The 144,179-nt window shown below is 41.4% G+C and overlaps 3 protein-coding genes across 8 annotated transcripts; 2 read left to right on the forward strand and 1 right to left on the reverse strand.

Moving 5' to 3' along the window:
• Nucleotides 1-4,635: 4,635 nt before the first annotated feature.
• arf6b (ADP-ribosylation factor 6b) lies at nucleotides 4,636-7,240 on the reverse strand. Its single transcript, XM_061696352.1, has 2 exons — nucleotides 6,865-7,240; nucleotides 4,636-6,647 (listed from the first exon to the last, which is right to left on the reverse strand). Exon 2 carries the CDS (start codon nucleotides 6,060-6,062, stop codon nucleotides 5,535-5,537), a length of 528 nt encoding a protein of 175 aa, XP_061552336.1. The 5' UTR covers nucleotides 6,063-6,647; nucleotides 6,865-7,240; the 3' UTR covers nucleotides 4,636-5,534.
• A 2,513-nt stretch (nucleotides 7,241-9,753) lies between these two features.
• Nucleotides 9,754-24,976, forward strand: aspg (asparaginase homolog (S. cerevisiae)). Of its 4 annotated transcripts, none has more exons than XM_061696727.1 (19): nucleotides 9,754-9,844; nucleotides 9,922-10,251; nucleotides 11,925-12,051; nucleotides 13,186-13,221; nucleotides 14,966-15,077; nucleotides 15,212-15,337; nucleotides 15,415-15,498; nucleotides 16,063-16,189; nucleotides 16,279-16,391; nucleotides 17,424-17,609; nucleotides 17,680-17,793; nucleotides 17,882-18,001; nucleotides 18,985-19,080; nucleotides 19,232-19,395; nucleotides 20,216-20,302; nucleotides 20,721-20,820; nucleotides 20,908-20,973; nucleotides 21,067-21,105; nucleotides 24,148-24,976. In XM_061696727.1, the coding sequence occupies exons 2-19, from the start codon at nucleotides 9,999-10,001 to the stop codon at nucleotides 24,190-24,192; spliced, it is 1,995 nt and encodes a 664-aa protein (XP_061552711.1). In that variant the 5' UTR covers nucleotides 9,754-9,844; nucleotides 9,922-9,998; the 3' UTR covers nucleotides 24,193-24,976. The 4 variants fall into 4 exon arrangements, with proteins under 4 accessions (XP_061552711.1, XP_061552710.1, XP_061552713.1 ...); XM_061696726.1 differs by having other exon boundaries at nucleotides 9,762-9,854; XM_061696729.1 differs by lacking the exon at nucleotides 21,067-21,105 and having other exon boundaries at nucleotides 9,762-9,854.
• Nucleotides 24,977-36,207: 11,231 nt separating this feature from the next.
• On the forward strand, nucleotides 36,208-101,081 carry kif26ab (kinesin family member 26Ab). Of its 3 annotated transcripts, none has more exons than XM_061696618.1 (16): nucleotides 36,208-36,422; nucleotides 36,580-36,798; nucleotides 65,165-65,641; nucleotides 70,897-71,108; nucleotides 86,507-86,690; nucleotides 89,659-89,874; nucleotides 90,754-90,847; nucleotides 91,076-91,338; nucleotides 92,083-92,266; nucleotides 92,727-92,886; nucleotides 93,214-93,376; nucleotides 94,193-97,433; nucleotides 97,986-98,170; nucleotides 98,825-98,848; nucleotides 98,953-99,103; nucleotides 99,173-101,081. In XM_061696618.1, the coding sequence occupies exons 1-16, from the start codon at nucleotides 36,378-36,380 to the stop codon at nucleotides 99,352-99,354; spliced, it is 6,000 nt and encodes a 1,999-aa protein (XP_061552602.1). In that variant the 5' UTR covers nucleotides 36,208-36,377; the 3' UTR covers nucleotides 99,355-101,081. The 3 variants fall into 3 exon arrangements, with proteins under 3 accessions (XP_061552602.1, XP_061552603.1, XP_061552604.1); XM_061696619.1 differs by having other exon boundaries at nucleotides 98,828-98,848; XM_061696620.1 differs by lacking the exons at nucleotides 36,208-36,422; nucleotides 36,580-36,798; nucleotides 65,165-65,641; nucleotides 70,897-71,108 and adding an exon at nucleotides 84,689-84,723.
• The last annotated feature ends 43,098 nt before the right edge of the window (nucleotides 101,082-144,179 follow it).

Here is a 144,179-nt window from a genome sequence, read left to right on the forward strand (position 1 = left end):
TTGATTCCAAGCCATTTTTTTCAACATTAGAAATGAGTAGGACATTATGCCATGTGACTAAAAGTTAAATAAACCAAGCATCTTTGATGTGATCTGTTAATATGATCCATTCATGGAGAACATGATAATAAGGAGGAAGTGATTATTCATAAGCAGCAACAGAAGAAGTGGTATGAATTTAATGAGGTCAGCAGTAATGAGGGAAATGAAACCCCCAATGAATGCTCACTTCTTTCTACTCCTATACAGTGTTAACACTGCAAGAGAATGCAGATCACTGCCAGGCCTCCCTCCTCATTCCTAAACTGTTTGACAATTTCATCTGATGTAAGCATTACTTATGTAGTTTTTTTAAACCATCAAAGGCTATTGATTATTGACTTGTGTTGTCAGTTTTACAAGTTGCGGCATTTTGATAGTCTAACTCAACACCCTTCATAGGAGCCTGTATATACAGCAGAGTAAATTCAGATCTGATAGAGATATTTTAATACAGCAATGACACAATAATTGATCAACTGAAAAAAATACATGTCCGGTACCCCCCTACCCACCATTGAGGACTTGCACGCTGCCAGAACTAAGACAAAGGCGTGCAAAATCCTCTCGGACCGTCTGCACCCCGGTCACCAGCTCTTCCAGCTCCTTCCCTCAGGTAGGCGCTACCGATCAACGCAAACTAGAACTAGTAGACATTCCAACAGCTTCTTCCCTCTTGTGATCAACTTCTTAAACACCTAACCTATAATTCCATTACAATAAGCTGGCAATTTTTTGACTTGAGTTCGTTGTCACATTTCTGTGGGGCCAATTATGTATTACTCGTGCACTCACTGTAGTTGTCTCGCCATGCTGCACTATTTGCATATACTGGCCACTCATGCCAGACTAGCATTTGCTCCATTTGCACACTGATTGAGGAGTATCTGTAACATTTGCACAACCAACATTGTCCCAGATGATCGCACTACTCGTCACTTTAAACCGCATACACTCCTTGAAGTCTCAGCGCCCTTTGCACAATGGTCATTGCACCGGACTATTGCAATATTAGTCATTCGAACTGCTCTAAGTGCTAGAGGACTCTGACAAAAAACAATTGTGCAAAAAGATGCAATGTCTTTATGTCTCCAAAGTGTTCTGTAAATTGACTGTCTGTTGTACTAGAGCGGCTCCAACTACCGGAGACAAATTCCTTGTGTTTTGGACATACTTGGCAAATAAAGATGATTCTGATTCAAAAGCCTGGACACAGTTTCTCTTTCAATAGCACAAGAAATTGCATCCAAATGTTTGACTGGTAATGTATGAACAGTACATATGTCATAAATAGCAATGAATAAAAACAAATGAACAGTCAGTCTGTATTTGCTCTTTTGTCATAATAAAATGAGAGGAGTGGCAAGTAGCGGAGCAGTATTCATTCAAAAGAGCACAATGAAACACTTTCAATGGTTGTTTAGATGTGCTGCCTCAACAGAACATTCAGGCAAATACTGAGATTGAAATAATACTAATTAGTCCAGCTTTTCGTGAACTGCATACTTGGAGATCGACGGTATCGATGTGCACCATACACCCACAACATGACCACTTATACATTATTATGAGTTTCGTTGCAATAAGCTATATCAAATATTCTGCTTTTACAAAGCTAATTGTGTTCACTTTTGATTTACACTGTCAAGGGTTGAAATTTAACATTTCTGTGTGGTTATTTGCAGTGGTGTAGAACTATACTGCATCATACTGAGAGCTAATCCAAAAGTTGTTTTTTTTTACCTTCATATAAAGTACCTGTATATTTGATGTAACTAAAATGTTAGACATAGCTCTCATTATGCTACAGTACAGTTCTAACATGGCAAACTGCAACCACGATAATAAAGATATTGGTAAATGAATACCTCTAATTTTTCAATACAGAACTTCCATCCATCCATTTTAAACACCGCTTATCCTGGTTAGGGTTGCGGGACGCTGGAGCCTATCCCAGCTGACTTCGGGCGAAAGGCAGACTACACCCTGAACTGGTCGCCAGTCAGTCACAAGGCACATATAGACACGGACAACCATTCACACTCAAACCGTCACTGAGTGGGAACTGAACCCACGCTGCCTGCACCAAAGTCAGGCGAGTGTACCACTGCACCATCAGTGACCAATACAGAACTTGTAATGGATATTATGATATTGCGGAAGTTGTCCTAGTGCTGTGCGTACTTGTGGCTGGTCGCTGTATGATGCTACTGTACAGTGATAATATTTACATAACCCTGGACAAATGTGATATAAAAATGAAAAAAAAAAAAAAAAATGAAAACAATTGCAAAACTTTTCCCACAATTAATGTGACCTATAACTTCCATCCATCCATTTTCTTCCGCTTATCTGAGGTGGGGTCGCGGGCGCAGTAGCTTTAGCAGGGAAACCCAGACTTCCCTCTCCCCAGCCACTTCCTCCAGCTCTTTCGAGGGGATCCAGAGGCGTTCCCAGGCAAGCCGAGAGACGTAGTCTCTCCAGCGTGTCCTGAGGCGTCCCCGGGGTCTCCTCCCGGTGGGACATCCCCAGAACACCTCACCAGGGAGACGTCCTGGAGGTATCCTAAACAGATACCCGAGCCACCTCATCTGGCTCCTCTCAATGCGGAGGAACAACAGCTCTACTTTTAACCCCTAACGGATGGCTGGTTGGGTGAACTCCAATGCACCCTCGAGGACCCTGCCAAAGGTGAAGAGCTGGTCCACTGTTCCACGGCCAGGACGAAAACCACACTGCTCCTCCTGAATCTGAGATTCGACTTCCAGAGGGACCCTCCTCTTCAGCACCCCTGAATAGACCTTACCAGGAAGGCTGAGGAGTGTGATCCCCCTGTAGTTGGAACACACCCTCCGGTCCCCCTTCTTAAAAAGGGGGACCATCACCCCACTCTGCCAATCCAGAGGCACTGTCCCCGATGTCCACGCGATGTTGCAGAGGCGTGTCAACCAGGACAGCCCGACAACATCCAGAGCCTTTAGGAATTCCAGACAAATCTCATCCACCCCCGGGTCCTTGCCACCAAGGAGCTTTTTAACCACCTTTTTTTTTGGCTCTATAGCAGAAGCCCGAAGGTTTTGTGCTAACACTGACTGGTATTGGAAACTGTTCATAATTCCCTAGACCTTGTCTAAGGCCGCAAAGTACAATGCTGCCACCACCATGCTTCACTGTAGCTATGATGTTATTTTAGTGATAACCAGTGTGTTGGCAACAGATCTGTACCTTTCGTAATTACGGCCAAAAATTTCAACATTGGTTTCATTCGACCATAACACATTTCACACAGGGGTGGAGCAACGTGGTGGCCAGGGGTGGATGCGCCCACCCTGATGGCGCTTCCCCTCATGTTTTTCAGGACGGGTGGGGGGCAATTTGATCAGCTGCCTCCCCGTCGACAATTTGTTTTGGCCACCCTACACAAAATGTCTGGATCCACAACTGATTTCACCACGTCCTTGGTGGATGTTAACTTTTTTTTCCTTTTAAGATAAGACCATAGCCCAATGACATTTAAAGAGGAACGGAGATCGTTGTCACGTGTATTAAACAGCCAATACTTGCCAGAAATTCAGGCAGTTCCTTCAGTGATACTGTCAGCCTCTTGGAAACCTCCCTGATGAGTTTTGTCATCTTTTTTATCAATTTTTGGAGGGTTATACAGTTCTTGGTAATTTCAGTTGTACCATATTTTCTCCACTTGATGATTACTGTCTTATGGCATTGTTTTGCACTTCCCAGCCACCTTACTGTCTACTGTACTCAATGGTATATTTAATGCCTTGCCTTCTTTTATTCCTTCTCCTGACTGATACTTTTGAACAATGTCATCCCTCTGATTCTGTGGAAGCACTCTGTGAACCATGGCTTGTTACTGTAAGATGGGACTATAAAAATGTCTGGGTGGGAAAGTCTACTACAACTTCTGGACTTTATTTGGGATAAATCAAAGGCACTTTAAATGGTGGCAGGTGTGCGCCATTTACAGAGTTTGAATGTGATTGGTTAATTATGAACACAGCCACATCCCCAATTAGGTGTGTACTTTTATAAGTTTTCTTTATATTACAAAAACCTAGCATTTGACCAGGAGTGGATAGACTTTATATCCACTGCACTCTCTTCAATTGCCGAAGACTATGGGATGAATTTAAAAGTGAAATGTGCCATTACATAAATCAGTAATATATGCAACTGGTTTAACTATGAATCCTTTGTTGTGCAAAAAGGCACATACTTTATATTAAAAAAAATAAAAAATAAAATAAGCAGCTCCACTTTGTTTCAGTGAACTAATTTGATCCCAAGTTCAGCTCTTGGCGTACACAATGCAGCATACAGTGACTCCCGCTCTCACACAATTATGAGGTTATGCTGTTCCAGAGACTAACAGTTTAACATCCTGTTTTGAACATTTTCCCATTGACAGGCAAGGGCATGATGGGCAGAAACATTCAATTTGCGGTTTCTATGAAGTCTGCCTGGCCAGGGAAGTTGGTAGCTGCAGCCTGTGTAAAGGCACCCCATTTAGTTTTCACCAAAATGCTTTTGAGTGAAACAGTCTTGTTATAAAAGTAACTTTACAGAGACATAGACTTCAAATCACTTTTTTAATAAGACATTACAATGACAAGATCTGGACATGGATCCCCGCCCCACCCTGATCAAAACAGGTGCTGCAGCACAAGGTATCTTCCACACTTTTGACCGTATGACAGCTGGTCCCTGGTGGTGGTTTGCTGCACTTCATGCTACAGATATAGGCTATCATATCATGTCCCAATACTGAGACTAATCAATATCAGATCGAGAGAACTCTTGAGCTGAAGAACATTCCTTTGGGGGTGACTTAACCCAGTGTGTTTCCTCCCCGAAACTAAAAAATGCAACAAGCATGTTAAGAATTACTGGAGGCCCATTTGTTTAATAGCACAATTAGGAATCAAGACATGACACATCAGTTTACTATATAGCCCATATAGGGGGGGGATGAGTGAGAGGGCTGATGAAATGGGGAGTATTTTTCCCCTCAAGTCAAGACAGATGGCAATATCTCATTTGCAGCATTCAATACCTTTCTAAGAAGTACTATTCACCATAGTACTGGGTCAAAGTCCAAACATTTAAGATCTCCTTTAACAGAAAACAAGCAAAAGAACCCAGCCTAAGAATGCAGAGAAATTCATCATTGTTAGAAAAATGATATAAAACAGGAAAGCAGGCAAAGGTGGTGAACTGTTTGTGGCTTCCACAATAGAACCGATTAATTGAATATTCAAGAAGCAAGCCCTAAAATGTTGTGATAAAAAGTCTGCTACACAGGACAAGCATTTTTTTTTTAAACCAGCAATCCAATCTGCAGATAAATTAGTCATGGGGTAAATGCAGTATTAAAAAATAAATGAGGCTAATCAATTTGTACTTAACCATACTCATTGGAGAGGTTCTTTGTAACTTTATTATAGTTTTGACCTAAAACAGTCAGCACTCAATCATTAAGATTTGTAATTGGAGGTTAGCCATGTCAGGCCCTCATAGAGTCCATCACCTGTGGTCGCACACGAGGGTTGAACATACCAATTCCTATCTCGGATGCGCGTTAATCCGAGTTTCTCTTGGATTTCGTGTGGCTTCATGGCATCTGAAAGGTCTTGCTTATTGGCGAATATCAAGATGATGGCATCCCTCATCTCCCTGTCATTGATGATGCGGTGGAGTTCCTGCCGCGCCTCATCGATGCGATCCCTGTCAGCGCAATCCACCACAAAAATGAGCCCTTGGGTGCCTGTGTAGTAGTGTCGCCACAGGGGGCGAATCTTATCCTGGCCGCCGACATCCCACACGTTGAACTTGACATTTTTGTAGGTGACGGTCTCCACGTTGAAGCCCACTGTGGGGATCGTGGTGACCGACTGTCCCAGTTTCAGTTTGTAGAGGATTGTTGTCTTTCCGGCAGCATCAAGTCCAAGCATTAATATTCTCATCTCCTTGTTCCCAAATATCTTCGAGAGCATTTTCCCCATTTTCAATTCTTGTGCATAAATATACCTTGCTGGTAATGAGAAAATCAGGCAGGAGCAATCTGCTTATTCTAAAACAGCTTCAGTTCAGTTACAGGCTTATGGACGAAAGCATGACTACCAATAACAATATTAGGAAAACACGCTCATGTTGAGGTCAACTACAAGAGCTTGCTATTCTGTGAGGTGCTTGGACGTGTACATTCAAAGTAGCACTGTGTGCGCGCAAGGCCTGTTCACACCATGCTTCGTTACTCTACAAACTTGGCAGCAAGCTGTTGCGCGACGGGCATTTTTGCCCGAATCAATCAAAGGAGGGGTTTCCACCTACAGGCTGGGGTGTATAACAAGGGAATATTGTACCACTAAACGCCGTTGTGAAGTCCCTCAGGCGACGTGTGACGCTGCTCCTTTACCGGCTGCGTCCCGGCTCTCGGTCAGCACTGCCGGGAAGAAAAGCAGCTTTCTGCGGCTAACGCAATTCCAGCCAAAGCTTTGCGGCTGTTAAACTTCAACTTCCCGGTTGCTGAGGTCCTCGGTGACTCAGCAACACATGCACTCAACCGGGAAACTCCACGTCTCGCCCCCCTGTGGGGAGATTAAAGAGGAGTGTCAGGCAACCCAAATTAGCCCATGTCCGCTAATGACGGCTAGCAGGCTAACTAGCTTAGCCGGCTAGCGAGCGAGCTAACAGTTAGCGGCAACAAACCAGCCTTATCCTGTTACAAAATTAACGCCACAATAGAACAATACTAGCATCGACCGACTCTAGGTAGAACTATTACATGGAATACAAGTAATTTACCTCCGTTCGGCACACCACTTTCGGTTAAATCTCCCAGTAGTAGGCTTTCTTATTGAAGCCGAGCTGGTCGCGGCGCTGATACACCGGAAAGGTGTGGAACTGCCTTCACTGCCACTTCCTGCCGTTCACTTTATTCACTTGCGGAGTTGAGCTCTCTGACTGCTGAACGACTAACTGTGAAACTAAAACTCCCCAAGACTTATCCACCGCAATACTTCAACACATCAATGTCACCAAATACATAAAATATTCTTTCACCGAACGGTATTTCAAACTTGGTCCTCGCAGTTAAAATGGGTAAACAAATGGATCTGAGACAGCAAAGGTTGATACTGTTTGCTATTATTTCTGTGTAACTGATGGGTCAGAATATTCTGGAAAACAAAACATCACAGAAAACTTAAACGTTAGTTTCGTTTAATTACAATGTGGTCACTTCAACAAAAAGAGTGCTACTACCCCCTTGTGGTGAATAAGCGTAGCTGCACGAGTTTTGAACATTCCATTCCAAGTCTGCCGACGTAACCCTCTTGTTTTCGTCATTTCTAGAAAAAAACACCATAACGTCCTTGGATCTATTTGACCAGAGGCGTGTGTATCCAAACTTGTCCGAAATGGAAATACATTTTATTAACTCCATTACTAGACAGTTTCACACCGAAAAAACGATTTAGTTTTTTCATTATTTCTCCAACATTAAAATTGGTTATTTTGTCCCGCCACTTAAACAGAGTAGTCACAACATAGCCAAACTTGCATGTAAAGCAATCAAATGAATTTATCATAAATTATAGCATACTAACATGAAATTATTTCAATGTCTATATTCAATTTATAATAATCTATATTAGTTGTTAAATGCTAGAAAATAATATTTTAGATTGTTTTTATTGTCCACAACAAGGTTATTTGATTTAACGATTCATTTTGATTATGTATATTATATTTTAATGATCATATTCAACATTTGGAATGTGTCCCTGCCAAATTGCTGGGCACCCCGTCATTATGGGGTTACTGCCCCTTGAGAAACCCTCTGATGTTCTTAGTGACTACGTCAAGCATTTTTGAAGAGGCTGTATGCTTCCGAATTTTCTTCATATTATGTGTGAAGTCTGATGTTGTCTAGTTAGCATGTATACTCTGTCATAGTGAAATATCAATGGAAATTAAAAAAAAAAAAATTTAGAAATTCCAAAATATATTTGACAGTTGACAGTCAGCTTACTAACTGAATCATGTTGCTAATTGAAGGTCCACCATGTGCTAATAAAATGCTAACCTTAGCCAAAAAAACATCCAGAGTTGTCGTCCTCACTGTGATCAGCCTCACATATTTTGCTGTTTACATGTACTGAATATTGTCTGCTTGCAGTGTGGGAGCGATCATTATGCATTTCTAAAAGCATAAAATATACTCAATACAATGACTAAAAAGTTCAGTGGAAAATAAAACTTTTTGGGGGGTGAAATGGGAAAGTCTTAAAGTCTTTCTGACAGGGAGACCGCAAGCAGTACGGGTCGGCAGCAACACATCCAGCACCATCACTCTGAACACGGGGGCCCCTCAAGGTTATGTTTTCAGCCCCCTCCACTTCACCCTGCTGACCTATGGCTGCACACCGACATACAGCTCCAACCTCTTTATCAAGTTTGCAGACGACACAATTGTGGTGGGTCTCATCAGCAACGGGGACGAGACAGACTACAGGAGTGAGGTGGGCCGCTTGGCCAGGTGGTGCACAGACAACAATCTCTCCCTGAATGTGGAGAAAACCAAGGAGATTCTTGTGTACTTCAGGAGAGCGCACTCCGAGCATGCTCTCCTGAACATCAACGGTGTTGCGTTGGAGAGAGTGCGTAACACCAAGTTCCTGGGAGTGCACATCACTGAGGACCTCTCCTGGACCAGCAACACCTCATCACTGGCCAAGAAAGCTCACCAGCATCTCTACTTCCTGTGCAAGCTGAGCAGAGCCAGAGCCCCGACCCCAATCAGGTGCTCGTTCTATTGAGGGACCATAGAGAGCATCTTCACCACTGCATCACTGTGTGGTACAGAGCCTGCACCGCATCCTGCCGCAAGACTCTCCATCGCATAGTGAGGGCAGCTGAGAAGATCATCGGAACCTCTCTTCCGTCCCTGCAGGACATTTACATCACCCGCCTCACCCGCAAATCCCTCTGCATAGCGGGGCATGCCACCCATCCATCACACAGCCTCTTCAGTATGCTGCCATCAGGGAGGAGACTGCGCAGTCTGTGGGCCAGGACTAGCCGACTCAAAGACAGTTTTATTCATCAGGCTGTCAGGAATCTGAACTCCCTGCCCGCTCTACCCCCTCTACCTATTCTGTCCTTTGCCCACCTGAACTCTGAACTCTGATGCCCCACAAACATGCACATGCACAGACAGTCACACACACACACGCACAAGAATTGAAAATAAAAGTACCTTGTACCTTATGGCGATATTGACTCACTTATTATATCATCTGATATTTATGGCAAGCCTTCTTAACATTTAACAGCTGGAGTGGATATGTGTTGCAGAAATCTGTAACAACAATTATGACTATAGTCAGAATCAAATTCTAGATCTCGAACTGGAGTTACACATATCTCCAATCCCATTGCAGATATTAGTAATTCACAAATCTGCAAATGAATTATAGAAATCTGCTGTGACAAACCCGAAGAGTAAAAGTAAAGTCATTTGTCCTAAGCGAAATGACGTTGCAGATGTCTGAAATATTCCTTTGGACAAGGCAAAACGGAATTACAGATATCTACATCCAGTATAGGTGTTATATGTCAAAAGGATTTGCCATAATGGGCACGTTGTTCCTGCGAGTCACAGCGTGGAGGACCCGCCCATATTGGCGACGTCACGGGAACAAATCCCCCCCCAAAGTAAACTCCGCAGATCATCAAACTAACACATTGGCCGAAGGAAACCGTCCAGGTCAATAAGCAGAAGGTACGTTCATGTAAGTACTAACATCGCTCGGCATTAAAATAGATGTTTCGTTTCAGTACACGACTGTCGTTCTTTAGGGTTCCCTGTGACGTTCAAAGACCACCGTGGGTTTGGACACTTAAAGAAGCAGTAAGCAGCATCGGATTGTCTTGTCATGGCGAATACCCCGCCGAACACCTTGACCCCACTTTCCCGGGCTCTGTCTCACCATAAACTGGACGGGGTCGAATCCAACGAGGTGGTCTCGCCTCGAAATGCCCAGGTCCACCCGTGCCGAAGGAGGCAGCTCACGAGCTGCGGGTCGTTCGATGCCCCCGCCGATTTGGCCACTTCGCCGAGTGCGGCTGAAGCGCGCGTCTTGGTCATCAACACGGGAGGCACCATCGGGATGACGCTTCTGGACAATGGTAGCTATGCTCCACTTTGTTCGTATTACGCGACTATCTATTGACACTCTGCTTGCGTGTGTGCAGCCAAGGTCAAGCTGCTAGCACATATGTGGCCTCCTGTTAGCTGCCGCTTGTTGTCATGTCCTGCCGAACACGAGGCTGCCTCACAATGCAAGTGAATGACTAAACGAGTCTCGCAGTAACGGAACGAAAGTGTTTCATATACTAGATGTTGGGATGGATATTTATTGGAAATGTGGTCGGACAGAATGAGGTTTGACAGGGAACAGAGTAGACAGGAAGAAAAGAGAGAAAACATCAACATCAACAGAGTACAGTAACAGCATAACAACAATATATGATAACAATGACATGACACGGGATGAGTTGATCTGTATTTGGACAGGGAAGTCTGTGCGAGACCTTGTGAGGAAGGGACACGGCGAGTGGTAAATAAGACAGGACGGGACAGGATATGGAGGGTCAAACACAAATGGTGCCTGAATAGTTTGCAGTGCCAAGTAGCCATGAAATACTCAGTATTACACGTTTTAAAACTTTAGAACTCTTAAAACCACTTGGGATTCAACGCTCCTCGGTTACAGATGTATTCATTCACAGTTTCCATCCATCACTTTTTTTCCTCCACTCACATAGGAAGTGATGACTGAGTATTGGTTGATTTGGATTCCATTATTTTAAGTACAAACTACTTGTGGAAGTAAGTAGTATAATATGAATAAATGGGATTAAAAAAAAAACCAAGACAAAACAAACTGTTGACATAGGACTCCACCAGTGAACAATGAACAACTAGATGTTGACAATATATTTGGTGCATGTCTTTCCAAATAATACACTGGAGTCTTCAGACAAAGAAAAGTTTTCTCCTAAGGTCACCCAACAATTTCCTCTTTACATTCACATTAGTCAAATAGTGCTCTTGACACAAGTTGACCATGTCAGGAATTATGATTATTTTTGGTGATTTCTCATAAAAAATAATTTGACAAAATAGAAGGCAAGCCTCTCAGTATTACCAGTTTAATTGCAAATGACTATACTGTACCTATTTTAAACCCATATGTAAACCTGAGCTATCATAATCGACATTTTATTGATTTATAGCTGATAATGTATTTGGATGTGCAATTTACCTCTGAAGAGCTTCTATGGTCTTAGTTTGAGAGAGCTGCTAAACGGCACTTCTGTGATGACTGTTTCTTTAACCATGATTACAGTGACAAAAAAGGATTTTTTATTTTAGCTTTATCTTATTAGATCCAGGGTGCTTAGCTTAAATGAATATATTTTCTTGCCCAGTTCCTATGAATTCCATATGGATTATCTTCTAGTGTGGGTGTGGAATTTTAAGACCACATGATTTGTGGCATTTTCAACCCTTACTCCTCTCATGTGCTTCTCAGCCGTCTCTCATTTCAACATCACGTTTTTAAAGTGTTCTGGTTGTCATTTCAACCCTTACTACTCGCATGTGCTTCTCAGCCGTCACTCATTTCAACATCACGTTTTTAAAGTGTTCTGGTTGTCATTTCACGTAAACCACTAGAGTGCGGTATGACACTAATAATATTTAGGGGTGAGATGCCAGAAAAGCCCCAGAACTGTTCTGTTCTACTATTGTGAAATAACGTACAGTAATTAATTTTGTTTATGCTTCTCCGACACAGTCCTTGCACCGAAAGCAAATGCTTTTGTGCAGATTTTGCGCAAGCTGCCCATCCTCCACGATGAGATGTACGCACAGCAGACCTGCATGTATGACTACTATGGATCCGAGCGCACCCTAGTCCTGCCGTAAGTGGACCCACAATTCCTCACAGGAAGAAAAAATACAGTTTTCATTGTAAACCAACCATGGAATGCATGATCGTATAGTCAGTAACGTAAAATTCTTAGTGACAACAATCATCATTGCTCCTGTATGTCATTCTCTTCTGACCTTTTGTAGTGTACTTTGTTCTAGTGGTGGCAAATTTGAATGATTTTGTGGACTCAGGTTTCTCTGAGTCACTTACTCAGGTAATTCAATTTACATGAGTGACTTGAGTCACTTCAGTCACAAACCCCACCTCCATACTGTTGAACAACAACCAAAAACAACCAAAATCTGAAAAATGTGCAAATGTTACACTGTATCAGTTAAATATATGAAGTAAAATACAAATATAAAAATGGTAAGAAATTCAACAACAACAAAAAAAAGTATGCTAAAGTAGTCTGTACACAATTTTGCCTGTTGTCTAACAATTATAATGTAGTTTATTGTTGTTTTGATTGCATTAAAATATGCAGCATTACTCTACAACTCCTTATGACAAATAAATCATCATCAGCATCATCATCATCATAGCATGTGTATAAAATATATCAGCTACTTAACGAACACCGCAATCAGCAGAGCACAATAAATATGTGAATGGTTGTTTGTCCTGCGATTGGCTGGTGTCCAGTCCAGAGTGTACCCTGCCTATTGCCTGTAGTCAGCTGGGATAGGCTCCAGCACACCGACCAGCTCGACTTTGCTCCCATTGCAGATAAAATAATATACAAATAATAATGTTGTTAAAGTGAACATGTTGTTCACAGTGTGCAGTGTTTTGTAATGTATGCTCTTTGGCAAAACTATTATTGTTGTGACCAAGATTAAAGTGGTGTTGTAATATAATATGCCCTGGATATCATGTTCAGTTTGTATTGGAACAGTTTGACAGATGTACTGTATAATATGGGGAGTCCACGAGGCTTTGAAATGTGAAAATATAGGATATTGTGTAGATTTTCATGGCCTATGACACTTTTTGTCAACATTCTTACAAACGTTTTCTGCCTTCTAACATTGATATGTAATGTGTTTATGTTGACACTCTGCCTGGACCTCATAGACATGCACCTAAAGGGATTAATTAATGACTTTTGTTGCCCTGACAGGATGCTGACCACTCATTCTGACCAACTGTTCCACAGGTGCTGTATATCTTAGTAGGCTTGTGTTCGCCTGCACTGCTTTTGCAAGTGGTTGGTTGGCTAGACTCTGTGTAAAATGTCCAAACAACATGACATGCTTGCCTGACAAGATGTGCATGGCAACAAAATGGCAAGAGGAAAATGGGCAGAGTGGACCACCTACAAAGAGTTAATGGTCCAACACTACTACTTTCATAAATACTAATGCTTACGTATACCTGCTGTCGTTAGTATGATTTTCCACTTGACCGCATTTTCTAAGATTCCTTGCAGTCTCGCACAAGGGGATACATACATGGGCAGGAATTACTTGAATGTCCAGTAAGTCGACTGTCAGTTACACTACATCGCTCTATTTAAATTGAGTAATCCTTGTACCTTATACTATAGTATTATGAAACCTCATTGGACTGGATTTCCCATGATTCCTCACAGGCCACTACAGCAGAAAAACAGACAGGGTCCTTTATTACATGAGTCGCCATCAACCGTCTATTCCTGGTTACACTAATTCACTCTATTTTAAAGGATTTATTCCTTACATTTTATACTGTAGTATTGTGATGGCCTGGGGGGAATCTTTCCCAAGATTCCCCCCAGTGCAGTAGACACAGCAACACACAGGATCCATAACTTCAGTTTACTTCAACGTTTCTAGTGTCAGTATCACTGAATCATTCTATTTTAAGATATAATCCTAAAACCTTATGTTGTTGTTTAGTGAAGCCGTATTACTGCCTTACCCAGTAATACCTTGCAGTCCAGTACAAAACAACAGCAAAAAGATCAAACCCAAGGAAATCTTCACAAATTTAATTTGGCCAGAGTTGTTAATGTATAAAAATAAGATTCCGCTATATATTCCTTGTAGTATGTATACCCATCTGCATGTTCTCAGACTTATACCTACTAACATCATCTATTATATACTACGTTAACATGAATATACAGGCGTGCTTTCATTGCATTTCTGGTAGATTTGCCACTAGCTGTTGAGCATGAATGACTTATAATATGTGCTCATGTTTGAGTTCTTACAGTGTTTGCACTAACTGGGGTTTGCTCATATGTAAGTCTAATGGGAGCCTTGTTGGTACTAGTGCAAGTGCCTGGGAACGCTTGCCTCTAGGGAAGGGAATTCATGTATTGATTTTTGAAAATGGTTTCTTTGTTCAGGTGATTTTTAGGGGTGATGCAACTGGTACCTGCACACATGTGCCACATAATGGGTGGTTTCCAACAAAAAAAGCTGAAAGATGTGTACATTAAAACGTGTTGTTGTTATAGTAATCATTATTGATTATTCAGAATGTGAATGGTGCTGCACCTTATGTTAGGCTATAGCAGGTACAATAGATGAATCATGTCATTCTTGGCATTCTTCTCATGGCAAAGATTATCAATGACATATGCTCCACGGGTGTGTGCATTTGAGGCTAATTAGAGGACCCTTGGTTTCAGATCCTCTTTATGTACTATAATAGGCCGGTCCATGCTAATCTGCAGGGTGTGCCTGCCCTGTTTCTTTAAAAGGGAGATTATAAGGAAAATGAGCCTGTCATGATGTCTTTAAACCCAGTGTGGGTTCGCACCTGCTGCTTGAATTAAACTCCACTTTAAAAGGCAACATTAAGTCTGCACTTGTGGTGACTAACTTTGATGATGTTTATCAGGAACTGTGTTCTGGAATGGAGGTTGATTAAAAGTAGCTGTGCAGTCATAAATTAGTTTCTTTCAATTTCAGTTTGAGTAAAAACAAGAAGAGGATAATCTACACTATTATAGAGTACAGCCCTTTGCTGGACTCTGCCAATATGACCACAGATGACTGGGGAAGAATTGGAAAGGACATTGAGGTACTTGAAAACACAGAGAATCACCAGCTATTTAGTTATTTCTAAAATGAGGCAATTCAGTTACTTCATTTTATTTTTCCCTATTAGTAATTGTTTATACCTTTATTTTAAATTTAATGTATTTTATTTTACAGAAAAACTATGAAAGCTATGATGGCTTTGTGATCCTTCACGGCACGGACACAATGGCCTATACGGCCTCTGCGCTGTCCTTCATGTGTGAACATTTGGGCAAGCCCATCGTACTCACCGGCTCACAGGTAAAAGCATAAAAACCCACAAAGAACATATAAACATTTGCATACAAATACCTGCCTCATTCACTGTTTGACCTCAGGTGCCCATCTATGAGATGAGGAATGACGGCAGAGACAACCTGCTGGGTGCACTGCTCATCGCCGGCCAGTTTGTCATTCCTGAAGTGAGACATTGGTGGTCACTGCATTTTATGACAATTTTATTATATACTTAAAAAAAAGTATAAACCAAATAACCAAATTACCCCATAACCTGGCTTATCATTAGTACATAAAGTAATACTATGTTGAGAGTGCAGTTGGCATGAGCTGTGCTTGTCGGATGAGACTGCTTCTTTATGCAGCGACTTGTTTCGCAATACTCAAGAACAATCATCAGGAACAGGATAAACACTGAAGTTGTTGTTTTAAAGTGTATGGTTCAAGTGCAACAAATTCCACTCTATCTCCGCAACCGATAACGTTGACAAAACAATATTATTGTGTTTGTGTATTATTCCCCTGCGATTGGCTGGCAACCAGTTCAGGGTGTATGCTGCCTCTCGCCCCAAGATTGCTGGGATAGGCTCCAGCATACCCGCCACCCTAGTGAGGATAAGCTGTGTAGAAAATTGATGGATGGATGTGTATTATCCCCTCCATTTTAAATGACCATTTGTTAAATCATGTTCGGTTGCATGCTCAGGCCATCAAATTTCAAATAAAATATATAGCCTGTCTGTCCCCAGGTGTGCTTGTATTTCTACAACAAGCTCTATAGAGGAAATCGAGTGACCAAAGTGGATGCTGGGAGTTTCAATGCATTCACATCCCCTAATTTGGCTCCTCTTGCAACTGCAGAGGTTGATATTGCAAGTAAGTTAGCAGCACAATAGACCAGTCTCATGCATGAACAAAATGTTGTCAGTATATTTATTGTTCTGTCCTACCATTCTTTCCTGCAGTTAACTGGGACACGGTGTGGAGGGCAAACACCACAGTAAAGTTTCAAGTCTCAACTGAGCTCAACCGGAATGTCGGCCTGCTGAGGCTTTTCCCAGGAATAACTGCTGCTACTGTGAGTAGGAATGGGTACCTTTTCACAGTTCAACATTTCACCATTCCTGCATTTTCAGAAAGTAGAGACTAAAATTGTATCTAAAGTTGTACTGGTGATGTATTGAGAAAAAACTTGTTGATGCAGATGCCACCCGCCAAGGCCAAATCCTATTTTGTCCCCTTACGTCATGGGAACTACTTCTGACCAAAGCTTTTGAATTAACAGTTTATTCATTGAAGAGCAGTCACAGAATCACAGTGTTGGTCTTGTTATGATTTTCCTTATCAAAATGTTAGTGAAAGTTGACAAACTGTCCAGACACTCTTGTTTGCTCTAACTACAAGAAAATAATGTTAACTTTATTTTAATTGTGCAATTATCCCTCTTCTTACTTTCCCACTCTTGTAAACCCCATCAGAGCTCATCCCAGAGACAGATAGGATCGTTTTATGGGCCATGACCAATCACCCAGTAAAGACGGAGGCTTGGCATTGATAGTGAAGCGTTTAGTTGCAGCTCGCATTTCGGAGACCGCCAGCAGGGTGACTTTACAGTCTCAATCTGCTCCCGCAGCCCAGTACGACCATCAAGGCTTTCTTACAGCCTTTAACTGTTTTTTGAGGCATTGTTTTGATGGGGCACCAGACTCTTGTGTGCGTCGCCGTGTCGGCACTACGAGAGCCTCATTGCTAATCTGCGTCGAGCGTTTCTTGTCAAAGTGCTTATGGCATCAAAACGTAACCAGTTTTACTGACCTCCTCATCTCATATTTTGTGCTAACTGCCTTGAACTTGCCAAGTGACTTAACGCTTGCTAATACCTTCAGATTAATTGCTCTCCTTGCGGACACAGCCATCGTCTGCTGTTCTAGTTATATGCCATGGGTTATGACGTGGCACACGGCCTCCCGGTGACAAGAATAGTCTCCAGCAGATGGGTTTTTAGGAGCGTGGCTGGGTTTGGGCATTGGAGCACTGTAAAAAATAACATGCATTCTACAGATCTGCCATGCATTTTGAGTGTTTTTTAAGCAGTCATTCCTGTGTTTAGGTGAGGGCCTTCCTGCAGCCACCCATGGAGGGAGTGGTTCTGGAGACCTATGGCAGTGGAAACGGCCCAGATAACCGCTCTGACCTGTTGGAGGAGTTGAAAAAGGCCACCGACTCTGGCGCCATCATCATCAACTGCACACAGTGTCTGAGGGGGACAGTGTCTACATCCTACGCCACCGGCAAGGTTGTCCCCTATTATTCATGAATTCATTAATTTTATATTTTGCAATAATTGAAGCTGAAACACAATTTAGGTATTGATAGATGCCGGACTGATAGCTGGTGGTGACATGACGCCAGAGGCCGCCCTGTCAAAGCTGTCCTATGTGTTGGCGAAGACGGATCTTGATCTAGATGCCAAGAAAAAGGTTGGTGTCTACATTAACAGGTGACGTCACTCAACACGCTAAAATAAAGACCTAAGAACTATGCTTGTATGTCTATGTTTACTTATAGATGATGGCTCAGAACCTGCGAGGTGAGATGACTGCTGACTTGGCCGGCGCCAAGTTTAGTCTGAGTGATAGTCGATTCATCCAGGTCGTTGCCAAGTCTTTGAGCATTAGCTGCAAAGAGGTGAGAGATACTATACTGTATGTTGTGCAAGTGTGAAAATAATATAGAAACAGTTACTGTTATTATAGGGGCATTCAGCTCAAGTTGTTCCACTTTTGTTTTGAAGGAAACTTCAGACTACTTGATAGCTTAATTTTGATACACTGACAGTCTCGAATAGCTACATGAAATGCACAGAAGTCGTGAAGCGCCATTTACAGATGCAATCCTGGACCGAATGGCGCCCTGTGCAACGGTCGTCGATAGCACCGTTTGCTTGCGTCCAGACCTGTCTCCCATTGAAAATGTGTGGCGCATTATGAAGCGTAAAATACGACAATGGAGATCCCGGACTGTTGAACAGCTGAAGCTGTACATCAAGCAAGAATGGGAAAGAATTCCACCTACAAAGCTTCTACAATTAGTGTCCTCAGTTCCCAAACGTTTATTGACTGTTGTTAAAAGACAAGGTGATGTAACAGTGGTAAACATGACCCTGTCCCAGCTTTTTTGGAACGTGTTGCAGCCATAAAATTCTAAGTTAATGATTATTTGACAAAAACAACAAAGTTTATCAGTTTGAACATTTAAATATCTTGCCTTTGTAGTGTATTCAATTAAATATAGGTCGACCATGATTTGCAAATCATTGTATTCTGTTTTTAATTATGTACATCATTGCAATTGGGGTTGTCCAAAGAAGACGTTATTACAAAGCATTAAGAGACTTATCTTATTGTTTACTTATTGGAACTCGAATGCTCAGTTGAGCCTTTCTTTTATGGTACTTACATACACGTCATCAATTACACGATGTCTGGTGGGATACATTTTGGTCTTCTTCTTGTAGATTTTGACTGAAAACAAATATAAACTTATTTTAATGCTTTTTAAAAGAACTATTACTTATTTTTAAGTATTTAAAAAAAATATTCCACTTTCTGTTCCCATAAGGTAAGGTGCAGAAGGAAGTTTGTTAATTTCCAGGTTTTTGGTGTCTGCAGGAGCTGGAGGCCATCCGTGATGCTCTGACACCCTCGCTGGCTTGTGCAGCGACAAAGATTGGTGACATCGAGGCCTTGGAAACCCTAAAAGAAATGGCAAGTCACAACATAATGTGCAGCACACGTACAGATTTTCGAGCGACGTTGCCCCTTTGGATTGTTCCACAGTTATTTGATTGCCGGGCAATAAGTTGAAAGTACTAAGTAAGTGAACTAGTCGTTTTCCTTTTTTAATCCCGTGGCTCAGGACAGTAATTTGTGTCTGGGTGACTATGATGGACGGACCCCTCTGCACATCGCAGCCTGCGAAGGAAACCTCAAAGTGGTGCAGTACCTGCTGACGGTTGGCGCCACGGTTTACGCAAAAGATCGTTATGGCGACACACCCCTGTGCAATGCTGTACGCTTTAGGTAAGCTGAGAACTCTCATTTGTTGTTGTCAATGAAGGAGCTAGTGCAAGAAATAAAGCAAGGGGAGTAACAGATGTTAATACACGAGTCAAGCTATTTAGGCTAATTGTCATATGGCCTTTCCAACCTGTGTTATTAATTTCATTGTTGCCATTCCTTGACATTGCCCCAAATATTTATCAAGTGTATTGTTGAAACTCCTTTTCCAATTTATATTGGCCTCAGGGAGAAAACGTATGTGTCGGAGCTGTGCCAAATGACTTTTGTACTATTTTAACGGTTGGCACTGCAAGCAGGAACATGTTTCCTTTTATGGTTGAGGGAGGCTTCGCAGCATCGCGTCACTTCTTTTGCTGCATTCCTTGCCTTCCTGTGCTGCTACTAAATGTGACAGCACATTGGTCTCCACTCAGACTTAACAGAGTGCTTTACCTAAATTAAAATGTCAAAGTCATTTAAAGAGCCAGGTGTGGAAATGTGGGCGTGGCCTCTGAACCAGTCCTGCAGCCTGATGCCAGTTTCACACTTCATACATACTGGCTGTAGGTCTGCATAGTTTGAAATGATGAACTATCAATGTGCAAGCACAGACCTATGATGAAATCTTTTTGTTTGTGTTGCTGATTTTCTGTACAGTGCAGTTGCAGTTCTGGTGACTCCTGTGTGGGCGGTTAGGGTGGTTGCGGGCGACAGGGCTCGTGTTCTTACTTGTCACCGAGAACAGTTTTGTCCTGACTGCAGTATTTCTGATTTAAAAAGAGTTCATCACTGAGTTGTGCCCTACAGATAATAACACTGATTGTATTATCATCTGACATAGGCACAAGGATGTAGTCAAGCTCTTGAGGAAGACAGGAGCCCACTTCTCCCGAGACGAGTTGGAGGAGGCAGGAACAGAACTGTGCAGGTCTCAAGCACACGCACACACATACACGCGCACGCACACGCACACACACACACACACACACACACACACAGAGTGTCACATCCACACTAACCCATCATACATAGCTAACACAAACCCAACCAGTTTGCCGGCATTTACCAGAGGAATGCTCCCTGACAGCATAGCGTTTGGACTCCCCCGTATCTTGTGCCCCTGTTATTGATCTACTGGAGATGCTTATATGTTAAGTTTTATGGTTGAGTTATATGGTTGATTAGCAAAAAAAATTAAAAATCATTGCAGAAGCGCATAGTAGTCCTATTTTGGCATCCTTAATGTGCTTGCCTGTCCTCACTTACTGAAAAGCAACAAGATGAGTTTTAGAAACAAATGACATCATTATTGTAATGCCACTTGTTGTCTTGTTGTTTTTTGTTAGCCTGGTAGTGAGCGGCGACCTGGAGGGCCTGGAAATATGGAGTCTCGCTGGAGCTGATTTCAATAAACCAGGCTATAATGGACAGACAGCAATTGAATTGGTGGGTGGTTTGAGAATAACACATTGTACTGAAACAACACTTTTTGAAATAGTTAGAAACCCCACTATGTATGTTTCCTTTGTCCAGGCAAAGGCTGTCGGTAAACCAGAAGTGGTGACCTTTATACTACACATCCTAAACAAAAAAAATAAGGTAAGCACTGTTTTAAAGACATACATCTCATGCTTACTATCCAGTACTTGTCAAATCAACTCTTGAATTACATGTGTGTCTGCTTGATTTCAGACAGCAGAATTGAATGAGTTTGATGAATATGATGAGGAGGTAAAGGAGATGTACAGTAGTAGTAAACTTGTGTGATTCCCACTCCCTCATCCTTTTAGCATGAGATCTCATTGAGCATGACTTTGGATTTGAGTTTTAAAATCATGCCGTGCCTGTTATGCATCTTTGTTTGAAGTCCATTATTCTGTACTCTCGTCTCCCAAAGCATCCATCAGCAGGAGGAAAACCATAGAGAAATCAAGAGCATGGCATTACACGCATTAAAATGCACTAGCAGAGATTTAAAAAGGAGGGAAGATGAATTGTAATTTGTTGTTGGTTTGCAAAACATTTTTAAGATAGGAATTCAAATGATGTAAAAACTGTATTTTGGATGTGTGTCCAGTTCAATCCATGGTGGCAAACATAAAATTACACAAAGAACCCTTTCACCAAAAAATGCGCAAGAGTCCTAAAGATGGATTGAAAATGACTAAGTAACATGAGGTCAAATGTGTCCACATAAAACTGTTGATTAAACAGTTACTAAACTAAAACTGTTCAATTAAGTTTGTTAAGTTAACATATGTAAAATTGTTTTAGACTATTGTTTTGAGATACAGAAAAGGGGAAACTCAAACTTTGTTCATTATTTTTCTGAAGTTAAGCACTTTATTTGAATGTATAATTTTTACTTTTTATTTATTTGCTCTTATTTTGAATGCAACCCTACTTTTTTTTGTACATGAGAGATCATTATACAGTTGTTGTCATAAGTTTGATTACTCTGGTAGAATTTATAAAATGTTTCCCATTCTTTAAAGAAAACAGGAAAGCTCAGCAAAACATTGAATTGGATTTTTAAATGGGATTCATATTAAACTATAAGGCATTTCAGAAAAGCACAATCATTACAAAAAAACAAAAATAAAAATAATAATGAGATGGTCCTTGTTCAGTCATCATACATATATATTTTTAAATGCCAATATTTCAACAATTCTGCAAGGGCATGTACACCTATGAGCACAACTGTACATATCAGCAGTCATATGTGTTACCAGAATCAGAATCATCTTTATTTGCCAAGTATGTCCAAAAAACACACAAGAAATTTGTCTCCGGTAGTTGGAGGCGCTCCAGTACGACAACAGACAGTCAATTGACAGAGAACACTTTTGAGACATAAAGACATTGACAAAAAACAGTTACTGTGCAATAAAGGGTTAATTGTTATCTGGTAATTTTATTTGACAATTGTGCAAAAGATGCAGAGTCCTCCAGCACTTAGAGCAGTTCGAATGACTAATATTGCAATAGTCCGGTGCAATGACCATTGTGCAAAGGGTGCCGAGAGTGTATGCAGTTTAAAGTGACGAGTAGCGCGATAATCTGGGACAATGTTGATTGTGCAAATGTTGCAGATACTCCTCAATCAGTGTGCAAATGGAGCAGATGCTACTCTGGCATGAGTGGCCAGTATTGGCCAACAACAGATATGCAAATAGTGCAGCATGGCGAGACTACTACAGTGAGTGCACGAGTAATATATAATTGGCCCCACAGAAATATGACAACGAACTCAAGTCAAAAAATTTCCACCATGTTGTAATGGAATTGTAGGTTAGGTGTTTAAGAAGTTGATCGCAAGAGGGAAGAAGCTGTTGGAATGTCTGCTAGTTCTAATTTGCATTGATTACTTAACAATAATAAATGCCAAAAGGTTTTTGAATTGAGTATTTATTACAAGCAGATGTAGATACAACAACGTGGCTACTTAAATATACAGTATACCACAATAAATTGGCACTATTGGATTTTCCTGAGCTTTGTGGCAACATTCAGGAAATGCCAGTATTTTGAGGGTAATAGCTCACAGCAACATATTTAAAAAATATTTAGAAAAAGAACTATAAGCTAATTAATTTTTGGAACATCCATCCATCCATTTTCTATCACCTTGGACTGGTCACTAGTCAATTAGAGGGTGTATATAGAGTACCATACACGCACACATCCACACCCATGGTCAATTTGGGGTCTTTAATTCACCTGACGTGCTTTGGGAATGGGAGAGGAAGCCGCAGTACTCGGGGAACACTCACACAACCTTGGTGGGGGTGGGGTGGGGGGGGGTGTCAACTGCACACAGAAAAGCCCAAGAACCTCAGACTTTGAAGCAAACTTGCTAGCCACATGCACCATCTCCACACCACTTACAGTATACATCAGAATTCCTTATTGTATATACAAACTACTGGAATAACAAACTACTGTATTATTCCAGGAGAGGATTTGATGCCTAGTTTCCATGTCGGATATATCGGATGGGGCGGCACGGTGACCGACTGGTTAGAGCGTCAGCCTCACAGTTCTGAGGACCCGGGTTCAATCCCCGGCCCCGCCTGTGTGGAGTTTGCATGTTCTCCCCGTGCCTGCGTGGGTTTTCTCCGGGCACTCCGGTTTCCTCCCACATCCCAAAAACATGCATTAATTGGAGACTCTAAATTGCCCGTAGGCATGACTGTGAGTGCGAATGGTTGTTTGTTTCTATGTGCCCTGCGATTGGCTGGAAAATGGAAATAGATGGATGGATATATCGGATGATCTGTGACTTGGCCGATTTCCATCCATCCATCCATCCATCCATCCATTTTCTGAGCCGCTTCTCCTCACTAGGGTCGCGGGCGTGCTGGAGCCTATCCCAGCTATCATCGGGCAGGAGGCGGGGTACACCCTGAACTGGTTGCCAGCCAATCGCAGGGCACATATAAACAAACAACCATTTGCACTCACATTCACACCTACGGGCAATTTAGAGTCATCAATTAACCTACCATACATGTTTTTGGGATGTGGGAGGAAACCGGAGTGCCCGGAGAAAACCCACGCAGGCACGGGGAGAACATACAAACTCCACACAGGCGGGGCCGGGGATTGAACACCGGTCCTCAGAACTGTGAAGCAAACGCTCTAAACAGTCGGACTTGTCCAATTTGTGCGTGCTATTTTGTGTTATGACTTTGTTGTGTTACTTGTGTATGCTTTGTGTGAGGACAAGTCCTCTGGACTCATTGTTAGTTGTGTTTCTTCTTATATCAGAATGGCGGTGTGATCGAGTTCACTGCCTCTGCTGCAGAAATGTGAGCCCCAGCAACTTCCTCCATTTGCCGAGTTGTGCCCATTTCCTCACGCGCCGTCCTCAAGTCCACAAGAAAGCACAGCTTGTTTGAAGCCACGAATGATTACAGTGTCTCCGTCCAATTGTGTTTTAAGCACAACACAGGTTTGAATCCACAGCCCAGTGGAATGTTCGCACAAATTGCAAATAAATATTCAATGTTGGTGTAAATCTGTGAGGGTACACGTGATGCTGCTGTAAGTTAAAAGACTACCAGGCTGATTTTTAGTTTTATTATTACTGACTATAACAATATAATCAAGTTCAGGGCCTTTTATTTTTATACTTATTTTTATAAAGACACTGAAGAAAACGAACTTTTCTTGAGGCATGTGTGCATCTACTTTGGTCAAATACCTTCAGGAGTGTCCTGCTGCCAGAACGTGTTATAAAACTGTAAAGTGACTCTACAGACTGATCGAGCCTGTTTCTCAGCCCACTGTCGAGCCGGAAGAGTGGCATATCTCTCTCGCTGAAATGGAACTGGCAATTTCAGTTACAACTTGGTTTCTGTGATCTTTTCAATGTATTTAAAATGAAAAAAATCTTTTTCTATGTTCAGTTATATCTCTTCTTTAATTGTTGGACTTAGGCAATAACCTCACTGAACGTTTAATGCCATTCAATGAATTGTTTGTTGTTTGTGATGAAAAACAAATTGTCCTACTATTTCACAACTGAATGTCTTGCTGCTGTATTATTTGTGATACTGTCTCTGTTTGAAAAAGCAACAGAAATAAATCGGATTAAACAAAACATTCTGTTATTACTGGGCAACAACAACAACCAAAAAAAAACATAACCTCAAAGTTATGATTCTGTTATGAAATTTTGGGTTCAAATTATAATTTATATGGTAAAAGAAAGTATCTTGAGAGGAAGTAGAAAGTGACATTTTTACGTACTGTGCGCTCCACCTGGATGCCAACATAATGTAATATATAAATAAAACACTCTGTATACTAAAAATACAAAAGAGGCTTATCACTACAAAATAGCAGTGTACAACTGTTATGTAAACCCATATGGCAACCGTATTACTCGTGAATGATGAAACTTAATGAGTTTCATATTCGGTTGTAATGTCAATAATTATTTGTATAATTATTAATGAAATAAAAGAACCATGTCAAGGATCTTTTAAAAAAATTAAATAAATAAATATCGAATACGACTTATTTTGCCAATTGTGTCATTTCCAGCCAAGACATACCAAGTTAACGTTCAACATTAAAATTCACTTTACCTCAAAATTTGTCCCAGGAATGAAACAATTGGGTTTAATGGTACAATCCGTGAAAAAGTATTGGCCCCCTTATTAAAGTTTTGCATAGTTTCTCACTTTAATGTTTAGGATCATCAAACAAATGTAAATATCAAATATAACCCAAGTTCACTTAAAATGTTGTTTTTAAATGGGGATTTCCTTTATTAAGGAAAAAAAAAATCAAAGTTACCTGGCTCTGTGTTAATAGGTAATTACGCCCCTTGTTTAATCGTGAATTAATTGTGGCTAATCACAATATTTGGTTAATTTTCACTCATCACACCCAATCCTGATTACCTCCAGACCTGTTCAATCAAGAAGTCACTTAAACTGAATCTGTCCTGACAAAATCAAGTTGGACAAAAGATCTAAAAAAGCTGCAACAAAATGACACGATCCAAAGAAATTCCATAGGAAAGCCATTTCTAAAATTTCGGATTCCAGCAAACCATCGGGAGAGCCGTTATCCTCACATGGAGAAATCATGGAACAGTGGTGAACCTTCCCAAGAGTGGCCGGTCTATAAAGGTTACCCCAAGAGAACAGCAATGACTCCTCCGAGAGGCCACAACAGAAATCAGGACAACTTCTAAAAATCTGCAGGCCTCCCTTGCCTCAGTTAAGGTCAGTGTTCATGACACAACAATAAGGAAGAGAGAGATCAGAAATGGCATCCATGGCATCCATGGCAGAGTTCCAAGGCGAAAACAACTATTGACCAAAAAGAACATCTTACTTACTCTTACTCTTATTTGTCTTGTTTTAACTTAAGCTTTTTTAAAGTACTGTACATATTTTTGTTAAAATACTTTTAATTTTCCAAAATAAATACAGTTCTACAGAATTGTTTTAAAGAGTTTTTTGATTGTGTGATTAAGCTACCATAATATAATCATTGATCAATTTTAGTGCTATCAATTATTAAAAGTGGGTCACTGATGGTGTAGTGGTACACTCGCCTGACTTTGGTGTGGGCAGCGTGGGTTCAGTTCCCACTCAGTGACGGTGTGAGTGCGAATGGTTGTCCGTGTCAATATGTGCCGTGCGACTGACTGGCGACCAGTTCAGGGTGTAGTCTGCCTTTCGCCCGAAGTCAGCTGGGATAGGCTCCAGCGTCCCGCAACCCTAACCAGGATAAGCGGTGTTGAAGATGGATGGATGGATGGATAGGTGGATGGATGGATGGATGGATGCAATGTGATGCATTCTCCAAATGGATTAATCAACCATTCAAAAGAAATGAAACCTTTATAAAAGGCTATACTTTTTACATTTTATTAAAATCATTATAATCAGTTTAAATAATGATATACACATTTCTTTAGTTGTATTTAACTTTTTCATCGTGATCAATGCCTTTTTTTCAGCGTCTACATGGAAGAAATTCCATGATTCTACTGTTTTATAGTGAGGCCGGTAGCGTCTGTTTGACTATAGGTTAAGTGACCAAAATACGGTTCCTAAAAAGAAAGATTCAAACAAAACAATAGGGTAAATGGTCTGTCTTCAATGTAATTTATTTTGTAAGGGCGGCTGGCTGGTCGTCATGCCTACTGCTTGGAACCCAGCTCATCCGGTCGGACCAGCACGGGCCTCATTCCTGCCTGAATGAAACTTGTTTGAACCGAGCCCTAAATCATCATATATAAAGCCCGGTTGGGACTTCAGTTGACAGAGTGTGAGCGCAGGTGACAGCAAGGTAAGAAAGAGTAATACATGGAAGGTACTTGTCCTCTGCAAGGTAATGGCTCTTGACACAGTACGTTGATTGCTGCTCTTTAAAACCTGTTCTTGTAGAGATACCTTTTTCAGAATCAACCCAGGATTTTGAACATGAATGTGGTCTCCCTGATTGAGTGGTTCTCGACAGTTCAACAGTTCTTTGAAGAAATTGTGAAATGTTTAGGACCACTTGACCAGTCAGACATTTGCTGCACAGATGCATCGGCCTTTCGTTGGAGCCGCAGGGCAAAGAACAACCTCTCGAGGCTCACATATGATGATTTTTAAACAATGTATACAGTTTGCCTTCTTCTGTTTGTTCCTCCTAATGCTACAAAGACAACTAACCATCAAAAACTGCAGAGGGCTCCATCGAGCCATCCATTTTCTGAGCCGCTTATCCTCACAAGGGTCGCGGGCATGCTGCAGCCTATTCCAGCTATCATCGGGCAGGAGGCGGGGTACACCCTGAACTGGTCGCCAGCCAATCGCAGGGCACATGCAAACAAACAACCATTCGCACTCACATTCACACCTACAGGCAATTTAGAGTTGTCAATTAACCGACCATGCATGTTTTTGGGATGTGGGAGGAAACCGGAGTGCCTGGAGAAAACCCACGCAGTCACGGGGAGAACATGCAAACTCCACACAGGCGGGGCTGGGGTTCAATTGAACCCCGGTCCTCAGAACTGTCCACTGTCATCCACCGTGCCGCCCTGCAGAGGGCTCTTTATAAAAAAAAAAATAAAAAAAAAAACACCACACCAGATTCCATCTTTTCACTCTGCTGGCGTGCATGCAGTTGTTAACAGCTCTACGGCTTTGCTCATATTTTCTCTGTTTTCTCTGACTGTGATTAAAGGTCCTGATTAAAACGAGTCAATAAACATATTTTGTCTCTGTTGCGTCACTGTGGACGTCAACAGCCAACCTGTATGGACAGTTACTGCCAAGGGACAAACATTGCTGTACATGTAGCCCGATTTAACTGCAAACTATTGAGGATGGTGGTTGAACCTCAAACAGTGAGAAAGAAGTCACGTACATTGTGTTTCTTCAATCAAATCATTTATTTTAGTCTATAAGTGTGGAGAGACTCTTCTCTTCTTTAAGTTGAAGTAAAAACAAAATACTATGTATATGGAAGCAGGTCAAATCTGGATCCAAATGGATTCACTTTTATATTTCATTGTTGGCTCTGCAGAAGAAATGACAGATTTTGGTCGTTTAGCAGTTGACCATAATACAAAACAAATTTGTCTTCTGCACTTTTTGCGGTTGATTTATGAAGGGCAACACGTATGAAAGTTGAGAACACCGATATGAATAGAAGACTAGAAACACCAGCGCACTGTGGTTGCCCGATTACGGGACGGCCCTACGTAGTGGCCACATTGGTGGGGGCAATGTTCCCATGAAAGGGAATGCATGTAGATTGAAAATAAGTCATAACTTGCTCATCAAATGATTTGATGAGGTTTACTTTTTTTCTCAATGACCAAGCCTGCACTATCAATACAAATCATTTGAAACAAAAGAGCCACAAAAATGTTTACCTGTGAAAGGTTGTTCCCAGTTCCCTTGTTGCGACGGCGTTGTGTACAACCCTATGCAGCACAATGTGCAGGCATCCTTGTTATTTTTTTTTTTTTTTGTGCCCTACACAAACATGGAATGTGCTGACATTTTGCGCCCAATAGTTTTAATGCCGCCGTAGTCAGGCAACTGAAAGGGCTGTGTTGTATCCACCTGTTGTTCATATCTTTTGTTAAGAATGTCAAATGCTAATGTGAAGAAAGCTCTCCCTTGCTCACTCCTCGAGGGAGTCTGACCACAACTTCATAGACCTTGAGACCACCAACAGGCCGCTGTGAGAGTTTGGTGTAAGAAACAGAGGAGGCAGGAGTTTTTTTTAAAAGCATATTTTAATTAAAAAATAATCGTGCATTTATTATTTATTTTGTTTTCTGTTTTATGTACATTCTTTTTTTTTTTTTTTTTTTTTTACAGCTGTAGTTGTTTATTTAAGTAGTGGTTAGCACATCTGCCTTCCAGATTCAGGTTCCAGAATCTCTGCTCTGAACTTCTTGTGTGGAGTTTTCCAGTTCTCCCCAAGCTTGAATGGCGTTTCTATGGGTATTTCATCTTCCTCCCACAATCTAAATGCATGCATGTTAGGTTAATTGAAGACTACTGTAAATTACCTTTGGTGTGAATGTGATTGTGAATGGTTGTTCGCCTTAAATGTGCCCTACGATTGACTGTTTACTATTTCAGGGGGGTCCCCCCACCCAAAGTGAACTTGGGTCGGCTCCACGACACAACTGATTCTTTTAAGGACAAGCAGTATATAAAATGGATAAATGGATGATTCTTTTTTTTTTTTAACCCTGCTAAAACCGTTTAGTCAAACCCTTAAAACAGCACCCTCTCCTGGCCGCTTCATAATCCACACATACATGTATCACCATTTGCTTCAAAAATAAAAAAATGTGCATATAATTCAGAATTACGTTTCGAGCAATAAAAATTTATTAAATCGAAATGGGGTCCCCTAAGGTTTTATGAACTGATTTCTTCTCATCTTGAGCAAAATTTATTTTCAATGATGACAGGATTTTTATTGATTTATACAGTAGGAAAAATTTTGTTGTGTGGGGGTCCAACACCAGTCTCTTTAATAAAACACACTTGCAGCACCACATGGCTCTTTGTTTCCAAACCTGTGTGGTGGGAAACTAACAAATCAGACAATCTTGCTACGAAATCCAAATGCCCTTTCCCCCCCCAAAGAATACTACATAAATCATTCATGAATGCACAGTGCACCCACGATCCCGCTTGTCTCCTATCCCTTTGATGCCCTCCATGCGGCAGAACTATCAATATTTGCTAAATGTTTCTCACAAAGCCTTGTCCGCGCATGCACCGTTGTGCCGAAGCCGCTGGTCTCACAAGCATGTCTAAGAAATAAGAAAGGCCTTAATGAGATGCCCTGAGCAATTTCCCTGTACGTGCACAAGGCAGCAGATGTAGCGGCTCAAGTCCCGAGGGGTTCCCTCCATGGAATTTCATCAGCAAAGACCCAACCCAGACCTCCTCCGCTGAGGGGTGTAGAGCTAAGTGACGGACGTGGTAAATCATCTTTACTATGGCTTGTAATTATCAGCCTAGTGACAAGCCCTGCCTCCACTCCCTCACAAATAAGTCTGTACTCCTGGCTGTCACACAGAGACATGCTGTTTGTTGCCACAATAATTGATTCCAGCCTGAAATATCATTTAGTCACCCCGCTGTGCTTGTTGACGTTGTGTCAGAATGTAAATCTTCATGTAATCATCTTTTAGCTACAATGACAATAGTGAAAACTTGGATGAATAATTTATCCCCAAATTGCTTTTGCTCACACAAACACCCTATTTTACTTCATTATAGGGACTAAGGATTTGGGATCTCATATTTGAGACCAGATGTAGAAGAAAGCATGGTTATTGGTATTACAGTGAACCCCTGCGTATTTGCAGTTTGGCATTCTGAATTCACCTATAAGCAGATTTTTTTTTTTGGAACCTATCCTTTGTTATTTGCTAAAACATTCCAAAGCAATAAATGTATTACTTTGACACCATATTGATGTCAAAGAACCATGTTGAAGTGAGTTGAGGAGCTTCACTGAGACAAAAGAACAACTTAGATGTCATATTGTTGCATACTGGTACCAAGGAACTATGTCGAAGTAAGTTTAGGGGTTTAATTTTCGCAAGAGTAGCGCTTTGAGACCATCTTGTGGTATCATCTATAGGTAATAATAAACCTTTTTTGGGGGGCATCAATTCCTCGCGGATTTACTTGATTTACACTGGCTCAGTATTCTTGGGCGACTACTGTACACAGTTCTGGAGATACCAGTTTGCTTAGTAAGCATTGCAGTGGTACCCTTGTGCATCCACCCTATAATTCTTAGATGGCGGATGCTGATAGCAGCATGTCTTTGCAGCAGAGGTGGGTAGGAACGCGCAACATTTATTCCGTTACATTTACTTAAGTAGAATTTTGGACAAATTGTACTTGTCAGAGTAGTTTGAATGCACCATACGTTTTACTTTTACTCAAGTATTTATGTTGAGAAGGAAATGTACTTTTACTCTGTTACAGTGATCTACATGCGACTCGTTATTTTTTTTAAAAAAACTATTATTGTTTTTTTAAAACTATTTTTAGACTTCGCCTTCGACTTCCGCATATTGTGCCGTTGAGTCAATCCAACGTGATCACTAGTGTCATTTGAATCCAGTTCCCCAATCAAACGCCACAAGGAAGCCACATGACCGCACACAAAGCCTTCGCGGGCCAATCAAAGTGACTCATATTGGGGGACAAAAATCTGTCATGGGATTTCTGTTTATATTACGGACTCCGAAATACAACAGCTTTGTCATGCAGTATATTCTTAAATTGTAACCGCCCAAACTTGAATATTTTAACCCACTCTTGAGAAGACACCTTGCGGTAAATTGCAGATGTTTTTGTTGTTGTTTTGGCTGTGCAACATCTATTAGGGGCTGGACCCGGGTTCAATCCCGGGTTCAATCCCCGGCCCCGCCTGTTTGGAGTTTGCATGTTCTCCCCGTGCCTGGGTGGGTTTTCTCCGGGCACTCCGGTTTCCTCCCACATCCCAAAAACATGCATGGTAGGTTAATTGACAACTCTAAATTGCCCTTAGGTGTGAATCTGAGTGCGAATGGTTGTTTGTTTGTATGTGCCCTGCGATTGGCTGGCAACAAGTTCAGGGTGTACCCCGCCTCCTGCCCGATGATAGCTGGGATAGGCTCCAGCACGCCCGCGACCCTAATGAGAAGAAGCGGCTCAGAAAATGGATGGATGGATGGAATATTGAAATCATTAAATAAATATTAAAATAAATCAATATTAATATAAGTAAATAAATAACGGACCGGGGTTCAAATCCCGGCCCCGCCCGTGTGGAGTTTTCATGTTCTCCCTGTGCCTGCATGGTTTTTCTCCGGGTACTCCGGTTTCCTCCCACATCTCAAAGACTTGTGTGGTAGGTTGATTGAAGACTCTAAATTGCCCGTAGGTGTGAATGTGAGTGCGAATGGTTGTTTCTATGTGCCCTGCGATTGGCTGGTGACCAGTTCAGGGTGTACCCCACCTTTCGCCCGAAGATAGCTGGGATAGGCTCCAGCACGCCCGTGACCCGAGTGAGGATAAGCGGCACAGAAAATGGATGGGTGGAGGAAATTAAATGAATAAATAAATATGGAAATAATAACATTTTTGCCTTCTCTCACTCTAATATTTTAATCTAATATTTTGTTCCCAGCAGTCTATTCATTTAATTTCATAGTGTTTCTCTTGGCTTCACTGCTGCCAGCACTGTATGTGGATGTAAGATTGATTTTGTACAATCAGACTTTAGGCTCCTACGTGCCTCCTAGGTCAATGTAATCTTCCTCGAGCCTTCAAAATCAGTAGGGCTGGCTGATGTAACTTAAGCAATGGGACTGTTTTTTTCACCAATCTGACTACAAATTCTTTCTCACAGTGAGCTGGTCCTTTTCTGCCTTCTGATTGGTTGGTGTGAGCAAAAATTGTAACAGCCACCTTCGTCTAGCAAATCACGTCGGTAGCAATCTGCACATCAATACAATATATTTAATCATCAGGATCTCTGGTGAGTATGGTGTATTTGATATTTTATGTTTTTTTTCCATGTTACTTATAAATATCAATTCTGATTTGCCCCAGATGATGTACTGTGCATGCCACAGTTGTGTGCTATATTATTGTTTTTGTATCAACTGAAAAAAAGTCCTATGAATTTACTTTGAACATGTACTGTATATTGGTTGCCCATGATTAAAATGTGGTAAACTGACATATATTATTTCATTATTTTTAAGGAGAAGAGGGAAAATTACATACCGATGTGCACAATCAAATTAAGACCTTTTTTTCCAGTGATGCTTGATGGTTTCTAGAATTACAACAGCATAGTGGTGGTATTATGGGCTGGATTCAGTCGGTTGAGTTCCAATTGAAGACCCAGGTACTGGCTTCTTAATATGCAAATAAGTAATTCGAACTGTAAGGACCTTGCTTCGGTCCAAGTGGTGTGTAATGTTCAAGATCTGGTGGGGATTAGATAAAGCAAGAATCCTGCTTTGGACCAAAGTGAGACTGGGGCTGGAAATAAAATGGGACTGGTTGATGGAAGAGATTCCAGTGTGCTTCTCATTCACTGTCTGAGATGCCCTGGCAGGCACTGAGCCCGCAATTGCTTGGAGTGTAAATGTGTTCTGTGCACATGTATTATCTAGGCTAATGGAACGTATTTGAACAAACTACAGCGTTAATTAAATTTCCCCTAAGGGGGACAATTAAAGCATCTTCTACTGTAATATGAACGAATATATCATGGAAAAAAAATCTCAAAAGTAATCAGTTGCAATCCTTTTGAGAAACTCCTCAATTGAAATGGGTTCATCTGAATACTATAATCTAATCTAACTACTGTATGTCCTAATCCAGCTGTGGCCATATCTCAGCATCGGGACATTATCAACTCCTCTGCTACTCACATTCAATTTTTGTTATACTTTATTTATTTATTAATATATATATATATATAAATTACCAGTATTCCATCCATAATTATATTTTGTAATTCATACAAGCCTGCCTAATTATAATGGACGAGGTCTATTGGTTCCACTGAACCAAAGTGAGCTCCACCCACCATCCTCAACTATTCAGTCTCTGTGATAACAAGACTCAAGCCTTCTGGAAATGGCGAAGTGAAGGCTATTCATTGAATATTGATTCACAATCATGAGGTCTTATTGGCTTCTCAGTAGCGGTATTAAAGATGAACACAGGTCACATTTAAAGTTTTATTGTTGAGAGCAGACACTCCAAGGCACTAATGCTGATTAGGTTGAATACATGCTACAGTGCTGTATATTAAAATCAATCCGAAACCAATCAGTTGTAGTTTATCACTGCGGTTTATACGCATCATGAAGAAAAATCATCGATGCTACCTTGCAATCCATCAGGATAGTCAGCAGGATATTTATACAGTGCATTCTGTAGGACTATTAAAGGAGAAATAGCACCATTAAATAAGTCCAGATGAGGTCATTTGCGTGCACACAGACGCACTGTGAGTCTCCCTGTGAATGTTATGGGGAATATCACAGGGATGTGTCGTTAGTGATTATTGCCTGTGATGTCATGGTTATACATCTTGGCATTGGGAGCACTGCATGTCGTGAATAGGGGAGGAGAGAGAGAAGGGAGCAGGGAGAGAGAGATGGGTAGAGTTATAAGGGAGGGTGATGGGGAAGCAAGAGAGCAGAGAGGAGCAGAGGGTCCTCCTCGGATGATGTCCTAGAAGTCTCCCAGTTGATGGAGAGCGCCTCTTATGGATTGTATGGCTTCACTCCATGGAATTCTGAGAGATTATTATGTCCCAGCTCTCTGGATTCCAGGATTGAAAATAGCATGTGGAGGTTTTTCCCTCTTTTTTTGCAGGATCCAAACACCTTCTGGTTTAGATGGCACTTGGGATGCAATAGGACGAGTGGGATATAACTGTAGGTGACATTTGCAGCCCCGCATGGCTTTACCAAACTCATTGGGCTCTCCCGGAGGGGGCAAGCCCCAACCAGGCGTCATCGACCTGGGCACCATCTTCGTTGACTCCGACATCATTTTTGGATTTACCAGTCACTTGCTGAAAAGAAAAAAGAGGGTAAGAACACCTCGAGTCAGTGACTACAACATAGGTGTCGCTTTGTTAAAAATAATGCACTAGAAAAGTTGTGCTCAGTGTTTTCAAAATCTCAAACTCGTAGCACTGATTATACATTTTTTTTTTTTTAAAACATCAAACTTCACTCATTGAGTTCGTGCAATTTGCATCATTTCATTTGGCCATATATATATATATATATATATATATATATATATATATATATATATATATATATAATATTTGGCATTTTAACTTAAGCACGTAGTAAACTATACTAATAAAACAAAATAGTGGACTAATTTGAATTAGATTCTAATTCTAATTCTAATTCATTTATAAAAGCTGGTGTTTACTTTTTGTCATGCAATCGGTCAAATTTAATTCGAATTAGATTATAATTCTAATTAGATTCTAATTCAAATTCAAATTCATTTATAAAAGCTGGTGTTTACTTTTTGTCATGCAATCGGTCAAATTTAGGATTAAAATTGATCGAATACCCATCATTAATAAAAAAAAATAAAAAAATAAAAGAATAAAAATTCGAATGTCGCCACTTTACGAGGGCCATTTTAGGGCATCGGGTTGTTTTTCGGGGTTTCATGAGGCCGCTGTCGCTTACGTCACCCCTAACCATGAAATATTGAAAGTTTACAAATGAAATATTTAACCTCAGACCCACCGCCATCCACCGCCACTGCTATTCTTGTAACGAGGTGTTGCTCATGTTTGCCAGATAGCGGCGCCAGAGTAGCGTCAAATGTTGCGTTTGGGCGCCGGGATGATTTGAAGGCAGCACTTAAAGTTAGCATTTTGGGGGTCGTTTTTTTACATTAGTAAAAAAACATACACACTATAAAGCAGTGTACTGTGCTCAACTAAATTACGACAAATGTACTCAATGAAGTTCAATGCATTCACTTTTATTAGTATTTTGTATAGATTATTATTATTTTGAATAATACACATTTTAGTACTTTCCCCCCCACTGAAATAAACACAAACACACGGAAAATACAACTTTTTTTTGGGGTGGTATTTCCCAAATAGGCCTTCCACTCACTCAATTCAATCTATGAAAAGATACATGTGTTTCAATGTTATTTAGTGCCCTCGGTTTCCACGGATCGTTCAGCCCTCCCATTCCACCACGGTAATACCGCCTCTTGCGCACCAGTGTGCACGCTCCTGGGCTCCCCTGCAGCACACTGCTCAGCAAACTCCTCGGGACACCTCCGAAAGTGGACTTGGATCAAGTGAACAGATGACAGGGCACCGTCAAGTCATCTCCGCGGCCGATATGACTCGTCCTCGGCTCGATCACAACCTTCGCCTCGGCTTGTTTTAACTTGTGAAGGTGTATTGCCCAATAGTGTGTAATGAATGCATCTGGGGACGGCCAGCTTTCTCCCGACTCTCCAAGTGTAAGTGGTTCGGTTGAATTGGCGGTAGTTCTAAAACAAAGCTTCCTTTGAAACGTTATCAAAATATACACCTGCTCATAGTCAGATGCGCTAGATGTGTCATTTACCCTGTCAGGTGAAAATAACAAAAAGTCACCCTTTTTTTCCCCCGCCGAAGTTGGAGGGATGTCCGACTGGACAGTCTCCGGCCACCCCCAGGAAGAGACTCCTCTCTGCGGAGGACGCGCGCTGCAGCAGCCGGCCTGCCCCCGAGGGCGCCGGTTCTGTTTCTGTGCCCGAGACGGAGGAGAAGGGAGGCTTTTGTCACAGCTGTCAGAAGAAAGTGTCCGAGTTGAGGAAGCTAGCGTTGGCACTGGCTGACCAAAACTCATTAAAGGTAGGTCTTGTATTTATATCTTATTAAACTTACTGCAAGCTGCAGTTTGATACAATGTATTATACCCATTATCCCTGTGAGCAAGTTGTTGGACAGCAAGGAAAATGCACTCACACAGACACTATCCTCGCAAAAAGTTAGGGCTACCTTATGAACTTAAAATGCACCATAACATTTAGTAGTTAAATTAATTTGACCATTTCTAAACTTTGGAATGTTCCTGTCCAACTGTTCAATGTTTCAGTACCTTTTTTGAACAACGGTGTTCTCTAACAAGGAGCTGACGAGTAAAATTCACAACAGGTCGCTTGATCCATGAATTGAATTGAAACGAGCTGGTATTTAAACAGGCTGCATGGTGAACGACTGGTTAGCACATCTGCCTCACAGTTCTGAGGACCAGGGTTCAAATCCCGGCCCCGCCTGTGTGGAATTTGCATGTTCTCCCAGTGCCTGCGTGTTTTTTCCCGGGTACTCCGGTTTCTTCCCACATCCCAAAAACATGCATGGTAGGTTAATTGAAGACTCTAAATTGCCTTGTAGGTGTGAAAGTGAGTGGAAATGGCTGTTTGTTTCTATGTGCCCTACGATTGGCTGGCGACCTGTTCAGGGTGTACCCCGCCTCCCTGCCCAGAGGCAGCTGGCATAGGCGACCCTAGTGAGGAGAAGCAGTACAGAAAATGGATGGATGGAGGGATGGTATTTAAACATTTCTCTAATCTCGCCATCATGCTGATTTTGACATCATGAGACCAAGATGAAGCCTAACAATTGATCAGTACATCGCCATTGCAAGGCTTCAAACAGGATGTTCTCAGAGGGAAGTGGCCCATTGAGCTTAGAGTGTCACAGAGTGTCAGCAGGTTACAACAGAGATACAGAGTGACTGGAAGAGTCACAGAAAGGCATATCTGTATAAGGATATTCTTTGAAATGCATTGGTTGATTCATGAATCAAAAGGTGTTTTGCCTTACAGCTCCTTGTTAGAGAACAGCAAGTTGTGGGATAAATATAGAAACACGAAACAGTTGTGCATCCATGTTCAAAAGTTTAGAGAAGGTCAAATTGAGATGAGCTGTGAAGGTTCGAATATTTTAGGATCATAATGAAATGTCAGTATTTTAGAAAATACAGTAACAGAAATGTGAATCTCTCCCTGTACATTGTATGTGTACATTTTGAATTTCTCTACCCAAGTAAGTGCATAATATATTGTCATTGTAGGGCAGAAACCTCATGTGTCCAAATTTGGTCAATCTCATATTTTTTTCACAAATCGATACAATTGGTCAGTCCCCAGATGGTTTTGTTATGTTTTTTGAGAAAGTTGAAAAGGGCTTGCTCTCTTTAATGATGCAATGTTAATTTTTCAACAAACATGCATTTTCGTTTTCGTTTTCCTGAAAAGTGACAAGATTTTGTGATGCTTACATACTGACTGCTGATAAAGATGTCACTTAGCTACAAATGTTTAACAGGACATGAACATCATTTAGTGTTAATTTAGTGTTAATGAGGTATGAATGTACTGTATTTTAGGTGGGGGGTGTGAGACCTTTCTTTTCTATGGGGGCACTTAGCTGGGAACGACTGCTCTCAAGGTGTACTGACTTTACTCATGGAGTTACATGGTCACCTATGCCTGCTTTTAAGCCTAAAATTTAACGATGATTGCTTTAAATCCACCTGACAAGTTCTTATTACACAGAGAAAGTTGTTTATAACCATGCTAAACTTCAAAAACTGGCCACGGGTGCCAAATTGGAAAGGTTTGTAGACTTTGAAAGTGGGCCATTGTTTGGCCAAACAATGCTTATCTCTGTATTTTGCTGTTGGGTGTAAGGAAGGGGGCAGAGGGGGATTGAACTAAACCAGCCGCTTACTTTGTAGACTAAGGAGGAAGTCGTGTCCCAGTCGACCTTCACTGTGCATTGAAAGTGTTCCTGTATGGCTGCTCACACAGTTCCCACCACTGTTAAATATAGGCTCAGAGGCCACTGTTGTTGTGACGGGCTTCTATTGCCCCCCCCCCCCCCTCCCTGCCTTTTGTTGTCCCATAGTGAGGTAGTCTCAAAAGTCAGATTGGGTTACAACACTTCAAGTTTCTCCCTCCAAATCCCGTAGCAGCTGATGCTCATAGAGAGACAGGTATACAAGGGAGAAGGGGCACCTGGACTTTAAGCTCGAGACATCTGCATGTGTGGTCTCTGTTCATTATCAGATCCATATTTGGGTATCAGGTAAAAAAACAAAACAAACAAACAAACAAACAAAAAACAAAGACATTAAGCCTCCGTTTGAGTGCTATTCTCCCATGGGAACTGACCACCCCTTTTAGTGCAGGACCCTTCAACAGTTCTTTGTGGCCTTCACCAGGTGCTCTGTCTGCTGGAAGATCACCATTTTGCACTTGTTGATAGCTAAATTGGACCTTAATTCCGGGGTGGCGAACGGTGATGGCAGGGTGCTTTAAGTTGAGTACGGCCATAGGATCCCTAATGCATAATCAACCCTTTGTCTTTGTGAGGTTCAGCTACTCACCTGTTGGCCCTCATAGTAAAGACAGTTCTGGATGATTGCTTCCAAATTGCTTCCTCCATGATGGGAATAAGGTCACGGGGGCAACTCGGGGGAACTCCTGTTGCATTTGCAATGACACTACCTGCTGGATTTGGATGGAGTTTGTGTTGTGTCTGTGGTTGTCATGGCTAAATGAGAGTGGAGCCTGTTTACCCAAAGTCGTGCTTTCCCCTCCCTCTTCATCCGCTGGCTGACCCGTTATTGTGAAGAGGAAGTGGGCTTGGTCCCCAGACATCCCCCCCCCCCCACCCCCTTCTCCCCACCCTAGCTGTAGCCTTATTGTTTGAATACAGTAGTAATGCATTCTAGGTCAACATTTAGGCAAGCGTGTTTGTCCAACATGAATGTGCTGTAATACACAGGATGTACCATGAGGAAAGTTATTGCAGAAGAATTACAGTATAATTTTGTTCTTTCCTTCATGGTTATTAGAAATACAGTGCAACTTCTAATGATGGTCTCTCACCAACTTTCTGAATTTAGAATAACATTTACCCATTTGAAATAGTGGAAATAGAAATGAGAAGTTTAAGGCCCAAATTGTCACCATCATAAAAATGAAATGTACAGGCAATATTTTATGCAACACTAACATATCTAACTGTCATACGAGTGTAGAAAAGGATGTAAAAAGCAGCTGTTATTATTAAAACATAAAAATAATTTGTGTATCCACCCTTAATGTTAATGACAAGTGACAAGCCTGATAAACTTAGGGAGATCACTGCTTGTGCTTGTGAGGTGAGTCTTTTAAAACTAAAATCAACTTGTTTTAGCCATATTGAGCAGACGTATGTGTCACTTTCTTACATCGCATTAAATTCTTGTGGCACTGATCCTTTAGATGCTGAGCTGAAGTCTTGAAAGATAACACTTTGGTTGAATTACAAATTGTCAAATTGTATGGCCTCATGGCCATTTGAGTATGAAGTTTCCATTGTGTTGAAGCACACCTCACTTCTGATGTAGATGCACTAAATGCAATAACAATTTAGTTCAACCCAGAGGGAAAACCACACTATATAGTATCTTCTTCTTTGTTGTGAGCCTGTGTCCCCAATTATTTATAAGCTTCCACTTGATGGGTACCTGCAGGGGAGTGACCCATTTAACACTTAATATTATGGAAATTTGATGGTTCTTGGAAGAGTTTTTTTTATATCTTTGTTTTAAGACTAAACCAAAGAGCAGATGATTGAAAACATGCAGAAATGGGTGAGACAACCCCCCAGACATGATCAAATGGAAATTCATCCGCTTTTATTTGCATAATTAAAACCTACAGGCATTATTTCAATAGAGAGGAGCGGATTCAATAATTGTGGACTAAGTTTACTGTGGCAGGACACGGTGGCCGGGAATTACAGAAAGAAAGAGGGAAATATACTGTAAAACTCCAACTTCAAAGTAGCAAATTAGCGTCTTGGAGTAATCACAGACTTTACAGAGAGGACCGTGTGGTTGGGTGGCTTAAATCCTCACATGCCAACTCTCCTTTTGGTTTTTGTTTGTGTGTGTGTGTGTCCTCAGCCAGCTTATGAAATAGAGTCAGGAGAGTATCAGTGACCACAATAGCTAGTCACCTGCAGTGATTGCGACCAGTTTGGACTAATTCTATGCCTGTGGCCAATCTGGAACAGCTCCAACTCCTCGGTCACAGTGCCTACATAGGCTGTAACTTCCTCTTTTAAAAGAAGGTTGGTCATAAAACAGAGGACGTTTAGAGAGGCCAAAAATGTTGCGTGCTTTCAAATGTGGAAGAGTTAGTTCAAGGAGGCATTGGGAAAGCTACAGGTAGCCTTTGTGCAAAAGTAATAAGACCCGACCAGCTTCACAGTAATAAGTATACAGTTAGCCCCCACCATTTTGCTGTACAAAAAATCACCTATTCACAAATTCACCTATTCATGTTTTTTTTTTTCATTATTTCAGTGGAACCTATCTTCAGCTATTTGCAGAAAGTTAGTTTTGTGCTGTTTCGATAATGCTCTAAGATGCGACAATATGGTGCCAAAGCTGTGGCTAACGAAAGGAGCAATTGGTGGCAAAGAAGTATGTTGAAGTGATAGATCCCCAACTGAGAGACTAACATTTTTGTATGCCGGGGAAGAGCTCAGTTTAGCCTGGGTAGTTAGTGGAAGTTACAGAGAGTCTTTTCAAAATCAAATAAACTGTAAGTCAGTTATTTTAGGGTAATGTTGTAGGATGAGTTTGAAAAAATATTAAAGCGTTTTGGGATCATAGCTTGTGGTATAGTTACAGTTTAAACTATTAATAAAGGCAATTATGAGCATTCTTACAGGGGCACGCTTTAGTGACGCCTTTCACATTTGTTGGCCGAGGCCCTAGAAACATCAGGAACTCGCCATTTTCTTTGACGTAGCCTCACATTTAAGTGCCTTCACTTTATCGTCTCAATTAAAACTAGCACCAGTGTTTATTTCCCCAAATGTCTTGTGATTCCTTTCATGCAAAATTTGTTAATGTAAGTATTTTAGCTACATAGGAGTTTGGTGGTTGCAGAGACTGCAGGTCCATGATGGAATCAGCAGTGAATATATTAATGAATATAAATGCAGTGTTGAATCTTTCGTGCACCACCATCACACAGATTCATTAACAGAGACCGTCCTACAGGGCTCTGATAGGTCTGACAAATGAGAATTAGGTGGAGCTGACACACAGGAGCCTCAATTTAATCAGGATGTTAGCTGGGTAAAAGCAAAAACGACTAATAGCAATTGCAAAGTGCAGCTGATGTACAGTATGCACAATGTGCCCAAATTTATTCTGGACAGAGCTTTTGAATGTGGCTTCCGGATTTAATAAACCATAGGATCGTTTGTCTGTTTCATGCTGAATTAAATAAAACTACTGCAAAGCAAATGAATCACAGGAGACACATTTGTATTCATGTGTGATCAGTTACTGTAGGGTTTTGTGCCTACTTCAGAATCAGAATCAGAATCATCTTTATTTGCCAAGTATGTCCAAAAAACACACAGGGAATTTGGTAGTTGGAGCCGCTCTAGTACGACAGCAGACAGTCAATTGACAGAGAAAACTTTTGAGACATAAAGACATTGACAAAAACAGTCACTGAGCAATAAAGGGTTGCTAGTTATCTGGTAATAAATAAAAACAAATGTTTTTATTTTTTAAAATTTTGTTATTATTATTCTTTTTTTTTTACAATTGTGCAAAAAGATGCAGTCCTCTAGCACTTACAGGACCCTCCATCCAGTTGCACTTTTTGAATTCTTCCATGTCTAACAAAGCAGTTTACATCTTTCTTGAAGGACTAAATGAGCTTACAGTCATGCCACTAATGTTCCTGGGTTCAAACGTGAACGGAGTCTTATTTTCGTGTGTGACACTGTCAATTTCACTTTCCTGAAAGTACTAGTGTAATTTCCTATTCAATGCTTCGCTTCCCACACACAGACAGCTGTCACTCAACATTATTTGGTTGCCATGGCTGAGAATCAAACAAGGACATTACATTGTTGTTCGTTTAGAAGTGTTTACAAGGCAGTGTTGCAAAGAAGCGACTGCGGCTTTTCCTCTCAGACGAGTGGATGAGCTATATACCTCTCTTTAGTCTAGCAACATCAGGCCTTTGTGTCAGGTTTTGATGGCTAAGACTTTCATGGCTTGGAGCAGCGGTACGCTGCCAGGTTGGCAAACAGCAGGACCGAGTGACTGGCAACCTGATGGTGAGAAGGGGCTGGAAAAAGAAAGTTTTAAAAACGCCCCCGGTGGTAAAACTCGAACAGAGTTAAAACAGAAGTACTGTAGACCACAATTCAACTCAAAGCACCTCTGGCCTTGCGGCTCTGCATGTGGAGCATGTGTGTGTGCGTGCGTGTGTGCGTGCTTGCGTGTGCATATTCAACAGTGTGTGGGAAGATGAAAGATGAGTCGAGTCCCTTCACGTCATATTTGGTCGATGTGTGATTTGTGTTTTATGGGCATGTGTCTGTGTGGGAGCACAGAGTGATAATGTGGTGTCAAGTGGTGCACAGACCTCAGACATCAGTCATGGCTCTCCACTACTCTGTGGTGTTGCATTTTCAGAACTCCTGCAGCTGCTCACTGCCGATTTACCTCTTCGCTCAACTTCTTTTGTTTACTCTTTGTGCAGCTGCTTGCCACATTCTTATGTGGTCTTTTTTTTGCGTGATTTATCACATCTGAATTATTTCTCCTCAGGCATGACAACCTCAATGTTGTTGCTAATTGTCAGAGATGACTGAATACTGCTTTTTAGTCACTTAGAATATCTATATGTGTACACATTGTATTGTAGTCGGGTAAAATTCAAAATGTTTTGCAGTGTCCAGAATTATTATTTTTTTTTCTCAAAGGTCTTCTTGGTAATGGTAGCAAGCCAAAGGTAACTTAGCATTAAAAATGTCAAATAGTGGGCTTCACTAACTGTGCACTACGGTAGTAGAGTAGCATGAAATGAAAGGTTCAGTGAAGTGAACAGTCATTTTATTGAGTAAAGCAGGTGGCTGCAGTTGTGTGGGGGAAAACATACTGAAATCTTCTTAATTTCTTAGCCTTAAACCTCACTTTAGATCTGCACAGGACAATTATAGTTGAAATAGGAGTACAGTGTACAGTTAATGTCTGACCCTAAAGATAAACGTTACATAAATTCACTCTATAGGAGTAATAAATCAACTCTGAAGTTTCTGTTTGCACCTTTTTGTTCTCAAGCTGTAAGTGTCAAAGGTAAAAATCCTGCGCTTGTGACAACCCACAGAATCTTTAATTCCACTTTTTCTCAATACTGTTGCTGCGTTTCTTCTCGATTTACGACCGGTCGTTATTAGGAGTAGGAAATGACAAAAATCACGTAATTTGGAACGAGATTTGTTAACAAACAACAACAATGAAGGAGAATGAGGAGCTCCTGTACTCACTTATCATAATGAATCTGTTTATTTAAGAGAAGACTGAGGGCAGCAAGAAAATGGACTGCCGTAACAAAGTGGGAACTGTGGAGTATGATTTTGTAGCGTCCTGAGATAATACAATAACGTTAGTATGTGTGGTTATTTTTGCCATTTTTTGAGCAGCCATCACCCACCTACATCGTATCAACAAAGCAGAAATTAAATTGACCCCTCAGACGTCCATGTTCTACAATTGCTTCCGTACTCTCTCTAAGTGTAGGAGGTGGGTTCCATATTCACAGACGCAAGGGTTGATGGTGATGCACAGCACTTTTCATAAGGAGGCGAGTAACAGATGCTTGTTTGGGAGGAGCCTGGAAGAAAGCAGCCCTTTCTTGTGTAGAGGGCACTTCTGGCTGCTCAGAAGCACGTCTACTGCAGCGAAGATAAGACAGGAGTTGAATGAGGCTTCACAGCACATACACCACATTCCCACTCACTCACAAACATTCACACATAAAAATAAAGTTCACTTCAACGTGTCACCTTCTAGCTATCTGGTCCCTTGCTGGTGTGGCTTTATGTCACTACACTCTATGTCTTCAGAAGCTCTAGATGTTCCCTCAGATACCTGTGCAGGTGAGCTGAGCTATTTTAGCCAATTTGTTCTGCACACTTCCCTCATTAAAAAAAAGAAAAAAAGTTGTTTTGGCTCTTTATTCATTGAAGACAAACATGCAAAGCCATTCTATTATCCTTAATAACAGCTATCCAGTAAGTCATTCAATCAATTTGCGTGTCTTGGGAGCAAGCAGCTGAATAATGAACTGAGAAGGCGCCAAGCAAACATCAGACCATGCAACTTCATGCTTGGGTGAGGGTATATGCGACCTTTCAAATCTTAGCCCGGACAAAGGAAATAGTCTATTTTGTTAAAAAGGCGTAATAATCAAGAGCATGGACATCCGCCACTGGTGAATTCATCCTAAATAAAGTACTGTATGTTTATCTTAGTAGTTTCACTGAAAAATAATGATATGCCAGCCAGGCAATACTGTTGGTATTCCAGTGACGTAAGTGGTGATGAAATGCATTACAAAGTAGGCAGCATTAATCGTTTATTTTTTTAAAATTCACCCCCCCCCCCCCCCCCCCCCCCCCACACACACACACAAAATGCCATCTGGTAGATCTGGTGTGTCTCTGTCCCACTCGGCCGTAATGCAACCAGACCGTAATGACATTAATTAAGAACAAATCGACACCTTTATCTGAATGCACACAAGGAGAAGGACAAAGTTTATTGGACATCACTTCAGTAGTTTTTTTAAAATTATGCTGATAAGATGCAAGCATGGGCAAAAACCTGACCTTATCTAAAAGTGAGCTTCGTGGAGGTAAATAATACTTTCTCTTTACAATAGCCGGATACTCTGATGATTAATACCTATAAAAATAGATAGTTGATCCAATGTAAAGTATTTAAAATAAATCTGAAAAGATAGGCCTGCCTACATGGGTTTTGTTGTTTGACAACAACGTTTTTACATAAACACTATCTAATGTGGGCATTGTGACAGCACATGTATTCTTTACCCTTTTGTCATTGCTAACGTTCTTAAGGAAGGCCTGCCCTGCATAATAACGCTTGTGTTTGCTGGTGTTGGGTGCACGATCATGCGTAACAAAGAGCCAGACTGGAACCAAACAATAGTGCCACGGTCTGGGCTGACAAGGTGATACGTTACAGTGTCGGTGTGTGAACACAACAAAAGCCGAAATGTCAGTGAGCAAAGTACAAAAATACAACAAGAAGTGCAACTAGAAGTGAATTAATCAGGGTGACTTGTTAATATGGGGCTGGTCCCTGTGTGTGTGAGTGCATTGATGTGTACTGTATATGCTGATTTGTTTGCTTTTCGGTCACTGGGCTCCTTCTGCTCAGCTCCATAAGTCAAGGTGAAGTGAGACGTGTACAATGCTCAGCTGCATAAGTCAAGGTGAAGTGAGACGTGTACAATGGAGGACAATCAATTATTGAGTCTGATTCACAGTATTGAAGAAACATAGTTGTTGTGATAAATTTTCAAGGCACTAGGGTAGGTACACATACAATGAAGGAGCACAGCGCTCGAGCTAATCTCTTGCTGGCTCCATAAAACATACTCCATTGACAGCAGGCCTTGTGGTAGGAGACAAATCGCCCGGGTTATAGTGAAGCGTTGAAAGAGAACACCAGTGTTGTATACCCGTATGCCTGCAGAGATGGATATACAGCCGGCAGACTGGGCTTTCCGGGCGTGGCTCATTTGCTCAAGGCGAATACTCGATTCGGGGGGTACGATGCTTTACGTAGCCTTAAAATTGCTCTGTTTATTTTAGTCTTTGTCAGATGTGAATGGCGCTCTCTCCCACCACCTCGGAGCGATGCCATGCATTGTTTGGCCTCTTCTGGTGTTTCCCCCACTCTCACAGCACACACAGTAGAGACCAAATCAAAACAGAAGCTTTAAATAAATAGATAAATAACTAACAAACTAAATAAATAGATAAATAAAATAGAAGAATAAAGTAGAATGCAAACATAGGCCAAGGTTGAGGAGTAGCCACTCATCTGGTTCAGTACCAAATTTTACACATACGAGGGCTGGGCATAATAATCAAATAATTGATTAATTAATCAAATGCATGTCAGTTTTGCAGAATTGATTGCCAATTAATCATGTCTTGAAGCAATTTTGCACTGTTGTTTCAGTCTCAACTAATTTGCTACATGACATCACCTCTTGGAAGATCCATGCAGTCCTTTGCTATGGCAAGTCTTCCAGGCAGCATTATTCTGCTCCATATGACACTGGCACGGAAACAGAAGTTCAGAACATTCAGCGAGATTTTCCATCATAATAGTGGATTTTGTCCTGGAAACTAATGGAGGAATGCTAAAAGGTGCTCTCACTTGCAATGTTGGGAAAGTGGGGGTGTGGGAGGGAGAAATCCAGATTCCTGGTCTATAACGCAATGGGCCCTTTCTGTGCCAGTACCACCCTGCTGCACAAAAGGTTTGTGGAAATTGCTTTTGAGTCCTGCCAATAAACAAAATGAGCAGCAATGAAAATATGACCTATTTCATAACCAAAGAAACAGAGAAGGAATTTGATATTTTCCTACTTTGGATTAGCCAAATGATACATGTTAAACATTTGTTTCGCGTTTGTCCATCAGGTGACAGTTTAGCAAAACATTTACAATAGTAGTCTTTTATGATGTTGATAGGGGGATGTTCTGGTGGGAAATATCTGGCTCCATCTATCAATCTATCCATCAGCAAAACTCCCCTGAGATCTCTCAGCATTCCGAGGCTACATGAGTTTGCATGTTCTGGCTCTGTATTGGGGGCCTCCTCCCTCTGGGTGACTGAGCTCCAGAACCTATTTCCAACCTAATTATGTCATTCTTTAATCACACCCAATAGCATGGAACGTTAAATTAGTGGTACAGGAAATGATAAAGGTGTGGCAGTACACATGCAACTTTGTATGTTTGAGTTGTGATGTACCTGTACAGGACATGGTTTGTGTTAACTGGCCCTATATTTGTTAGCTAAATTAGTAAGTCTTTTCAGTCAGGACCTCATTCAGCTACCTATAGAGGGCTCCATAAATCCTGGCACCATGTGAAAAATGCCAGTCAAAGTTCACGCCGCTCATGTTCATTTCATGCTTGACTGTCCAGCTCCGTGAATGAGGATGAGTGTGCGTATTGATGGCGTGCAAACGTGCGTGTAAGTACCAGAGGAAAGAGAAAGAGATGAAGCACATTCTCTCACCATCCTTTCCACTCTGCCTCTGCTGTCATCCATCTTTCTCAACTTAACTGCCTAGCAATTTATGATTGCATTATTGCAGTCAGTGTTATATCCTCAACCCAGCACACAGGGATCACAGTGGTCTGCTTAATGGGGAATGTGAATGACTTGTGCTCTGATACCCCATAGAGGGCTTAGCTTCAAGGGGAAATGGACATTAGACAATGTGTGCACTGTTTAGAGTGACTCATTAATATATAATAATCTGTTCTAAGGCTTAGTTTTCACGTGTCATGAAAAGATTTGTAATATTTACAGAGCTAGGTCAATGCTTACAGTTTGGAAACCGGCCAACATTTTTAGGGCAGTGTTTGTACACCTGAATAGCGTTGAGAATGTTAAAATTTCATCTAAAATTTTCTGTACAGTTGATAAAGCTTTGATCCTGAAACATATTGCTACCGTATACATTTCCTATAGGATGGATTTTAAATTGGAACAAACCTGGAATGTATTGTGTTCATCCTCAGAGGTTCCACTGAAGTAGTTGATTAATATCTGTGTAATGTGCAGTCTGAATCTGATCTGAACTGACATCAATGCTTCTGGCCATGAATATTTAATTGGTGTCTTTTCATCCATTAGGAATAATTTTTTTGAATTTTTCCACTATAATAATTCTATGATATAATCATTGTTTTGTGTGGTTTCCACAACGAGAACACTCGTTAATGAATAGTAACCCATCTGCATAAAAGGAAAAAAAAGACGAGCTGACTGTATCCAGGAAGTTAAAGCGACAAATCCATGATCAAGAAAATGTAACCTCTTTGGTGGAGAAAAATATTCATATATCCCTTCTTCAAAGCTTTCCCGGGCAAGTTCAGAGGGGACGGAGAGAAAGTGCATGCTCCACTGTGATGTTTTGTTTCACCACTTGTGTGATTTGATTACAATTGCTTTGCAATTTGCATGCTGACATTTGAGAAGAAATAGCATAGCAATGCGTTCCACCAAATGACAGAAAAGTCGTTTTTATTCTGGTGCAAAAACAGTGAATTTCTCCACAGATTGCTATAAAAGGTCACCCTCATCTGTATGGATTTTCATAACCGATTTCCATGAGAGAAAATTCAATTGTGTTACAATAGCTGGATCGTGTGTCTTTGTCAATGGTCCTATTATTTTGGACTTTGAAGTATGTGACGGCTTAAATGGTTTTGTTGTCCAGTTGCCCTGCATCAGCATATAACAGCAATACCCATATGCGTAAGAACAAGGAATCCTCATCAAGCGCCGTTGTAAAATTAACTGTTAAAAACGTTTCACTTAAACATGATCAGACATCAAAAACTATTTTTTTGAAAGAGCAAACTACACTGACTTTGCAGGCTGCTTGAGTGAAAGTGGACAAACTAATTCATATTTACGTTAAACAGACGATCATCCATGAGAATTGATTCCACCCTGAGCTGGTCGACACTCCTGGCGGATGGTCGCATAATAAACCTTCCGTGAACTGACTCCCATTAATATATCTATCCTTTATGTTTCCCATCTTGTTGCTGGTGCTCTATTTTATGATGTCACTCTCTGTTACTGGAGAGCTCAGGGCCACTTTATCTCCTTCGTGTGTGTCAGGCACTTAAAGTTAAACCTCTCTGTTTATGAGCCTCAATCTGCCGCTCCATCCTCAGCGTTTGCGGCTCCCCATTACTACAGCATCGCCTATAAAAGCGCTTGTTGTGGAAACTTGCAGCTTACGGCACATACCCCAAGCTGAGTGATGTCCAATGAGCGTGGGAACAAGCGAGATCTTCTGGATTTGTGCAAATGTGTAGCTCTCTTGACTTTAAGGCTTTGTCCAGATATTCGAAAACCCACGCAAAAAAAAATAAATAAAAAATGCACCAAGTCCACACCATTTGGTTTAGTCAACATGACAATGCATTTGTCAAAGCAGCAGGTGGCGCTAGTAAACCCTAAATAGCTTCAACAAGCTGTGATCTTCAGAGCTCGCTGAAGCGGTTTGGTGCCGGGTGTGAAGAGGCTGGGATAAAAATAAGCGCTTCCAAACCTGAGGCCACATTCCTTAGTTGGAAAAGCGTGGAGTGCCCTCTTTGGCTCGAGGAACAGATCCTGACCCAAGTGGAGAAGTTCAAGTATTTCGGGGTCTTATTCACGAGTAAGGGAAGAATGGAGCGAGTACGAGAAGCCAGATTAGGTGGCTCGGGCATCTGGTTAGGATGCCCCCTTGACCCCTCCCTAGTGAGGTGTTCCGGGGATGACCCAGGACACACTGGAGAGACTACGTCATCCAGGTGGCCTGGAAACACCTTGGGATCCCCCGAAAGAGCTGTACGAAGTCGCTGGGGAGAGGGAAGTTTGGGCTTCCATGCTGAAGCTGCTGCCCCCACAACCTGGACCTGGATGAGTGGAAGAAAAAAACAATAGATGGATGGAAAGCCATTTTAACTAATGAGGATAGAATTTTGGGAAAACGTTTCCAAACAGTAATGGTGAATCAAGGATTTGGAGAGTCAACTGTGTCCGCTGGTCGACGCCAATCACAGGGCACATCGAGACAAACAACCATTCACACTCACATTGACACATAAGAACAATTTAGTCTGCAATAAATCTACCATGCATGGTTTGGAATTTTGGAGCAGGAGTACCTGGAGAAAACCCATGCAAGCACTCAGAGAACATACAAACCTCCGTAGCCCGGATTGAACCCCAAAACTCAGAACTGTGAGGTGGGTGTGCTGAATACTAAGTTTACAAAGAATCAAACAAAGATGTTTAATCCTTCATCTTGAGATCAAGTGAGACAATTTGTTCCTCCCTGGGACCAAACAAGCAACCCAAAAACATAGTTTATAATTTATAACTATGCAAATTTAGAACAACACAAATAAGATTTATTACAACAATCCATTAAACCAACCATTAAAAACTGACCGGACCTTAAGTTTGGGAAAGGCTCTAATTCCATACAAAGGATTTGTTTTATTATTATTTATTTATTATTTATTATTGTTATTTGTGTATATGAAAACACTAGTCCTTACCTTGCAGAAGTTTGTTCAGTGAAGTAGTTTTCTTTGGTCCTTAAGCCTATAGACACAAATAGCTGGGGTGTTTTAAGGTGACTGCTATTTTGTTGACACATGCTATTTCCAGAAGTGGGCTTTTACTCTGTTGCAATTACGCAACCTTTTTGACAAATTCTACTTGTCAGAGGAGTTTTATGGAACATATGCTTCACTTTTACTTGAATATTTTTGTTAAGAAAAAAAGAACGCTATTTTAATTAAGTCTTCAGCTTTCTACTTTTATTTGTACAATAGCTATTAATGCTTGCGCAATCTATTTGTTTTGGTTCGTCGCCTGGATGTCACATGACCGCAGACAAAGTCTCCGCAGCCCCACACAGAAGCAAAGTTTTCAAAGTGACTCATTTACATGAAGCATGGCAGAAACAATGGAGTAAACAACTAGGTGCGACTCGGAGTCAGAAGAGGCACAACACACCTGGCCTCACATTCAATTCACTCTATGTTTACACATTACAAAGTAAACAGCTAATATATGTCAGGCACCGATCTGCCTTGTTCCTGTTTTTATGTTTCACCTGGACAATTTTCACAAAGACAATTAGTGTAAGACCAATTCTTATGTCTAATTTACCTTAATATATGTTATTTTATAAAGATTTAATTCATTATTGTTTGGTGGCCAATATCTATAAAGTTGCACATTCCTATTTTAAATTTTGTTCAATTTGACATTAATTCTCTGATTTAAAAATAATAATAATTGAGAGGTTACTGACCAGTTACTCAATATTATTTCACTTACAGAGTACTTACTCTTACTGAAAGTAATGATTTTGGGATTCCTTTTTTACTTTTGCTTGAGTCAAATTATTCTAAAGTAACAGTAGTCCTACTTGAGTACTAATTTGACTACTCCACCAACCTCTGGCTATTTGGTATAAGTTTACTGAAGACGCTTTGCTGTGAAACATCAAAATGAGCTCTTTGCAACACTGAAATGCTTTCTTGAATCAAACAGTCCATGAAGAAGGGGGAAGCACGGCTAGCACAACTACAGTACGCATGTGTAGATTCCTGCTTTGCTCGCACTGTTTGGAGCCACGGTGGGCGTTGGCCCAGCTCTCCTCTCTCCATGACCTCCTAACAGACGCAACTTCAGAGGCCAAAGCTGCAAACGTGCATTCTCCCTGCAAGTTCACACAGCCAGCGGGGTTTAAAAGTGAATTTTGTGAACAAAGTTGAATGTGTGTTTTTAATTTGCACGCAGGGTTACACTTTAGTGTGTCTTTGAAGCAGCACATCAGTTTAAGGACAGGTCCCACAACAAACCTCGGAGCTTTGGCCTGAACTTCATGAGCAGGGATGAAATTGTATTATTGCTCAGAGTCATTTTTGTTCAAAATGTTCCTCCCTCCTTGTGTGCATTCCACAGTGTTCACTACTTTCACACGGTCATTGCCACATGGGTCTAGTGAGACCTCGCCCCCTCCTTCTCCTTCTGGTCATCCGCTGACCCCTCAGCTCCTCTCGTCCCACGCTGGGCATTTATGTCTTCATCTCTTTGTGAGTGCATTGATGAGGCGAATGCAGAGCACACTTGACCTCCCCCAGAAATGGATGCCGGAGACTGCGTTTGAACTGGATTAGACCATCTGGACCACAGTGTTTCCTCACACATAATCAGGCTTTCTCACAACTGGAGTCAATTTCGACAGTAATTCCTTGCTGGATCTTGATAGTAGTTAAGATATGAAAGGTGTTATAAAAGCCCTACTGTAGCCATTGAAAGTCACGGTGGTACAATAGTGGATGGAGGCCTGGAGGCTACAATAGTGGATGGAGGCCTGGAGGCTAATTAAGTATTGTCCCTGCACAATACTTAATTAGCTCATAAACAAAGGCTAGTGGGGGGGATCAGAGGGCGCAATCAAAGTGGTTTGTTCGTTTGAGGTGTTCTCGCCATCAACAAAGCATCTCTAATAGCCCCGTTCCTCCATCCTTGTTGTGTCTCACTACAGTGCGCTTCCTGCCCAGATAAAAGGCCCACATTCCAAAAAGGGACCTCGGACCGAAGACCGTCAACATTCACACCTCCCTTGGCCTTCAAAGCTTGGGCTGCTTCCTCTTGCTGCTGGGTAGTAACATTGCTCCTCGGCTCACGTCAGCACCACTGCATGTTTGGTTCCCCGTGGCGACCGCACCAGCTTTCATGTGTCCGTGACTTTGGCGGTCTGTTTTTATTACCTTCCTTTGTGCGTCACTGTGTTTGACTGACATAAGAGCCTTGAAGCTTGGCATGAAGATAGGTTGATATACAGTACGTGTCTTTGAGCTGGGCTTGGTGTCCATGTTTGTTATTACCCCCACCAAGGAGGTTATGTTTTCTTCAATATGGGGTTGTCACTTGATTTGTTTGTTTTCAATTTCCCAGCTCCAATTTTTGGTCAACCTCAATTTTAAAAATAATAAAAATGGGTAGGTATTCTTTCAAGTGTGTTCGCATTATGTTTTTGTTGAAAACCACACCGCACTGATGACGTTTATTTGTCCGTCATCCAGATCATCGTCAACCCACTGGAATTTGAGACAACTGGACAAGACATTGCTTGTTTTATTTACGTACTTCTTCATTTTTTAGTTCCAACTGATCACAAGATGAAATCCATTTATATATAAGGTGAAACATGTTAAAATGTCCAGTTGCCTATTGTCGGAGTCTAATTATACATAAAAGTCGAAAAATGACTAGTCTTTGAATTGTATCAAATGTAAAAAAAAGAAAAAAAGAATAAATATGGAGATGTATTCTTTTCAAAGTACAGCAATGCCATTCAATCTGTGAGGTTTTCATAACTGTTTTGTATGCTTTGATGAAAATTGTTTTGTTTTTGTAGAACTTCTAAGGTCGGATCCAGAATTTGTTAAAGGGTTTCAAAATTGCAAGAAAATGAAAAGGTCATTTCTGACTGGGAGATTGGTCCTTCTGTAGGTGAACGGTTTTGGTGCTGATCCAAATTAGGATTGTTCGGTCGTCTCGGTCTTCTTCTGCCTGTGTATGGACTTGAGGCCCTTTAAAAAAATAGATGCAGCAGGTTGCAGGCAATCACTGCTTATTTCTGTGGCTGTTCAATCATTGCCTGTTTCCTGTCAAAACAGGAAAAGTCAGGGGCGAAAAAGGAGGCGAGGAAAGGGCTGCTCTTGATGTGTGTTGGCTTGAGCTCAGCCTCTGCCTGACAGTGACCCTTCTGGTCAGGAAAAACAGACACTTTTGGGGCGTAACCCGCAGCCATGGTGGTATTTTTATCACTTTCGCAATGCACCACAAGGGATGCTTTTCCCCAACTGCTGACAAAGGTCTGGGTCATTTCTATCTCCCAAAACACTACAGCAGCTGCCGACAACGGAGTGAGGGAGATGTCCCACCTGGTTAACAGCCTCACATTATTGGGGTCTTTACTTAGGAAAGGAAATCCTTTTTGACATTTGATTAGTCATGAAAGTGAGGCACTCCTTTTCTCTGGATGATCCCTAGGCCTACAATCACAATACCACAATATTTCCTCCGTCAAACGAGAGCTGTCATGTGCTTTTTACCCATTCGTCATGCACGTAAATGAAACACACATAGACAGGTAATATCGAGCGTATTCCAGACTGAAAGAAAGTCCGCTATCAGTGCAGGTCAGGCAGTGTATTAACTGCTGATGGCAGAGCCGGTAAAAGGCCAAATGTCTGAAGTGTGTAGTTAAATGAGAAGGCACGGGCAGACACAGCACACAAATAGCTCATTAGGGAGTTGGCTAATTATGGACTGGTGAAAAATGATAACCATCTCTTGCTTTGCCCTGAGTCACGATTCACTCTGTTCAGCTTAGAGTTGTGGAATTCCAGGAGTTGGACAGCACAGCTACTTTTAGCTCTTTTATGAAGTCTCAAAAAAGAGCAAGCTGCTTGCACAAGAATGCTATTGTTCAACTGGCCAGTATTTGTGTTTTCTCAACAATGTCTGTGGATCTGAGTGTGCCCAAAACTAGAGGCAATATGTGGGGAATGAGGAAAACGACGTGTGCCAACTGGGGTCATCAGTAGGGAGGAGAGGGTTCATTTGTCTTTTCTTAGCAGACCTTCAGGTGGTGTTCCAATGCTCTGGCAGGAGGCCACTCCGTTGGTGACCTCCATGAGTCGCACAATTAGTTACCCTTTGACCTCTCATTCCGACAATCATGCAACAAGCACGGACGGGGGCATGCTTGTGCATCCCTAAACGTGCTTACATAAAGATGCGTGTGGTTTGTGTGTGTGTGTGTGTGTGCGCGCGCGCGTGTGTGTGTGTGTACGCACATAAAATGTACCGTGTGAGCCAATCCCACATGATGTCATAGCTCTGTAGCCAGGAACTCCTGAATTGAACAGAACAATGGTTGAGTTATGGGTAAAGATTAACAACACCATTTTTTATTATTTGTTAGGTTACTTAAACATTGTCATACCACTCATAAAAATTTCAGTTAGTCTGGATCTCTCTGAGAATTAGTGTACTGTAGAAACCTTAAGTCCTTGGGGTTATTTGCCTACTTTTAAGTGCAATTCAAGCTCTCTTACATGAATTCGATCATTTCCTTGAGCTACAACTGTTGCCTACTTGTTACTGAGATAAAAAAAAAAAGCCAAAGCTGGCTTATTTATTTTCATGTAATTTTTTAGAATATCAGTTGCTATGTTTCCAGACACATTGGTGTCCCTGACATGGGAGAAACGGTTTGGTAACCTTGGTGAAACATTTGGAATAGAAGTATGTTGGAAGGAGGTAATTGTTCTTATAAGACAAAAGCAGCAAAATGTGCATGTGGAAAAAGATTGATAAGCTATACATTTTCCGGGATGCTGAATGAAAATTCAGATTCGCTAAGTGGATAAGTGCACACTATTCTCCACCATGATAGTTCTGCCCACTTCTCTATCTTACGAGTTTCAATTGTATGTGTCTAGACATCTCAATTAGCAAGAAATAAGAGATGGTTAGTGCTTATCTCTGTGTATTATTTTCTATCTCTTCTATTCTAACCAGGGTGTATTTTTATAAACAGACAACGGTTTTCCATTACCCCTCCTGGCCGAAAGCCCTGGACTGAAGCCTAAATTTCTATTATTGGTGAAAATTGTGTTCACTGAGAAATCAATGACATGGTAATCTCAGACATGGACATGTTTCATGATGAATTAATATTCCCTGTACCTTCAGTGGTTGACTGTTGCAGCAGATTGATTCTGCCTTTTGCAACTCTGCTGTTCCATTGTCCTTGTGGACAGGCAACAGCTTTGTAACACACAAAGCATGTCACTCTGTGAGATAATGACTGCTCGGGCTGTGCTTGCACAGCTCACCTTGACATAAAACAACCTGAGTAAACCTCTTTTTTTGTTCAGATCAAACTATTTTGTATCGATATTGTCAAAATTTCTACCAAATTTATTAAAATAGTGAATTACAAGTAAGTGTAGATTTAAAGCTCGCTGTTTCTGTTTCTTGTGTCCAGGAAATGTTTTTTATTTTATTTTATTTTTCTCTACTTGGGTGGTTCTTCCTTGTGTTACACTGTTATTTACAGTTGCATACTGTATTTTATGTATCATTTATGACACCCCTGTTGGTGCTAGCTCAAGACAGATTATATAGTTCAGTCAACCAAGCTTGCATTTCCCGGTGGTGTTGAGGCAGGAATGTAGCTGCTTGGTAAATAGTTTGACATCATACTATGCCGGCACGTCTGTGTGTAGTTTGACAATTAATTAAATAAAGGAAAAAAAATTGCAATGACAATAACCACGTGCTCATTATATATCTTCCCCTCACAGTTCTACACAGTCAATCTAGACTTCTATTTTGAGAATGGAAAATGGGGAGATAAAGTCTACAGAACTTGAACACTTTTCTACATGCCTGTTTGCCAGCATAGTATAATTACGACATTGTGCATTCCCACTGGATGCTAGAGAAAATACTTACTGTAAGATACTCAATATTTCCCCTTGTCATCACGATTGAGCCACTCTATTGTCGTGACTGCAACTGGGAGGCTATGCGCTGCGTGCCTCTTTGATGTCTGCATTGGATGAAATGTTGTAATGATTACGGTATGTAAAATGAGAACAATATGTAGGCTACTAACCACAAGCCATATATTTAAGATTATGTTAACTGACAGATTCTAATTATGTTGTTGATGTCCAAAGAGACATCAAGAGCTGTAGAGAATGGCAATATACAGTTGAAACCAGATGTTTACATACACTATAGGAAAAGACACATATGCTTTTTTTCTCACTGTCTGAGATTAAATCAGACTAAACCTTTCCTGTTGTAGGTCAATTAGGATTACCAAAATTACTTTTATTCAGCTAGAATGCCAGAATAATAAGAAAGATATTTGTAAGACATTTTTCATTACTTTCTTCAAAATACTAAATACTTGTTTGCATACATTACATTAGTATTCGGTACTGCCTTTAAACTGTATGACTTGGGACAAACGTTTTGGATATTCTTCTACAAGCTTTGGCCCATTCCTCCTGACAGAACTGGTGTAACTGAGCCATGTTTGTAGGCCACCTTGCTTGCACATGCCTTTTCAGGTCGACCCATACATTTTCAATAGAATTGATATCAGGGCTTTGTGTTGGCCACTCCAAAACAGCCGCTTTGTAACCAGTTTCGCAGTATGCTTTCCGCATAATGTTCTTTCATTTCATTTTGTGACGTTCACCAGTCACTGCAACCCCACAACAGGATGCTGCCGCCCCCGTATTTCGAAGTTGGGAAAGTGTTCTTAGGCTTGCAGGCTTCTCCCCTTTTACGTCAAATATGGAACTGTACTCATTATGGCCAAACAATTTGAGTTTGGTCAAATGTCTCCAGAAATTAAGGTTTTTGCCCTTATGTACATATGTGCTCTCCTTCCTGAGCAGTATAAAAGTTGGAGTTTATACTTGCATATCATTGTTTGAACGGGTGAAAGTGGCACCTTCAGGTATCTGGAAATTGCACCTAAGTATGAACCAGACTTGTGCAAGTCCCCAATTCTCTTCCTATCTTGGCTGATTTCTTTTGACTTTACTTCCGTGAAGTTACACAAAGAAGCAGTGTGTTCCAGGTGTGCCTTCAAATACATCCGCAGGTGTGTCTCTGATTAATTCAGATATTTGTCAATGAACACATCAGAAGCCTCCAAAGACATAACATCATCATCTGTGTTTTCTGAAATTGTTTAAAGTCATAGTCATCTTCCTGTATGGAAACTTATGACTTCGAAGAAAATAATGAACAATTGTCTAAAAGAAATCCTTTTAATTTTTCTAGAATTTAGCAAATATTAATAAATTGGTTAATCTCAGGCGGCACGGTGGGCGACTGGTTAGATCGTCTGCCTCACAGTTCTGAGGACCGGGTTTCAATCCCCGGCCCCGCCTGTGTGGAGTTTGCGTGTTCTCCCCGTGCCTGGGTTAACTTTTCTACGGGCACTCCGGTTTCCTCCCACATCCCAAAAACATGCATGGTAGGTTGATTGACAACTCTAAATTGCCCGCAGGTGTGAATGTGAGTGCGAATGGTTGCTTGTTTGTATGTGCCCTGCGATTGGCTGGCAACCAGTTCAGGGTGTACCCCGCCTCCTGCCCGATGATAGCTGGGATAGGCTCTAGCACGCCCGCGACCTGAGTGAGGAGATGCGGCTCAGAAAATGGATGGATGGATGGATGGTTAATCGCAATTGACTTACAACAGGAAGAGTTTAGTCTGATTTCATGTCAGAGAGTGAGGGAAAAAAAGCATGCTTTTATGCAGTGGATGTAAACATCTGATTTCAACTGTAGATACAGTGCATTTAGTTTGAACATGAGTGAGGCGTTTTGCATTATTCTGAAATGATTAATCACATACACACTTTCTTTAGGTGTGGGTTAGTCTTAACATGTTACTGCTCTATATGGCTGAGGGAGCCTTCAGAGGAGATTTATTGCATTAGTAGCAGTTTGTTTTCTCTCTAAATAAGCTGTAGAAAAGTGGGAGTGCTCCATCTCCAAGTCAAGACATCCCCCATCCAAAACAAACTCCATCTCTCTCTCTCTAGTGTGACAGTTGAGACAGAGGAGAGGCAGGTGGCTGTCATCACTGGAGGGGGGTTTCAAGCACCAGGTTTGGAAGAAACTCTTGAGTCTGGTTTCTGTTTTGTGGTGAGTGTTTTAAAGTAGGCTCTTCAATTCAAATATGCTTTTCAACAAGCTCCAGTGGCTGGTTTAGAAGACAGAATCCTGGTTTACTTTGGAAAGTGCCTCAGTGGACTTTCCAAATGCATGGAAAATATAGTGTGTATTTAATGGTTAATGTGAAAAAAATAAATATTAATCCCTGCTCTTCATCATATGTGCATTATGAGAATATGTAAAGAGGTTTTGAATCCCACTGCGCCCCTCTACAGACCTCCCTTTACACTGTCTGTCCTCGCGTTCACCTGCATTTTATGGCAACACCTGGTGTCTCTTTCTCTCTCTCCAGCTTGCCTGTTCAATCTTTCACTGTTTTCCTGACTCGATTTGTTTTCACAGCTCGACTTGGTGGGGGGAAGAATACCGTGAGAGACATCAAAGAGCCAAAAAAGCAATCATTCCAATTAAAAGAGCATGTTCTTTGGTGAAAGTAGTGTAAACACAATGCAGTGTGTGAGGATGGAAGAGTCAATAGAAATGCTGTACTTTTTTTTATCCAATGGAAACAGTCAGTTTATGTTGGGGTATTTTTTGCAAGACATCAGTGAGTTGCACGAATAAGCAGATGTCATTTAAAGTGGCAACCCCTCCCAGTACTATTACCCCTTTTTATAGTTGATGAAAGAGACAGTAAGTGCTGCCTCAGCCCTGCCGAGGGCAGCGAGAAAGGTCAGACAAGGGGGAGTGAGGGAGAATGGAAGTCTGTCCAAACAGTGGAATGGGCTTGTTTTCTTTATGAGCGTGAGTGAACAGGAAAGCGTAATTAACTGGCCAAGTGGCGAAAGGCTGGAGTGATGGATGGGCGGGGTGTAGAAAGACAGCCACACGGGTGGACAACCTACTCACATGCACTCAAGCTTTGTCCTGTCAAATTTTTTTTTAATTTAAAGACAGTTTTACAGTAAGGTCAACTACAAGTACCCCTATGTTGATGGATGTGCTGACCGCATGGTCGTGAAGTTGTTGATCGTCGCAGTCCAACTCCATCATTGTTTAACCAACACAAGCGAGAGCTTTGTTTTTGATGCTGCAACTATGTAAAAATCGACATTACTCTAGATACTTAAGAAAAAGGACATGATTGTGTCTATTGGAGAATGTGTTGCTGTGGTATTGTGGACAGGTGGTTGTGTCATGTGTTGAATGTGTCAAAAAGGCTACGGCCTATTTGCATTTTCAGTCAGCAGTTACTTGACGGGCAAAGGGAGGAGAGGCCTAAATCACACAGGGCAGACAGTTTGACATCTGTCTCCGTGAGCTCCTCAGTGAGGGAACAGATGCCTAAAGCTCTCAGATTGGGCTGTTCATTTAAGGGAATACTCATGCAATACTCCCGCTCTTCTCCAAACAACCTGATCTCCTGTTCCATCTTAGAAAGGTTCGCTGACTGTAATGTGCTGTTCATGCTGTAAGTGGTAAACTGTTTTTCTTAGGGGCTGGGAAGAATGCAATGCTTGCTTAATATTATTGTTTCCATTTGGTGCTGTATGCTGTTATCACCCATACTTAGTTTTCTTGCAAGTTAGAATGCAGTCACACACTGAATAGATTCTGCAACCATATCTGTCACGAAATCTTAAACTGAGATAATGTGACAAAATGTAGCCGTATATATGAGCCGAATGTTGCAGTTGAAGTGGTGGCTCATCAATATTTGATGGAATCTCACTGTTATCTATTACATTTTCTGAGGACAGCAATGGAGCAAACACAGACTTCCATAAAGGCTTAATGAGTGAGCACCTACAAATTTAAATGTAAAATGAAAAGGAGACAAATGGATGGTAATAATGAATCCATGGTTCTTATAATGTTGTTCAGTCCGTTTTATTCCAGATTTGTGTAATCTTATCAAGTCATAAGTGAGGCGCCAACATCTGTTTGATGTGATTTGCAGAGCTGTCCAGCTTTTTTTGCACTGAAGCCGTTCCCACAGTTTGCAGAATAGCACACTAGTGTGACATCCTGAGTCATTGTGTTGCGTGCCTCTGAGCAGGCAGTGGTTAAACTTAATGATGTGTATCCCACAGAACTGCTGTGCCACTAAAATCTTCACCTGGTATCTGATCAGTCAGTGCTTGCAGCCCTTCCTTCCCGCCGCTTTCCTTGAGGGGATCTGAGCAGGTCAGAGAGGGGGAGGTGGTGGGCAGAGTTGAGGAAGGGTAAAAGTTGGGTGCAGAGAGGGATTACACCGCTGGATGTGTTTCTTTTATCCTTGGGGATGTAATCTGCCCTAATGCTTTGCGCCCACCTGGGGCAAGGCCAGCAGCTGTGCCGGTCCTTCTCCCACTTGGCTGTCAGGGGGAGCCCGGCTACCTGTGCGAACGCCGGTCAGCTAGAATCTCTCGGCCTCCTGGACTGGGCCCCAACAGGTTTATTGGGGGTCAGTTCCTTTTGAGTCTTTTGGACTTGGTGTGTGGTGAGGGTCAACAGAGTCTTGTGCCAAGTAAACAAAGATGGCTTAGGTCCTGTCCTTTTAGGATACCAGAGAAGACTAAAACAAAGAAATGAGATCACTGTGTGGTCTTGATTTTATTATAAGCTCAGTCATACTGTAGAATGTACAGCTGCAAAGAAATACATTGTGCTGGTGTGAATATGAACTTTGATGAGGACAGTCATGGTCATAATACAAATTATTTAAATGAAACTGGAAATATAAAGCAATGGAGATTGACTAAGTTAAAGTCATCGTTTGGTAGTTAAACTGCTCTGTGTTCCAATTTATTGTCATGATGAATCAGAGAGGTGTTACTGCTAGAAGAGCTGTCTACTAATTCTGGCCAAAGTACTCTGTGGACTCACAAAATAAATCAAAACGCAGGGCAAAACTGCACAAATACCTGCAGGGTGCACTGTTTTAGTTCAATTTTCTTTTTGTTATTTCGGATTCAGCATTGTTACCATTTTTCTTCATTTCTCTTTCTGTCACTGTGGGTAATGGAGGGAAATGGCCTCAACTGCAATGTTTTTTTTCACAGTGTTTTTCAATGACGCATGAGGGGAACTCATGCATTTTAAATTGTTGTGACCTTGTGATTTAAGTCAATGCCATATCAGATCAACATTAAACAACACATTTAAAAGGAATTGACACATTTTCCCTTTTTTTCTGCTTTGATAAAAGATGTATTGATTAAGTGGAGCAAATGAGGGGATTTTATTAAACGTGTATCTATCTACCTGTCGAATCTTTTTCAAAAGGCTGAGCTTGTTTCCATCAGCCTATGGGAATGCAGTGTGTACAGTACTGTATAATGACACTCCATCAACCCTGCAGAGACACACCCAGTTAGATGTTCTGCCCTGGTTTTCATCAAAGATAGTGACAAATTTAGGTCTCTAATGGTTTATTTCACATCGGCACGTTTGCCTCTCCCTCATAGCGGTCAACCAACCTTCTTCCCATAGGAAAGGCCACTACATCTGACTACATTTGTCCCCATAGTTTCATAAAGATCAGCGCTGACAGCCAGTAAGCCAACATAACCACTCGCAAGCCTCCAGGAAACAGGCCACAACCCTGGTCTACCTCCTCTCTACATTCTTCCTCTGGCTGTCCTTTTAGCCACACCCGTAACAAGTGAGCCTGGCTTGAAAACCGAAACCTTCTCCCACCTATACAGAACAATGGTTCGCAAGTCAGATCCTCAAGGTAGCACCACGCCTCCTCACCAACAGGAATGCTTTGAACGCTTGGATTGTGTTGGTGCCTTGCACTATGTTCTTCTCCAAAGACGCGATGCTCTTCATACTCACTTGCACTTGTCAATAATACATCACATGGGTACCGGTAGTTAACAAAACAGCCTTGCCGGTGGGCCTCTCCTGCATCTTCCTTATATTTATAGTCTCATATGCAAAGATTGTGGACCTCGCTGAGTGTAAGTGTTATGCACATAGATAGTGTGTCCTTCATTTTTATCCTTCTCACATCATTCGCCATCATCAGTGCCATCATCCTCAGATCCTTGTGGCCATGACCCTCTGTTCACTCGGCTAAGCATAAAGCTTGCAGACAGATTTACAGGAGAAGCCTGCTCTCTAACCTCCCAAAACCTCACTGAATAGCAGATGGGCTCAGCTATGTGTGTCTTTTTATTAGCTCTCCTAAATCAACACTTAACAATGCATGGAGAGCAGCAGGGGAATTGATTTCTTCCATCTACCAGTGCCCTGAGGTGGGTAAGGGTTTTGCCGAAGGGTAGAGGGTGAGAGTAGATGGATAGACAGAGGTAACTGGTTCTGACATGGCTTCAATTTCGTGACTGGGAAGCAATGTACAGTAGTCAAAGGGGAGGCTGTGGTGTTTTCTTTAGCTTTTATCCAGGATTTTCACTCAAGTCCCATGAAGCCAAGTTTTATTTCTTTTGGATACATTGCAGAAAGTGACAGCTAATTGCATGTATTTATAAAGCGAGGGTCTTACTCTGATCTAACCCCTTTTGAGATATAGTATTTCACTTGATTCTGTATCATATAAAATCTGTCACTGAGCTGGCCACAGGCCCAGTTTGTCAGTTGGAGTCAGGATTTATGGGCATTTGTACAACCTGTTTCTTAGTTGTGCTTGGAATCTACTCCCACCTGCTCAAGTATAAAGCAGGTACGCAGCACAGTAAATCATCAACCAACAACATAATGCCAGCAAGCCATTCAGTGAGTCACACTCCTTATGTTGGATTGCCTCTATTAATCATCTTAATAAGGAGTTTGTGCTCATATGTCAGGGAACATTGTACATAATTGGTCTCCAAATATATATTTTTTTTATCTAGACAAAGAGTTCTTGTTGATGTTTTTTTTTTTCTTTTTTAAATTGAAGAGGCGATTCCAGTACCTTTGCTGGTCTCTATACTGTAGTGCCTTTTGGGTCCGATGTATTAGGTGTCTACTAGGTTTGATGCATTAAGTGGCATTGCATTAGGGCACTGGATTATTGTTTCCTCCTCACTCCTCTTGATCACCTCTGAGCGTCCACAGCGCAAAGGCCTCATAAACATTTATGTGCGGACTGTGGTCTTCTGTCTTAGGCCATGACTCCACTGGGCCAGAACCCGATGCCCCTTTATGCCTCTTAAGAGACAAACTGTGAGGGAGTGTGTGTGCCTATTATATGTGTGTTTGTTTGTATTAAAATGTATGTTCTAATCTCTCATAGAATTTGACTAGGTGACTGACAGTTTGGTGTGCCTCCAGCTTCAGAAGGTGCTTATTTTCACATTTGCTGGCTTCTCATCTGTTTTCACGCAGAGACATTTATCATATGTAAATTGTATAGCTTTGAGTGCCACATTCACTTCAGCTGTTGTTTCTCCTCAGCATTCCTCCCACACAGAGAGAGACACCATAGGGAACCCTCTTGGTGCTGAAATAAAAGGACAAACCTTCACTGGACCTTGCCTCTAAATTCTGCGGAAAGATGGAAAAATATATAAAAATACTGCAGACTTTAAATGTGGATTGTCTGTATTATGTTCTACTAATCCACTAGGCCCTTATTTTGTCATCTCATATGGTTTAAAATGTTTTGGCCTTGACTGGCTCCCCACAATACACAATGAAATGAACATGTGCCTGATCATCAGCCTGCTTGCATGCAGACAGAACGACTCAGTCTAAACAAACATGGGAACAGAACCACTAGCAGGCCACTGACGCTCCCAGAAAACATGAACAACATGTTTGCGTGTGGACATTTTGTGCAAAGAATTCCAACACCCTTATTATGTGTGTTTTCTTTGTGCTACAGGACACGGGCTATGCAGCTTTTCTGTTCGAGCAGCTCCGCACATCTGGGAGCAAGGAAGGTGATGTCACCTGCTGCCAGGTGTGCTTCACACCTCTCCACCAGCTGAAGCAGGAGGTTCTGCAGACTCTCCATGCTCCCGTCCCCGTCTTCAGCCCCGACATGCCGGCCCCGCCTGCCTCTTCCTTTCTACCGCAGCCATCAAGATTTGCTCTGTCATCATCCAACATCCATGCAAGCCAAATGCCCAAAGGCCAAGCTGCCTCCCACTCAGTCCTGTCCTTGGGGGAGCAGCCTAGGGGGCTGTGCTGGTCCCAGAACTCCTCAGTCCCGTCAGGTTCAAAGACCAGTGTCCAGGTGACAGTGGCAGGAGGTCAATTCACTGGATCCCTGAGCTCTGTCACCATCCAAGCACAGCAGTACCTTGAGGGCGTTTGGAGCATCTCCAGGGTCAACAACTTCCTTCCTCAACCTAAACCAGTATGTAATTTTTGTGCCTTTCCTTATATACATCACACTCCATTTAGTGATGCTACCGTGACCTTTTTTTCTGAAAGTAGCATGGCAGTAAAACAAGCTTTAATCCCTGAGCGGCAGAAAACACGAACACCATTATCTGTTAATGTAACTCTGACCACTTAAGAGTTCCTTTGTGATTTTGGGCCACAAGCTCATCACGCATAGAGTGTAAAGTGACATTAAGGGAATACTACAGCAATTTTTTACATAAAAAATGAACCATAAAATACTGAGGTAACAGTTTTTTTTTCTCATGAGAGCACAAGTGACTCTTGAATAAAGATCAATTTAATTGTCTGTAGGAATGCTGGCCTCTCATTACTGAGGAGTGAAAAATTCTTCATTATTTACAGTCAGATTCAGAAAACTCCATCCCATTTGGGCAATTCGTTTGACGGCTCCCAGTCGAATGCAATTACAACAGCCATTCATTGGACAAAGAACTAACACTCAACTCTCAATTGTCAGTGAATCAGTCAAACTCATTGTTTCTCTGGAGCAATAATTTTTACATGTACATATGAAAAATGTTCATAAATTCAAACAAAGAAAATAATGAATAAATAGGTAGGTGAATAAACTAGATAAAAAGTCAGAGGTCATTGCAACGCTATTTTTATGACCTCCTCCTCAAGGCGATTTCAAATGTCCAACTCACAGCATCCCCATAACTCTCCAGTCATGTTGGATAAGTACTCAACTGGTCTTTGATGTCAGTGAGGCCCTGAGTTGTGCTTTTTTTGTGTCACGGGGGCACCTCATGTTGTACTTCCTTTATGAGCGAGAATAATTCATCTGCACGTGTTTTATTCAAACTGACCGAGCTCAGTGTTTTACTGGCTGCTTGTGTGAAGTTTATTCTTGATGATCAACCAACCATTGTGATCTCACTGTTTTGAGACCCCGTGGACAAATGACAACTGATGGGTGGATAATAATATCGTTCCAATTCAATACATTTATACATACATACATTTACCATTATTTATTAGTTAGTCAGGCAATATATTCTAATCATATTTGTAAACAAAAAACCAAAATGGTTGCGACCCACGTTGTGTTTTATATCTCTAGTGTAGTGTATTTAATTATTATTTTTGAGTTTGGGTTGCCCATAGATAAGTGTTGGGACATTGGGTCTTCAAAGGGGATCCTGAACTCAACCAGGACATAGCTGTTCTTTGCCATAGTATCTGTCATTGATTAAAACCAGATCTTTCAGAATGACAAAAAGCCACAGCAGCTCTCGTGGTCCACTGCGCCAGAAGGCAAGTGCTTTAATTCACGATTCCCACTTGGCTCCTTTGGTGAGGAGGGCATGCAGTGTTGTGCAGACAAAGAAGTATAGACTCACTGTGTGTGGATTGTGTGTGGACAGAAATCCTTGTGTGTGTAAGCCAGGGAGGCCAGAGCAGTTCCACTCCGAGCCCAATTTAGTGCTCCTTGGATCTATTGCCATTCCCTGTTGGGAAAGAGCATGCCTTATATCTGGAATAATAGTTGTGGTCCTTGGAATAGAAATTATCTGGGCGCCTCTTGAATTGGCAGACTCCTGAGAAATTGGCTCCTTTGAATCGATGCCGACCATTGTTGTATTTTCAAGCCGGCACGATGACATTCTCTTAAAACAGACCACCAAGTTACTCCAAGAGTCATGAAAAATAGTTAAGGTGATTCAGAAATTTTAATTCCCATCATAATTCAAGCTATCCAACTCAAGCAAGAAAAATTAACTGCTATTGACTCATTTAGTCACTGGCCCAAAGGTTGCTTGATGCCACTGCAGCCTATCTGTAACTCTGAGCATAGTTTTGACTGCTGCTACTGTTGGATTGCATGGCAGTGAGCCACAAATTACAGATAACTGATTAAAAAGGATTACGTTTTGAGTCGTGATGGGTGAAGAAATAAATGTACAATTACCTTTTTTGTTTTCTGCTTAAAGATTTTCTGTCACTTGAGAAAAGCAGGCGTGTTTTACTTCCACCCTTTCACCCCCACTTTTCTAATCTGTATTTTAGAGTCTCACCTCCATTCGTTTCCATTAGCCACAGACCGCCGACAGTGTGACCGCCAAGATTAAGTGGACCTCTTTTACTTGGCCAGTGATCGTCTGTTAACCAGTGAGCTCTTAGGTCACAGGAGACTGCTGCCACACCGCTGCTTACTTCACACGTTACTCTCGAGAAATCATTTGTCTTTTTTGCGTCTGTCTTGCCAGTCTGTTACACACCTTTCCTTTTCCATTATGTCAAATCTCCCCAACTTTGTCTCCCTCCTTGCTCAATGTTCTTGCTATTCGTTGGCAAAAAAAAAAAAAAAAGGACATCAGACACAGGTTAAAGAGTGGAAGACCAGCTCATTACTGACTGCGTGAAAAGCTCTACTGACCCAGGCCAATTACCTGATGGGGGGGTTAGATTGTCCAAGGCTGAAGTGAGCAGCTTGACTGAGGGGTTTAAGTCCTCATTCTCAACACCAGGGGAAATACTCCGATGCACTCCACTTGTAACCAGCTGTCCCTGTGTGCTTGTGAAATTTTGGCCTGATGATTTTTAACTCATATCTAGTAGGCTCAATCTGTGAACGATTTGATGAGCCATACAGGTCAGCTTCCTGCACGGCTGAATGTGAAGTACGGCAGCATTTTATGCCAAACTGTAATGGGCCTACTTTCCTGGCATGAGCCCAGGTTCTAACTAGCATGCCTCTGGCGAGCTGTAGATGGCTCATTTCACTTTTTTTTTTTTTTTTTTTTTTTACCTACTTGCAGTCTCAAGTTTACATTCATCAGTTTGATAATCAACTTCATATCCATGATAAAACCACAAGATATCAAAACTTGACCTCCAAAAACACACTGCTAACAAGCTCCAAAGGAATTAATCTGATACGTAGAACCCACAGGGAACAGTTAGTGCTGGCCCTCACTTGGAAAACTTGATTAGATCATTCAACCAAATCTTAAAATAGTATATGCTTGTAAAGCGAACAGCGGCAGCACTTTGCAGAGCAGCAGCCAAGTCTCTCATGTGAATATCACAATGTAAATATGTCTTCACATCCTGATATATAGCATTCAGATGTCAGGCTCTCCGTAAAAATAGTGCAGTTGCTAGCTCGTACTAACAAATGTCCGACAGTTAAAGGCCACACGCTGCGATTGTGAGGGATATTATTTTAGTTCCCCAAACTTGAATTTAGGGCAAACACCGAGGTGCTAAATGCAAGAGGTCTGAGCTGTGAATGAAAAACATTCTTAGAAATGTCCCAGGCTACAGTACTGTGTCATTGCTGCTACAGAGACTGTATAAATGTCATTGTGTGATGTTTTTTTTTAAATACACGGTATTATCTTTACTCACTATAAATCTAGTTCTCGTAAGCTGCTGTTGGTTATTTGTCCCACAAAATGAACGAGTGGCTAGGGTGAGGATTAAGCTATGTTAATTTCCTACACAATACAATACAAAAATTAACAATGCAAATACAACTAACATTTGCATCTTGAGGCACTTTCCATGTATTTTTCCATGTGCTCTTGTTGTTGAGTCATTGTGCTGTCCATTATCGTCTTATACTGCATTCCAAACTGCTGGAATTTTGAAATACCGCACTCAGAGTTTAGGTAATCCAACCTCAAGGCGTTCCAGTTGAAATTACCCGAAACAGTTGGTTGATGAAACTCCAAATGTGTGTCGTTCTCATTTAGCGTGAGAGGTACACTACAGAGGACATAATGACAACAAAACATTTCTTTTGGCAGCTTTGTTGATTTCTTTTTAAATGCATTATAACAAATACATTCACACAGAGATGTTATAGTGACCTCTCGCTACAGTGCTCCTCTACTATATCATGGTTTTTAAAAGCTATCATTTTCCTATGTGTTTATACAGTATTATTACTGTAATGCCCTTGCATGTGCAAAAGGAGAGCGATAGTCACTGGTGCATTTTTCAACCGTTTCAGAATCCGAATCAGAATCCTCTTTATTTGCCAAGTATGTCAAAAACACACAAGGAATTTGTCTCCGGTAAATGGAGCCGCTCTAGTACCATTTTAACAAAAAATACTTTTGAGACATAAAAACACACTACGGAGTGTCATTAAGCATCTAGCAATTTAAGGGCAAGGGGGAAAAGAGGGAAGAAGCTGTTGGAATGTCTGCTTGTTTGAGTTTGCGTTGACCGATAGCGTCTACCTGAGGGAAGAAGCTGGAAGTTTATACAGTTTAAGTTTATACACACACACGCACACACACACACATATATATTTCCATCCATCCATTTTCAACACCGCTCATCGTGGGACGCTATATATATATATATATATATATATATATATATATATATATATATATATATATATATATATATATATATATATATATATATAGAGAGAGAGAGAGAGAGAGAGAGAGAGAGAGAGAGAGAGAGAGCGAGAGAGAGAAAGAGAGTTTATACAGCTGTCAGCCACAGCTCACACTCAGATGCCCACACACAGACTTGTCGGTTACATGCCACTCCACCAGGTCCCGCCTTAAAGGCCCATGCATCTATAGAGACACTACAACACATACAGTATTTTTTATAATTTTAGCTTGCAATTATTGTTATTTTGTTGTATTGAAATACATTTCCAATGTGTTTCATCTCCCTGAAAAACAAGGATTCACTGTACACCAATTTCCATGCTTAATAGTGAGGAATAAATGGTAAGACAACATTCCAATGAAATATTAAAAATGTGTGGAATTATTATTTCGGGTTCTGTGCTCTCTGTGTACTTTTTATTATTTTAGTTAATTCATTCCTAAATATCACGACTGGAACGAAACAAACCTTTTACTATGATGTTGTGGTTTGGTCATTTGTTTACACCTCTAAAGTAGTCACAATTTCAATCATTCCTGAAGAGTACAATACCAGGTAGAGCTACACGGGAGCTTATTGAAATTAATTGCATGTGCTTTCATTAGAAATATAATGTGGGTCATTACTTAATTGCAGCAGACTACAGGCCAGAATCACCTCAATGGGGTGGCCAGAATCGATGCTGTTTGCTCTCAGCAGTCAAGGCTGCTGACTCCAGCTAAGCGACACTGGCTGCAGCATCTGTCCGTCCATCTGTAGCAGAGCTCGGCAGAGGGGGGAGTAAATGGAGTGGAAGGAGGTGCAGATTGTAGTCTTTGCTCAGTGTCTGTGTGCCAACAGGCCCAGAGCTTGATGGGAGACGCCGGCAAAGATGTCACAACCTCCGTGATGTCGCTCAACACCATAACCACCAGTAACAGCAGTACCAAGAGTAGCACCTTGGCACCCTGTCGCCTAAGAGGCCCCATGAAAACGGGCATCCCTATCCCCACCACCAGTGCATCCAGCTCCATCACACACTCCTCATCTGCAACAGCCTCCTTCTTCATCAGGTAAGCATCTCCTCCAGGCTGCTGATATCCAAATGTTGACTGACTAGATTAAGCTGTTTAATGAAAGCATGTGAGTATAGGGCACACACCCATGCAAACTGCAGGTGTGCGCGAGAAGACGAGGAGATTCGCAAAGACTCGCTGCCCTTGGAGATGTTAGTTCATGGCGTTCACGTTGATGTGGGGTGATGTTGTGGCCATGCTTGGTTGACGGCATGCGGTGGAACACGCTCCATCACAAAATGAAATGAACCTTCAGTTTACAGGCACCAGTGCCCATAAATGCATAATAGAATTACATAATTTAATATGAGGAAAGATACATTTACGAAGGGGCTTAGGTTAAGCTGTGTATTGTCCTGAGGTATTTCATGTCCAATTTACGTTGCTTTATTTATTTATTTTTATTTCACTTTGAAAACATCCAAAGATTTTCTAGCTTGCTATTGTTACTGGAGCTTTTTGGCCGTTCAGTGAGCCTGTTTAGTGGCTCTGCATCCCAGAATAAGACCATGTTCTTTTGTTACAACTATCCCGGTGAGTACTTCCCGCTTCCAGGAGAGCGGATGGCGGGTGCAGTGTGCTATGTTGTCCCTGATAAATTCCCTGGCATGTTGGACAATGTATACATCCCTGCCTCTTTTCTCTGAGGGTTGCTGTACTCATAATGAATGTTGACAAAAGGGAAGAAAACCAGGACGGGACTGTGACAAGAAGCCTGTGGGACATCACTGAGGGGGCTCATCTTTTTCTCTAGTAGGAATTAGAAGGGATTGTGGTGGGCTTTTAATATGCAGGAGAATTCCAAGTCGACCAATTTCCTGTGCATCTCCCTTTCTGTTATAAGTGCAAAGGCCTGAACAACAGGGAGGTGTGACACAGGGTTGATTCCTGACACTGATTTATAAATTGTCATGTTTTCTTTGGAGATGACCAAAAGAGATTATGATCGAGAGCAAGTACTGGCCAGACAGTTTAGACTAACCAAAGGGGAAAAAAAGAGGGTGAGGTGAATCTGTTTTTTTCCGTTGCAGCAGGTCCTGGTGGGTTAGAGGAGGTGCAGATGGAAGTACAGTAAAAGGTCCCACCTTTCATTTGATCCCAAAGATAATTTGCTTGGCAGGAATCTGGTGTTTAACTTGGCAGGAGAATTGTTACGATGCTATGAACAACATACCACACATACAAAAAAGGTTGTTGGAGATGCATTGTATCTGATTTGAAGCTTCCTGACCCTCTGCAGCTGTTGCTAGCTACCAAAATATTATTGTAATCATTATCTCCTTCTCTTTGTCTTTGTGTCCTAAACACTGATTCAAATTTAACTCCTCTCTGTGTTTTTGCAATGATGAGAAAAAACTATGCAAAGAAATTAGTGTCTTTTAGGTTTGAGTCTTGATTGAAAAACCCACATGATTAGTATTCCTTTTTGTTCTGGAAAGATACAATTAGTGGGATTTGTGTCCAAATCCTCGGGGCCAGGATGATGGAGCTGAATAACCAAACAGTTGCTGGCTTCTTGGACATTTTTTTGACATTCACCTACATCATTTCACTTGCAGATGATTTTTTAATTAGAATGCAATAAGCTTCAGTCAGGCTGCTCTTGCTTTTGTACTGTCGTGAGAAACAAACAATTAACATTGTTGAATTTTTCTTTGTAATAACAAGTCAACTTCTTCACGATTAAATACCTTCATCTTAATTAATGTATTGTTTACTTGATAACTCAAGGGCAGCAATCACAGTTTCTTGCACTAATCACTATTCTAGCACTAATCTATGTCCGAATTTTATTTTTCATGTTGTTGTTGGCTGAATGATATTTTCTAGGAATAAAATATTACATTCGAGCCCTGTCTCCTCCCTAATAATTTTGCAAAGAGGCTTAAAAGTCAGTAATGACCAATTAGCCAGACTCTACAGTTGCATGGAGACAGTCAGGGATCTAACACTAACTGGTTGTTGTGTGTGGTGTGTGTCTGTGTGTGTGTGTGTGTGTGTGTGTGTGTGTAGAGGTTGGGGGTGGGGCTTATGAATTTAGAGCCTTGTGTTCAGCTGACTAGCACGGTAGACACTGATTGCCTTGTGACGGAGCATATGATTAGTATATTGACACAACGCTATACAATGAAACCAGGTGGAGCTTGGTATCAGGAGCAGGACTGTAGAAATAACTGCTTTTTCTGTTCACATATTCCTGTTCCATTAACACCTGCTGATTGTGGTGTGTTTATTACCACTACGGCCCATGGGATTTCTCAATGGGGAGCTACAGGGAGGAACCGACTGCTCAGTTTTCAATATATTCTGCTTAGTCTGCTAATCTTTACCTGAGACCACTGCTGTGATATTAGACTCTTAAAAATCTGTTTCTGTTAGTGTGCAGTCCATGTGACTCTTAGCAATCTCATACTAATCCCATCCGCAGGTTAAAATCTGTGCTAGAAAGCTCATATAAAATAGAATAAAAGTTTCACACCTTCCACAAATTTTAAACAGACGTAAACCTATTAATACATATTTTTTAAATTATTCGTTAGCGCTTGTTCTCACTGTCTCGCTTGCACAGTTCTCCAAACAAGAGCGGAGTGTGCTTGCTTCAAATTTTTCATTTGTCACTCCCAGTTTAACTTTACTGTAAAATCGTGCATACTCACCTTTTTGCTTTTGTGTCTGCGTCTAGTCCCCTCAAACTGTTCTGAGTCACCACAGAAACATGTTGTTGGCTTTGGACTAAACTGGAATTTAGTCAGATGGAGGGACAAGCATCGCTTCATCCACTAGAACTGTCTATAAAAGTGGAGAGATGGTAGAATGTTTGTTCCTCCAACTGCGATAATGCGTAGTTGGAAAGGGTGTTAAAAGGTTCGTTGTAAAGGCTTCATCTTTTATTGTGCAATCATCAGAATCAGAATCAGAATCAGAATCATCTTTATTTGCCAAGTATGTCCAAAACACACAAGGAATTTGTCTCCGGTAGTTGGAGCCGCTCTAGTACAACAAACAGTCAATTTACAGAACACTTTGGGGACATAAAGACATTGACAAAAAACAATTGTGCAAAAAGATGCAGAGTCCTCTAGCACTTAGAGCAGTTCGAACGACTAATATTGCAATAGTCCGGTGCAATGACCATTGTGCAAAGGGCGCTGAGACTTCAAGGAGTGTATGCGGTTTAAAGTGACAAGTAGTGCGATCATCTGGGACAATGTCGGTTGTGCAAATGTTACAGATACTCCTCAATCAGTGTGCAAATGGAGCAGATGCTACTCTGGCATGAGTGGCCAGTATATGCAAATAGTGCAGCATGGCGAGACAACTACAGTGAGTGCACAAGTAATAAATAATTGGCCCCACAGAAATGTGACAACGAACTCAAGTCAAAAAATTGCCAGCTTGTTGTAATGGAATTATAGGTTAGGTGTTTAAGAAGTTGATCGCAAGAGGGAAGAAGCTGTTGGAATGTCTACTAGTTCTAGTTAGCGTTGATCGGTAGCGCCTACCTGAGGGAAGGAGCTGGAAGAGCTGGTGACCGGGGTGCAGACGGTCCGAGAGGATTTTGCACGCCCTTGTCTTAGTTCTGGCAGCGTGCAAGTCCTCAATGGTGGGTAGGGGGTTACCGACAATCCTTTCAGCATATATACATATACACTACAGGAACAAATGTATTGATTGGGACATACTGTACCTCTTTAATGAACCGATCCATTTGGGTTGGGCTAAATCCCTTAGCATCCACCAGTTTGTGGAAGGCCCTTTTCTGATCCAGCATGTTTGTGCTCCAATGCGCAGAACAATGTCCATAACATACATAATTGTCCATTAGTGTGGAAGAACTTGAGAACCTTGACCTCAACCCCATTAACCACCTTTGGAATAAACTGGAATAGAGTGAGCCAATATCAGTCACCTCTGACCTTTCAAACTCTCATCTTGATGAATGGACAATTCCGATAGACTCACACTCAAAATATCACAGAAAGGGTTTCTAGAAGAATGGCAGGTTTTTTTTTGTTTTTTTTTTAAATCTTTTTATTTTTTTTTAAATTTAACCTTTATTTTTCCAGGAAGGGCAATTGACAACAGATTCTCGTTTGCAATGCTGCCCTTACTGCAGACAGGAGAGTAAAGCAAAGCAAAATAAAAGCAAATACAAATACATATGCAACAACAAACTGTATAATGTGATATAGTTATATATTTATGTAATATAATATAATTCCATATTTACATTGTACTGTACATTACATTGTAGCACATAGTGAATAAAAGGTTCATGACAGGCTAAAAACAGGTGCAGCGATCATGTATAGGATCCCTCACTAACAATAATATTGGAATGAAAGGGGTGAGTTTTATTATTGTTGCAGAGTGTTCTAGTTGTTTGGGACAGAATATTGAAAAGAAGATTGACCAAACGTTGTGCAGACTTTGGAAATGTAGATATTAATAGAACTGGTGGAATGGAGAGTGCGGGTGGTGGTATGCATGGTGAGCAGAGAGCGAAGGTAGGTGTGGGGACTTGCCAATGATTGTTATATAGATAAACGTGGATCAGTGAATTGTGAGTGTGAGAGAAGAGAGGACTAATTTATCAGAGAGTACAGTTCGTAGTGGGTGGTGCTAGAGGGATTTTCAGGTTTTTAAAATGTTAAGGGTGTTAAAGGTTAAATGGATATAAAAGTTATTGTTGCAAAAGAGAAAGTGTCATGGCAAAATGTCCCAATACTTTTTTTCATTGTTTAGTTTAGTGGTGGTGATGTCTATAAAGAAAGGCAGACAAATGAGGACAGCGCTGTTTGGTTGGCTGCAGTGATTGACAGCAGGAATTATGACTCCTGACAAGTAGGCGAGGCAGATTATGTGGAGCACAGAGGTCCACAGAGTGAGTGTGGACCCACATGGCACGAATAGCACGATGGACCAATGTGCTTGTAAATGATGCCTTTCGGAAAGCCAACTCGGGCTCGATTCTAACAGCATCAGGAACCGGAGATGTGCAACTGCTTGGAAGAATATTAGATTCAGCACTATGGGAGTCACGTAAATTGTGTTCATACACAACATTCAGATTACTTAAGGGTATTGTGCTTCGGTTGTGTTTGTGGTCTAATTTTTCCTTAGTTTCCTGTATCTGCACACTGCTCTTTAGAGCTCTCAAAAGTATGTTTCTATCTGCTCTACCCCTCTCTCTCTTTTGTATGTTTTTGTATAGTTGAGGCTGGACTGTCTGCTCCCTGCAGGTGAGAGGGTAATGGTTGTGTTGTCAAGCCACCGCAAGATGGATTCCTCCACTGGGGCAAGCGTGTGAGCAGAATGTATAGCATAGCAGAAAACACACTGCTGAAATGCTGGCTCTATTTTGAGGTGCTACTGTAATGTTAACACAGCTAGTTCCAAACCGCCTGACAAATGAGAAAGGATGCATAACAATCTGTTGAAGGCGAGCACACATGCCCATGCCACCAAATGGTGCAATCGGAAGTATGGAGGCGGTGGAATTTGAGATAAAACAGTGACTGCTATTTTACTGGTGGGATTAATGGTTGCTCACCATGCAGCAGCAAACACAAACGGCTGCACCAACTGAGGCTACGGAGCGGTGGCTTACCCAAATACAAAGTCCAGGTGTGATTCCATACAAGCCCAGCTGGGCTCTGCCAAGGCTGAGGTGTTGATGGAGAGCCGGCCTTGCATTGTTGTGTCAAGGACAAATCCTCCAACAATACAACCATTGGGCTCAAATCTACTCACAGCGCTTCATGTTTCTTACCAAACAGTTACTATGGTAGTATAGGCTGTTCAAATTAAGATTCTATGTTGGTGCTGCAATTGCAGTATACTTTCTGTGAGTGTGGTTCCTTGCTTGGATAACAAGGTGTGATAGTATCTTGCCCTGCAGCAGCAGGCTGATGCGCACTATTGTGACGGCCAGCAGGGTATCGGTTGCGCTTGTCATCACGAACCTGCAAGTGAGAACCAAAGCGAAGTGTGTGGTGCGGCTTGCGTGAGCGCGCTCTCCCTTGTTCCCCCAGATAAACCTCTGAGTCAGTCAGTCTGTCTGGCCCACTCACATAGCTTGCAGAGGGTGGATGTCTGACAAACAAAAGAGCTGAAGTGCTGACGTGAGGCTATGTGCTCACCCCTGGTCCATGTGGATTAAAACCTGAGGGGAGAGCCACAAGCATGGCAATACTGATAGATTCCTTTCATACGTGGAGTCATGAGAGGACTTCTGGACTTACTTGTCACCTAACACAAAGAGCTGCCTTTGTCTCTCCACCTGGTGGAGGTGATAAAAAAAGGCTAAATATGTGGATTTAGGAAGAAAAGGTCAGCATTTACAGCCCGCGTAGAGCATTTACAACTCAATTAGACAGCGGATCAAATGCCCAAGGGGTTCCATCATTAGTAAATAAAAATATGTTTCTTCCAAACTATACAGTTCATTTTGGCTTGCTGGGAAGAGCCTTGGTTTTACCTCCATTTCCACCTTGTTGAATTGATATAGAATGATGATAGCATGGTCTAGCATCAGTGTATATGTAGCTTTTTGTGTTCTTTCTTCAAGGTCGATGGTACACCAAAATTGGTGCCAAAAAGTGTCCTGGAGTAGATGAGTTGTCTATCCTGATAAAGACAAAAATGAAAAATAAATGAATAAATGTAAAGATAATGTGTTAAACATGACTGTTATATTGGAAACAGGACAGTTAGTTTGGCATGTTCAGTCCACCTGAATGGCTATCAGGTCTCAGAGAGGGTTACCATCTAAACTGTTTTATTTTCAGTCAGTGACAGGTGTCATCACTGATATCATTCAGTACAAGAGTCTTCCAAGATAAGGTTAACCAATTGTTTTAACCGATGCAAGGGATATGCATTTTAAGAATTGTATGAGCTATTGTGTCAGTCCCTCCCATTGGCTTCTGATCCCCAAACCGCTCCTTGTCTTAAATATGATACCATTCACAGAAAAAAAAGTGGCTCACAACAGACTTTTCACGCATCACTGCTCAGTATGCAGGGTCACCATGGCCTTCTGTTCACTATGAATTACTAATAGCTGCCTAATAGTGCTTGTAGATTGATTTCCATAAATGTTTCTCTCAAGAAAACAAACACAAAGTATTTATCAATGAGGATGTCCCAGCTCAGATTCCCACTGAGGATAAGACCTTTGTCAGGGCAGGGTGCTCAGCACTTAGCTCATCAGCTTCAGAAGGGAACATCTTCAAGATCATCATAACACCTTTTTTAAAATAACGTGTTTTAGGAACATACTTGTATGATTTTGGCCCTGGAAAGGTGTAAACCGTTACATTGGAGTCCAATAATGACGGTACATCGGTGTAGATACTTTTTAGGCAAATAGACAATAGACTTATTTTAACACAACCTTTGAGAATGCATAGTGTTCTTCAGATATTCTAAGCTTTTTAGACGTGCAATATCAAACTAAAAGTTGTAGTAAAGCTTTTATCTCCTTTCCTTTTCTGAATACATCGCTTTGGAAGGCAAGGATTATTCTGTAATTTGTTCACGACCCAGTACGTGAGCACTGGCTGCAGATGCTAAAAATCCCATTATCCTCATACACATTATGTGGCCTGGCCTATGTTACTGTGTGAGTGTGATACAGGATCAACTTGTTGACCTGAATAATGCGCCTGTAGCACGGCTCTTCAATGGTTGAATATTCTATGTTTTTTTTCTATCTTTTCACTGCAACGATGGCACGCTCACTGTCTGCATGGCTCCTTGTAGCAGACTTGAACACCTGTAGCGTTGATTAAGTTGCCTATTAAATCACATATACATGAAAGGTGAAGAAACACATACAGTATTCAGACTCCCCTCCCCTTGCTGTGTGCCTCTCCTTGGCTGCAAGCGATGAATGAAAAAGCAAAGTGGGGCAGTGTTGTCATTTCCACCATCATCATGTCCCACTCAGATTCATACTACATATTTTTCCAAGGTATACTTAAATAATAAAAACAATTGCCTTTTCATGTTTTCCTTTTTAACGCTCAATGTGCTGCACACATTTCCAAGACCGTAAACGTCATTCACACACTGATGAGGTGAGCAGAGCAGCACATCCTTAGGTTTTCAAGGGAAGGTGTGGGTGGGAAAGGCGGTTGAATCTGAGTTCAACATGTGCAGCGAGTGTGTGAAGTCATTCCAGATGATTCCCAGCAGCCGCAGAGATCAGCTCAGCCGAAATAGCTGGTGCCGAGTGTGCAGGAGCAGGGTGTAAATGCACAGGAAGGGATGAAAGCAGCTGTTAATCTTTGTCAGCGGTGCCAGGGCGGCTGGGGGTGAAGGTGAGGTGGTGGGTGGGATAAACCGCAGTCTGCACAACCCAAGGAGAATATGTCTTCATTATTTTCTGCCACTCATCAGATGAAAAGTAAATTTTTGTGTCCCCCCCCCTGCATGTTGATTCAGGTTTGACATAATAGCAGAACATTTAGCATATAGCAAATTGCATAAAGAGCAACAATTCCGTCGCTCCCAAACAAAAGGGGGTCAAAAGCTCAGGATTTATCTTTGTCTCTCATTGCAGGTATTTCTAATTCTTTCCTTCTAGGGCTTTGAATTGGCTCCTTTATCTCATTGACTAACAATTGGGTCCTACAGAGCTAGTGCCCTTTTCTTTGTCTAATCCTCCATGACCTAATGTTCAGCCTATTTAAGGCCATATGAGTGAAAACAATAAAATGAACTGTAAATAGAACTATAACCCTTGACTTTTGCCCCCAAATGTCCCTCATTTACTGGTCTTAAGCCCTCATTAAGATGGTTGTCTGGTCAAGAGAGCTTTGTGGCCTGGTGTGGATGCAGGGGCTTTATGAGGAGAGCAGGAAACACCTACAAAAGCCAGAAAGTTACAAGAACGAGGTTCACACATCCACGTGGTGCATTTAAGTACCCAAATCATTCCCCATGGAAACAAATGGCTCCTTTGCACACTTTGAGCATTTTTGTGTCCTTTTGTCTTCATGCAATTCTTAAAGTCTCAATGCAACAGAGATGTGTCTTATGACCATGTTAATGAAAGCTTGTGTCAAACCGAGTGATATCACTTTCCTTATTTTAATCTGTCATTACACCAAACCAGGTTTTCCTGAATATTGATGAGTTTTAGCACCAACTGTTCAATTTATTCTTGGCCAACTGGGGAATACAATTTTTGAGGGCAAAATAAGATTCCAAGGTGGTTGTGTCAAAGCCCCAATGATCAATTTATTCCTTCTCAGGCATAAAATGATTTAGTGTCGCATTGATGGAGCCTCACTGGCACTGAGCCATTACAAGAGAAGACTTAGTTGCTCCTTCTCGCAGCTTTTCTTCTTCATTTTACTGTAAATGGCACTGTGTCTTTGAACCGTTTCTCCTTTCCACCACCACACACCTTAATTAGCCAGAGATTGATGCAGAGGTGACTGGTGTGCGGCCTTGGGCTGTTATCATTTAACATGCAAAGTTGCCCCATTTGGTATTGGGTGTGCGAGGCCAAACAGGAACAAAAGACATATTGCACACCTTGTGGAAACAAAGATGTCTTCTTACAGGCCTTGGTGCAACATGTTTGATACATGCTGGGCAGGATATTGCCCGGCTAACCGGACATCACATCCCACACTGTCAGCTGTAACCGGGGGTTCGTTTATCTATTTCTTATAAATCTTAGCCTGTAGGTGTTTGACCTTTTCCTGTGTAAACTGACACTGTAGAGATGGTGGACTATGCATAAACTGGAGCAAAACAGGCAGGCAATCAGTTGAAAGGTTCCAAGCTTGGGAGTGAGCTTGGGATTCACCCAGCATCAGATAAGAATGTTATTTCTGCCATTTTAACACGTCTCAGGCTGCTGTCACTTCAAAATGATGGGAACGATTTGTTTTTTGGTTCGTGAAACATGACACAACGTGAAAGTGAAATATCAGACAGTTATCCACTTTGTTGAACACTCCAAGGATGAATCACTGTATTTATGATGTTGTGGTCTTAGACATTGTTGACTGTTTTTAGTAAGTTAGGAAAAGGAAAAGGATGTGAGAAAGATTGTAAAAATGTTTACACTGGTGGTCTCATGATTACAGGTGAGCCCTCATATGGAGGATCATTACCACACTAAAGCTCACCACACATCACACAACGGCTTTGTGTCTTTTCTCTGTCTATTATCACCCAGTGTGCCTTGTGCTTTGTTTTTATTAACCCAAAACCACAAATTTCATTGCTTACTTTAAAAGTCTGGTGTGTGTGACTCTTCAGGTTTTTTTTTTTTTACAGTATACAGCAGCTGCTCGGACTCATAGCCAACCTGTGTGATTAACCTCAATTATTTACTCCATGTAAATCTTTACTGGGAGGCCTTTCTTGCTGCTACAAACTCTTGTCTTTATTTACTGTATTAATGTGTGAACATATTGTCAGGAATGCTTAATCACCACCGAAGCGTAGCACCGGTTGGCTCATGTTATGAGTGACGTGGCATCATGGCCATTTGTAGGTCAGCACAGATATGCCGATTTGAACATATTTGGAGAGGAGCCATATTGTCTGCATTGTTTGAATGCGGTGCTTTGTGTGCAGCTCTCCTTTATTTTGTGCTACATTTATGTTATACCCCCGCACATCTTTGGGCCAAAACGGCATTTGATTGTGTCAAGGGCAACCCATCAATATGACAGTGTGTAGTGATTTTAGCTCAGGGGAGTTTTCCTCCTATCGATTCTCCAAAACACAGCATATCACCTGAAAGACTAGCACACATCCTCCTCAATCAATCCTGAGCAATGAACATCTGCTGATGTTGCATTTTGGCAGCCTCTCCAGCTAACAACATGGCTCTGTGAGCCAGTAGAACATTCCTTTAATGAATCCAGGACAAATTCGGAATGTCTCCAAATGCGAGCAAGTCTGAATCATTGTGTTGCACTCATTATCACTGCACAGTGGTGAGGCTGGCTGGAGCTCAGCATTCCCGTCTCCATTCATGAAGAGCCATGCTGGACAGCTAATCAGCTGCACTGTGAGCGTGTGTTGTGCACAGTCTGATACCGGTCTCACTGAGCTGATCCCTGTGTGTCTGCAGAGGGAGAAAAAAGGGAGAATCACCGAAAGGAAATGTCAAGGATGGTCCAACACTGTAATTAGCTCCAAAAGGCATACCTGTAGATCTGTACAGCTGGTGTGGGGAACACAGATACATTTGCACAAACAAGGTAGTGGGTGCAAGCACGTAATGATTCTCTGGGGCTGAAGAATTTCTCTTATTAATTTGACAATGGCTGAGAAGTCCGCTGGCACCTTTACTGACAGCGCGCAAAAGTGAAGCTTTGAAAAGGGGCAGGCCAAACACAGCCACTCCACTCGCTCTCTCTGCTCCTTTCTTCCCCACTGTAACTCCTTCCACGAGAGAAGACGCAATCCTGATGACTTTCCTTGAACAAAGACATTTATTTTGTTTCGTTAAATCTGATTCTTTCTTTTGATTCATTTCTAGATGCAGCAATCATTATCTGTCCCCGAAGGCTGTTCAGTAGGAGACAGTGATGAAGCTAAAATGCTATCAGGGTGCTTCCAACAGTGACCGCTCCCAATTATGACGTCATGTTGACATATAACACTTGAAACCTCACTGTGGGGAGAAGCATTAGTCTAATAATGACTGGTTAGCCTGTCAGTGTGACCAATGTTCACATTAGTATTGTCTTCCATGTGGATGCTCGGCAATCAGGACCCAACAGGATACAGTGGAATTGGAAGCATGGGGCAAAGCTTGAGGGGAGCGACGACTCCTGCGCTTTGAAATAAGCCCCTGAGGTAAATTAAGTTGGACACACTGCAAAACAGCGCAGGGAAGCGTGCACAGGCTTTGAGGAAGCTAAAGGTTACGTGATACATCAAACTGCTTCATTGCAATTCTGTGCTTGGCAAATAGGTAGGCAGGGGTCGGAATTTTATTTTCCTTCTCTGCTTCCATAGTCAATCCATCCAAGTTCATAAAAGGGGCACTGTGTCAGAAGGGGCGAGGAGCAGAGAGAGAGTGTATATTTGCACTGAATGCTCTTTCATCTGGCGGCACTCACACCCACTCTGTCGGGCGCTCGCCAACAAGACTGGTTGGTCGGCGGCCCAGAGTGCTCCGTGCTAAATTGGCAGCCCAGGGAATTCAGAGGGCTCTCACCCTGATGCTCGCCCACGCGCGGGCTTTCATTCTCCTTTTTCTACCCTTGACCGTTGACTGACTGCACTCATTCTCACGGTCCAGCATCAATCTGTCCCTCGATGATGTCATTCGTTCAATGTCTTTGCCACCTCGCTCTCATTTATTTGGAACATTGCTCATTCAGGTTATCCATCTTGGTACTCTTAAGTATATCGTTCTTTATCTGTGCATCTAGCCCTGATGATTAATAACTCCTGGTTGATTACAATCCTTGAACAAAGGCAAAATAGTAACGTGCATATAATATAGTGACTAACCACACCAACACACTCACATGCATGTACTATAGGCATACTAACCAAATCTGTTTGAAGTGTGGGACCCTAAAAGAAGAGAGGGCTCCTGTGTGCATTAAGTATTCATCTGACGTGCAGCGGGGTGCACTGCGTGTGTGTGCGCTGGGGTTATAGGCGCCTGTGTGTGTGTGAGTAGAAAAACAGTACTCCAAAATTGCGCCGCAAGCAGTCAGCAATCGAGCGAACTGACACTCCGTCTGGCTGTCGAAGGGAAAAGGGGATGGGCCGCGGGAGAGGGGGGAGAGAGAGTTAGAGAGAGAGGGGGAGAAACAGAGAGAGAGAGAGAGAGAGAGAGAGAGAGAGAGAGAAAGAGAGAGAGAGAGAGACACACGGTAGAAGAAGGCGCGAGAGGCAGACTAGGAATTTTCATTCTCAGCCAGCCAGAGGAAATCTTGCACCCCAGTAAGGCATGCTGATTCCTGTATGTGAGCAGCGCAGACTCTGGGAAGGACGTGGTCATGACAATCAGCAGCCACACCACCACAGGGGATTAACCATGCAGCCTGTGGTGTGAATGCAGAATGGATGTGAATGAAGGGGCGGAGAGCAAAACTGTGTTGAGACTGTTGCTGGATTCCTGAATCTTTGGACGGCGGCGGGCGGAACTTTTTCAGGGGCAGAGGGATGGAAAGCTTTAAAAGTGCTTTAGTGGTGCGTGAAATGAGGACATGCACAGTCTCGTCCTGACCCCCTCATTTCCTCCTTCCAAGAAGCCCTGCGGACTACCTGCCCCCCATCACCCACTGGGTACTCTTCCTGTTTTCCCACCCTGTCCTGTGCTCCCCCCCATTCAGTTACGAGGTCGCCCACACCTCCTCCTCCTTCTCTGCATCGTCTTCCCTCTGTGAAATCAGGTGGACCCTCTATGATTGCAATCGGAGCAAAAAGGACCCCGGCGCCCCGGCTGGTGAGCGGCCCCGCCTCACTCCGTACTCGCCAGACTGTGATGGCATATCAAATGTTCAAGTAATGGAGAACGCTGACAACAGAGACATGGACTGCAAAGTTGAACTCTATCTGTTGTCTATTTGCCGACTATGAGCCTACCCTAGGAAATGGATTGGAAAGAGCTGTAAGTATGCATCACAGCATTCTCTCTAACTTTATTTGCACTAGATGTGAGTGGATTTCAGTCTGACACCTACACTTCTCTTTAATTGCTTTGATCATTTATTCCAAATTGCACATGAACCAGTGTCATTGCCACTGTGTTGGGAGTGAACAGGTGGATGAGCTGCCTGAGTCTGTCTTCACATCTTTTTTACAACTGACTGATCATGATCAAGAAAGAGAGATGAGGGGATTCATTCTTTTCCTTTTGCATTTCCTGTACATTAGTTGTTTAAGTGAAAAAGACAGATGACTCCTTTTTTTTTTTTTTTTTTGTCCTTCCTTGCAAGCACATGAGCAGCAGTTTTGATGCACAATGTGAATTAAACCTAAGGGTTACTGATTGTAGATTGTAGCACACTGGTCAAACACATGAATTTTATATCAGCATCTTTTTAAATCCTGTTGCTTTTTGATGATTGATGACATGTCTTGTAGTTGATGTAGAATAAAGAGTACGAGACGGGATACATTTATCTTGAATGAATGAGCTGCACATGCGGTACCTCTCAGTTCACACACGCTGTGTATTGCATATACCCTGTTGTGCTACGGTGTAGTTTCAACCTCTTTCATTTCACCTCAACTCCTCCATCTCCGTAATTTTTTCCATCCACACAATCGAGCCGGCGTGCTATCACACATCAGTAACTCCCCGGAGAGAACCTTCTCCTGTAGCCCTCGTTGAAGCAATAATTATTCCATCAGCCGGCAGCGTGTTCCCTGATTGTGCTCAAGGGCTGTCGCTGCAGGGGGGCGTACAGTGGAAAGGCGAGGGATGAAGGGAGTGTTGAGAGGGAGGGGGTTGGTGGTAGTTGTCACTCCAGGACACAGGGAGGGGCGCTGTTTTTTTTTTGGCAGCGGCCCTCCCAGTCTTGTCCAGTGGAGCCCAGAGAAGGACTAATGGGGATAATTTGTTCGTGTTCATACAAGCTTCTGTTGCTTCTCCCATGTGGCCTCTCTACAACAGCTAGAGTACAAACAATTTCAGTAAATTTTGGAAGTACTGGTCTTTATGTGATCTCAAATTTCCAGATGGGGTATTAGTTGGTCCTATGAGATACCATGCCTAAGTTTGGCTATATTCCCTGCAGACCCAGCAGAGACAGACAGGAAGGAATTGATGGGCCAGACTCAATTGGCCTTGTCTGATTCTCTGTAAGGCATACAGCAAGTAGATCTCAGCAGTATTTTTAATACATACAGTATAAGGAGCTATGACAAATATGGTTTACCTATAGACTTCCTATACCTATACCTCCCATTTAATGGTTTAATGGTTCTAGGCTACTTGGTTTGATAAATAGAAAAACAAATCTAACACTGAATGTTCCACTTTGAATGATAAAACAGGAGGATATACTGGATGTGTTGTAATTCCCCTAGAAGAGACTTCCAATTGTCGTTCTTGTTCCATGTCAGTGAGAAGTCTGTGTTTGTCTGATCCAGATAAAATCAATGCTTTTTGCAGCTATGTCAGCTAATCCCCAAAGATAGACTGTTGGGAGAGGCAAAATATAAGAATAGGCTCTTAAAAAGACGCATGACTACAGCATCTTTCTTGGTAACGTATCCTAGTGAATTTGTTCACTTCGGAAAATGAGAGGGAACTTGTTAGCCTTCTGGTAGCAGAACACATTGGAAAATGTAAAGTTAGACGTATTATCAGTCAACTCAGCAGAGGACCTTTGCCTATGTAGAATATTTTTTCAAATACTACCTTCATTGTTCTTCTTTCCCTGCAGGGCAGCTCAGAAGCTGAACCTGTCCTCCAAACGGAAGAAGCAGCAGCCTTCCCTGCTCCACCCACAGGAGCCCTCCATCTATCCAACCAACTTCAGTGGCATCCTGCAGGTTTCGCCCCCTCCTGCCCCGCCATGCCTTCTCCGCGCCGTGTCCAAAGTGAAAGAGAACCCAGGGATGGGAAAGGTGAGACTACCATGTGCACCCATTCAACACACCCATTTTGAAGCCCAAACACAGTAATTTACAATCAATCACAGACACTGATAGTACAGAGCTCATTTAAGACTAAACAACACTTCTAGCTTAGAAGTTAGCGTTTTGCTTGAGAGGAAAGGAATGGAGTAGTAAACAGCTGGGTACATGAAATAATGTGTTTTCAAACTGTTCCGCTGTTAATAAAAGTACAAAAGGCAAGTATGAAAGCAAAAAAAAAATGTATGAAAGCACGTGATAATTCTCCAGCTTTAGTTCTGCAAGTGGCAGTCGTTCACATTTCAAAGGGATTGGCTGCCATAAAAATGGTAATAAACCATGTTTGCTATGTTCCGTGGTTTTAAAGGTCCGTATTTTAGCAAACCAACATTTTCTCGTATTTGGGATTTAGTATTGTCTCTATAGTGACTCAGTAAACATGTGAAATATGAATTGAAATTGTCCACGCGTTCCTGAGTTCCAGACGTTTTTCTGCTGCAAGCCTGAAATCCGGTTATTGGAATTTTTCAAGCTTATCTATGTCACTAGCAAAGATCTCCGCCTACCTCTCTGCTCCTGAACCAGCGGTGTCAACATAACAAACATGTGCTCCCACAAGTGGGTCTTCTACACGGAGGCAACCAATCAGAGGAAAGGGGCGGTCTTAGCCAAATATGGACAAAATGGATACAAAATTGGGTTAAACCGAAGTACAGTAGTTGTTAGAGGGGCCTTTTCTGGACACTAGTATGACACAACAAAGGCGTTTTTTTTTTATTTTTTTAAATTGACACTTTTATACTATTTCCATGTTAGAGAGTCACTCTATGGAGGTCAAAATAGCCAAAATATGGGCCTTTTAAAAATGATAGATAAAATTCCTTGGACATGATACCTGGTTCTCTTTTGTGAAGTACTGGAACTTGTTGCGTATTCCTATGCACAAACACACCAGGAAGTAGCATGCTAACAAGTAAATAAATCCACAGTGGTCGCTGGGCTTGACAGAGGTAAATAGACACAAGACACAAGAGTAGGGAAAGCTGGGTGTAGAGTGGAGACAGACTAGACAACAGACAGAAGGCAGTCTGCTGTGGCCCAAACATTCTGATGAGCCTGCTCGAATGTAATGAATTCACTCATTTGTCAGACCAGCATTCCTCTCACTGAATATAGTAAGAGGGTGGTAAAAGACTATCACAAATTACAAATCTCCAGTCGTGTCAACAACAGGTTTTCTATTTCCTTGTTAGCTGCAAAACTGGTAACGATGGAGAAATCATTAAAGAAAGCTGTGTAAACACATCACTCTTCCTCTGTGGTTTATTGGCTATTGTTTGTCTGAGCTGGCGTCCTGTATTTATAAAACAATAGTCCCCAAACAAGATTCGGTCCCACCTGGGTAGGAAGCGCTTGCTTTTATTGTGCCAGGTATCCAGACAGTTGGGCCATTTATTGTGAATTTCCCATTGAGACACACAAGTCTGCGTTGTAAACAAGCCCAAAACTGAGGTAAACTGTGCATCTGTGCACCCAATGAGGTTGTTTCCAAAGAGGTGATTCACATTTATGGCATTTTTACAAGAGTGTAAAGTGAGGTTATAATTCTAACACAATTGCATTTATTTGTTTTCTCTCTTTGTGCCCACCTGTCTTTCAATTGTTGCTTGACTATGTGGTAATTGTAGCTGTATCCTCTAACTTTCTCCTTGCTAGGGTCTCTTTTGAGTTGCATGGCAAAAGTGGGTCACATCTACTTTTGACTTAGGCGTTGATTTGGGGATTGCCAAACCACACTAATGGACTTGTTGGGGGCTCTAGGGGGAGTGAACCAGGGGCCATTAGCACAGCACTCTGAGGTGTGGAAATACTGTAGCCAATCCTCTGTAGCCTCAAGTATCTGTTATCTCAAGTGATATTTGCCAACATAAATAAAACTGAGTCATTTGCTTGGCTGGTAGACTCTGTGTGAGATGCTGCAGTTACCTGGAAGCCCTCTTTAAATGTCACAGCAAATGTAATACTGAGTACTCTACATAGGCACACGTCACTCATGGCAACAGTCCCTCCACTGAAAGGAAAGCATGCACTTTGCAAGAAAGGGATTTCCAGTCACATTGTTTTAGAGCCCTGGTGCCCGAATGTGCAGAAACAGGACCACACCCATACTCTTCAATTGTGCATGGTGGCAGCAGAAATTGCGGCATGATGTACTAAACTGGCACCCACTCACCCCCAGTAAACACACTGATGAGGTACACGTCCCTCATGGTAATCGTAACATATATTCAGGCATGATGGTGGCCTATGGAATGTGCTAATGTAGAGTAAACCCTGAATTTGTTGTTCAGAACCCGTTTAATTTCGATTTTCCCTTTTCCAATCACACACACAGCAACAGGGGGACGGAGGTGAGAAGTAGGAAGAGTGAGTAGGTGCTATGTAGGGGATTATGTTTGTGCACTCCCATGCTGGTGAGCTTCCCCTCGTCCAGAAAAACACCCGCTGATGCGCTAATCCTCCCGCATGGCACATGCTTCACACACATTCATCCGCACCACTCTATGCCTTGACTTTCAATGCACACCTAGCCGCCTTGCACTGACACCATTAGGCATTAAGTTGACCTGCCGGGTTTGCTAGTCACTGTTGGAGTGAGTGTTTCCATGGAAACTGTTGGTGTCCATCAACTCTGATACAAATGACGTGATGCTAATGCACAATGCAGCACTGAGCTTTCCTTTTGGAGGCTGAGCTATATTCAGAATACCTATTTAGTTTATTCTCTTTTGTCTGCATTAAAAGCAACAAGATGTTGAATGCAGCCTGTAATTTTTCACCCCCTGAGGTGAATCTGAAAATGCGTTCTTGCATCCCTCTGTGTGGTTGTGTTTGGTTATTTTTTCCTGCTTATAATTCAACCTGTCCTTTTGTCTCCCTGTTTCACTCTTGGCTCCAGGTCAAAGTCATGATGCGTATTTGCCCATCCTTGGAGGCGACAGACTCATCAGAGTCTCAGTCCTTCTTAAAAGTGGACAGCCGGAAAAAGCAGGTAACCCTCTACGATCCTGCATCCAGCCCCCCACACTCCAGTTCAGGACACAGACGCTCCGCCACTGTTGCTGTCCCGAAGATATTCGCTTTTGATGCAGTTTTTACGCAGGACGCCTCACAAGTAAGTACATACTGTCTGAATTGTTTTTGAAGGTGTCATGCGGTGCCTTATTCTGTCAAGGGTAAAGGAACGTCTTAATGCTGACAGGGTGTGGTCAGGGGCTTAGGGAAAACATGCCGCTCTTAGGTCAGGGGGCAGTGTGGGCCGAACAGCTGGGCTTTTTAAGACCTCTGGGGAATGGTTTGAATCCGCTCCAGTTATATCTAACCTCACTGCTATATCTAACCTCAACCCTCAGCAAGCATACCCACTGACATGAAAAACAAGAGGTCAGATTCATGTTTACTATATGGTGGAGCACTTTTACGCCATCAGTGTTTGAAACAAGGACAGTTGTTATGCAATTAACACTCCAAATATTGCCCATGTTGCAGGGAGCTTTTAATAAATGTAAGTGCAAGTAAAAGTATCATCCTTAAAGATAGACATCCTCTCTGTATTATAGAGAGATCCTCCATCATTCCCTCTACTTGTAGCAAGTGTTTGTCTAAGTAAGCTGCTGATAGTTTAAGCCGAAAACGTTTTCACTGCAGAGCTGAGGCCAACATGCTAGATGGTGCCGCTGGGACCGCACTGCTGGTGGCTAACTGTATCAGCAAGCTGTTGTGCTGTTAGAGGCCTTGTTTGCCGTATGATGAATGGGAAGGGGGAGCCTCTGCTGCACAAGTGCTGCCCCAGAGGACCTATACTGAAACAGATTGCAAAAATGAGTTACACGTTGACGCATGCATACACGCTAGAGCAATGAAAAATACTGGGCGTTCACATGATTTGGTAAACTGATGCCAAGTAAATGTTCCTTTAAAAGGCTACTTGTTGATGTACTGTTAGCTACGATGTGGCTATAAATTGACTTCATTGTTGGATGTTTTTCCACAGGCTGAGGTGTGTTCAGGTACAGTAGCAGAGGTCATTCAGTCAGTGGCGAATGGCGCAGACGGGTGCATCTTCTGCTTCGGACAAGTTAAGCTCGGTAAGACCCCCCACTTACTAGAAATCATACCTTTGCTACCAAGAAACCGATTTTGCCGCAACCCAATCGATTCCCTAAAACAATTCCACACCCATGTCCTTATTATGATATTCTCATAATAATAAACCTTCATTCTTGTAGCATTATTTGCTTGTCCCTAATAGTCTACTCCTCTGTAATAACTGGCTTCAAATCACATGGCACTGATTTACTCTCCTCTTTTCAAAGGCAAGACAAACACTATGATTGGCAAAGACAGCTCCACTCAGACCTTAGGTGTCGTGCCCTGTGCCATCTCCTGGCTCTTCAAGCTCATCAACGAACGCAAGGAGAAGACGGGCGCCCGCTTCTCTGTCCGAGTGTCTGCTGTGGAAATCTTTGGGAAAGAAGAGGAGCTGAAGGACCTGCTCTCTGAAGTATCGACGGGTAGCCAGCAGGAGGGCCAGTCTCCAGGCATCCATCTCAGAGAGGATCCCATTTGTGGCACTCAAGTAAGAAGCGCTCAACATTTGTAGTTTCTCTGTGGGTTGTACATCTCTATTGGGAAATATTGACAATGTTCTCTTCATGATCATCCTCCTACAAAAATGTTAGGCCTATCTGATTTTTTTGCTCCCAGCTGCTGTTGTCAGTTTTACTCTAGCATGTGTCTCTTGCTCTTAGATTTCCGCCAAAGCCGTCTGTGAATTGATGGCTTTCAACTTACCTTTGCATTGACTCTCTTGGCAGCATCCATCAGCATCTATTACATGTGTGTGTGAGCACTTCTAAGCACAATAGAAGTATTATTGGGGGATGGTGTCGGTTTGAAGAGCCACTCACAGGTGTTGCTGTCAGATGTTTGGGGGAATGTGTATGTGCCCTCACTTCAAAGACGGCTCTTCTGCCGCTTAGCAGCCACATGAAGATTGCCTTTCATATTTCCTCTCTTTCTCTGTCTCATCCAACTTCATCATCATCGTCCCATCCATGGTGAAAGGGCTTACTTCTGCGTCCTGCTGCCCCATTACCTCTGCTAATCTTCCTCCCTCTGTGCACATATCTGCCGTTTTAATTGCCCCTGAGACCCAATCTAATGGGCAGAAATGTGTACTGGGGTCCAATTAACCAGTTCCCCTCTTTGCTCCCGTCCTTCTTTTTTACCGATCTGTTCTTTATCTCAAGCACCTTGAGGTTTCTTTTGCTCACTGTAGCCTTTTCTATGAAACCCTCATCCCCACCCAACCCATTTACAGCTTCAGAATCAGAGCGAGCTTCACGCCTCGACAGCTGAGAAGGCAGCCTTCTTCCTGGATGCTGCCATATCGGCCCGCAGCACCAGCCAGCCCAATGCAGATGAGGAGGAGAGACGCAACTCACACATGCTGTTCACGCTGCATATCTACCAGTACCGCATGGAGAAGAGTGGCAAGGGAGGAAGTAAGTGAAATTTCTTGTAGCGACTGTGCAATTCACAGGCACAGTTTCCCAATTTGTTTAAGTTTACACAAATTAGCTATGTATACCAAAAATAACATAGCATGAACATATGCTCACACAAAATCTTGTCAATATTCAAACTATCCAATCCATTTCGTCAACGTGGGACGGGGTGGGGACGGGGTGGGGACGGCGGGGGGCGGACAGATAATTTTGACTGACAAATCAAGTCCCATAACAGATTAGTTGGTACAGCAAAATCCATTCATGGGGGAGAACCGCCACTGTTTATTACAGACCTTTTGTATAAGTTTCACATCTGGGATAAGCTTGAATCACTTTACAATCTAGTCTGGCCTGTGCTGTGTAACTACTGACATCAATTAACAGTGTGTAAGGAACTTTGCAGACGTGTCTGATTTTTATTCACTGTTTTCTCCCTCTGCCTTTTGCCCCTCAGTGTCAGGTGGACGGAGCAGGCTGCACCTCATTGATCTGGGGAGCTGTGAAAAGGTTCTGAGTAAAAGTCGAGACGCCGGGGGTGGTGCGTGTCTTTCTCTGAATGCGTTGGGGAATGTCATTATGGCTTTAGCAAATGGAGCAAAACACGTACCTTACAGGTAAGAATCCTTTTACTCACAGATGCCATGCAAAGTTTATTTCATATGACATTGTATCAGACAAGTCCCTGCTTGTTCCATTACCCTCTGACATGTGTTGAGCTTTTGTACACTCAGTTTGTTAACTCTGCTTCTTATGACAGCCTTGACAGCTGTTGCAATATGGTACATTATACTAAGTGTGGCTTGCAAAGCTTTATTATGTCACTTTAAAAAATAATTCCAAATGTTTTGTTATGGAGAGAGTTTTAAAATGATGTCAGCCAACTGTATTGTCATTGGAATTTATGACAGTATTGTTCACTCATAACAATGTAAACCCTGTAGAGACAGCAAACTGACAATGTTGCTGAGAGAGTCCCTTGGCAACATCAACTGTCGAACCACCATGATTGCCCACATCTCTGATTCTCCGGTTAACTACGCCGACTCACTCACCACGATCCAACTGGCATCCCGCATTCACCGCATGAGGAAAAAGAAATCAAAGGTGCCAGGACCTATTCATTACCAAGCTAAACATTGATCGTGGCAGTGATAAACTGATAACCTTAATGCGATTCCAAGTACTAATGGTGCATTTTTGCAATACATTTTTTTAAAGCCATTTACATTATGCAACACATCACTATCCCTGTTGTCAGATGAATAATCTGTGCAGAGTAATTGCTATTTAAACATTCTACGAATATTGTCATACTGCATAATGCAACTGAAATTTTGTTTGCCCCAATATAACTCTTTAAATGGGTAATCCTCTTTCCGCCGCTAATTCTGGAGCTATTAAGCAAATTTGTAAATGCCTTCCCAAATGAAAGATTATCAGTGCAGTAACTTCGGAGGTAATTTTTCTCTGCTTCTCAACACATAATCATGTAATCAATACCACTGCCTAAGGCATTTTGTGATGCATTTCTTTGTATTAGGGAAATATATGCTCCAGATAATTAGGCACAATGACAGCATATATTTATTCAGTTACCGTTCCAGTCATGATTACAATGTAGTCCACTCATGGCAATTCATTTTATTGACCTTCATTTCTGTGTGACTATTGATATGCACTTTTAACCTTGAGATAAACATTGACTGATCATTTCACAGGAATTTATTTTACCTCAATCTTGCTTTAAGATTGATTGAATTGTGGGAATTAATATATTAATAACTAGTACTGTATATTAATATACAGTACTAGACAACTGGTTTCAGAGAAAGGTCTGATATTCGTATAGCAATACGAATATTTTTGAAGATGGACTGAGTCCTACAGCCATCCTTTAATGAGCTTGTGTTTCCTTTCCAGTATGCATCCAGTTCATCTGGAGGGGAAAGTTCCTGTGAGGAAGGGAGGATCCGTCGACCACCTCACCTCAGGCCTTTTCATCCTCGGACTGTGGCCTTGGACCCAGATCTACCCTCTCTGCTCAGTGACCCAGAATACTCCTCCAGTAGTGAACAGTCATGCGACACTGTCATTTATGTGGGACCTGGAGGAGCTGCAATCTCGGACAGGGAGCTTAGTGACAATGAAGGTCCACCTGCCTTTGTTCCCATCATCCCTTCTCTGAACAAGAAGAGGACAGCAAAGGAGGATCCCTTAGACAGAGACCACTTCTTTAAATGCAACACATTTGCTGAGTTGCAAGAGAGGTTGGAATGTATCGATGGTAGTGAAGAACCTACAGCATTTGTTGGTGAGGGCAAACGAAACCAGGCGAGCCCTAAGATGGACAAATCTAAGGAGAGTTGGAGTTCTGTTTCACCAAAGATTGTTGCAAGTATGACTTGCAACCAAGATGGCATCTCACCGAAACAATCTCCTAAATCAGTTGCCCTACAGCCATTTTGCAGTCCTGGCACTAAATCTAAAGTGGACATTTCAGAAAGGCAAGACATACCTGCAGAAAGAAAAGGATCGGAATGTGTTCCGAATGTATGCAGAACCAGTGCTGATGGTGAGAGGAACTTGCTTTCAGAAAACAGTGTTGATGCTGATAAATTGCCAATTGCTGCAACAACTCATCCTGAACCAGTTGTAAGAGAGAAGATTCACTTCAACAAGAAAGCCTCTCGCAAGGAAAATTCCGAAAAGTTGGAACGATCCAACACCAGAATGCCCCCGGTAGGAATGAGCCACAAAGCTGTGAAAGGGAGGGATCGTTGTATTTCCCCAATTGTCCGAGTTCCAATGGAGGTTTGCCAGGTGAGCTCCAGCTTGCAGGAAAGGTGTTTTGATCGGGACATCCTGAGAGCAACTGTCACCTTGCAGCAGCCTGTGGAGCTGAATGGAGAAGACGAGCTGGTGTTCACTGTGGTAGAGGAACTGTCTGTAGGCAGTATTGTTGATAAGGGCAGGCCATCCAGCATTATCAGCTTTAACAGCGACTGTTCTCTGCAGGCCCTTGCCTCTGGCTCCAGACCTGTCAGCATCATTAGCAGTATCAATGATGAATTTGATGCCTACACATCATCTGTTGGGGGAGCTGATTTGAATGTTGCATCGGTCACACCGCTACAGGAAGGAGCAATTGAGTGTGTACATAGTAGGGGTTCATCTGTCAGTTCTTGGCTTAGTGAAGTGAGTGTCTGCACCATGGAGAGTGAAGGGGCTCAATCTTCTGATGTCTTCCTTCCACCAGACAAGAGCTTGGGACCAGAAGCCACCTTTCATTTTGATTCCCTTGATATGTTCCATTGTGTATCATCAACTAGAGATGCCAAGAATTCCTTGAATGACAGTGGATTTAGTTTTTCTGAACAGGACAGTGACAGTGCTGCCTCAAGCAAACTATCATTGACAAAGTGCCCCCCATCTCCAGATTCAACCAAAGCATCCCTTAGATTACCTTCTAAAATAACAAACGCTCATTCATTTAGCTCTACACTTTCACAGAGTCCCTCCATGGTTCACTCCAGTCTTCCAAGGAAAGTGAAACCTACCTCATCCATCCCCAGTAGTAGCAGTAGCAGCGACAGTAGAGATCCACTGAGGCAAGATGCCAAGCAGGAAAATCACTGGCAGCGCACAGACAACCTCCCGCAAGCTCAACCGATTGTCTCCACCAGCAGATTTGTCAGAACGCCCCCCAGTGGTATCTCTTCAAGCAAAGTATCAAACACCTGTAACAGCGCACCTCGACTATCCAAGGCACATGGGTCAACCTCATCCCAAAGGGTGGTTGATGGGTGTGAGAAGTCTTTCAGTAAGAAGTCTGATCCTCCCAGCAGAATGCCTCAGCTAAGAAGAGGTGCCACCACTCTAGGAACAGTGCCCGTCATCCATTCCTCAATGGACTACAAGGGAGCCCAAGATGTTGCAGCAGCAACAAGTCTTAAATTCTCCTCTCTAGGGAAAAACAACAAGGCTAACTCACAGAAATCAAGTAATCTACCCAGAGCTGGTTGCATATCTCCTCCTCCACCGCCAGTAAGAAAGTCCAGTCTCGACCATAAGACTAAGATCCTTCTACCCCAAAGTGCCTTAAAGTCAGCATATGGGGAGGCAGGAAGGAGCATTGGAACAAGGGCAGTGGTATCAGAGGATGAGCTTGAGGTTCGTCACAGAGTAGACTCCATTAGTTTAAAAACCTCTAGTCTAAGAGCTGACCACAGCAATGTCAAAGTTACCTCAAGTCTAAAGGCAAGAGGGACAAGAGGTGAAGCTGGACATCACTATGGTAGTCAGATATCCTTGGAGAGGTGTGACAGCGTGTCTCTGTCCAGCCCCCGAGCTGGGCTTAGTAGGGAAAATAGTGGTGCGAGTCTGGGGAGCAACAGTAGCAAAGTTGGCAAATCTATTCCTAGATTTGGTATTCCTAATTCATCAAGTTCTCCTATCGCTACCTGTCCGTCATCCCCAGGTGCAGGAACTATAAGTAAAACAGGCCATGTCAAAGCATCAGGAAATCCTCGAGCATTAGGAGCACTCAGTAGCAGTAAGGCACGCTCATTGTCCGCCAACAGTTCCAAAGGCCTAAGTTCCTCCACCAAATCTTTGGCCACTGCAGTCACTAGGAATACCAATGCCAACCTTCCTCCATCAGGCAGAACGTCAGGGCCTCGGACCATTGCTGCTGTCAGTAGCAAGCCTGGGAGAGGGACTATCATGGGCGCAAAGCAGGCCGTACGAGCCGCCAACAGCCGTGTGAGCGAACTGGCAACAAGTGGCATATCGAGCAAGCACGTGAGAGTTTCCAGAGATTCGGACAGTGGCAACGACAGTGGTGTGAACTTGGGTGATTACAAATCTCCGATTGCTATGCTACCCTCGCCATACAGCAAAATTACAGCACCCAGGCGGCCCCAGCGTTACAGCAGTGGTCACGGCAGTGACAACAGTAGTGTGTTGAGTGGGGAGTTGCCTCCAGCAATGGGCCGCACAGCTCTCTTCTATCATAGTGGCGGAAGCAGCGGATATGAGAGTATGATCCGTGACAGTGAAGCCACGGGGAGTGCTTCCTCTGCCCATGACTCAATGAGTGAGAGTGGAATATCATCTTCAGGCAGAACAAGGAGCTCCAAGTATCCCAAAAAAAGAGCAACTGGTGAGAAATTCCTCTAATGAATTACACTGTGTTACTCCTGTTGACAAAAGTAAAAGGAAACTTTCAGCATATTACTTTAGCAATTGTAGCCTGGTGTTCATACTCTATTATCCAGAAAGGCTCTTTATCCTTTCCTTTCCATTATCCTCTCTTATTCAGCTGTGAATAGGTATTTCATTGTATTTTCTTTCTCTCTGATTCAGCTCCATAAATTATTCATGGGTATATGGGAAACCGGTGATGAATGTTTCACAAAAAGACGACTCAAACTGTGTGTTGATCAAGTTAGATGAATTGAACATGAGCGTGGGGGACCTAGTTCAATTTTTTAGACCATTACATACAAACATTGGAATTCAGGACTTAAACGGAGCTTAAACATAGCCCTCCACAATATTTTCCCATTTGTGAATCTGCAGCATAGTAACTCATGAAAAGCTTATGAATATGCAACCACCACCACTCGACCAGCTTTGCATCATTTGTGTCTCATACATATTAACCCACAGACTCCAACAAATATTAAATGTATGTTTTTATGTGCTTTTGTAGGTTTCCAGAGACGACGCCTAATTCCAGCGCCCCTGCCAGATACCTCATCCCTGGGGAAGAAAGTGGGCACAGCGGGCCAGTGGGTCGACCTGCCCCCAACACTGAAAGAGCCTTTTGAAATCAAGGTCTACGAGATCGACGATGTGGAACGCCTTCAGAGAAGACGTCAGGAACAGGCTACAGAGGTGCGTGGTGGGTCGTTCCTGACATGGTCTACATTGCGCTGCATCTGGCTGGCCTTGTCATGGATCATGTCGTGTCTGGCTCTCATGAAGCTCACTTGCAAAGCCTTACCAGTATTTTACATCTACAGTGAGTTGTGGGAATGTCTGAGCTCACTTCTTCTCAGTTTCTTTTTAAAGACCAAGATAGGAATAACATGTCTCAGACGTCTGACCTTCAGTCAGCTGAGTGGCAAATCCCTGAGTGGCAATGTCAGTGCAGAGATCCTACAAGCTCAGAATTTTGACTCCTTGTTAATGTCAAAAGTTCTGGAGGCAATTACTAACATGCTTTAAATGATATATGGACTGGTCATGATGGAAAGAGTGAGGATAATGACGTTTTTTCGGAACGGCGGAAGAATGTGCAATCGAGACGAGGCTCCATCAGCTCACCACTCATCGCTGATTGTTTTTTGTAGCTCCTCTTCTATGGCTCATTTGACTGCTCCCATAGGTTTAGCACAGCCACACAGAGAGGTGTTAACATGTAACGTTTGATTTTCTTTTAATTAGTGGACACATTTCAATAGTAAAAAAATTATTAGCACACAAGTAAAATATATGATTATTAATCATGTTCAACATTGTAACTATTTTTTGTCTTATCATTTTCAGCAGCCATTTAACGATGTTGACAAGGTGAGAAAATATTCGGCTGTACATTGTCCACAAATGTTTGTATATCAACTTAATTGTGCTTTTCCATGAATGTCGGTATTCAAACCATTCTCATGGTCCCTCAGGGCCTGTTGTATTTTAACAATAAGTTGAAGATGTTGGAGAAAAGGCAACAGCAAGTAAGGGAATTGAAATCAAAGCATGAAGTGCTGATGGAGGAGCTGGAGGACACCAAGGCCCGGCTGATGATGGATCCCAGCAAGTGGACCGGAGAGTGTGAGTAACTGTTTTTTTTGTCATCACTTTATCATCATCTGAAATACCAATGTTGATTTTTGTGAGCAGTTGAAGTGGACCCAAGTTTGGATAAAGAGTCTCCGGAGTACTTGGATGTCTTGGAGCGGGTCACAGAGGAGCTGGAGTTTTGCGTCAACTTGTGCAAGTCACGTGTCATGATGGTGACTTGCTTCGACATCAGCACACAGGCCGTCACCGCTTACGAGGAACCGCAGGAAGTTGAAGTCTGAGGATGAATGGAAGTCGAGTCGGTGAAACGAGGAAGTGAGGAAGTGAAGAAGTGAAAGGATGGTAATATGTAGCAGCCACTTCAAGGATATTACTGCAACAAAGAATGCCTAGATGATAAGAGTCTACATGAAATCGTAACCACTTTGCTACAGTGCCTCGTTGTCCAGGACACGTTTGAAGGCGGTGAAATGAAACGTGAGCACAAATGCATAGCATTGGCCATCACAAACTCTTATTCAAGAGTCAGTGAACACCAGGAAGTGCCTTGATTAAAAATGGTTTCATGTCATTGTTTTTTCTTTGGTGACGGTATCTCTAGAAACCTAAGCAAACCCTGAAAATATTGCTTTTAAGAACAAATATTTTATATTGCATTGTAAAGTGTATTTATGATTATGTAGTGTGTAAAAAAATCTCATTGCAAGGGTAGAAATAAAGAGGGGGGGGGGGAAAAAAGCAATAAGCTAATGTTATTGCGATCCCAAACTTCGCCTTTTCTCTTGTTTGAAACCTCAGTCAGCATTTCCGTCATGTTCATTCAGCATCTTGCGCCTTATGTTCACTTTCGTAGTTTTCTAGCTCTTCAAAATGGACTGTGTTCTCTCAATACCAATGCATTTTCTCTCATCCCCCATCACCTGCCAGCTTGCCTGCGGAATACTCCGAGGTTGAGTGAATGTTTTTTTTGTCCCTCCAGTTGCCTTGATCACAATGGGTCTCAGTGGATGCACTAAGGTAGAACTGCGGTTATATCTATGGGTGCCCAAAATGAGATGTTGAGCCAAAACATATCAATCAGAAAGCTGCTGTGATGGACAGTTAGTGTTAGTGTTCTCATTGGTGCCTCTACATGTGCTCATGTTACGGTTTTCTATACAAGCCTACACTAAGCATGATGAATAGTTACGCTGATGGCAAATGGGGATCCAAATTTAAAATGTAAAAAAAAAAAAAAAAAAAAAAAAAAAAAAGAGGCAGAGAGGAGAAAGCACAAATAAGCCTGTCTAGTTTTTGTTGTTGTTCATTTGTTATAGCCGAGCCTCAGCTCTATGCATTCCACTTTTGAATGAAACAACAGTTGGACTATCATTACCGACTTAAAAAGCAGCAGCACATGTTGGACTGTTTGCCCTGGACTATTTTATTCGATATTTTTTAATTTAGGCAAGTTTAAAAAAACGGCATGAAACTACTCCACTCCACCATTGCTATAGTTTCCAGTGAAATTATGCAGCGAATACAAACAAATGGTGTTAGCAATCTGTATGTCATCTAAGATGATCACTGGAAATGAATGTGATGAACATGCAACTTTTTTATTTTTATTTTGATGCATTTTATTTCTATATCTATGACAATAGGAATTTGTTTACGTTCTTCAACAAAGATGTTCTCTCTCAGGCCCTCTCTGAAGATGCTGCATGAAATTTTTTAATCATTTTTTTAGGGATGATTTCTACTCCATTTTTACCATTCAAATTTTTTACAATAACTTCACTTTTCACTAATGTGGGTTTAGGCTTATGAACGAAAAATCTGTAGTCCCAAACCAGGACCTTTTTCCAAGAAATTATTTTATGTAAGGTCATATTTCATATCGAAACCCATATTTTCGAATATCTTTGTTTTTGTATAGGATTTGCAAAACCCTGTGTATAAATGTATGATATGGCAGCTCGTGTTTTACTTTTACAGTATCTGTGAATAAAATACTTCTTACTGATGATCCAGATGTATTTTTGGGTTCACATTACAGTTTACTGCTGCTTCAGTTGTGCATCAGTACTTGCTTGTTCTAATGTTCACAGATAATTCCTTTAATATAAATGTCAGTTGTAATAATTTAACAGTTAGAGTTTGACTGGGTCACTCATGGTGAAGAGGTCCACTTGCCTCACTTGCATTGTAAATGTGTGTGTGAATGGTTGTCTGTCCCTATGAGCTATTCTCCCGTTTATGCAACTTTTTTTTAACGTGCCTTGTCTTGCGCACTTTTCATCTGCACATTTGCTCCCTTCCCCGACTTCTGACACACCCACAGTGCATCATAATCAGGGAACGAGTGCTGAAATATCAAATAGGCACAATTCCTCTTCTTCTGAGGCTGGCTGTAAATGGAGCATGGAGTTTTCCTGAGAATTGGAAATGTAAATGAAATCCATGAGAAAAACGAAACATATTTTAAAATATGAAAATACTTTACAAAGCAGATGTGTCATCAGCCAGTCGGCACATGTGCACAACTCTAGCTAACACACTAACATTTTGTCTGAAAACATATTTTGTTTATTCTGTAGGAAATAAATCAAATAAAAGTAATGTATTTAGAATACTGTTTGGAATAATGTTTGCATGTCCGTTAATAAAATAAAAAAAAGTGGTGCCCAAACTTCCTTGCACCACTGACCAGGCGACTTTATCACATAGACATTTTGGACGACCAGCATAGAAGCAAATAAAAACATGATTAAATATTTAACTCACCATTGTGCCATATTACTATGAGTGTAGTTGTTGTCATTGTGCGAGCACTGCAGTCTCAAAAAAAGTCCAAAGGCTTGCCTTTTCATGCCAGCCGGCAGCACCATCTATAAAGCGGTATCGCCTGTCACAGGTGTAGGTGAAAAAAAGTCAGCTGATGCTTTTTTACCAATACATATCACACCTTAAATGCTGCACTACCCAACTCACAGCGCCTCTTTTAGCAGCTCAATCGAATATTTTTTGTTCAGACTCTCTACGTACATTTCAGAACTTTCTGAAATCAATTATGCGTGGCAAATCTGGAGACATACAATATGTTGCAATTGAATCAAAACTTCAAGTGCAATATGATGTTTTACCTTCATGGGGCACTGGGCCAACTAAAGCCGCTGGAGCATGTAATGGGAAAAGTGCTTAAGTTGACTGGAGAATGTGTGGAAAGCCAGATTAGACAGGAAACGCCCAAATTTTGGGGTTCCTCCACCCAGAGTGCTTACCTGTCATAAAGGTGCATAAATGACACACTTAAGTAGACAGCAGAATCTGTGCCCGATATGTGCCTTGTGATTGGCTTGTAATAAGACTAGGGTGGAGCCTGCTTTTTGCCCGATACGAGCTGGTATACAGTCCAGCTCACCAACAAACCTAATGAGGAGTCACGCTATAAAGATCAATGGATGGATGGATGGGTGAACGATTTAGGTTGAAATTCTCTACCATTTTTTTAAATTTTCAAAAATTCTGATTGAAATTCAGAATGATGTGAATATTTTCAAGTATTTCATCAGAAACTGCATGAAAGGTAACCTCAACTTCCACTAAAAAAAGTGAAAAAAAATGCAATAAGGCAATTATTTGTCAAGGGTGGGTTCATTGTCTCACTAGATACAACAAAAGAAGACGTCGGTTTCATGTCACAAACAGCAACATGTGAACCTCCATATTGGTATTACAGAAAACCAGATATTTTAGCACTTGACCAATGAGCAGTATATCTCCACTTTTCAGTGAGCTTCAGGGAAACATAAAGCAAACTGAAGAAGGCGAGGAATTTCCCCCCCCACCATACTTAAGAATTATTTTTCATGAGAGCTAGTGGCTCGATCTCACTGGAGACTAACTGGAATTGCCTTGCTTTTTTTTTTTTACTTTTGTCTTCAATGAGCTGAAAAGTTCATCATTATGCAAAATCACCACTTGCCAGATGCACAAATCGCCTTTGAATTAACTTTTGAGGATTACATGAGATGGATGATTAGACTTTAACACAGAACCATTTGGGGGATTCCACAGGCTAAAGCAATAGTTTCCTAAAAACTACTGGCAGTTACTCGTTAATGCCAGACATGTTACAAAGTACCCTGCTGTTTGACCTCATCCCTGAACAAGGCATGACATTATGAAACCACTGAGTGACAAACTTATCGGAATTTGTGTTGAAGTGAACAGTAACTTAAGTCTATGGATGTATTTTGGTTGACATGTGACTATGCTGGGCCACATTATCTATCCCCCATTACAATAAATAGTGTTATGATCCAAACAACGCTGGCAGGCATCTAATTTGCTCCCACATAACTGTTACAAATGTCACATAAGTGAGTTTCTGGCTTTCCAAAAGCTATTTTCAGCCTGTAGTGGCATTAGCTACGGCTGCATTGTGTTGTTTTTGGGAAGTTGTATGAGTGCAAACAGTTGCAAGGGGTTGTGGCAGACTGTCTAGTCTGAGCTAGACCGATGAATCGCAGCCCACTTTTCCTCAGGGCTCTAATCATTTACAGGGAGCTGGTTGTTGTTTAAGAACAGAAATGAGTTCACTCAAGAGTCAGGAGTCCCTGAACCTAAAACTCTTTTTACCTAAACTAGCTCTGACCCTGTGTTGTAGCTTTAAGCGTAGTCTTGACTTTTTATTCTATAGCAACCTCGTCCAATTCTCTGCCATTTAATAATTTTGCCATTCCTTATCTTATTTCTTTGTTTTCACGATGGCCTCAGTACAACCAAATATCCTTCTTTCAAACTGGCTTCAGTGTATTGTAATTACATTTTCTATGACCCCTGAAACATAGAATGTTTCCATTCTGCACGCTACATCAAACCTCAAAGTTTTCCTTTAGTTTTTTGTGCCACTCATCATTGTGCATAATCTGATGTCTATAAAGGAGTATTAGGGCCATGCTGAAAACAAAACAAACATCACAAGAATGAGGTCATACATCTAAATAACTATATGAATTCAAAATATGTGCAGAAAGTGTTCATTTTAAAACAATGGCTGTAATTTTAAAGGAAACAGTTGAAATTTTGCGTGTCCAATCTTTACCAATTTAGTGAGAATAAGGTCAAGATATGCCAAGAAAATAAAGTCATAATGTAACACAAAATACATGTCATTGTATGAAACATTTTGCAACCAAGTTAAAATATTCTGACTATAATATACAAGGAAAAAAAATATTTTGCAAGAATAAATAATGCCATATTACAAAAGAAAATGTATAATTTTGTGAGAATAAGTTGGTCATATGAACATAGACGTGCCTGCATTTGGATGAGGACTGTTGATGATGTGGTTAAGATAGACCCCAGGCTTTTGACAAACAATGAAAAAGTATGTCAGTAAATTTTTTGACAGCAGCACGAACAGTTAATTTGATTGTGATAGTGCTGAAATCTCATCTTTTGTTGAGTTTGTTTGGTCATCAGTCTTTTTTAACAAATGATTATTATTTTTAAAACCGGCTCTTATTACATATCATCTGGTCAGTCTTATTCATTGTTGTTTCAGGTACATGAAAGGAAAAATAGTCTTTATGCAACATCTTAGTCCTGATCCTCTGCTCCACAGCTGCCTCAGGTAGTGTTATTTGCTCAGCTTGGTATTTACAGCTTTCCAGTCCCACAGATTGGTCTGTCTGAAGCAAGTTTGCGCTTTGAAGAAGACCCATAAAGCTGACCAAATGCTGCCACTTATGCTCAGTAATTAAAGCAAGCTGGTGTGGAGTAAAGTCCTTAAATTATCAGCAGCCAGGCAAGAGATGTGAGATGCGGTCATGCTTCAGGGAGGTCGTAACTATTGACGCCTCTAACCCCAAAACATATTGCATGTGAGTCGAGTCCTGCACTCACATGGAACTTCTGAAGCCACAGAGCACAATATGTCATGTGTATTCAGGCTGGGTGGCCATACGAGTCCAAACAACGTGCCACTGGGCTTGCGTAATGCTAAAGACCATCAATCAGACCAAAGCAATCCATAAAGCAGATGAAATGGCCTTTTCAGAGGCCAGTGATCACTGAGGATTTGACCTGTTTTAATGTGTCGAGTGTATGTAATGTGGATGAGATCATCAAAACACCATTTTGCTACATATTTAATCTGCATTTGCCTCTGAACACTTGTAGCCTTTCTGATGTGTACCATAACGAGATGGGGCCCAATGTTGTTTTGCCTGTTGACCTTCAATGCATTTTTGTTCACGTATTCTGAGTTCGATACTTGACTTCAGCGTGCAAATCAAGCATGCAGCTTGTTGATGATGGTGGTCAGTACATGATTAACTGACCTTGTCAAGAGTAATGAGCACAACCTTGTTGTTTGGATGGGTGACATTGTGGAGGACTGATGGACATTACTGCCTGGACTAGAAAAGCCATTTGGAATGCTTTCAGAATAATGTTTTTTTACCTCCAAAGTTTCTACATAATTGAGCAAAGTCCTTGATTATACCTGTTGTTGGGAGGGTTAGAATACGCTAGTTGGGTTAATGAGACTTCTCTTCTGCTCTTTCTTTAAAAATCAGCAAATTGCACTCAGGAGATGACTTTCCGTAAAAATCCATTATTCCCATAGCAGCCGGATGAAAAAAAAGTACTTGCTGAGATATAACTGTTAATTGAGTAGTGAAAGTGAAACGGGAAGCAATTCCAACAGATGGTGATGCGTCAGGGAGAAGACCTTTTTAATGAGTTTGTCTGAAGAGGTTTCTTCATCAGCCCCTGCTGAATATTTACGTTTCACTGGCTACCCGGCAGGTTCTTTGCTGGCTCCCAGGAGCAGTGGTAACAGCCATCTGTTGGTGGTGTGGTTCTTGAAGGGGCCCACATATACATAGCTCAAGGACACCACGTACTTGCGATCAAGGTCAAATTAACAACAGCGGATTTAATGTCTAGGTCAGATGGTAAAAACTGAGTGTGTTGAAGATTTTGTTTCATTAATTCCAATCATTCACAACTTTCAGTTTCATGCAACTTTCATGCAATATACTTTTATTTTTTAGTGTTGTATGTTTCACTCACCTTAACTTCCTTTATGTACTCTGTGATTGACTGGCAACTAATCCAGGGTTTTGCCTGCCTTTGGCCCAAAGTTGGCTAGGACAAGTCCGTGCGACCCACAACAGTAAATGCGGTACAGAAAATGAATGGATGGATGTTTCTGTTCACTACATAAGGAACACATGCATTGATGGTTTTATGAAGCTGCATCTACAGTGTACAATTTTTGCAGCCGTATTCGATGAAAGCAAGTGTGAATTGTGTAGATCAATAATTTAATGAATATTCCTACTGTGTGAAGGGAACATACATTGAATTTTGTCAACTTGGGACGAATAGAGTTATTGATGAGTGAGTAAAAAGTTAAGATACAGAATTAGCTTTTGCTTTAGCTAGCTAATATACTACGCCTGTTCGAGGCCGAATGGTTGTGACTGAGTGACAGTACAGGTAATCCATGGTACAGTCCGTACCTTAGTTTTTGGGCCACGGTTTGGTGCATTTTCGGTGCGTGTTTTGTGGATAAAGAGAACCTTTATTTCCTCTCAAAATTATTTTTTGCTAAAAACTGCATCGATATACAGTGTACTAATACTAATTTTAAGTTAAGCGTGATTTTTACACAACTTTTTAGAATGCTAAACTGACTCTTATTCCTTGACTAAACGCGCACATGTAACAATACAGCACTATATAATATCTATAACAAAGTCATGAATTCATTCATCTTCCTTACCGCTTATTAAAACACAAAAATGTAAATAGAAATACTACTTGTGTAACAGTTGGATGAAGCGCGGGTTGATTGGTCATGCCTGTAGAGTGGGGAGCAGGCATGACTTAATCGAATAGTTGCTGAAATATAATGTGAGTTGAGCATTTTCATTAAATGACCAAACCATACATTTTCAAAAACAGTAAAGGGCTGCAAATTTTTAGCAATAAATACTCCCACTACAATGGTTATTTTCTTGTTTTCGTCTTAAGTGACACGGTAGGTCAGTTAAAATGTTAATGTTAGTTCACTAAGCCTCACTGCTACTTTGGTCAAAACTGCAGGACTATGTCAGTGCGGATGCAGCGAGCGCAGCCCAACCTTAACACATTGACTGTGTCCACCATAGTCTGAAGATTCAGAGACGTGAACAGTTAGTTGAACTTGCCCCTGTCTCATCTTTTTGGAAGATGTTGGAGGACGGCACTGACACCTTGTCATCCTGAATGTACTATTGGCAGTTTATCGATACGCGTATCGATGGAGATACACGTCCTATCGAATCTTTATTGGTATTGCCTCATAATATTTGTTTCCTGAACCAATTAATCTGTTGTTAACCCAAGCTCAGGGTTTGGGTTTTCCTTTCACTTCATTGTTATCACTGCGTCATAATGCCACTACACACAGTGGCCTGTGGGGTTCTGCGTCACACATAACCAAGCTCAATCGAAATTGTGCTTACTTCAGGGAATTATTTCTGTATCAGCACACATCAAGGATTAATTCAGTTATGTGTTTCAGTTTTCAACCCATTTCTTGTTGCTAATCACTGATAGTTTTGTGCGTTTTTCCCAAGTTCTTTGTCCCCTCCGCTCACACTCTGCCATTAAGTGTGTTGTTTTCATTGTATTCATTTTTTGTCATCCACTGCAGCACTAAAGGCTCTTGTTCATTGTTAGTGCACAGTGAGATGCAGAGCATTGTCTCATCAGACCATTTCCTGCACACTGCAGTGCTGACAGAGCAAATCCAGCCTTTGTATTCCTCCCTATCTCCTAGTTCGGCACTTGATTGGTGCAGGCTGCTGACAGGAGGCTGTCAGTGTTAGCGACATCTGAAGTAGAATATATACAAACGCAGAGGTTAATTACGCAATGTTTAGGTCCCTCCTTTGACTCACTAGCGACTCGGGTGCCAATCACATCCTGATAACTGCCTAATCAAACATAGTCTGGCAGCTCTGCGCCACGGCAACAGTTACGTTGATGGCGGCTCGTCTGGCAGGAAGCGTGTATCCTGCCGTTTGACTAGTTGAGATGCTTGGTAGGCAGGTACAATCAGCTTCTCTATTATTAAGCCAGAAAAAGGGGAAGGACACCCATTTTCCTGTGAATTACCAATGGCCTGCATCATTGTTACTCATGTCTGTTTTGTGCCTCATTAAAGCCGACAAAATTAAACTATTTGTCTTTTTATGCAGATATTCAATATAGGTAATTTTCGAAGACCAATCCAACTCATTTTAAATTCAGTCAGTTAAAAATCTGATGCCAAATACAAAATGACATATTTCATTGCATCTTTCATAATAATTTGTTATTTTTCCTCATCTGCAGTAGGCAATTTAGAAAGCAATAAAGAACAAGTGTAAATATCCCTGGATGATACTTGTACAACAGGATGCTGCTATTAATTATTTGCTTCCATGGCTATATTGCTCTATGGAGTCCCATATAGGATAATAATCAAGCTCACTTTCCATATATATATAATAATCAAGCTCACTTTTCATTACTGGTGTAATTCAGTTTGTTTAGTTGTCATTTGAAAAAAGAAACAAAACAGTTTTTAAATTAAGTGGATGTTTTTGGTCTGCTTCCACCACTATTCTGGGAAGTAATTTGCCTTTAGCCCTCATGATTTGAGAAATTAAATTGGATGGCGACACCTCTGAGGGTAGAGCGTAACACAAACGTCCTTGCCGACACTCTGCCTCGCTTCTGAAAGCAATAAGACATGGTTCAAAATAGCAGCGACTAGATTATTCCTAGCACCAATTTCCCCAAGGTGATGTTCATTGTGTTTAAGTGTATGTTGCGCCATGGCAACGTGGATGAAGCTCATTCAATGATTGGCTCGGGAGCAAATTAGGCCTTGCCTGACAGTGTCCGCGCAATCCACGCCTTTATTGTGCTGCGGACAAGCTTCAGCAGATATTTTTTTTTGTCCACCTTTGATTCTGACCTGCCACCTGAATGGCACACGTTTCGCTTCCCTCGTAATTAGCTGTCAGCTGTTTCAAGACACAGCTCATTGATTAGGTCATGATTGCTAATAGGATGTAAAACGCTGATGGTTTTAAATTGGTTGCTGTTAAGAACTTGAATGGGCAAATGTATAATGACACTTTTTTTTCGACATGCTGAATTTATGTTGTTATATGTTATGTTATAGTAACATATTGTTTTTGATTCAAACATGGTGATTTGTGTCTGTTAGTCAGAAATTTGATTTGGGTTTATTTCTATTTATTCTTTGTGATGAAAACAACATTTTGGAACATGAAGATGGTAAATGACTATGACACAGGGTCTAGTTTACAGAGTAGAGCAGTGACACCTCCTGACAGCCTAGAGAGGACACTCACACAGTTTAAACTAGTGGTAAGGTATCAGTATAATGGTGGTCAACCCATGCGGACTAGCCCTGTGCTTGATCCTGCGACCACCATCCCACACTCCTTGAGAGTTGAGCAGACTAGCCGAATAGGCTAAAAGCCCAGGCTCCTTACCCACAGGCTATTGCAGCTTAAGTGAGCTCAGAAATTTGTTTCCAAATACATTATGCAAGTTTGAAGATAATTGCTGAAAATGTGTGTATAGACTGAGAACCATATAATACTCGATTGTGTAGATATTGGGCACTATTTTTGAAACTTTGAAAATCTGATACAGCGGACGGCGTACGTGTGCGCCAGGGGCAGGTTGGACTGGTGTTGATAACTTTGTAGACCAGCGCAGCCTGGCGGATCCGAGAATGGGCGGGCTGTGCCGCTGTGGGAATGTTAACAGCTGTTTTAAGTCGCTGCCAATCAAAGCGGCTCCTCTCATTCCCTTTAAATGTGACGGACTCACAGTCTCAGGTTAGACCAGTGAGACGTGATCTGAACAGGCATAGGTTTAGACCAAATTTCTGCCACCAAGTTGTCACTCCGCTAGGCACATATCCAAGACACACCCTTGTGCGCCGGAACACCCAGACCGGTCTGCCAAGTTGGCAAACAAGTGCACCAAACTTTAAGCTTGCACAAAAATAAATACCCACCGGTATTTGCACCCTGCCGCAGATCTGCTGTCTACAAAAATGTTGCCTTTCAATTTTCCAGATTTTTTTTTAGGCGTGGCTAAAATAATGTTGAGTGACACACTTCAGCTCAGACATGAGTGCCCACTCTCACACTATATAAGAACTTTCATCAGCAGTTATCCGCTGCAATTGTGAGCTACTTACAGTAGTTATTACTTGGCGCATATCTACCACTACTAACTGGATGCGAGCTTGGTAGCTATGCTTACACGCCCAAAAAATACATCAGCTCACTCTCAGTCTGGGTCATGACATCACTGTCACTGTGCAATGTGATAACCAGCCCTGGGCTCAATGCTTGAGAGTTGAGCGCATAAACCTAATAGGCTGAAAGGCTCCCAACTCGCCGGCTAGTGCAGCTTTTAAAGAGGAATTTTCCAATTAAATAAGCCCCCAGTTTTTATGGTTGTTAAAACAGTCATTATAATTTTACAGTAATAAATATTACCTTTGAAAAAAATCAGTAATCTCTGGTCCCCCTCCTGGGTCTCTAATTTGATTAAAAAGAAACCACTGCACCTGAGGAAAAACAACCAATCCGAGACAGAAGGCATGACTTATGAGGTTTCAATCATCCGTCACTCACAGGCACACTCATCCTGGGCACATTCCTGTGGCCTTGTGCTAACCTTTTACCTTGTAACCCCAGAAAAGCACCTTATTTGTAATGGAGTGTTTATAACACTACATTTTATTGATTTGAAATTTTTGTTTTTTGCAAGACCATGGGAGTGTTTTCGATCGTTGTTGAGTAAGAGTAATTTTTACACTCACAGTTAAGAATGTTACAGTGCGGTCTGTGTATACGGAGTGGTCACAATGCCAAACACAACACCCCTATTCAAGTCTTCTGTTAAAAAGATTGCCCTGGACTACTTTGGATCTTTCTCTTCTACCTTTAATGACTTTATTTTTTATTTTTTACTTGAACTGGGACATTGTCATGAATAAGAATCATCACACTTATGTCCCTTGTTGAGACTGATGCTGAGAATAATTGCCCTGCCAGATCCTCCTAATGCGGATAAAATCCTCCTCCAACAGGTGACTTACTTCAAGAAAACAAATTGAGACTCCTTATCTTTGATCATATTCATGACCTGTTTAAGTTGTTTAAGGCACTGCAGCCCCTGCAGTTTCAAGAAGTAAAATTAAGATTTACTTCTTGAGGCATTTTAAAAGGAGAAGGAGAAAAACACTAACACTCGAATGAAAAATAAAATAGAACATGAACATTAGAACATTCTATCCCCTTTTCCTCACACTTGTGAGGGCACCTCATCTGTCTGTCTATGACTCCTGTTATGCTTAAGACTGATCCACCTAATGAGGATCAGTCCACCTACTGTACACTAAAGAGAGAGAGAGAAAATAAAAGAAAGCTGCACTGCCCTCTGCTAGTAATGACATTACGACACTCTTCTTTAATAGTCAAAAATGCATGTCTGGGAAAAGCTCAGTGATTTACTTTAATAAAAAGTTGAGCTCACCCATGGCTCCATACAATTTGGGGCCTGGATTTAAGGAAATCTAAAAAAAACTCTTTTGGGGTATATCTGACAATGTTTTTGGCATCGTTTCAGGTTAGAGTGTCATGGGTGTCTGTTCTGGTTGTAGTCTTATCCCTGTCTCGTACACACCTGCTCCTGAGAGCAACTTCACCACCTGTGCCTCGTTCACCCTAATTGCCCCTTGCATTTAACCTGGTGTCTCATTCTTTCTAGTCGCCAGTTCGTTGTACCTTGTCGTCGCGTTCCAGCATTCCTTGTTTCCACGTCACCGACTCAAAGTAAGACTTGACCCTGTTCTGATTATCGACCTTGCCTTTGTGCCTCACGTTTTTGGATACTGTTGCCTCTTCGGATTGCCTGCCTGTGTACCGACCTCTGCCCGTATATTGAACTTCTCTTTTTGAAACTGTCCATTTCTAGTGGAGTCATGCATTTTTGGGTCCTATCCTCTGTTCCGTTCATGACATAGAGCAGCAGTAGCTAATGGCTTTTCTATTACCTCAAATTAACCTGGTGCCTATAGTTTACAAACATTATTACTATTAAGGTCTATAGGCTTACAATGCATTAAAAAGTCAGTTGAAATTTTTTATGTGCCCCCTACTGGTTCAGAGTGTAAAATAAATTGGTTTTCTTTTATGCTCTACTTGCTCCAACATTTTCTTGGTCATACTTGCAACTCCTGCATGTGATGATAAGGTTTACACTTATTTGGCATTTGCATTCTAAAAAAGAAAAAGTCAAAATCTTTTTTTGTTTGGTTGATCTTCTCTAGGGGAATGTGACAAGTGTGGATGAACAGGTGGGCCCATGCCTGCAGGCATGTGAACCCAAAGCCTCAGCAGATCTACTATCCAGACTTTGCACTCGGGAGGCTTTTGGCGGACGTGCAGCACCCCCACCCTCTCTTCCTTCCATCGCTTCGGCTCCACAAACACAGTTGTTCATGAATATGGATTGCAGGCTAGGCTCCCTGGCATCATTAATGTGCCACAAGCCAGTATAAATCACATCACCATAAAACCTCCAAATGTTCTGATAAAGAAAGTAACATGATAACAACTGGCACAAGTCAAGAAGACAAACACTTCTTGACCGACACATCGTACATTGCCGATTTGTTGCATGTTCTGCTCTTTAATGGAGTTGGTCATAATTCAGAGAGCCATGTGACAATTGTGAATGCATCTACTGGCAAATATTGTTTTGATGCAGAGGCACTGGCTCACATTTGTACTAGATGGTAAACAATTTAAAAACACTTCCTATCTCACCAATGGGATTTTTCTTTAAAGAGCTTTATTTTTTATAGTAGTGTTGTTATATAGTATTGAAACACATGTGCATTGTTTCCTCCAAAAGACCTTCTAACCATCTGTAATGTTGTGACTGGGAACCTTTATGACTTCAGTTTTACGATACACGTGAACATCATGTGTATTCTCAAGCCACATATTGAACATGATAGCACTCCATCGTAAACTCTTCTATTTAAGTGAGATCACTGCTGAAAGGAAATGAGCTGGGCCGCGGTCGACTCGCAATGCACCATCAGCTGGCTGCACACTAAAAATTCCAATCCAATTAAGCAAAAACACACAAGGCCAGGGCATTTGTAACGTCATGCTAATTATTCACTTTATCACATATCAGTTTTTAAATGTGCCTGCATTAGTCTAACATTTTCAACTCCAGATATTTAACCTTTTCACCCATAACAATGGTGACCCATTGTGCAGAAAAACAGTACATTGCTTGAATTGGACTTGCTCTAGGTGGGTCAGCCAATTACGGGGCACATATAGTAAAAAAAACATACACGCATTTACACCAATGGACAATTTAGGAGTCTTTAGTAAACCTAACAAGCATGTTTTTGAGGGAGGAAGCCGGAAAAAAACCATGCATGCACAGAGAGACTTTGAGGCAGACACGCTGTAACCACTTGTCTCCCTGTTGCCCAAGAGCAAGTAAAAAAAAAAAAAAATGCCGACCAGACAGCCGGGAATGGCTCCAGCTAACGAGTACTATAGGAAATGGATGCATAGACAATTTAAATTATAAAAGCACAACAGAAGAGAACATACTTCTTGTAGTATTTTCCTGACAATGTTTCCTTGCAGAAATCAAACAGGCAAGAAAAGATGGGCCGTGAGTTAGGTTTTTTTATTTTTTAATTTTGCTAGTGTTTGAACACGTCTCCCCTGCAAACGACACATGAATATGGAGCAGCCAGGCCTCAGTGAGGCGGGCAAGCATCTCTCTTCTTCAGAGCTGCTTCAGATGGGCTTCTTTGCAGGGGGTCTGCAGTGAATTCTGGGGGGCAGCACTGCCTGCGCTTCCAACACAAACGTGCCACTTTTGTCTTGAGAGGAGCACTGCACAATTCATAGTTTCAGCCCTCAAAGACAGGGAATGGATACATGTAAGCTTATCTGAAAGGAGAGAAGATGCCTTTCAGCGTTGCTGCTTGAAGATTCTTTTTCCTCTTGTTCTAATAAGGCCTAGTGAATATACTTCTATAGGCGTCAAATTGATGATCAGTTTATAATGAAGTAAAAATAATCATTATTCACAAATCTCGTACAAGACTGAATACTGTCTGCAACACAATTCAATTGCATTACAGATAACATCCTTGCACGTACACTATTCCCCCTGCTTTCCATTTGCATAATATCAAAGCATTTTTCTGCCATAATGCCTCAATTTTAGGGATCTACTGAACCTAACTTCAAGATATCTGTCAAAACTTCACTTCCCTTGTTCCCTGACAGATAGTAGTTTTATAGTTTCAATGTTCCATTGTACAGCAAGCTGAGATACATTTATGCAGTGTAACTGTAACTTCACACCAGTTGACATGGTGATGAATTTCTGCTTGTAACAAAGGCACATTTCCGTTCGTTGCTCTTCTGTTGTAGCAAATACATGCTTGGCTAATTATTGACGTCACCTTTATTTTGATTGCTCTTCATGACTAATCGGTTCTGATTTCCTCCGGGACTTCCCACACCAGAAAATCATCAATTTCAAAGCCATAGTAGTTATGCTGTATTTGCCAAAAACGATAGCCTGTAACTCAATTAAGAGAGCATGGAGCAATGCGCAGCCACATCTGACCAAATTAGATTAAGAGTTGCCAAATGCGCGTATTAAAGTGATGTAATTACATGTGCAGGTTGGGTGCTAAAGCAATTATCAAGAATGAGTAGGTATTCCCAAATCTCATCACGGTGGTGAACTTCAACCTCTCCACATTGAGATGGACTTTAGATAGAGAGTAGGCTAGTGAGCGAAGTCTCCCTTTACATTTGTCTTCATGGGAATATCTGAAATCTTTCATTTAAAATCACTTATACCTTTCCTTGTTGCAATCTTCTGTTCACAGACTCTCTTTCAAGTACTGTTGATTGATGGTTTTAAGCAATTTTGATCATAGCTTCACAATTACGCATAGCTGAATAAACTGTGTGTGCTTTAGGTAGCTCTGATGGTTTTCACAATGGAATACGGGAGAGAACGGCAAGCGGAAAATGAAGTGTGAAGTGATGGAACTGGAAGTGTTAGTGGAAGACAAACAAACATTTTACTGAATCAGTTTTGTTTTCTTTAACGCATTCGGAATGCGTGGGAATTGGCTGTATCTGTGCATCCTGTGTAGCTTTGTGTTTATAACATGAGGCAGCACCTACAGTCACTGTGCGCTGAAATGACCCAGACACATGGAACTGCAGAGTTGAAAGAGTTTTCTTATAGGTGATACAGCATGATTCCTTGTGACTACAAGTCAGGCTTTAGATCATCCAGAAGCTCCCCCCAAAATAAAATAAATGAAAATCAACATTGCATTGCTAATTAGACAATATGTTGCTATGATATTTATTTCTGGCATTTCATAAATGTTTACAAAGTGGAAAAGGGCTATTTTTTCCCATCACATTTCCGCTTCCGCCACAGTTATCCATTATCGTTACACACAGCGGTAGCCTTTGACATGTGTCATTTAAAGTCGAAAAATCAGACCATGGTGATTCAGCTAAAGTTTGATAAATTGCATTGTGGATGTTAAATTAAGATTTTTACATCTACTCCTCCCAGAACACGTGAAATGGACTACGTGGAAATTTTGCCCGTTTGGCAGATGCAATTTCATAGATCTGTTGCAATTTCATAGACCTGTTTCATAGATCAGCTTCCATATACATATGTTTGCATAAGAAATCAAGTTATACTAACCTTACAAACCTTTCGTGAATCAGGCCCTTAATATTTTTCTTAAAACATTTCCTGTGCAACAGTTTCACCGTAGAACTGATCAATTCATTTTAAGTGGTTTCTAATGAGGAAAATGCTATCTACTAAATGTGAACAAATTGGAGCTCGACCTCTGAGTTTGTATTGGAGCATTATTTTCAACAGTTGGAAGAAGTAGGCAAAGTTCTGGAGTCGATAGGTCTGTTCTCTTGAACATAGGTCTTTTTTTTTTTGTTTTTGCCTTGAGGCCAGGATTATGGACATGCTAATAACCAAATCATGTACTGGATTGGATGTCTGGTACTGGAGGATCTTGGATTGACTCTTTAATGTAATTATACTCACTCAGGGGAGAGAGGAAGACAGAAGTAGGGTGGGAGGGATGTGACAGCCTCACAATGGCAAGCAAGAGAGTGTCAGAAGACCCATATCTCTGGGTTGAGGGTTGGTCTCATGGCCTCGGGCTAGGAGCGACAGATTAAAACATCCTGCCCATAGGCCCTGGAAATTGCACAACCAAATGCAGGACACAGGCACTCACATTCGAATAATGGCACAGGGCGATCATGCATATAATTCATTGGTATTCCAGTTCCCTGCCCTGGGTGTCTTTCAATTTTCCAACTGGTCTTATCGTCAGTGCTGGAAATGTCAGGGAAAATATGAACACTGTGTGAGCTATGAAGCACAAGATCCTACTCTTTATTTTCTGTCATGCAATCATGGAATAGAGTGCTCGCCCTGGTTGGCACATAGAGGGAAAAAAAAAAAAAAAAAAGGAAAAAAGTCGTTTGATGAAAGGACTATAGCCAGACCCCCACCCACACGCTCCCACCCTCTTTTGCGTCCTTGCCCTCTGGAGTTACTGGCAAAGAGAAGGCAGCCTCAACCAATTTACACACACAGCATCCCCTTCTTTCTATGCCATAGTTTTTCCTTTTGCTTGCCTTGCCTGTACCTCACTCCCATCCATCTCTCTGTTCTTTGTGTACACTCACATTTGTGTGTTGTTCTTGTGCATTGGATTTTGGAAGTCAAGTATAGTAAGGTGGAAGACATTCAAACCCCGGAGGCTGGCAACACCTGCCGCATGGATGGCGTGCAGCTGAAGTGTCACGACACGGAACCACCACCGAGCGACCTTTCACATCTGCTGGTGCCCATTTATTGTGCAGTCTGTGTCTTACAGCGCCTGCCTACATCTTTCTTTGTCACAACACCATCTTTTACCCTGAAAAAAACTATGGCAGAGAAGAATCAAGTTTTCGTAAGGGAGTGAGCTCTACATGCTTCTGTTGAGTATTCCATTTTGAACTTCAATCTCAGCCACACCTTGGGAAGAACAAGATAGAACATGTTTTATTTACTAATGGGGCTTGGATGGCAGTCGAATGACTTGCTTGAATTGGTGCCGTGTGTGCTCGTTACATCATGGAGAATGAGCAGTGTTTACCCTGCTTATCACAGTGTCTGAGCAGTAGTTGGCTAAACACCGAAACCGAGGTTTTTGTTTTGTGATGGTATTTGTCATGCTGGTGGGAGACGCTCGGTACTGCTTGCTGTTGTAATGTGTTCAATAAATCCTCTGCACACACTGATTCTTTTGAATGTTTTGCAGCTGATCCAAACATTGTAGCCCATCAATTTTCTCTCCACCGGGCTTGGCCAGATCAATTAAATCAAAGTTCAGCTTAGCCGGACTTTAATTATTTAATGAACAGCAACTGGATTTGACGAGCCTTTGTGAGCCCTGCATGAGAGCTGAAGAGGATGTTATTTGTCATGACTGCCTTCATCTTCATGGTAGTACTATACTATACTATACTGTATCTTAATGTTACACTATACTGGATATCATGTCAGCATCAAATAATCCTGTTGAATTAATAATTATTGCAGGTTCTTAAATTGTGCATTTACTTAAGGAATATAAACATAAAAGAAAAGGTGAAAAATGTGTTGGTAGATAATTTCTCTGTTGTAACAATGCTTCTTGCTAATACATTTTATACTGTTGGAAAGCAATTAAAAGTACCTTGTCCTTGGCTCACGACGGTTCTGACATATGAGGTTACAAGGTTACAAAAGGCGTGCGATGGACTAGTTAAAGGTAATCTTTCCTTTTAGTTCTGTGATATTATTTGTATTCATCATTCCATTGTTCACAGTCACTGAATGTTAGCTACTGAAAGAAGAAAGAGAGCTCGTCTTTTTTTTTCAGTGCCCTCTGTAAGTGGTATGAGTAAATTGCTTTTTATGTGTGTTTATTAAAAAAAAAACAGTTGGTAGTATGGTACAGGGCATTTTGACGGGATCTTGGAGCTGATGTGGATTCATTTGTATTTTCCACAGTGTTTGATGAAGGCACACGGTGTCTGATGGTACCAAGCTGCAAATAAAGTGAAGCGCCTGTCTGAAAAAGTCTTCATTAAGGTGAGGGACAACAGCAGTTACCGCCATGTTTTCATTAGTTTTATATTTATGACCTAGAAGTGTTTTTCATACAAATATATATTGCAATTATGAATTTGTGACCTCTTTTGCCCGTCACCAGCTGACACTGCTGTGAGATGGCAATCCACTTTGCAAGTCAGCCAATGCAGTTGCATTGGTCTCTCAAACAGAAACAATGCGTCACTCACGCACGGATGCTGCGATTACGCATCGTTCTCTTCCGCATTGTTCTCTTCCGCGTCGTTCTCTTCTCTCCAACTGTCATTGTGCCACAATTAAAGGGAATGACAATGTGAATGAAGTTGGTTGTAAACACTCCCACACTGGCGCAGCCCGCAAACTTTCAGATCCACTGGGCTGCGCCAATTACCAACACTGGGCGAACACGCCCCTGGCGTACAGTTCCAGTGTCTCCCGTGCTAGATTTCACGAAAATAGAGCCCATGATCTCATTTCAGTTTATATAATTTTTGTGACAATTTTTGGGTGGTGTGCTGTGAGATTTTTCTAATGTAAAATACAGTATGTCCCTTGGCTCAATTTAGGGAAACATTGGCCTACACCATAAGGTTGTATTGGTGCAGCAATTATCTTTGTGTGCTCCCCTGTCTTCACTTCATTCTGTACCTATGTAAGCATTATTTATGTACTTATGTAAGCAGAATCCAGACTCATAGCTGAACATTGCTACATTGCTACGCAGTGTGTTCAGGTTGCAGCGCGAGTGTCGCCATACTCTTAAAAGACAGACAACAGTAACAGCAGAATAAACTCCGTTATGCTGCCTAAGCCACAAATGCATGTTCCTTCCAAATGTGGCGGACAAACAAATCTACCGCACATATTTCTTTTCATTGTTTATTTTTCTGCTAGATGTCAATGTGGCGCATGCTGATTGAGGAATACGATGTCTTACACCAGCGTTAGTGTCTCGTGCTCACATCACAGGCCTTAAGACCATTCTCATCCCAATTTACACAATGATGCATCAGCACTTTGGGCGCCTTAGGTCAATGTAAGTCTGCCAGGACCTCCTGCAGCCCGTCACACTCAATACAGTGGCTGACATGACATGTCCTGCATCAGTGATTGAATTACCAGCCATTTGTCTTCCATGATTGTCTTGGCGTCAGATCAGCGTTAATCTCATTGTGGCTGTTGTCATCATGCATTACAAAGGAATCAAGTAATTTGACTGCCAATGTTTCTGCTGTAGGCTTTAATATAACCCCAACTTAACTGCTTTGTATTTTTTTCATGATGTTAATAAATTTGATATTTGGTTTCAAATGAAATCCTGGATCGTGGTGATAATACTAAAACAAACAACAAAGATCCACCTTGTTTATACAAACAGTAGAATCATGCTGCTTGAGGAGAATCTCATTCAGTTCATGTAAACAATTTACAGTATGTGATGAGCTCTGCATGTTCATATGTTCTGTGCTGCTCAACCACATTTCCAGTGAATTAATTAGCAACAGTGTGCTTCGTGGAGTAATTACCATGCAGGAGCAGGCGCTGTCTGAATTACGATTAGTACGTGAATAAATCTTCACTAGGGATGTTTAGTTGGGGAAAAATGCGCCTAGTAAAGTGGTACCCCAATGATAAACAAGGCTTTTCATGTATTGGAAATAGGTTCTCTCCTGCGGAATAATTGTCTGTGAGACAGAGCTGCAACAGTCTGCTGTAGGGATCCTGAATTCGAAACACCGTAATGTACAGTGTGGATTATGATTCCGTCTCAAACATTTTGTTGTTGACCATTCTAGACAAAGACAGTTCGATAATTTTCCAACAAATACAGTATTAGTTGATTTAGCACTCTTTCTCTAATAAAGCAGTTTTGAAATGTATGTTGAATGAGGTTTACATTGAAATCTTTTAAGTGCCTGAAAATGGAACGAAAGATGGTAAACAATAAATAAACATGCAGAGAATGTTCTTGATAAACGATATTACAAAAATAATAATAAATAATCTCAACTAATTTTAAACTGCTTTAAAATTAGAAATCCCATTAAGTTTCACTGGTTAAATCTTTCAAAAACAAACAAATACTTGGTGTTTTTCTGTATAAGAAACTTCCCGGGTACAGATCCATACCCAAAATTCATCAGAATCAGAATCAGAGTCAGAATCAGCTTTACTGGCCAAGTATGTTAAAGACACACAAGGAATTTGTCTTCGGCAGTTGGAGCCACTCTAATATACAGTAACAACAAACAGCCACTGTAAAAAATAACTTTACCCAAATTTACCCAATAAATTTAAGGTAAGGATTGGCAGCCACTTTAATTGGGTAAATTTAAACCACATATTTTGGGTGAAGAATACCTTAATTCAATAGCTATAAAATACTTACAAAAGTTTACCACACATTTGTGAGTACATTCCAACTACAGCGGCCGAGTTGCAGAGGGGGGTCATGTGGGGGAGTACATGAAAGGAGTTATTTTGTAACCATTGGAAGTGTTCAATCTCATCGAATGGCAATGACCTATGGGGTCCCTCAAGGGTCAATTCTTGGAGCCCCCCTGTTCAGCCTGTATATGTTACCCTTGGGTCAAATTCTTCAGAATTTTAATTTGGACTATCATAGCTAAGCAGATGACACACAGTTATGTCTCGCAGTGTCTCCAGATAACTACAGTTCAATTGAGGTGTTGTGTCACTGTCTAAAACAGATAAATAACTGGATGAGACAAAATTTTCTTCAATTAAACCACAACAAAACTGAGATAATTGTTGTTGGCAATAAAGAAAAGAGGATTGCTGTTGGTAAATACCTGGAGTCACTCTCTTTAAAAACCAAAGACCGAGTCTGAAACCTTGGTGTTCTACTAGATTCCGACGTGACTTTCAACAGTCATTTCAAATCAATTACTAAAACTGCCTTCTACCATCTGAAGAACATCAAAAAACAGCTAGTAGTCACAACATAGCTGGGAACAACTAGTCCGCACAGGATCGCCGGAAAAGAGCTAGTAGTCACAACATAGCTAGGAACAAATAGTACACACAGTATGACCGAAAAAGAGCTAGTATTCACAATGTAACAATAAAGCATGTGAAGTTTGTATAAAAATAATAGAAGTGGTATACATAAAACATAAATTTTCCAACTCACAGTCCTAAAGCAATTTAGAGCAGTTTAAAGGTCCCATATTTTGGGTATTTAGACCTCCATATAGAGTGACTCTCTAATATGGACTTAGTATAAAAGTGTCAATTTCATTTAAAAGAAACACCTTGGTTTTGTCATATGAGTGTCCAGAAAAGGCCCGTCTGATAGCTACTTCTGTTTGACCCAGTTTTGCATCCGCTTTGTTCCTATTTAGCTAAGACCACCCCCTTTCCTCTGATTGGTTGCCTCTGTGTCAAAGACCCACTTGTGAGCACACGTGTTTGTTATGTTGACAGCGCTGGCACGGGAGCGGAGAGGCAGACGGAGATCTTCTCTAGTGACGTAGATAAACTCGAGAAATTCGATTGACCTGATTTCAGGCCTCTTGGCAGAAAAACGTCTGGAACTCAGGAGTGCTTGGATGATTTTAATACATATTGCACATTTTACTGAGGCACCACAGAGCCAATATAACACCCTAAGTACCAGAAAAAGTTGGTTTGGTAAAATATGAGCCTTTTAAAGTGACAAATTAACTACTTCAACACAATAACAGCAAATCAGTAATTTATAAGTTGGCCGTTTTTAATTCACTTACCATTTCAACTAACCTTTGCCCTTTCTCATCCACAGAGACAACATTTGAATTGTTAATAATTCAAAGAATATTGGAATATGCATGCCTAGTCTTCCTTAGACTGCTTAAAATGTGCAAACGGAGACTGTTCAAATATAGATTTTCTATATTTTCTACCCCCCCAATTGATATTCATATAGAAGAACCTTGGATTCAGGGCAAATAAAGTAGGTGCAAAGTATAATACTTGACCCATATTTCCTTGGTTAGGCATCGCTTCATAATTTACATGGTAGTAATTTTGTTGCGTTCTGTAATATACAAACACATAAATTCTCCCAGCAGGAGGTTCAAGCATCATACTAATCTATCCACACTAACGGCCTTGCAAATGTAATTTTTTTTTACAGCCTGTCAGGGTTTTGCAAGGGCCCAGTAACACAACTTCACAGCAACTCACTGATGGCAGTAATTCACGAGGTGCAGTGTTCCAAACCTCGTAGTTCACCTTGATCCCGTGATGTGGACCTGGCCTGGCACATTTATATTTAACGGGAAGATGAATGGCAGGTCGGACGCTGCTCATGTGTCACGGCGTGAGTCACAATAAATAACTGCAGCCGATTGACGGGACATGGGACAGTAAATAGTTGAGATATCAACATCAACCCGGGCTCAACCAACCGCGGTGTAATTTTGCAAGTCGTTAAATCACCAGCAGAGAAATATGAGTCCAAGGTTATTGAGTGCATCATGAGTGATGGAGACTCGGAGAGTGGTCTGCAAGGCTCGTGTTGGTCCGGAAATTAGATTTAACACTGTGTCATTCCCTATGGGGTGGTGGGACTGTGAATAACCCTAAAAACAGGAGATATCTGTTGATTCTTGTTATTCGGAACTAATGTGTAGGTGAAAATAAATCAACAACTAATGTGCTGTGTATTGTTCAAAGCAAGGCTGTTTTTACACACCACCTTTTACATTACAATAGAGGGTGGGGCTTTGGTAGATTGGGATAGAATATGTGATATGACGGAAGGAGGGGGAATGCAGGGTACATCATCCCAATTTGTGATGGACCAGATGCTGTGCCCTCAAGCAAAGAAATATGCCCCAAACGACACCTGTAAAAGTCTCCATCTGTTGCAGTGGGCCACGGAATGTGTCAGCACTGGCTGAAGGCTCTCTAACTGTGCTGAGGGTGGTTGTCTGGCGCAGAGGAGCTCGTCTTCTCAGCTGCACCACGTCAGCTGGTTGAGTGAGAGAGATGCTGCGGTGGCAGTCTGACAGCAGCATTGTGCCAACCATCGCTTGTGACATCTCTCTGGGAGGAATAGAGGGGGAAAAAGATTCTCTAATAACATTTGAGCCTGTGTTGAATGTCATTGTGGTGGCAATATTGTGAGTGGCCTCTGTGCTTACAGCTGCTGCACTTGCTCCCTTGGATAACAAAAATAATGATGATCAGGCAGAGGCACAGATGGTATCTAAAAGCCTGGATGTTGTTTTTGAATGCTGTGATATAAAAGCAAAAATAAACATTTTATGTTCTCACAAACCAATACTGTGATGCCTACTCAGCTTTACCATCCCTCATGTGCAAGTCAAAATCCATGGAGGCTTTTTATCTCAAAGTGGTGCTTTTCCTTTGCGCTTATACAGTACTATTATTAATTTACATGTATAGAGGACACATTGAGGTAGTGAAAATCATAGTGTTACCATTCTTGCTACCATTTAAATGCTAAAAACTGTCGTGAAAACAGCAATGAATGGCATTCATGTAGCTGTGTTTTATAGTCCACATCAGCTCCTAATAATGTATGTTCCACTTGTAAATGACCTGTCTGTTTAAAAACAGTTCAGTCAAAGGAAGGTGGTCATTGATAACATTCAAACATGAAGGATCTCTTAAAAACATTTCAATGAATCTTTCCCGGAAATGTGATAAATAGAACAACCTACCAATTGAGTAAACTTCAAAACACGAGACATTACTCCCTCTTACTCCTCCGCTCTTAGCACAAATTAGGAGAAACGCAAGTTTTAATGTCTTCTTTTGACAGTGACATACGTACAACTTGTTCTGTTGAGCACACTGATATATAAGCTGCACTCGCTGAATAAATACATATGTATAAATATAAACAGTAATTTGTAATTTTTCGGCTCAGAAAATTGACTATCTATCTATCTATCTATCTATCTATCTATCGTATAATATTTAACTGGAACGTGACGCCATCCGATTGGGAAAAGCCATCAGTGTTAAAATCGGGGGGGTAATAATTTGTGGTTTATAGTTCACACTTTATTGTATTTTGTCAAACTAAATACATACCTCTGCACTTACTATTCAAATACTACTTTTTTATTAGTTGTCGCTTTTACACCTGCAGTCATGTATCTATGCATTTTCAACCCCTGTAGCAGTAATGAATAAGGTCTGTGCTATGCAGTAATTTAGTTAATGAAAAGCTTGGGGGCTTCAGACAACAGTGGACTTTAGACCTCCAGTTCTAAGGTGCCTTAATTATGTGCTATATTTTGTAAAATGGCTGGTAGCGTTTTTCCTGGCCGGATGAGAGAACCCTGAATAATAAGGCTTTGTTAAAAGGTATTTCTAGACAGAGTAGCACTTCAGCAGACTCGTCTCTCCACCTTAGTTGCTCAACTGAAGGAATTATACTGTAGTAGTGGAACATCAAAACGCATTGTTGCTCATGCAGTACATGGTAAGTGAGCAGCGCTTCTGCTTTATGTACAAATAAAACAGGATGCACCAACTATGCGCCAAATTAAAAATAAACAACAATCCCAATAAGGAGTAATCTTTTTAAGACAAGTGGATTTAAAACAAAACCAAATTAAACAGGGACATAAGGGATATAGATTCTCTGTCATTTCACTTTGACGGCCAAGCCGAGCAAGCCAAAGCATATGGCGGACACTTGCATAAACATCGACCATCACCATGCTTAATTTAAACCAAAGTGCATGTTGCTCAACATAAATTCGACATAAGAAGATTGGGGAGTGTAAAGCGGTCCTTAATTTTATTCTCCAGAGAAAAACCTGTTCCCAATCTTTTGCCATATGCATTTGCTGTGTAAAGCCAACCCAAGCCAAGCGCTATTCATTTGCACATCTGAGCATTTTAATGCAAATGTCACTTCATCTTTCTCTGACATAGCCCATCCATCCATCAATTTTCTTTACCGCTTATCCTCACTAGGGTCATGGGCTGCTGGAGCCTATCCCAGCTATCTTCCGGCGGGAGGCAGGGTAGACCCTGAACCAGTCGCCAGCCAATCGCAGGGCACATATAAACAAACAACCGTTCGCACACACGTTCACACCTACGGGCAATTTAGAGTCTTCAATCAACCTACCACGCATGTTTTTGGGATGTTGGAGGAAACCGGAGTGCCCGGAGAAAACACACCCAGGCATGGGGAGAACATGCAAACTCCACACAGGCGGGGCCGGGACTCGAACCCCGGTCCCCAGAACTGTGAGATAGATGTGCTAACCAGTCGGTCACCGTGCCGGCTCTGACGTAGCCACACGTACAAAATTGGAATTAAACTGGAAACCAGTTGAACAACTATGACAAATGCATTACAATTTAGAACACTGCATCCAATACAGCTGTATGCCGCAGCTTGGATGTTGGATGTTGGATGGATTTTGGATGTTCTCTCTTAATGAGCAGAGCAGAAAGCTGCAGGGCATGACGTAGTGACTATAAATGTGGCTGTCTGTCATGAGATGCCCTGCAGTTCTACTGTTGGAGCTGGGTGGCGCTTTGCGCTCTCTCTCTCTCTCTCTCTCTCTCTCTCACTCTCTCCCCTCCTCCCCTCTCTCTTTCCAGCACCTTCCTCGGCCATGCACCTGTCACCAATCATCCCTTGTTACCACCTGCATGTAAGCCTGCCTGATCCCAGAAATCCTTGCCAGAGTATTGCAGCTTCTCCACCAGTACAATGGTTCCCCAGTCTCCTCGTAAGCTACACAATTCCTCATCTTCTTTCTGACCTCCGTGTCTCTCCTTGTCGTCAGTGTTCTCTCTGTGTTCCTCGCCAAGTGAATTCCTACCGCCACGCCGCCAAGTCAGCCGCTTGCCCTCGTCACCGCCTGCCACGCATTCCCTGCCTCCATAACCCGCCAGCACACCTCAAGGACCATCAACATTTCCTTTTTTTCAATATACTGTTCATCACAACCTCTCAGCCTGCGCCTGCTCTTGGGTCCAGTCTCCATCCGTTCATGACACTGTCGCTGCGATGGAAATGTTTAAAACATGATGGGAAGACTCAGCTTCCCATGTGTGGAATGACAAGCTAACAGCGGCAACAAACTGTTGAACAAATTAAAACTGATCTTAATTGGGATTGAATAGTAGACATAATGCAATGAATTTTCATGCACTTGTTGTTGAAAATAAGTTGAGACAAGATTTTCTTTTATTTAGTTTTATGATGCAGCTGTCTTTTTACACTTGTTGGACTGGTAGCAGTGTTAAAATGTCTGTGAAAAAACAATGTTTTCTGATGGTGACAGACTGACTCTGGAATGGACTTTTTTCCGCTGTTGCCTATGGGAATTCCAACAAATCTGAGGTTGACCAGCGCCCTGACACCGTTCAGTGGTTCCACTGTGCACTGTACCTTTTAGAGCTGTAATCAATCACTATGTGAAAGAGCTTGAAGCCAGAAATTTCTACTTGAAATGTGGTAGTGATAGTATATTGAAGGTTGTATTTCTTGATTTATATCAAAAGAGAGGGATATTGGTGTTAATGGTGGAGCCCTGTGCACCCATCCACCCATCTTCCGTTCCGCTTATCCTCACTAGGGTTGCGGGCATGCTGGGGCCTATCCCAGCTATCTCCGGGCGAGAGGCAGGGTACACCCTGAATTGCTCGCCAGCCAATCGCAGGGCACATATAAACAAACAACCATTCGCATTCACATTCAAACCTACGGGCAATTTAGAGTCTTCAATTAACCTACCCTGCATATTTTTGGGATGTGGGAGGAAACCGGAGTACCCGGAGAAAACCCATGCAGGCACGGGGAGAACATGCTCTGTGCACGCTTTAAAAAAAAAAAAATTTTTTAGCATCACATCGTAGTCAGCACAATGGCCGTTTCTCTGCATGTCCTCCCTCCACCCTGCAGAAAAGTACCCTTGCACCTCCTCTCTGTCTCGACAAGCTCATCACTTTAGTTGGGCTTGATGCTGGGCCCATCCTGCTCTTCTCATGAAAGTGGCACACCTGTTACATTCTTGGTATGTTTTAATTAAATGACCAGCTTCAGCCTCGGGAGTCTGAGAGCTCAATATCAGGACGGGAGACATCTGCGCCCCACAAACACAAAGCCAGATGGACACCTACAGTATATGGGGTCTTTTAGTGCCAATTACTATGAAGATGACAATGTTGCATTGATGACCTCGTGGTAAAGTGTATGATAGATAAAGCTGACTTCCATATAATTAATGTAATATGTGAGTGTCTCTCCTTTACCCTTTTAGACAACCATCCATTCTTAAGCCTCGCCTTGAACACGCAAATTTCGGGAAAAAGTCATGTAAAACGTTTTAGCAGATGTCATGTATGAACTTAGCGTACCTAAAGATCCTCAACGAGAAGCATTAAGTGCAGAAGACGAATGAATATAAACCAGACGGTACATGAAGCAAATGGAGCAGCAAGACTGTCTTACACTCACGTTACATTTAAGAACAAATTATTATCATTTCCTATCAGGGGTCACAAAGTGTCCTACAATGGATCGGAAAACTTCAATGTGGGTGTGCAAGCCTTGAATCGCCATTTGCAGTATGTGTAATTTCTTTGCCTAATGTTACTCACGTATAAACAGTTTATAGCAGCAGGTAGAACAGTTGCTTATATGAAAACTACAGACAATAAGAATATTTATTTTTATTTTTATTTGTATTTTTGTATCACAGGCATTATCATTTCTCGGTGTGCAGTTATGGCTTTTTATTAGATCTAAGTCAGAGCACAGCGGGGACATTTTTCATTTGGTCACCATTTTGGTCAATGTGGGTTTCCAATGGCGAATTATTCATCTGAGTTGACAGGATATCTTTACCTCTTTATTATTATTATTATTTTTTTTTTACAAATGAAATTAAATATTAATGTCGCCTTTAGTGAACACACTGTTGTCCATACAGAGCAAAATTAGTGATAATTGTATTTTTCTTGCTTCAGTTTTAAAATCTATAGGGTGGAATGATCTCATTGTTTATTCACGAGATATTGAAATGAATAATAGATTGTGTCCTTTGAGCCCTGTGCCCTTGTGCTTATTCTTGTTTTTAAGAGAATTCCAAACCATATCAGGCCGGCACGTTTCCTTTGGTGTCCTTTTGGAAATGGTCTTCCTGCACCCCAGCCTCCGATCCATCATGTAACCTTGGTTTTGCACATATCGTACATCATCAGGTGTGATATATAATATGGTGTGTGGTCTACTGTTCAGTGACACGTAATATATTTCTATACCACTGTCTACATAAGAAACATCCAACCTCAGCTTTTCTTGTTCGTTATTCTCCTCTTTGCTATGAATTACCACCTTGATACGCGTTTCACCACTGCTCCATTCATTACAACCAAAATAATTACCCACACAGGGTGAATGAATGTGTTATACACTCTTCATTATGGTTGGCTGTGTTTTGAAATAGCAATAATTAAACATCTGCCACATTTAAATTATTTTCACTTGTGGGGAAGAACAGCCTCGAGCAAATGGCATGTTGTGCCCTATGCATCTTGGGTATGAGAATAGAATAATTGAGATAATTATCTCTCAGCAACAGGATTTTTCAAATAGAATTACCATAAAACATTGCTAATTTTAATAGGAGAACTAATGCAACTCAAATAATTTGAGCCCAGCGGGAGGTGTGAATTGTTCAACACCACTCAGGGGGGGCGAAAGACTCTTTGTTGTGTTTTCTGCATCAAAATGTTGCATCTAATTGATTCGGCGCACTGCAGTTATTCCAGGTCAGCAAGTTTGATCTGATAATCATTTATGATTCGATTTGAAAAAAATTCAAATGGCTATATTATCGCATCCTTGTATTTTTCTTTTTCTTCACCGCTTATACGTGCCCATAAAGGTCAACCAATTAATCTAACCACAAACCACGATAAATTAGGAGGCCATTTTTTACAGAATAATCCATAACAATAACCTTGTATATGCACTGTGGAAAGGCTGTAAATGCAGAAGCTGCAAGACCTGAGGCACAAATACTAAATGTGAAGGAATGAAATTTGCTGTTCTTTCAGTTGTTTTCTTATCATCTTAGTTTTATATTGTCTTACATGTATTGCTAACTAAGTCCCTTCTGTCTTTCCTTTTTCTGCTTTGCGTGAACAGCTCTGGAGGCGATGATGAACAGTGTCAGCGTTGTTGCCTCCAGGATCTTCTTAACCCAAGCAAATCTTGCAACAGCTTGGAAGTTTCTGTCAGTCTTTGTAGGATATTTGTTTTTACGTCATCCTCCTTCAATGTGCTTTGACATATTTTCTCGAGCCTTCACAATAGGAAGCATTCATTGTACAAGATAAAACGTCATCAGAGAGGTGCATTAACACAACCGCTCATCGCTGATCTTCAGTTCTCCCATAGGCGGCCACTCCCGAGTTTGAACACGCAATATCAGCTTATCCTCTTAATGAAGCAGCTGTAATCACACTGGCACAGGATGGTTGTCTCTCATTAGCACGCTGGTCGGGTAAACGCTCTGCCACGCTTTGATGCCGTCAACGATTCCACCGGCGCTCAGAACAAAGAACGTTTTCCTGAAGGAAAAAGGGGAGGACGCTTCCGTCAGTCCGGAAAGTGTTAGAGTTTGTGGAAAAGCCTTTGTTTGGCTTCCAAAACAAATGGATTGTTTTAATTAACTTTTTTTTTTATTGTTGGAGGGTACAAATCACAAAGGGTTGCAATGAGAAGCAAGTTAAAAAAGCCCTTTGAGATTGTTTGGTGACCCGTACTTAGTTCTTTTGTTTACATTTTGCTCAGTTGATGCCGATATCACGGCGAAGTGGGCTCAGTTATGAAGAATTAATGGAATGGATGAGGCCATGGCTCCTCTCAGATGTCTTAGGGCAATTTTTGTTGTTTAAAACCTATTTTTATTCAGCCTTCAACAAGTCCCAAGATGGAATCGTATATTTTCCCCCATCTTGGCACACTCTCTGCCAAGAGACTGTATGTCACAGCAGCATGAGAGGTTAAGAAATGAGAGAAGACAACAAAAACAGAAAGAGATGAATACCTATTTTTCTTGACTCATTTGAGTTTGTATGTTGTGGGGTGGGGTGGGGGGGGGGGGGTGGGGGGGGCCTTCTGTCACACAAGGTAGCATTCCACATTCTATGTGCTGATTAAAAGGCAGAACTACTCTCCTGCTCCCAGTAGTTTAACCACAGGCTATAATAGCAAACAGATAGGCTCTCCTAATTGTCTGCATACCTGTAGGGCAGTGCAAGTTAGTCCGCTAATCACATAATGTTCACTCACCATGTCTGAAGGGAAATGGTTTTGAAGAAAAAAAAAAACACTCGTCATGGACTTGAGCAGCTGAGATTGGTTTAGGAGCATTCTTTTAATTGTCTATCTAAAAATTAAATATGCAAAATAATTAGAAAGGCAGAAAAATGTTGTGACATTTTCGCTTCATTTTTTTTCTTTTGTCTATGATCTACTTGTAAAAAGGTAATATTTCGAAAAAGTAATAACCTTAGAAATTACAGCGGAGATGGTCCAAATGACTTTGGTGCATTTCTTTTAGGGTGTAATTCACAGGGTTCATTAGAATACGATGTTTTTGGACAATGACTTCATAAAGTCTTCCATGGTATGTTATTGATTTGATTTAACAGTCCGCGGTCAATATGAGAGGATAGTGGCTTCATTGTTAACGTTTCACGTTGACATTAAGTTTCAATACGACGCATGATCTCACCATATCAAATATGTGACTTTACATAATGATTTGTATTGTTTTGAGATTTCTTTCAATTTAGGTTCATTATTTACTATTTAACATATATTTCACCCAGATTATGAAATAGTTATCCCCTTAAAATGATCAGACAATTAATAGACATCATTAGCATCAATACACAGACCTGCTGTAATTCGATGATAAAGGTAATGGGTGCGCTTGGATATGACGGTCAGGGATTAATGCTTCTGGATAGATCATCTGCCAGTAACCAACCCACCACTATAATTGTACCAGAAGGAAATCAAGTCTCATCTGAGGGAAGTCAAGGTTTTAATTTAATTAAAGATAAGACTGCACACAAAGGACAACAATAAGCAGCTCTTTAGGCTCTACAAGCTGGTGACCCTGGATCGGCAGCTCTCTGGAGAACCGTTTAATAGCTCACTGCTCAATTGTTAACATGATAATCTATGAGGGGAACTGCATGATGGTGTGCAAAGGTACCCTGACTATGTCCTTCCATTATCTGATAGACATGACTTCGCATCACTTTAGATTTACCTCAGCTACTGTACATGCATGTTAATTTTTTTTTTAAAATACAGTATTAAACAATGTTTGTTTATCAGTTTGTTTATCAGTTTATTTTTGAAAGGGGACAATGCAATTTCATAAAACACATGAAGTACACATGGTTAAAAAAGCCAGAATTAGCCAGAAGGCTAATTCTTACACATGATTATTTTTTTCAAAATTTCAAACGTGTTCAGTTGCCACTACTACAATAGGGTGAAACCAGTGTGAATTGTTTTCTGCTCAAGCACACCATAAGAAGCCGAATGGAGCGGTGGATTTTACGACTCAGTGGATAAGCACGTTATCGACAGAGGGAGACACACCTCTGAATCCTGATTACAGCCACTTTGTGACACCTGGGGGACTGAGAAAGATGTCTTTAAACCTGCCATAAATATTCACTGTGACTTAATTGTGCATGCGGAAGTGATATTAAGATCCAGCAGGAGCAGATTTTGGAGCAATTTATGCAGCAGATCTGCGTACTTTGGTGCTTTGCTCTTTCTGCACTAAACTTAGAAACATTAGGTTGCGGATATTTACCAAAGAAACAGTGCGCACCCCTGTGCTATCAAAAATTCCGCCTCTCTCCTTCTGCCATTGTTCCTCCTTTATGGGTACCGACCCCCAGTTTTTATTGACCATCTCACTAATTGCAACCTGCATAAACAAAGCGTGTATGGGCTAGAGCAAAATAAAATGCTCAGATAATTAGTTTTGCAGGGGGAGGACTATGTCTGTGAACATTGATCTGATGCTTTTCTCTATTGAATGGCTAAGGGAGGGACGCATGTGACGGTGACAGGTAGCTGTGTCATGGATCACAGCCTCTCATCAATACCTCGCACCCCGACTGGGGGTTGGCTGTCGAGCATTGCTTGAATGACACAAGTGCCAATTGATTTGGGATCAAGCCAGGGAGGAATAATTTAACGTATGATGAGGGTCCTTTTTTATTTGTGCTTACATGTTGCTGTATTCTTTCGCCCACCATGTATTGCTGCCTCTAAAGGGAGCGCAGCATTTTAAGGTACATTTCCAACATGTAATCATCATTTACATAGACCTGCTAAAATGACTTAAAATGTGTGAATGAAGACATTGGTAATACATTCAATAAATTTACAGTTTACACACAAATGTGCTAGAATAAGCTACTACATCTTAGCAGATGTGCTATGTCTTTGTCTTTGTACATGGTGACGCAGAATGTGGCTAACTGTGCAAGTTTTTTTTTTTTTTCAAGTGATCACGAGTCAACTCTTGCTTTGTGTGAGTGTGACAACAGACTGTGCTAGTCAGATGACCTTGCACGCCATGCATTTGATCTAAACAATTTCTCCTATTTCTTGGAAGACATAAACCGGACAAACAACTTTTGGTATTTCCCAGTTTTTGTAATGGTAACTTAGGAATTGTCACAACAACCATTAAGATGGAAATGGTCATGCTATCCTTTTCAAGATGTTCTACTTTTGAGACTCCTTTTAAAGTGTTTGCTTTGCTTTAGGTTCCAAAACTGCAGTCAAAACAACAGTTTTGACATTGTAAATCTTTTGTAAAGGCCTCTTTAGTGAAGACTGTCAAAATACAGCTAGCTCTTGAATAATGCCAATGGATTTTTTAAATTTTTTAATTTATTTTTTACCCTAGGTGGTCGTGGTGTATTTTTGTATACAGTTTGAATGCGTTGGAGTGCCTTGATACGCCAGTAGAATGGTAAATTTTCTCCTCTTGCTTGTGTTTGGGGGGAGGATTTATGCTGTTGCATGTGCTAGGTGTTCAATGGGAATAAAGATTATTGGGGTGCAGGTGCACAGAGCGCCTGGGGGGAGGAGGGGTGACCTTGGCCATGACGGCGAGGCAGCCATCTGTCTTGGGCCATGAAGAGGTGACCCAAGATCATTGTTTAGTCTGACGGGGTACACTTGGGGTCACTGGGAGGGCCAGGGCTCCTGGGTGGAGAACAGAAAAGGGGGTCTGAGCCTTATGTACACTATAAGAACAATCAACATGTGCTCCAGTGACACAATAACCATGACGTATACCTTAATTTTTTGATGGTCATGTTATATCATTTTATTATTACCAAGAGTGTGTGGAAGAACTTCTTCATGACACTGAAAGCCATCTCTCAAGGATCCCTTTCATCACATGAAATAGGCAATACAATAATTATTGTCATTTTGATGTGACCACCCCAATAACGTGTTATCAATTTGCGAGATGTTTTATCAAAAGCATGAAAAGGAGAAGTGATTCAGATATAATGTGCTCCCCTCACTCTTTCAGGAGCATTTTAACAGCAAGTGTCATTTTTTTTTTTGTATGAGTGTGTCCTCTGTTCTGCCTAGAGTGCTAATATTAACATCAATTCTCCACTTACTTTAATGAGAATATGGGAGCATCCTAAAACGTGTCTGATTGGAGTTAACATTTTCCTATTTAAATTGACTTGCAACTCTTCTGGAAATCATCAAGCATGAATGGTCCATCTTATATTAGAGGTGCACATTGACTGGATTTCACTGTTATTTGTAGTTTAAATGTTTTTTAATTTTTTTTTATAGACTTTCTGAAAGCACTCAATGTTATGAACTCCTTTTCCATACCAGTGTATACTTGAGACTAAATCAACAGCGCCTCTGCTGGTTGCAGCCAAGTAGTGCAATCTGTTTTAGCTCAGCTGCTTCAAGACTATTTTAAACAACAATCGATTCAACATAATTGACATAATTTTCAGGGATCAATTAACAATGTGAGTCCTCCATGTCAACGTGGATATTTGAATTCAACAGCCATCAATGGCAGTGAATGAGTTAATCAATTATTATGCACATCACTACTATAGTGTCATTTTGTCATTTTTTTTAAAGAAGCTGTATCGATACCAAATATCGCAATACATTCGCAGTCTTTTTTATGACTGAAAACCTTACACAAATCATCAACTGTGATGTTCTTTCCTTTTTCCTGTGGTCTATGGAAAATAGTCCAGGACAAAATGGGCTTCTCTTAGCAGACAAAGACCTCTGATGAAGCAGTCAGACATTTGGGGGCCATGGTAGACAAGGTGTTAAATGGTAGCGGGCCCGGTTCCATCCTTTCAGCATTAATCACAACTCCATAGCTTAAATTTCTGCTGGCGGTTTTAATCACTATTCTTTCTTTTCACCCTGACTTGACCTGCTCAACTTGCCCCTCTCTGCCACTTTGATGTAATAGCATGTTTCACTTCTCACCTCGTGCTCATTAGTCACATTTGTGTCCAATAACATCTTTTTTGCAAGGTCTATAAATTCACAGGACAGCAGCCACATTAATGTGTAGCCTTTTTTTCAGGTTGCTGTCAAGGAAAACCATCTCAATGTGTGTCATAGTTCAGTTATTTTACCCAGTTGGTCTGAAGTGTTATTTTTTCAAAGGAGAGGATGAATGTGTTATTATGTGTTAATCACAGCCAACTTCAAAGCCCATGCTGAGCTTCCTGAACTCCATCTGGACTTCGATGCCAGAGCAAGAGAGATCAGAGGTCGTCCTGGAGCTGTTCTCTGTCTGTGGATAAAGAGTGTCAGAGAGGCAAGGAGCTCATGAAAGTCACTATAAAATGGGGTTTACAGCTTTGCATAGTAAAACTGACCTCCTCACGTCTTTGCTCAGTCTAATGTCTAATAGAGTGCTGCAATACCAACATGTGTTGGAGATGGGGCACGGTTGGCTGATGGCTGATGACTGCCAGCTCTTGTGTTTATAAAGTGAAGTGTTCGGGTTAATTGGTACTGCATGTATGGTCTTAGTCTTCGTTGACAACATACAGCGTTTGATCTTCAACATCATATCTGAATGAGAGCACACATTGCTACATGTGTTCATACTGTATATGTTGTATACACGGCTGCCAATTTATTAGATCACTAGGCCTAAACTACTGTACTGCAGCGTGATACAACAGCTGTGCTATGAACGCTTCGTGAAGGTTATAACTTTTTTAGTTGAGGGAAACATCAAGCCAAATGAAAAAAGACACACACACACACACACACTTTAAATCGTGCCAGTGGTGAGCTTGTGCAGTGTTGAGAGCCTCCAAAATGACCACTAGAGGAAATCACCCTTCAACAGACTCAATAAAACATTTTTTTTTACATCTATGTTTTATATTGTTGGATACCAGGAAAGGTGTACAGTAAATATATGTATTGTATGGATAGTTTCTTGCTGTTGCTGTGTTCCCCTGGTTAAGAGAGGACTTGATTTTGGCTGGTTACTTAGTAGAGAGCATACTAATTTATGGATTTGTGTTTTTTTTCTACTCAAAGGAATGGGAAAAAGAGTACAAAAAGAGGTACAGCTATAAATTACACCCCAAAAAGTTGTAATTATTGCTAAAGGCTAATTTGTCATTTGTATGTCCTGAAGCATACAGGTATATATATGGATATTAAGTTAAAAAGGTTTAAGTATATTAAGTAAATACCAAACGGTATTTTGGGGGCTCGCATGTGTTATAAGGCAAATTGCTTGAAAGGTGCAGCCAGACTGTCGCAGGAATAAAGAGCAATAAATGAATATGGCCAATATAAGATGCGGCTGAAATAGAATATAACTAGTCAGAATTATGCAAACTAAGGCTGTGTTCACACTCCAGGTCGATACAATTTTTTTTTCCCCCATTGTGACATGTATCTGATTTATTTTATGTCTTTTTTTCCCCGACTTTGACCCAGACCTCTTTGGATATGTATCAGATGCGAGTGCAGTCTGGACGCACAGGTCGTGCTCATTTGACATATAAGTCATTAAAAGCCGAAACCCATTAAGATGGTTTGAAAAAACAGCCATGCCACAAAGGCAACGGGGGCCGAGGGAGCAGAAAACAGTCAGTGGTGAAAAAAAAGAGGATTTAGAATATGATAAATACAGGGGGACTGGGCAGTTGAAGCACAAAATCCTTGAAATTGCCACAAATGTGTAATGCAAGACCTACACATGCGACCATATTTACTTCCGTAAACACGCAGTGCCTCGTGTTTGTCTGCATACGCAACGTGACATCCTGTCTTGTGCTCCTGTGTGTCACTTCATGGAGACATTCCGTTCACAGTAGAAGTCGCATTTGTTTTTGCAATGTGAACGACTACATAAAAAGATCGTATTTAACAAAAAACATCTGAATTGTGAGTGTAGTCACGTGACGGAAAACGGGATAGCGGACTTCCCGTGTATGCTACGCCAACGAGCATGACTACATTTGATTACATGATTGTTTGAAGCCGAACTTGCTTAAATTTAGTTTTCTTAATGGCTGGTTTAAATGTCCCTACAGTTGCTTTGTCACGGCCCACTTCACCATTCACCCGAACCGGGAGAAAGCGAGTGCTTAGACCGGCTTTGCCGAAAGAGGAGGAAGGTGACGCGGATACCAGATTAGGTGACGATAATGGTATTTAAAATTGTTGTTGCTTTGTAAAAATAAATGTAAACTTTTCTCATTTTTGAACTTCAAGCCTTCTGACTGTTGGCTGCGCTGATTGGCAGACTGATAACTCTTTGGCTATGAAATGAGCTGGTGGGGGTCTGTGTGTAGTGAAAAGTCAGCATGTACAGTTTGTTCTCTCTTCGGAACAATGGTATAGATGTCATGTTTGCCATATTGCGTATATTCACATTGAGGTTAACTGAAATTGTAACCCCAGCTGTGTGTAGCTCTATTGGTTCCTTTAAGCAAACACATCTCTGAAATGGTTCATTTCATGGATGGGTCGCAGCACTGTCCCCCTCCCTATTTTGTGAAGGTTGAGCCTGTATAAATGCACGGCTTTGGAAACGCACATCCAACCTTTTTGACGTTTTCCCACTGCTCCGAGCAACTGTACATATGTGAAATGATGTGTGGTGAATCCCACTTTATTATTTTTGCACAGCAAGCATCTTTCCCATACACCAGGCTCTATTACGCTTTAATCTAAACCAGGCTATATGGCAAAATAGTAGCGGGGAGCTGCCACAATATTACAAAAGTGGCTGCAAAAATCGCGATATTATCATGCCCAAAATAATGTTTTGTACTGAATCAAAAGGGGGCAAAGGGAGAGCCATTATTTGGCATTCATGTGTACTTTATTGGACAGTTTTATGTCTAAGATTGAAATTTATGTACGGAAGCAGTTCATAGTGAGATATTGCGAGCGTGAAAACAGTCTTGTTCATGACCCTTATGGCATATTTACAGATGGTGCTCGACCGAAAGCACACGCTGCCCTGTGAGCAAAATCTTGACTTTTGACCGCGATCGTTGACATTGACAGGATCGTGACCTTAAGGAAGATGGAATATGGAAGACCTAAGGCTCGTTCTGACCTTGGCTTTTAGTGCATATGATTTTGATATGCCCCCCTCCACGTGACACTGACAGATGCGTGCTTCCTTTTGTTTTGGAACAAAAACAGGGTAACCCATAACTCAATTAAAAATACTTCCACCAGGGCTATCTATCCATCCACCCATGGATAAATAGCCATCCATCCATCCATCCATCCATCCATCCATCCATCCATCCATCCATCCATCCATCCACCCATCCATCCATCCATCCATCCATCTATCTATCTATCTATCTATCTATCTATCTATCTATCTATCTATCTATCTATCTATCCATCCATCCATCCATCCATCCATCCATCCATCCATCCATCCATCCATCCATCCATCCATCCATCCATCCATCCATCCATCCATCCATCCATCCATCCATCCATCCATCCATCCATCCATCCTTTATTTACCCAAGTAAGGCAATTCAGAACAGATTCTCATTTGCGATGCAAACCTGGCAGCAGACAGCAGCGAAAAACAGCAAAATAAAAGCAAATGCAGATACATAGATAACAAACTGTACAGTGCGATATAGTAACATAATACATTACATTACATCATAGCATATGATGAACCAAAGGTTTAAAAGAGGCTAAAAACAGGTGCGACAATCTCGTATAGTATCCCTTTCTAACTTTTTAATCAATGATATGAGGATGAATGAGTTGAGTTTTATTATTTGTTGTAGTGTTCCAGCCGTTTGGGGCAGAAAATTGAAAAAGAAGATAGACCAAAAAGAGTGTGGACTTTGGAAAGAACATTGAATAAAACTGCTGAAATGGAGAGTTCGGGTTGGGGTATGCATGGTGAGCAGAGAGTGAAAATACGGTGGGGTCCTGCAAATGAGTGTTTTATAGATAAACATGGACCAGTGAATTTGTCTGCGTGAGTGACGAGAGGGCAGATTACCAAGGAGTATAGTTCAGGTGTTTAAGGGAGCATTGGTGACAAAGCGGATGGCAGCGTGGTATATGGTGTCTAGCTTGTGGATGAGAGTTTTTGATGCTGATCTATATAGGACAGTCATTTTAATGATAAAAACATTAGCAGAATCTGTACAGGGTGATTGAAAAGTAACTCCCTATTTTAAAATACTTATAATTTATTCATATGTTGTAATATTTTTCTAATTTGTTTTGTGTATGTTCCATGATTAAAGGAGCAAGTCTATTCTACCCAACCAATAACCTTGGCAGAACTTGGAGGGCGAATACGATAAGTTAGGTCTTCCATCCCACAAGAGTTCCTTGTGAAATCAGTTCATGCGGTTCCCAGGCGGCTTGAGAAACTGGTGGCTAATGCTGGCGCCCATATCGCATTTTAAATAAAACTCCATGCAATACACTTTCTTCTCATGCTCATTTCTTGTAAGAATTATAGTTCAGAAATAAATTAGAAGTACTTAAAAATAGGGAATTACTTTTCAATCACTCTGTAAATAAGGATTTTTTTTTTTTTTTTTACATTTAATCATCTATATTTAAAGAGAAGAGTGTTTGTGTGTTTCAAATGTAAGTGAACAGGCAAACCAGAATCCCAAGTATTTGTAATATACTAACCAGTTTCTCACAGCAATGTAAGAATAACATTTCATGCATTTTTCCATACATATATTTACTATGATTATGACTTAACCACAAGACAAATTCTATAACCATGCAGGTTATAAATGAAAATATAGGCAAAGCAGTTTATCACATTCATATTGCTTACCAAAGTCTTCATTCAAATATACAATTAAAAGGAAATTCAAAGAACTTTTGCATCCAGGGGGACAAGAAGTTGGTGCAATTACATATTACCAGTAAAATATTTTCTTGTTTTGGAAGACTAAGCATTTTGTGTGTACATTAAACCTTTTAAAAAACAAAAACAAAAATTTTAAATTGTACTTGGTTGTTGTTTTTGTACCATCAGTGTAGTTATCTACAGTAGTAACATGAACATCAAACATCTGGTCTTAGCTATACATAGACAAGGCCAAAAGGTATCTCAATTTCACCATTGCATTCGGTTGTTGGAAGGTCTGGTCAATACAATATGTAGTCATAATGCCACTCATGCTCTTCTTTCACTGCCAGTAAATGAGATGTAGAGGTGTCTGAGAGAGAACACTTCTTAATATAAAGCCACCTCAGGCTCACACGTTCTCTTCAATTTCATTTCTTGAAAATTTGTCATTCTGCTCAGGTTTGGCAATTTCAATCTGCGCCACTGGTCTTATGCATGTTTCCCTACAAAACTACATTTTTTTTGTCATTACATTTTGTGTGAACTTGTGGTAAATGTTGGGTCAGGTGTCACTTTTTAATCTTAAAACCATTGAGGGGGTGGGGGGGTGTTTTGACAATTATAAACAGGATTAAAGGTGTTCAATTATGTCTGACAGTAGAGGTGTGCATTGACAATCTGGGGTGTGGTCACACGATGTTCACGCTCTCAAAGCAAAGATGATGAAAATATGCTCAGCTCATACATTTGAGCTGTTTATAAAAGAGACTTTTATCAATCTCTCAAGGCTTCACACTAACTCTGCCTTTTCTCTGATATTGTTATTTTTCTATTGGACTGGGTGCCAACTGAATGTTTAAAGCTCATGCATGGACAAACGATTATCTGCATCTGGATAGTGGAGAGCGACTCTGACCCATTCTGTGTCACCATATTGAGTGCAAGTGCCTGTAAGGTGCGAGGCTGGAGGTGGGGAGGTGAGTTAGTATCCATCCCCTTGAAAAGAAAAAACGTACCTGAAGCCACGATGCAAAATCAGCAGAGATCAGAGTCCTGGTGAATATTACATTGTAAGATGTCGTGTTTGCACCTTACGTTCTATTTGGGATGCTTTAGCTAGGACACTTAACCACAATAATAAGCGGGACGTGCACTCTATTGTACGTTTTTCTCACCATCTGTGCATAGAGGAGCAGGAGGGAGGAAATGCCACCTGCTTGTCTGAAGGTTTGCTGCAAGAACATTGCTGCATTCAGTGAAGCCAGCACTCCACCTGCATGCCAATTACACTGTCAGACTAATCTCCCCCAACCATATGCACACTCACACTCCAGCCCTCTCAATGTGCATGCATCCCCTGTAGGTACGGACACAACATCTGTAAATGAACTGACAGCTCTTAAAAGCAGCCACTAATTGACTAACGCTCGATTTTGGAGTCATGACTGAAGATATTAGTATTCTGTTGGACAAATTGTCTTCCATGGTTGTACACCAACTCACATTATAGGTTGTTATGCAACGCAAACACCAGGGTAAAATACTCTGTTGGGTTTTGCTGCCAATACTCATCTTTTGGACTGTATTACAGCACAGAGTATTTTGGTAACTTGTCCTCAGAACTTAATTTGTTCCTCAGATAATGAAGTACAGTTGTTGTAAATCCACTATGGTCTAAACAGTCTATTTGATTGGTGGGATGGGTGTTAAGATGACCACTTTGTCACATACCTTAAGGCAGTTTGCCAACCTTTGTTACTCGCAGAAATTGAAGAAAGCCACACACGGATGACTTGTGTATGGCTTATTCTGTTGTATGAATGGCAACAGGTTGTTGCACAGGTTAATTGTACCTTCTGCCATCTCAATACAACAGCAACAATATATTATTTTTATTAAATTGTCAGATGTTTTCCATTGGCAAAAACAGGTACAACTACTACTGTATCTCGAGTTCCAAGCTGATACCACAATGTTGATGTAAACCACTGCTCATCACTCATTGGTTGAGCAGATTTGTCACCCCTGTATCATTGTAACATGAGGATAGAAATGACAAAAAAAAAGTGCTTGTTTACCCTGTTGCTGTTCCTTAGCTCTTTGCAGTCTCCAATTTCTTGCTGTACTAGACTGCTCTTGAATAAAACTTGTCTCCATAATGTGGCCAACTACAGAGCCCCATACAGATGCTTGCAATGTGCTTGGGGGCACCGTAAAGGTACGCTGCCCGAGAACATTTTGGAACTTCCTTTGTTGGAAAGCCAGGAAGCAAGCAACATAATGGCCAGCCTTATTGATTCTACCCAACTGCAATTCTTTTTTTGGATCAGATGACTACTTTTTTGAACAGCTTGCATCGCAAAGGAATACTTGCACCAACAGAGGAAATATGAGGGAGTTTTGTCTTTGTTCATGGTTTTGGAAGCAATTGATTCTCACAATAGCGGATATGAAAAGACCCCTTTACCACGGCTTAAAATCATCAATCACGTGCCTACACACGATATGTCTCCATGTGGAAGCAGTACATGCATGAGTGTTTGAAAGACAGGAAAGGAACATAAAAAAAAAACAATTGTCAGTGAAGCGCATGCAGAAGCACAAGCACATCTTATTTTTTTCTGAATTCCTTCTTGTCATATTAAGGCAGTAACAAGTGTCTCACCTGAGACATAAACACCTTATTTTTGTCATCGTCTTTATTTTAGCGTATTAATCTATTATTACAGCACTCTTGTAATAACATCAGTGTATTTCGTACCCGGGCCATGTCTCTGCCTTGCTTCTCCACAGACCCAACATGGTAGGTATCTCTGGCAATGGAGTTTAATCAAGGGATTAACCACATGGTCCTTGCCAGGCTTGGAAACACTGCCAAAACTGTAACCGTACTGGACGGCTGGGATGAGCAGAAGGTCAAGATCTACTGTACCATAACACCACATAATATTGGTAGCAATGCCAGGAGCTGCCCAGTCTCTGCAGAGAATGTCAGGTTTGTCACAGTTTTGCTTACACAGTTTTTATTGCATTTCTTTCTGCCAAATTGGATTGGATTGGATTTACCTCAAAGATGATATTCCAGGTCTATTAATGGACACAAATTACATAGTGAAAGTTGTATTAACACTCAAATTAATATGCTTTTCAAAAAATTAAGTTAAGTAAATTTAATTCAGATTGTGCAAAGCATAAATGATTACGTCCGAACCCTTTCCCTCCTCCGGAGGCTGTAAAAATGCCATGCACCTGATGAAACACACTTGGATTCATTTCCATCTTTGTGCCATTTGACAGTCGGAGGTGTCTTCTTTATGATATGTCTGATCCCAGGAGCTACCTGTAATCACAATGTTAATTAATTAAAGAGTTTTAGTTGGCACGGTTAAGAGAAGTAGTTATCTGATCTGAGAACGTGTAGAATGGAAATGCATCCAAAGTAAAGTTGCAGATTCTGCTGAAATCACATTCAGTCAGAAAAACAGGCGGTGGCTAATGTCACCGTCAAGACAAGTGATTGAGATGAGGCCCTAATTGTTTGAGATTTAAGGATTACAGACTCATTGTGCCAACATTTAGAAGCTGTCCTACTGTACAGTATATGCAAAATTAAGAGAGGCACTTAAGCAAGACACCACGTTCTTTCGTTTTCTGAGTTGCTAATTTTGCAAGAGGGCTCCAAATATCTAATTTTCGAGAAAAAACAAATTGACCAGATCAATTTTTTTCCTTGCCTCCCCCACTTCTTGTCGTGTTGATCAATAAACAATCTGCATAACTTCCCTGCTTCAATATTAAATGTGGCAGCTAAAGGTCTCTTCACCTGCAGGTTGCAGCCACTCTGGTTTCGATGTTGAGTAGTACTTTGAAATTCACCACACACTCAAATTGTCCTAAGAGAGACAGACCCTTATTGTGTGTATGTGTGTGTTTGTGTAAGAGGGAGTATGTTTGCATCTGGAATGTGTATCAGGTTTATTGCATTTCACAAGTCCAGAGACCAGTCCAGGGGGTGTAGCCCACCTGTCGCCCAAAGTCAGCTGGGATAAGCTTAAGTTCACTCTAATGAGGACAAGCAATATAGAAAAAGGATTGATGGAACTCTGCCTTTGTTTGTGGGTGTTTCCGCCGCAGAGGCGCTTCTGCTCTTCCAAATTGCTCACAGCCGCTCTGTCAGAGAGGTGGGGCGAATTATGTTTTTTTTTTTTTTCTCTTTCTAATGAGGAAAACAAATGAGCCTACACGAGCACACAATTAGATGGAAGTCATGGCTATGTGCGGTCTTTAGATGAGCAACATGATGGCCTCTTTACCCCTGGCGGGAGAAAAGCCCTGCCCCAGGAGATGGC

The sequence above is a fragment of the Phycodurus eques genome, chromosome 14 (assembly GCF_024500275.1).
Source record: "Phycodurus eques isolate BA_2022a chromosome 14, UOR_Pequ_1.1, whole genome shotgun sequence".
NCBI lineage: Eukaryota > Metazoa > Chordata > Actinopteri > Syngnathiformes > Syngnathidae > Phycodurus > Phycodurus eques.

Excerpts from the sequence above, each read along its gene's own strand:
- arf6b (XM_061696352.1), bottom strand. The coding sequence starts at position 6,062 with ATGGGGAAAATGCTCTCGAAGATATTTGGGAACAAGGAGATGAGAATA.
- kif26ab (XM_061696618.1), top strand. The coding sequence starts at position 36,378 with ATGAATGCATCTGGGGACGGCCAGCTTTCTCCCGACTCTCCAAGT. Across the intron at positions 97,434-97,985 it reads TCCCAAAAAAAGAGCAACTG|GTTTCCAGAGACGACGCCTA; the intron begins GTGAGAAATTCC and ends GTGCTTTTGTAG. Across the intron at positions 98,171-98,824 it reads GTCAGGAACAGGCTACAGAG|CAGCCATTTAACGATGTTGA; the intron begins GTGCGTGGTGGG and ends TATCATTTTCAG.
- aspg (XM_061696727.1), top strand. The coding sequence starts at position 9,999 with ATGGCGAATACCCCGCCGAACACCTTGACCCCACTTTCCCGGGCTCTG. Across the intron at positions 15,078-15,211 it reads GAATTGGAAAGGACATTGAG|AAAAACTATGAAAGCTATGA; the intron begins GTACTTGAAAAC and ends TTTATTTTACAG. Across the intron at positions 19,396-20,215 it reads TGCAATGCTGTACGCTTTAG|GCACAAGGATGTAGTCAAGC; the intron begins GTAAGCTGAGAA and ends CATCTGACATAG.